The sequence below is a fragment of the Homo sapiens genome, chromosome 22 (genome assembly GCF_000001405.40).
Source record: "Homo sapiens chromosome 22, GRCh38.p14 Primary Assembly".
Lineage (NCBI taxonomy): Eukaryota > Metazoa > Chordata > Mammalia > Primates > Hominidae > Homo > Homo sapiens.
In genome coordinates, this window is record NC_000022.11 from 18,512,715 (window position 1) to 18,649,604 (window position 136,890).

General features: G+C 54.2%; 4 protein-coding genes, 1 long non-coding RNA gene, 2 other non-coding genes and 5 pseudogenes across 15 annotated transcripts, besides 8 other annotated features; 5 read left to right on the forward strand and 7 right to left on the reverse strand.

Annotated features, from left to right (window-relative positions):
- Window positions 1-46: part of an enhancer, noted in NCBI's record as "H3K27ac-H3K4me1 hESC enhancer chr22:20361787-20362627 (GRCh37/hg19 assembly coordinates)", that runs on past the window's edge. NCBI's record gives its function as "activates a minimal SCP1, AML or CMV promoter by ChIP-STARR-seq in naive H9 embryonic stem cells {active_cell/tissue: H9 hESC(naive)}" and the evidence as "EXISTENCE:reporter gene assay evidence [ECO:0000049][PMID:30033119]".
- Window positions 3,624-5,452, reverse strand: GGTLC3 (gamma-glutamyltransferase light chain family member 3). Of its 3 annotated transcripts, none has more exons than XM_047441480.1 (6): window positions 5,349-5,451; window positions 5,008-5,217; window positions 4,648-4,745; window positions 4,433-4,545; window positions 4,238-4,351; window positions 3,624-3,933 (listed from the first exon to the last, which is right to left on the reverse strand). In XM_047441480.1, the coding sequence occupies exons 2-6, from the start codon at window positions 5,181-5,183 to the stop codon at window positions 3,787-3,789; spliced, it is 648 nt and encodes a 215-aa protein (XP_047297436.1). In that variant the 5' UTR covers window positions 5,184-5,217; window positions 5,349-5,451; the 3' UTR covers window positions 3,624-3,786. The 3 variants fall into 3 exon arrangements, with proteins under 3 accessions (XP_047297436.1, XP_024308032.1, NP_001342408.1); NM_001355479.1 differs by having other exon boundaries at window positions 3,630-3,933; window positions 4,648-4,775; window positions 5,349-5,447; XM_024452264.2 differs by having other exon boundaries at window positions 4,238-4,545; window positions 4,648-4,775; window positions 5,349-5,452.
- Window positions 14,828-15,408: an enhancer, noted in NCBI's record as "H3K27ac-H3K4me1 hESC enhancer chr22:20377409-20377989 (GRCh37/hg19 assembly coordinates)". NCBI's record gives its function as "activates a minimal SCP1, AML or CMV promoter by ChIP-STARR-seq in primed H9 embryonic stem cells {active_cell/tissue: H9 hESC(primed)}" and the evidence as "EXISTENCE:reporter gene assay evidence [ECO:0000049][PMID:30033119]".
- Window positions 15,088-17,859, forward strand: TMEM191B (transmembrane protein 191B). 3 transcript variants are annotated; one of them, XM_011546160.4, is made up of 10 exons: window positions 15,088-15,562; window positions 15,845-15,968; window positions 16,103-16,153; window positions 16,305-16,379; window positions 16,727-16,783; window positions 16,892-16,951; window positions 17,078-17,142; window positions 17,222-17,294; window positions 17,442-17,482; window positions 17,541-17,859. In XM_011546160.4, the coding sequence occupies exons 1-10, from the start codon at window positions 15,267-15,269 to the stop codon at window positions 17,743-17,745; spliced, it is 1,047 nt and encodes a 348-aa protein (XP_011544462.1). In that variant the 5' UTR covers window positions 15,088-15,266; the 3' UTR covers window positions 17,746-17,859. The 3 variants fall into 3 exon arrangements, 2 of the variants coding, with proteins under 2 accessions (XP_011544462.1, NP_001229242.1); NM_001242313.1 differs by lacking the exon at window positions 17,078-17,142 and having other exon boundaries at window positions 16,892-17,010; XR_951236.3 differs by lacking the exons at window positions 17,078-17,142; window positions 17,541-17,859 and having other exon boundaries at window positions 17,442-17,468.
- Window positions 15,835-15,884: a silencer, noted in NCBI's record as "silent region_13450". NCBI's record gives its function as "represses an Ori minimal core promoter by ATAC-STARR-seq in GM12878 lymphoblastoid cells {active_cell/tissue: GM12878}" and the evidence as "EXISTENCE:reporter gene assay evidence [ECO:0000049][PMID:35858748]".
- Window positions 17,860-21,149: 3,290 nt separating the features above from the next.
- PI4KAP1 (phosphatidylinositol 4-kinase alpha pseudogene 1) lies at window positions 21,150-36,114 on the reverse strand (annotated as a pseudogene). Its single transcript, NR_003563.1, has 15 exons — window positions 35,956-36,114; window positions 35,604-35,755; window positions 35,297-35,404; window positions 34,532-34,659; window positions 31,938-32,067; window positions 30,953-31,023; window positions 27,859-27,931; window positions 27,688-27,758; window positions 26,514-26,623; window positions 25,926-26,030; window positions 25,719-25,844; window positions 23,936-24,698; window positions 23,145-23,234; window positions 22,531-22,614; window positions 21,150-21,339 (listed from the first exon to the last, which is right to left on the reverse strand). The product of NR_003563.1 is annotated as a phosphatidylinositol 4-kinase alpha pseudogene 1 (transcript).
- A 2,418-nt stretch (window positions 36,115-38,532) lies between these two features.
- LOC124905077 (uncharacterized) lies at window positions 38,533-59,949 on the forward strand. 2 transcript variants are annotated; one of them, XR_007068001.1, is made up of 3 exons: window positions 38,533-38,603; window positions 41,576-41,659; window positions 59,739-59,949. It is a non-coding gene; the product is annotated as an uncharacterized LOC124905077 (long non-coding RNA). The 2 variants fall into 2 exon arrangements; XR_007068000.1 differs by lacking the exon at window positions 59,739-59,949 and adding an exon at window positions 57,851-57,937.
- Window positions 40,866-41,423: an enhancer, noted in NCBI's record as "H3K27ac-H3K4me1 hESC enhancer chr22:20403447-20404004 (GRCh37/hg19 assembly coordinates)". NCBI's record gives its function as "activates a minimal SCP1, AML or CMV promoter by ChIP-STARR-seq in naive H9 embryonic stem cells {active_cell/tissue: H9 hESC(naive)}" and the evidence as "EXISTENCE:reporter gene assay evidence [ECO:0000049][PMID:30033119]".
- Window positions 53,441-54,006: an enhancer, noted in NCBI's record as "H3K4me1 hESC enhancer chr22:20416022-20416587 (GRCh37/hg19 assembly coordinates)". NCBI's record gives its function as "activates a minimal SCP1, AML or CMV promoter by ChIP-STARR-seq in naive H9 embryonic stem cells {active_cell/tissue: H9 hESC(naive)}" and the evidence as "EXISTENCE:reporter gene assay evidence [ECO:0000049][PMID:30033119]".
- Window positions 60,214-61,015: an enhancer, noted in NCBI's record as "H3K4me1 hESC enhancer chr22:20422795-20423596 (GRCh37/hg19 assembly coordinates)". NCBI's record gives its function as "activates a minimal SCP1, AML or CMV promoter by ChIP-STARR-seq in primed H9 embryonic stem cells {active_cell/tissue: H9 hESC(primed)}" and the evidence as "EXISTENCE:reporter gene assay evidence [ECO:0000049][PMID:30033119]".
- Window positions 61,819-62,620: an enhancer, noted in NCBI's record as "H3K4me1 hESC enhancer chr22:20424400-20425201 (GRCh37/hg19 assembly coordinates)". NCBI's record gives its function as "activates a minimal SCP1, AML or CMV promoter by ChIP-STARR-seq in naive H9 embryonic stem cells {active_cell/tissue: H9 hESC(naive)}" and the evidence as "EXISTENCE:reporter gene assay evidence [ECO:0000049][PMID:30033119]".
- On the reverse strand, window positions 71,490-71,572 carry LOC124905163 (uncharacterized; annotated as a pseudogene).
- A 21,068-nt stretch (window positions 71,573-92,640) lies between these two features.
- LOC124905174 (small Cajal body-specific RNA 17) lies at window positions 92,641-92,783 on the forward strand. Its single transcript, XR_007068178.1, has one exon.
- Window positions 92,784-92,868: 85 nt separating this feature from the next.
- Window positions 92,869-92,951, forward strand: LOC124900482 (small Cajal body-specific RNA 18). The gene has a single exon (XR_007068172.1).
- Window positions 93,101-99,205, reverse strand: RIMBP3 (RIMS binding protein 3). The gene has a single exon (NM_015672.2). The coding sequence runs from the start codon at window positions 98,718-98,720 to the stop codon at window positions 93,801-93,803; it is 4,920 nt and encodes a 1,639-aa protein (NP_056487.1). The 5' UTR covers window positions 98,721-99,205; the 3' UTR covers window positions 93,101-93,800.
- On the reverse strand, window positions 93,151-93,388 carry RN7SKP131 (RN7SK pseudogene 131; annotated as a pseudogene).
- Window positions 95,439-95,639: a silencer, noted in NCBI's record as "peak4455 fragment used in MPRA reporter construct". NCBI's record gives its function as "represses an SCP1 promoter by STARR-seq MPRAs in K562 erythroleukemia cells {active_cell/tissue: K562}" and the evidence as "EXISTENCE:reporter gene assay evidence [ECO:0000049][PMID:32103011]".
- On the reverse strand, window positions 110,625-112,513 carry SUSD2P2 (sushi domain containing 2 pseudogene 2; annotated as a pseudogene).
- FAM246B (family with sequence similarity 246 member B) lies at window positions 121,270-122,973 on the forward strand. Of its 3 annotated transcripts, none has more exons than XR_007067956.1 (2): window positions 121,270-122,047; window positions 122,378-122,973. XR_007067956.1 is itself a non-coding variant. In XM_047441115.1 (2 exons), exon 1 carries the CDS (start codon window positions 121,270-121,272, stop codon window positions 121,966-121,968), a length of 699 nt encoding a protein of 232 aa, XP_047297071.1. In that variant the 3' UTR covers window positions 121,969-121,998; window positions 122,378-122,973. The 3 variants fall into 3 exon arrangements, 2 of the variants coding, with proteins under 2 accessions (XP_047297071.1, NP_001382955.1); XM_047441115.1 differs by having other exon boundaries at window positions 121,270-121,998; NM_001396026.1 differs by lacking the exon at window positions 122,378-122,973 and having other exon boundaries at window positions 121,270-121,968.
- Window positions 123,273-126,652, reverse strand: CA15P2 (CA15 pseudogene 2; annotated as a pseudogene).

The following is a 136,890-nucleotide window of genomic DNA, read 5'->3' on the forward strand; positions in this document are numbered from 1 at the left end:
GAGCTGGGGCCGCTTAACTCTGCCCTGGATCCGGCAAGGCTGCCCCCCTCCCAGAGTGGAGCCCTGCTCCCCAGCTCCCATCTCTATCCCCTAACCCTCTCCGCATGGCCCAGCCTAGTCAGCATCAAGGTGGAGCTGAACAGAGGCAGAAGGAGGAGGACCCAAGGTGGTGTCACTCAGGACCCGGGTTCAAGTCCTTATGCTTCTGCAGCCTGGCCTGGGTCCCCCAACTCCCCCAGGGTGACCAAGGGCTTTCCAGTCTGCACAGAGGACAGGGGGTCTTGACAGCATCAAATTCTGGTGACTACGAGACACTTACGTGGGAAATGCAGACAGACCATGCCTCTAGCCCTTGGCACCAGGCACCATCCATCCCTGGGACTTGCTGTCCTGGAAATGCAGCATGGTCCTCCAGGGAGGGGGGCTGTGCCATGTGGGGGCCCCACCCCACCTGCAGCTCTTTCCCACCCTGGCTGCAGGTCTGCTTCCCTGAATCCAAATCCGCTACTACTGTGCTGGCAGCGCAGCCTCTCTGGGGACACTGGCCTGGCTCTGTTCTCCCCAGGCCTCAGGGTGCCTAAATGGGAGGCAACCAGGGGAGTGAGGACCCACTGAGGGGCTCCGTTGACCAGGCTCAGCAGGGGTGCAGGTGATGTGGGGTGGAATCCTTCCCACATGGCCCCCACAGTCCTCCCCGCTTCCTCCCCAACTGAACACTGCCTGCTCCAGATGTGTACACCTGGAGTCTGGGCCCCTCCATCTGGGCAGCAGAGAAACTGAGGCACAGAGACAGACTGTGTCCTTACAGGGCACACAGCCTGCCAGGCCCCTATGTCCGGCCAGAGCCCCTGGTCAGCCTGGGCTGCAGTGATTGTTTAGAGGTAGGCTGTTCCCACGGCTGCCTCTCACGGTAGGGGGGCCTGTGGACGCCTCCTCCCGCCCCCACCCGACTCCCAAGCCTCAGTGACATTGCTCAACCAGGAGCTGAAGTGCATTCCTGGGCTCCGGCCAGCCCACCCACCCACCCGCTGCAGTCCTGGAAGCCCAGAGGCCTGGGCAGCAGGAACAGTGGAGACAGCAGTGTGGGGGACGTCCCCCTCCTCTCCCCACCATCCTCGTCAGGCAGAGGCCAGGGTGCAGGGACCACCGGAGCAAAGGCCCAGGGAAATGAATGGGTGTCATTCTGGTCCTGACCCGAGGCACAGCCAGGAAGGTCCCTGTGGGGAAAAGAAAGAGATATCAGACTGTTACTGTGTCTATGTAGAAAGAAGTAGACGTAAGAGGCTCCATTTTGCTGTGTAGTAAGAAAAATTCTTTTGCCTTGAGATGCCGTTAATCTGTAACCCTAGCCCCAACCCTGTGCTCACAGAAACATGTACTGTGTCGACTCAAGGTTTAATGGATTCAGGGCTGTGCAGGATGTGCTTTGTTAAACAAATGCTTGAAGGCAGCATGCTTGTTAAGAGTCATCACCACTCCCTAATCTCAAGTAAGCAGGGACACAAAACACTGCAGAAGGCCGCAGGGACCTCTGCCTAGGAAAGCCAGGTATTGTCCAAGGTTTCTCCCCAGGTGACAGTCTGAAATATGGCCTCGTGGGAAGGGAAAGACCTGACCGTCCCCCAGCCCGACACCTGTAAAGGGTCTGTGCTGAGGAGGATTAGTAAAAGAGGAAGGCCTCTTTGCAGTTGAGATAAGAGGAAGGCATCTCTCTCCTGATCGTCCCTGGGCAAAGGAATGTCTCAGTGTTGATTGTATATTCCATCTGCTGAGATAGGAGAAAACTGCCTTAGGGCTGGAGGTGGGACATGCTGGTGGCAATACTGCTCTTTAATGCATTGAGATGTTTATGTATATGCACATCAAAGCACAGCACCTTTTTCTTAACCTTGTTTATGACACAGAGACATTTGTTCACGTGTTTTCCTGCTGACCCTCTCCCCACTATTACCCTATTGTCCTGCCACATCCCCCTCTCTGAGATGGTAGAGATAATGATCAATAAATACTAGGGAACTCAGAGACTGGTGCCAGCGTGGGGCCTCCATATGCTGAGTGCAGGTCCCCTGGGCCCACTTTTCTTTCTCTATACTTTGTCTCTGTGTCTCTTTCTTTTCTCAGTCTCTTGTCCCAGCTGATGAGAAACACCCACAGGTGTGGAGGGGCAGGCCACCCCTTCAGGTCCCTGAATGTCCTTCCTCAGGAAATGATGGGGGAAGGGGCGATGAGAATGAAGGAGACGATTTAAGTCCCTCACCCCCCGAGGTAGTCCTGGGCTGAGCCCCATGGGACCTAGAGAACCAGGGTGTACCCCACCAGCATGTCGGGTCCAGGAAGCCTCGTGGCCAGCTCCCACTTCTCTTCCTGCTGTGCAACCCAGAGCAAGGCCTGCCCCTCCAGCTTCAGTCTTCTCCCCTGCAAATGGGGCCACGGCCTTTCCTCTCAGGCCAATATAAGGATTGAGGCCGGGTGCAGTGGCTACCCCTGTAATCCTAGCACTTTGGGAGACTGAGATGGGGGGACTGCTTGAAGTCAGGAGTTAAGACCAGCCTGGTCAACATAGTGAGACCCCATCTCTATTGGTTTAAATTTTTTTTAAAAAAATTAAATAAATAAAATAAGGATTGAAGAGTGACTTGTACACCAGTTGAGCCCACCTCCATCTCACCCTTGCAGAGCCCCAGAGACACAGCCCTCCAGAGCTCAGACCCAGTGGGACTTGACTCCACAGGCATAAAACCCTGTTTGTCTATGGGCCCTTTGGAATCACCAGGTTTTCGGGGCTCCTGAAGGATAGCCCCGACCTGGCCTCACCTGGCCCCTGGCCCCAGTGCCCCTGGTGATATCCAGGTGCTGGGCTGTGATCACCGCCTCCCACCAGCCCACCTCCACCAGCCCTTCCCAGAACCCTGCTCCAGGTGTTGGAACTGTGCACAGAGGAGGGAGCAGGCCCCGAGGGAGGCCTGGAGGGGCTGCCAATGGTGAAGGCTGCTGTGTCGAGCTGTTTCCTTCCGGACCCACTCCCTCTGGGCTGCGTCCCCGGCTGGTCCAAGCCCTGATCCCTGGGATCTGGGGACATCTTCCCGTTTGCTGTTCCCTGAGAACCAGGCCTCCCTGTGGAGAGGATCACAAGCTTGGGTTTCACTCTGGGCTTGCTCTTGGGAACCCCCCAGGGGCATGGCTCTGACCGAGATGTTTTCCTCCAGCCTGTTGCCCAGTCCCCATTCCTCGGACCCTCAGCTTCACCTCCAGTGTCATCGGCAGGGTGAGCTGGACGCCTACGGGTCTGAGAAGGCGCCCGGGTTCCCAGCATCGGCTGGCCACCCTCTGCCTAAGAAAGCGCCAGGGTCGTGACACCCCCTGGTGGCTGATCCTAGGTAGTGTCACTGCCCAGCCCCAGTAAGGGAGGGCCTGGCCCCAAAGTCTGAGGGATCAGGGTGGGAAGGGGCAGGGTTTGGTGTGAACCTTCCCCTGGCCCCCAGCCATGTGCCTTGCTCTCCCCATGCTGAAGATGCTGAGGCTAGTTCCAGTGCCCGCATTGTGAAGATCTCCGAATCCCACCTCTCTGTTCCTCCCCAGCCAGATGGCTCCATTTCACACACAATACACTGAGGCCCAGAGAGTGGGGAGACAGGCCAGGGAGGCCACCTGGAGCCTGGCACAGTGGCCTCATTTATTATGCTGCTCTGCTGCTCACAGGGGAAGCCCGTCCCCCAAAGTCCTCTTCCTCATCCTGGTGAGTATCTTGTCCCTGGATTGCTTGTCAGCCTTGTCTGCCTGGAGCAATCAGTAGCCAGCAGGTTCCCCGCCTTTCCTGGAGTCCGAGGCAGCTGCCCAGCCACCAGCCGTGCGGACGATGGCTTGCACCACAGCGATGAAGGTGGATGCGATCTGGGTGTGATGGTGCCGGGTCTCCAGGGCTGCAGTCACTGCCTGGGGGTGGGAGGAGAGGGGAAGCCTGAGCAGGGCTCCAGATGCCACCTGAACCACACCTGTGTGGTCACAGGCCTCAGCCCAGGTGGTGCCATTTCAGGCCAGGTCATCAGGAAGAGCAGGTTGGGGCCTGCTGGGTCTCACTGGAGCAGGGGGCTTGGCTCTCATGTCACAGGGGCTCCAGATGGCCCAGGCACTAGAGAGAGGACACCAACCATTGTCCACTCTGTGATGATCCAGGCCTCCAGCCCAGGATGCCCTGGGACCCCACACCGTGACTCAGTTTCTCCAACCCCTGGCCCACCTGGTCAATGTTTCTCTCCACTGTCGTGACGTTGGGCAGAAGCTTGTTGTGCAGCCGGGGCTCCTCCACGGCCCTCTTCACGTCATAGCCGAACCAGAGGTTGTAGATGATGGCCTGGGGCATGGGAGTGTGATCAGCGTGGCTTGGGGGCTGTGCAGAGTGGGCAGGGCCAGGGAGAAAAGGGGTGACACATACCAGTGCAGTGTCTGTGGTGATCTGCGTGCCCCCAGCAGCTCCCACCACCATCCGGACCTGGCCGTCCTGGCCCACCATGATCGTCGGGCACATGGACAAGAGCGGCTGCTTCCCTGCGGCCGATGGGAGAAGACAGGGATGCCCGTCAGCTGCCTGCCCAGGACACCCGCCCCTCTCCACCCCAGTCCCCCACCCCCCAGACCTCCACCCCATACCTGGCTGGATGAAATTGGCAGGTGAGGGGGGTGCCCCAAACTCATTGGTGAATGCTGGGAGAGCTGAAGTCGTCCATTCATTATTGAACAGGATCCCACTGACCGGGGAGCAGACCTTGGAGCCAAAGCTACCGCCCAGCCAGGTCAGACAGCACCCGACCTTGCCTGGCCCAGCCTGGTCCCTATCCACCCACTGAGGCTCAAACATACTCACTGAGAGGCCCAGGATAAGCTACCAAGGTTGGGCCTCAGTTTCCCACCAGGAAAAGAGGTGATGGAGCCACCTTACTGGATAAGTGGGCAGTCCCTGGGCCACCCGCCCCTGGCCCTTTCCCACCCAGGCGGCCCAGCAGCCCCTACTAGAGGTTGATGGTGCTGGTGGCGGACACAGCACTGCCGTCCTCTGCGACGACAGACAGGTGAGCAGTGCCCCCGTCATCCGGCGTGTAGAACTCGGGCTTGTAGTAGGAGATCGGGTGAGTGGTGTGGTCAGAGATCTGGGACCGGAGCTGGGCAGCGAAGAACTCAGAGGTCATGTTGCGGACCACCTGCTGAGACCCCAGAGCTGGCCTGAGGAGGTGGGGAGGGAGGGTGGGGAGGGGGCACAGGTCTCAGAAGGCCCTTGACTGTGACTCTGACCGCAACCCTCTGGCACCCACAACCTTCCGTGGCTCCCCAGGACCCAAGGGCAGGCCCAAGACCTTGCATGACCAGTCTGACTCCCTGTCTCTGTCGCGTTCCAGCAACTCTGAATGTCTGTCTGCCTGGTCCTCAGCCTCCAGACCCTTGCCGCATTCAATCACTCATTCTTTCATGCAAAAAATATTTCTACAATTTGCACTGCATGCCTGGCACTGGGGAATCAACAGGGAACAGACACTTAGGTCCTGCCCTCATGCCAAGAAAAACAAACACACACAGGGAAAGTGCTGAAACCACAGGCCAGGTAAGGGGAATCAAGAGGCATGAGGTATGGGCAGAGTGGTCAGGGAGGGCTTCTCAGAGGAGGCAACGTGTGAAAAGAGCCTGGAAAGTGGCCTAAATGGTCAGTGCAAAGGCCCTGAGGCAGGTGGCATAGGCTGGTGAGCGATAGGCAGAGAGTGAATGGAGTAGGGTGGGGAGAAGAGGATGAAGATGCAGGCTGGGGCCCATCCCACAAGACCTCCTAGGTCCCATAACAACTGGCTTTTGCTCTGTGCCATGCAGGCTTAGGACAGAGGAATGAGCAGGCTGGGGAGTGTTTTCACAGGGTCCCTCTGGCAGCTATGACGGGGATAAGGATAAAGCCCAAAGGGGAGGCTGTGGGTATCAACCAGGCAAGAGATGATGGCCTGGGTGGGAGAAAGAGAAGAAGCCTGTGCGTTCTGTCCATGTGATGAGGTGGGCTCCTCTCAATCTTCACACAGCACAGCTGAGCCTCAAACCCAGCACTCACCCTGACCTCTCACCTCCCCACAAGGTAGGAAAACCTGTTGCCCAGGCTGGAGTGCAGTGGCACGATCCCGGCTCACTACAACCTCTGCCTCCTGGGTTCAAGCGATTCTCCTGCCTCGGCCTCCCAAGTAGCTGGGACTATAGGCGCCCACCACCACGCCTGGCTAATTTTTGTATTTTTAATAGAGACAGGGTTTCACTGTGTTGGCCAGGCTGGTCTTGAACTCCTGACCTCGGGATCCACCCACCTCGGCCTCCCAAAGTGCTGGGATTACAGGAGTGAGCCACCGCATCCAGCCCCTATTTCTTTTTAAGACACGGTCATGATTCATTGCCCAGGCTGGAGTGCAGTGGCACGATCACGGCTCACTTCAGCCTCACACTCCTGGGCTCAAGCAATCTTCCTGCCTCAACCTCTTGAGTAGCTGGGACTATAGGAATGCCGCACCACACCTGGCTAATTTAAATTTTTTTTTTTTTTTTTTGTAGAGGTCTCACTATATTGCCTAGGCTGGTCTTGAACTCTTGGGTTCAAGCAGTCCTCCCACCTCAGACTCCCAAAGTGTTGGGATTACAGTTGTGAGCAACCATGCCCAACCAGATTTTATTTTTATTTTTATTTTTGAGACAGGGTCTCACTGTATCACCCAGGCTAGAGTACAGTGGTATGTTCACGGCTCACTGCAGCCTTGGCTTCCTGGGCTAAGTAATCCTCCCACTTTAGCCTCCCTAGTAGCTGGGACCACAGGCACACACCACCATGCCCAGCTTTTTATGTTTTTATTTTTTTATTTTTTGTAGAGATGAAGTTTTGCCATGTTGCTCAGGCTGGTCTGAAACTCCTGGGCTCAAGCGATCTGCCTGCCTCAGCCTCCCAAAATGTGGGGATTTCAGGGGTGAGTCACCACACCTGGCCCAGATTTTATTATTTAAGTTAACATTTTGTTACCATTGCTTAAAGCCACCTGGTCCTTTTCATCAGATAGTTTCTTACAGCCAGGCACAGTGGCTCACACCTGTAATCCCAGCACTCTGGGAGGCTGAGACAGGTGAATTGCTTGAGCCCTGGAGTCTGAGACCAGCCTAGGCAACACAGTGCAACCATGTCTCTACTAAAAGTTTTGGTCTCGATCTACTGACCCCGTGATCCGCCCGCCTTGGCCTTCCAAAGTGCTGGGATTACAGGCGTGAGCCACCGCGCCGGCCTAAATATTTTTTTTTTAATTAGCTGGGTGTGATTGAGGCTGGGCACTGTGGCTCACGCCTGTAATCCTAGCACTCTGGGAGGCAGGTGGATTGCCTGAGCTCAGGAGTTCAAGGCCAGCCTGGGCAACATGGCGAATCCTCGTCTCTACTAAAAATACAAAAAAAAAAAAAAAAAAAAAAAAAAAATTGGCCAGGTGCAGTGGCTCACGCCTGTAATCCCAGCACTTTGGGAGGCCAAGGCGGGTGGATTACCTGAGGTCAAGAGTTCAAGACCAGCCTGGCCAACATGGTGAAACCCTATCTCTACTAAAAAATACAAAAATTAGCTGGGTGGTGGCGGGTGCCTGTAATACTGGGTACTCGGGAGGCTGAGACAGGAGAATTGCTTGAACCCAGGAGGTAGAGGTTGCAGTGAACCGAGATCACGCCATTGCACTCCAGCCTGGGCAACAAGAGCGAAACTCCGTCTCAAAAAAAATTAGCTGGGTATGGTGGCATGTGCCTGTAATCCCAGCTGCTTTGGGGGCTGAGGCATGAGAATTGCTTGAACCGGAAGGCAGAGGTTGCAGTGAGCCAAGATCGTGCCACTGCACTCCAGCCTGGGCAACAGAGTAAGATTATCCAAAAAGAAAAAAAAAAATTAGCGGGTGTGGCTACACCTGTAGTCCCAGCTATGTGGGAGGCTGAAGTAGGAGGATCGCTTGAGTCCAGGTGGTGGAGGCTGCAGTGAGCTATGATTGTGTGACCGCACTCCAGCCTGGGTGACAGAGCCAGACCCTGTCTCAAAAAGAAAAGGGTCATGATGCCTCCCCAACAGGATATGGTGGGGACGCTCCAAGACCATGGGAGAAGAGGATACGAGCCGGAGCTATGGAAGAAGTGAACACGTAAGACTCCAGAGGCAAACTGCCCGTCTAGACAGCTCTGGCCTGCAGAGCCCACCACTCCCAGGCCAGCGCCGTGAGGTCCTGTTGAGCCACCCACCTCACTGTGATCATCCCCAGGTAAACCCTCGGACGTGGGCCCGGTGCCCTCCTTGCTGAGGCTGAAGCCACGTGGCCATGAAAACCTGAGCATCACAAGCCGCTCTCTGCGTTTGTGGTGTGATCAGGGCCTTCTACCACAAGCCATGTGCCCAGGCTGATCCTCTCTAATGTGGAGAGGCGGCTGCGCTGGAAAGGCCTCAGTAAGAGCAGCTGGGCCCTTGCAGACAGACATCACGGTGTGACCCTCGGGACTGGCTCCCTGCGGCCACTGCAGCACAGGTGTTCACATCTCACAGTGGAGGCAGTGGAGACCATGCTCGCCTGCAGGCTCTCGGCGAGGCTCTGAGTCTGGCCCCTTGCGTAGCCCCTGGTGACTCCTTGGCTTCTGGAGCGGAACTCCATCCTTCACATGGCGCTTTCCTCGAGGGCCTGTGTGCGTGTCATCTGTGGCCAAGTTCCCACTTCATAAGGACATCAGTCATATTGGATGGGGTCCCACCCTGCTCCAATGAGACCCCATCTTTTTTTTTTTTTTTTTTTTGAGACAGAGTCTTGCTCTGTGGCCCAGGAGGGAGTGCAGTGGCACGATCTTGGCTCACTGCAAGCTCCGCCTCCTGGGTTCACGCCATTCCCCTGCCTCAACCTCCCAAGGAGCTGGGACTACAGGCGCTCGCCACTGCACCCGGCTAATTTTTTGTATTGTTAGTGGAGACGGGGTTTCACTGTGTTAGCCAGGATGGTCTTGATCTCCTGACCTTGTGATCCACCCTCCTCGGCCTCCCAAAGTGCTGGGATTACAGGCATGAGCCACCGCGCCCGGCTGAGACCCCATCTTAATCACACCTGCAGTGACCCTGTTTTCAAGTTAAGGCCACATTCTGAGGTATTGAAAATTAGGACTCCAATATGAATTCGGGGGGACCCAATTTAACCTGTAATATGTATATCCCAAATGCAATTTTCTCCTTTTTTCTTTTAGACAGTTGCTCTGTCACCCAGGCTGGAGTGTAGCTCTTGGCTCACTGCCTCTGCTTCCCGGGCTCCCGCAATCCTCCACCTCAGCCTCCTGAGTAGCTGGGACCACAGGCGCACACCACCACACCCAGCTAATTTTTGTATTTTTGAGAGAGATGAGGTTATGCCATGTTGCCCAGACTGGTCTTGAACTCCTGAGCTCAAGAGATGCACTCACCTCAACCTCCCAAAGTGCTGGGATTACAGGTATGAGCCAGCATGCCTGGCCTCCAAATGAAATTTTCAGAAAGGCCTTTTCATAATAGTAACGGGAAACAAGTGACATAGGCATAGCCTTGATAAATGTGCCAAAAGCCCATTTGGAAATAGCACATTTGTAGGAGGCCTGAGGCAAGACTTGTGGGATTGGACGGGAATGCTCTGTTCCTGGGACCAATACCTGATGATGGAGAGTGTCCATTCTTCCCTTTAAAATTTTTATTTTAATATTTTATTTTTAAAAAGGGGTCTTGCTATGTTGCCCTGGCTGGTCTGGAAGTCCTAGGATCAAGTGGTCCTCCCACCTTGGCCTCCCAAAGTGCTGGGATTACAGGTGTGAGCCACTGTGCCCAGCCCATTCTTCCCTTTTAATATATACGCTTCACATACAGGCTTTGTTTTTGCAACTCCTATCAAATCCCAACAATGTATTTGGGAGAATTTGACAAGACAGTTCTAAAGTTTATCTGAAAGAGAAGCAGCAGATCCTAAATGGCTTTCCCCAGGCCCAGCACTGGCAGATAGCACCTTTCTAACCTTCGGGTGTGAATCCAAGGGTGGTGGTGGAGCTTCAGGACACATGCACCCTCGTGTCCCTCCTCTATGTAAATGGAAGCCTTCAGTGCCAGCTCCTTTAGGTTGTAAGGACTGAACACGCTCACAGAAGTCGTGTGCACAGTGAGGTGGGGGCTGAAATGCAGCAGCTCCTCTCCCTGTGTTCTGTCCCCGCCCCACCTCTCCCCCACCTCAACTTTGACCACTAGGGGACCAATTATAACATGAGATGGCAAGAATAGCTCATGTAAAGCCACCCCACCCCAGTCACCTGGTTGCTGCATAGTGTCACATTCATAGGAGTACAATTTAGTCACTAGTAATCCTTTGCGAATAATACAAACGTCCAGTAATTCTTTGCTGCATAACAGGCCTTGTGCTCAAAAGGTTCTGCAGACCTTGCCTGGGTGCTCTGGCCAAGCTGCAGTCATCCCAGGGCTGGCTGGGGGCTGGGGGTTTGCCGGCATGCCTGCTGGTTGGTGCTGCTGCCAGTCCCAGCTACTCGGGAGGCGGAGGTACGGGGACGGCTTGGTCTCAGGAGGTTAAGGCCGCAGTGAGCCATGATCGTGCTATTGCACTCTGGCCTGGGCAACCAAGCAAGACTCTGTCTCAGAAAAAAAAAAAAAATAAGGGGGTGAGAGGGGCTATAAAGGCTCTGAGGTCCACGCTCTGGAGGCCCACAAAGTCTTTTCTGCATCATCTTGTTTGTCAGAGCAAGACCCAAGGGTGAGCCTAGATTCCTGAGCTGGGGAAACAGGCTCCACCTACTGGTGGTGAGAACTGTAGACAATCTGTGGTCGTTTTGAGTCCACTATAAGTAACCAAAATACCTTCAGTCTTGCTTGCATTTCTCAACATTAGTGAAAGGGGACCCAGTGCTTGGTTGTAGCAGGCGTCCTAAACTCTCCTTCTGACCTGCAGAGTTTTCATCTGCAGAATGTCCCCTCCTGGTGCACAGCATTCATGTCCCTTGTCCTCATCCCTGGTGGGTGCTCTCGCCGCCTCCTTTCTGATCCCATCCTCCTCCTTGTCCTACCAACCGTCTGTACTCACCCTGTGTATTTAGTTTATATAAATGTTAATGCCTGGCCAGCCGTGGTGGCTCACGCCTGTAATCCCAGCACTCTGGGAGGCTGAGGCGGGCGGATCACCTGAGGTCAGAAGTTCGAGACCAGCCTGGCCAACATGGTGAAACCCCGTTTCTACTAAAAATACAAAAAATTAGCTGGGCATGGTGGCGAGTGCCTGTAATCCCAACTACTCGGGAGACTGAGGCAGGAGAATTGCTTGAACCCTGGAGGCGGAGGTTGCGGTGAGCTGAGATCATACCATTGCACTCCAGCTTGGGCCACAAGAGTGAAACTCTGTCTCAAAAATAAAAAAATTAAAAATAAATGTTAACACCTGTAGTCCCAGTGCTTTGGGAGGTCAAGGCAGGAGGATCACTTTAGCACAGGAGGTCGAGGCTGCAGTGAGCTGGGATGGCGCTACTGCTCCTCAGCCCGGGCAACAGAGTGAGACTCGATCTCAAAAAAAAAAAAAAAAAAAAAGACCAGCGGGGGTGGTTCATGCCTGTAATCCCAGCATTTTGGGAGGCCAAGGTGAGTGGATCACTTGAGCCCAGGAGTTTGAGACCAGCCTGGTCAACATAGTGAGACTTCATTTCTACAAAAAAATAATCAGCCATGCTGTAGTCCCAGCTACTGGGGGTGCTGAGGTGGGAGGATTCCTTGAGCCCAGGATTTCAAGACCGCAGTGAGCTAGGATCAAGCCACTGAAGTTCAGCCTGGGTGACAGAGCAAGATCCTTTCTCTCTAACAAAAAATTAAAATTAAAAAATATTGGCCAGGTGTGGTGGCTCACGCCTGTAATCCCAGTAACTTTGGGAGGCTGAGGCAGGTGGATCATTCGAGGTCAGGAGTTCGAGACCAGCCTGACCAACATAATGAAACCCTATCTCTACTGAAAATACAAGGATTAGCCAGACGTGGTGGTGGGCGTCTGTAGTCCAGCTACTTGAGAGGCTGAGGCAGGAGAATCACTTGAACCACCACGCCCAACCTAATTTTTTTGTTGTTGTTGTTGTTAGTAGAGGCAGGGTTTCACCATGTTGGCCAGGCTCATCTTGAACTCCTGACCTCAAGTGATCCACCTGCCTCAGCCTCCCAAAGTGCTGGGATTACAGGTGTGAGCCACCGCGCCCGATCTGAAGACATTTTTGATTGGTTGATTGAGTTGGGGGTCTCACTGTTGCCCAGGCTGGAGTGTGGTGGCATGATTATAGCTCACTGCAGCCTTAAACTCCCAAGCCCAAGAGATCCTCCCAGCTCAGCCTTCTGAGTAACCGGGACTACAGGTGCACACCAGCACACCCAGCTCATTTTAAATTTTTTCTTTTTTTTTGAGATGGATCTTGCTCTGTCACCCAGGCTGGAGTGCAGTGGCGCAAGCTCCGCTCACTGCAAGCTCCGCCTCCCGGGTTTATGCCATTATCCAGCCTCAGCCTCCCGAGTAGCTGGGACTATAGGCACCCGCCACCACGCCCGGCTAATTTTTTGTATTTTTAGTAGAGACGGGGTTTCACCGTGTTAGCCAGGATGGCCTCGATCAGGAGATCGTCCATCTTGGCCTTCCAAAGTGCCGGGATTGCAGGCGTGAGCCACCGCGCCCGGCCCCGTAGTTTCTTACATGTTCACAAAGAGACAAACTTAAAAGAGCAAAGCATTACGAACTTTAAGAGGCCAGTGCAGGAGGATCACTTGTAGCTAGAATTTTGAGACCATCCAGGGCAACAAAGTGAGACTCTGTCCCTACAAAAAAAATTTTTTTTTTTTTTTTTTTTGAGACAGACTCTCGCTCTGTCGCCCAGGCTAGAGTGCAGTGGCGTGATCTTGGCTCATTGCAACCTCCGCCTCCCGGGTTCACGCCATTCTCCTGCCTCAGCCTCCCGGGTAGCTGGGATTACAGGCACTCGCGACCATGCCCAGCTAATTTTGTATTTTTAGTAGAAATGGGGTTTCACCGTGTTAGCCAGGATGGTCTTGATCTCCTGACCTCGTGATCTGCCCTCCTTTGCCTCCCAAAGTGCTGGGATTACAGGCATGAACCACCGTGGCCAGCCTCTTTTACTATTTTTTTTTTTTTTTTTTTAAGATGGAGGCTCACACTGTTGCCCAGGCTGGAGTGCGGTGGCACGATCTCGGCTCACTGCAACCTCCGCCTCCTGGTTTTATGCGATTCTCCTGCCTCAGCCTCCTGAGTAGCTGGGATTATAGGCCACCATGCCCAGCTAATTTTTTGTATTTTTAGTAGAGGTGGGGTTTTACCATGTTGGCCAGGCTGGTCTCAAACTCCAGACCTCAGGTGATCCACCCACCTTGGCCTCCCAAAGTGCTGGGATTACAGGTGTGAACCACTGTGCTTGGCCTTTACTACTACATTTTTTTTTTTTTTTGAGATGGAGCCTCCCTCTGTCACCAGGCTGGAGTGCAGTGGTGCAATCTCGGCTCACTGTAACCTCTGCCTCTCGGGTTCGATTCCCCTGCCTCGGCCTCCCGAGTAGCTGGGACTACAGGCAAGCACCACCATACCCGGCTAACTTTTTTTTTTGTATTTTTAGTAAAGACAAGATTTCACCATCTTGGCCAAGCTGGTCTTGAACTCCTGATCTCATGATCCACCCGCCTCGGCCTCCCAAAGTGCTGGGATTACAGGCGTGAGCCACCGTGCCCGGCCGTCTACTACTTCTTAAAGGGTGAGAGGCGGAAGGATCACTTGAGCCCTGAAGTGTGCGACTGCAGTTAGCTTTTATCGTACCACTGCACTCCAGCCAGGGTGACAGCAGGACCCTGACTCTAAAAAAAAAAAAAAAAAGCAAAAAAAAGCATATACTATTAATACTTCCTCCTTACTATAATGTTTACTGTGGCCTTTATCAGACTAGAGAGTGCTTTTATCTCTCCCTTTTGTTAGAGCTTTTAGAATTATCAATAGATGGTCAGGTGAGGTGGCTCAGGCCTGTAATCCCAGCACTTTGGGAGGCCGAGGTGGGTGGATCACGAGGTCAGGAGTTGAAGACCAGCTTGGCCAAGATGGTGAAACCCTGTCTCTACTAAAAATACAAAAAAATTAGCTGGGCGTGGTGGCGAGTGCCTGTAATGCCAGCTACTCTGGAGGCTGGGGCAGAGAATTGCTTGAACCCAGTAGGCGGAGGTTGCAGTGAGCCAAGATTGTGCCACTGCACTCCAGCCTGGGCAACAGAATGAGACTCTGTCTCAGAAAAAAAAAAAATTATTAATAGATGGTGACCCTCATCTTCATGTTTTCTGCATCTATTGAAGTGCGCCATTGAGATCGTGGAGTTCTTCCCTGTTTGTCCATATGGTGAACAACACTGATTTTCTGATGTTGAACAATCTCTGGAATAAACTCTGTTTGGTTTCCATGGATTTCTGTTTCCCTTTAGATTTTGTTAGTAATGTATTTTGGATTTTTGCATCCAAGTTCATAATTGTAACTGGACAAATAAAGGCAGATTTTAAAAGGACAAGTTGGGAGGCTAAGGCGGAAGGATCACTTGAGCCTGGGAGATTGAAGCTGCAGCTAGCCTCGATTGCTCCACTGTACTCCAGCCTGGTGACAGCAGGACCTGCCTCTAAAATAATAATACTTAAAAGGACGAGTTTACCTACAGTCTCACCAAGCAATGAAAGAGCTTATCTTCCTCCTGTTTCCTTTACGGATCTTGCTCATGTATTTTATCTTAGTTACTTTAGCATAAATGCTAAATCAAATTCTTTTTCACTAGACATCATCATAGCTCTAGGCATACCACATAATACCCAAGCACATTTTAATCATTAAAATTGTTTCCTTTTTTTGTGGCTACTGTAACCACTTCAGCGAACCATTTAGTGTGTAGTGGGTTTAAATTATTTTTTCTCCTTTCTGGGATAAATTTCCCAGGAGAAGGATAATTGGGTCAAAAGCTACGAACATATTTATGGGTTCTTTTCCACAAGAGATCGATCAGTTTGCAAGTGCCATCTGCAGTGTGGGGGAACCAATCTTCAACTTGCCTGCATTTGGTATTAGTATTTTATTAACCTTTCATTGATCCAATTACGGCTCTTTGACACAATTTTCATCAGTGATGGACTAAGTGTGATCCGGCCTGACCCGCCTCCGGCCGGCGTGAGAAGGGGCATGTGTCGGGCTACGCTCGGGCTTCCCCTGCCGCCCATTGTGATCCAGCCCGCTAGGCGCTCCCTGCCGCCCATTGTGACGCCTGCCAGCCGCAGGCTGGGTCCCCGAGGCGGGCGGCATTTAGGCTCGGTCTCCACAGCCATGGCCGCGACGCAGGAGCTGCTGCTGCAGTTGCAGAAGGATAACCGAGATGGTCGCCAGCGGAAGCAGGAGCTAGAGAAGCTGATGCGCGGGCTCGAGGCCGAGAGCGAGAGCCTCAACCAGCGCCTGCAGGACCTGAGCGAGCGGGAGCGGAGGTGCGCGGGGAACGCCGCTCTTCTACCTGGCGGGCGCGCGAGGGTCGGTCCCGCAGGCAGCGCCGCGAGGTGCTTCGCAGAGTACCAGGCTGATCCGCCCGGGCCCGCATCTCTGCTCTAGGCCCTTGGGAACGGGTGATCCACCCAGCGGACCCAGGTGGGGGACTCGGCCAGGACTTCCCAGTCCTCAATCATGAGCCTGCGGCTGGTCCTTCCTGGCGACTGCGGGATCCTGAGCGACCCAGTCCGCCTTGTAGCGCCAACCTCAGTTTCCCTCTGCAGCCTGCTGCGGAGGCGAAGCCAGGCAGCGCAGCCTCTGCAAGGGGAGGCGCGCGAGGCGGCGCGGGAGCGCGCGGAGCGGGTGCGCAGAAGACTGGAGGAGGCGGAGCGCCACAAGGAGGACTTGGTGAGGAAGAGTCCTAGAATGGGGCTGGACCCAGGGTGGGGTGAGGCAGGGCGGGCGGAAGGGGGCGGGATCCGGGGGTGGGGTGAGGTAGGACCGGCGGAGAGGTCGGCACCGCCCCAGGACCCCGTCCGCAGGAGCAGCACAGCAGGCAGCTGCAGGAGCAGTGGGAGGAGCTGTCGAGTCAGGTACGTGCAGGAGATGGGAGGGCCTGTCTCTTGGTTCCTCTCGGAAGTCCTGCCCTTGTCCTCGCCCTTGTTGTCTCCCCGTCCCTGTCTCCCCTGACACTCGTTCCTCCAGAAGCCCGGTAAACCCCGCCCTTACAAGCCCCGCCCCTAGCTCTTCTACGGAGGGGAACCGCAGAGCCAGAAGAGCACGGAGCAGCAACTCGCAGCCCAATTGGTGACGCTGCAGGTGCTTGAGCGGGACCCTGAGGTCTTTAGTAGGGGCGGAGCAGCAGCGTGAGCGGGGCCGTGACCACCTGGGGGTGTGGCTTAAGGCAGGCCCTGAAGGCGTGGGCGGGGCGGGGGATGTGGGCGGAGCACAATCGCATGGGGGCGGGGCTCTGAGGGCTAGAATAGGGGCGGAGCGCGGAGGGGGCGTGGCCATGACCAGTTGGGGCGTTGCTTACGACTGGTCCTGAGGACGCGGGCGGGGTCATGATCGCCTGGGGGCGGGCACTGAGGGCCGGGGGCGGGGCCCGGAGGCGCAGCGGGTTGCCGGCCTGCGGACCTCCTGACATTCCCTGGGTCCTTCTCAAGAATGAACTGGAGCTGGCGGAGACCAAATGCGCCTTGCAGGAGGAGAAGCTGCAGCAGGTGAGGGCAGAAGCGGGTTCTGTTGGAGGAGGGTAGGCTTTCGAGTGTGGATGGGGAAGGGCCTGTCGCCCCGACGCCGCCGAGTCTAACCCGGGTGTCCACACCCAGGACGCGCTGCAGACAGCGGAGGCCTGGGCCATATTCCAGGAGCAGACCGTAGTCCTGCAGGTGCGGCCCCACTCAGACGCCAAGGTGCCTCCCGCCTCTCCTCCCCCAGACCTGGGGCGGTAAGTCTCCCAACCCACCGCCAGGACGCCTCCCCGAGGCCTCAGTCCGCACTCTCACCCGCTCCAGGAGGTGCAGGTGAAGGTGATGGAGGCTGCGGAGGAGCTGGACGCCTGGCAGAGTGGCCGGGAACTGTAAGGGAGTTGGGCCTGCGGGCGCGGCGGGGCACTGTGGGGCCGGGCTGGGCTCCCACCTGCATGCCTGTCCCCGCAGGTGTGACGGGCAGCTTCGCGGAGTGCAGTACAGCACCGAGTCGCTCATGGAGGAGATGGCCAGGGCGGACCGAGTGAGCGCCTGCGCGGGTCCGGGCGGGGTGGGCTGGAGCGGGACAACCCTCCCCGTCCCCCCCGCGGTACCGCCTCCCCCTCCTCCTGGAAACCGGGCCGGCGCCGCGGGCGCGGAGGTAGCTGGATGCGGCCCTCTCTCCCCGCAGGAGACGCGGCTGTTCGGCGGCCCTCGCGCGCTGGCCATCAGGTGAGCCGGGCGGTGGGCGCGGCCGCGGTCCCCCACCTGCCCGCCTTTCGCCCCGCAGGCGGTGCGTGCTGGGCGCGCTGCAGGTGCTGCTGACGCTGCCGCTCCTCTTCCTGGGGCTGTCGCTGCTCTGGACGGTGCTGTTGGACCCCGGCGCCGTCTCCGCGTGGCTCTGGAGCCTCACCTCGGAGACGACGCTGCGCCGCCTGCGCTACACGCTGTCCCCGCTGCTGGAGCTGCGCGCTAACGGGCTGCTGCCAACCTAAGTGCAGCGCCCCGCGCCTGGCTCCAGGTGGACTCCAGGGCACCTGGCTTTATTTCTGGTGCACTCCTCTCCTGAGAGTGTAGACCAAGGTTGCCTAATAAACTCAAGGGATGAAGCTCGTGGGTTCGTCGTCTGTCTCCCATGTCATGTAGGAGCTTGACTGGCTTTTCAGCCTCCAAAGATTCCTTCCTTCCTTACAGCTCATGGATTTAGAGCCACTCCCCAGTATTGTAAACAGCATTTTTAGTTTTTCAGGATACATAATTTGCCATATTGCCAGAAACTTGTACATAGCATTTGACACTTTGCCAATCTGACAAGCTGCCTTTTCAAGTATTGTGATTTGAAATTATTTCTACTATATTTGAATTTATTTCTACCATTTGTAACATGTTGATCCTGATTTTTCAATGCTCCCCTTTCCTTCTGTTTATTTGGGAAGTCACACTCTGTATTCTGGTATTCTTACTACTTGAGCTCAGCTCATCGCTGTCATCTTCCCCTAAACCGCCTTAAAGCATCTTAGGTCTTTTCCCTCTGATCACATGTGCTACTTTTTTTTTTCTTTTCTTTGGAGACGGAGTCTTGCTCTGCGCCCAGGATGGAGTGCAGTGGCATGATCTCGGCTCACTGCAAGCTCTGCCTCCCGGGTTCCAGCGATTCTCCTGCCTCAGCCTCCCAAGTAGCTGGGACTTCAGACGCCCGCCATCATGCCCGTTTAATTTTTTGTATTTTTTGTAGAGACAGAGTTTCACTGTGTTAGCCAGGATGGTCTCGATCTCCTGACCTCGTGATCCGCCCACCTTGGCCTCCCCAAAGTGCTGGGATTACAGGCATGAGCCACCGTGCCTGGCCAACATTTTCTCCAGATATCTTACTGAGTCCTAATTTCCACTGTGGCCAGAGAATACACTCTGCATGATTTTAATTCTATCTCATTTACTGAGACTTGTTTTGTGGCCCAGCACAAAGCTTGTAATGAACACTGAGAAGAAAGTGTATTGTTGCTGTTGACAGAGTGATTTTTTTTTTTTGAGACGGAGTCTCGCTCTGTCGCCAGGCTGGAGTACAGTGGTGTGCAATCTCGGCTCACTCCAACCTCCACCTACTAGGTTCAAGTGATTGTCCTGCCTCAGCCTCCTGAGTAGCTGGGACTACAGATGCATTCCACCATGCCCAGCTAATTTTTGTATTTTTAGCAGAGACAGGGTTTCACCGTGTTGGCCAGGATGGTCTTGATCTCTTGACATTGTGATCCGCCTGGCTTGGCCTCCCGAAGTGCTGGGATTACAGGCATGAGCCACCGTGCCAGGCCGACAGAGTGTGTTCTAAATACCCAGCAGGTCCAGGTGAGTGACAGGCTTGTTCAGGGCTCCTGTGTTTACTTTCTTGTTGGTAGCGCCGTCAATTGCTTATTGTGAAATGCCCCTTCATAAACACCCATACACATTTTGATTATGGATGGCCAGTCTTTTTTCTATCTGTTATTTTCATCTTACATCTGTCTTCATATGTAAAGTGCTTTGGTTATAATCAGCACATAACTGGGTCTCACTTCTTCAATTCATGTTTGTAATCCCTGACTTTTAAATTGGGCTGGTAAGTCTATTATGTTTCTCCTTTTCTGCCTTCTTTTGGATTAGTATCTTTTAAAACTCCTTTTAACTTATACGCTGACTCATATTTTTTATTAAGACAGTCTCACTCTGTCATCCAGTGTGGAGTGCAATGGTGTGATCTTGGCTCACTGCAACCTCCACCTCCCGGGCTCAAGCGATCCACCTCAGCTTCCTGAGTAGCTGGGACTACGGGCTTGTGCCACCATGCCCGGATAATTGTTGTATTTTTTGTAGAGATGGGGTCTTGCCATGTTGCTCAGGCTGTTTTCAAACTGCTGGACTCCAGCAATCCACCCACCTCAGCCTCCGAAAGTGCTGGGATTACACATGTGAGCCACTGTGCCCAGCCTATATTTTTATTTGTACTGCTCAGGACTCAACTGTGCTTCCTAAAGCTGAATATTTGTGTTTTTCAACTCTGGAAATCCCATTAGAAGTTGATTGGGGCCGGGCACGGTGGCTCCAATCTCAGCACTTTGGGAGGCCGAGGCGAGCAGATCACCTGAAGCCAGGAGTTCAAGATCAGCCTGGCCAACATGACGAAACCCCTTCTCTTCTAAAAGTACAAAAATTAATTAGCTGGGTGTGGTGGCGTGCAGCTGAAATCCCAGCTACTTAGGAGGCTGAGGTAGGAGAATTGCTTGAACCTGGGAGACAGGTTGCAGTGAGCAGAGATCACGCCACTGCACTCCAGCCTGGGCGACAGAGTGAGACTCCGACTAAAAAAAAAAGAAAAAGTTGACTGGAGCTTTTCATTCAACTCTTCTTTTTTTTTTTTTTTTTGACCGTTACCCAGGCTGGACTGCAGTGGTACCATCATAGCTCACTGGAGTCTTGCTCTTCGGCTCCAGTGATCCTATCTTTCTTACCCTCCTGAGTAGCTGGGACTACAGGCATGCACCACCATGTGGCTAATTTTAAATTTTTTTGTAGAGACAGGGTCTTCCCGTGTTGCTTATGCTGGTGTTGAACTCCTGGACTCAAGCAATCCTCCTGCTTTGGCCTGCTGAAGTGCTGGGATTAGGAGCCACCCCGCTTGGCTTTCCTTTCCTTCACACTGCATGTTTGGTCATTTCACTATTCTGATCACTGATTTTCTCTTCTTACCTGCTGCTGTTTAGCTGATCTTTTGGAGTTTCTCTTTTGTTTCAGGTCTTTATTCCTATCTGCTTCAGATGCAGGGCCTCGGTGGGTGGGAGTAGATGCTTGCTGGGTCTAGTCACACAAAGATTTTGGAGTTCCAGAGCACAGCACTTGAAAACAAGCAAGAGGGAAAGACTAGAGCAGTGGGAAGATGCTGCGGAGAGCCACAGACAGGCCCCCACGGCAGCCCTGAGGGAGACAGTTTTGGAGCGGGCAGACAGCAGTCAGGACAAACACAATGTGTGTTTTGGTGCACCTATGCCGTGGTGAGATTATGGGAATCTCATGTTTGTTAAGCCACAACCCGTGCTCCTGGGCCCCAGCCTATGAGTGCAGCCAACACTGGGCCCCCCTCTCTAGGGGCAAATCCAGGAACTGCCCTTTGGCTGAAGGTGGACTTAGGACTTGACACAAAACCTCACAGATTCCAACACAGCACTATTTTGGGTTTTTATTTTGTTGATGTTGGTTAAATCTTATCTCTTTTTTTATACACAATACTTCATGTACCTATGAAATAAAACAGGTAGGGAATATGTCCAGTGCAAACAGAGGACTCACACCTGTGCATAGACAGCACCATCCACTGATTGTCGCTGCAGTCCACGGCGTTACTAAGCCTGCGCCACCCACGTGCTGCCCCAGGAGGCGCTACCAGGCTCTTCGGGCCACAGGCCTCTCCTCCACTGCATGTGGCGGCAGGGCGGGTAGGTCGCAGGGCTCCATGATTGTGGGGCAGCTTCAAGGGCACATGGGGCAGAGGCCCTCGAAGGTCCCCTCCTCAGTAGGGGATGTCATTCTGATAGTACTGGATCATGTTGTAGGTCCGGCTCCTGAAAGGCCAAGAAGAGTGAAGGGAGATTCGAGGAGCCAGCAGGGTCTGGGGTCCCTCCCTGCAGGGAGCCCTACCTGTCCAATCAGCCCCTTATGGCTGCCCAGCACCTGAAGGTACAAATGTCCCAGGCGTGCCCTCCCCCACCCAGTGACCACATCTGCTCCAACCCGGGGGACTCTGAGGCCACCTCATGCTCCTCAGCCAAACCGCTTCCATCCGTGGGAGCCACTGCTCTGCCCCATGGGCCTCGGGCCCCTTGGCTCGTCCTGGCCAGATGCCTCCAAGGGGTCTGTACGCTCTCCTCGCACCTCTGGAGAGCCCCTTCTCGCCCTGCCCCAGCCCCTCTTGAGGTCCTGGCCGCCTGGCTTCTCTGCTTCCTATCAGCAAGAGCTCCTTCCGTGCCCAGCCTCCACAGTGCCCTTGTTAGGGTGACGGACCTGGGCGCCACCTGGGGGCAGGTCTCAGCTTCCTCTCACGCTCCTCCGGCAGTTCCCCATGCAGATGGCCACACCTGGGCCCCTCCTCCTAGTCTGGATGTGGTCTGTCCCATGGCACAGCCTTGGGCTCCCACATGCCCCTCAGGGCCTTACCAACCCCACATGTTTAAGTGCTGCCCCCTTCGGGGATGGCTCACTTGCTGGGATCGCCATCCTCCCTTTGTTCAGGCCGGACCCCTCAAAGCCACCTCTGACTCCCACAGCAGGGAGCCTGTCAGCCCGGTGCTCTGCCTTCAGACCCTGAGCCAGCCCTCCCCAGGGCCCCCTGCACCCATCTCCTCCCACCACAGTAGTGACCAGCAGCCCGGCCTGCACCTCCAGTCACTGCCCACGAAGCAGCCCGAGGCAGGCGCAGGGAAGGAGTGGGCTCTGACTCCTCAGCCCTCCTGGGAGGAGGGAGGCCTGACACCACACTCAGTTCTAATACTCCTGGCCTTGTGTCCCTATTGCTCCTTCGGCCTCACGAGCCCTGCCCAGGTGGGCCCGGCCTCTGCCAAGTGTTCCCCTCGGCACACCACAGCCCCCTAAACCAGCACCCCACTGCTCCTCAAGAGTTCCTGTCAAGACTTGGGTCTTCATGAGAGGGGCGGCTTGGGGACAGCAGAATCCTCATCGCCTGGTGCAGGCAAGGCCCTGCAGGTGCCCAGTGGCCACCGAGGCAGTGGGAGAAGGCAGGGGGGCGGGGCACTCACCTGTTGCTGAGGAAGCAGCTCTGGATGACCTTCATGATGAAATTTGCAGCCTCGCGCTCAGTCATGTTGGGGCTAAACCTGTGCCTGGAGAAGAGGCTGTGTCAGGGCTGCCATGGGCAGGGCCGTGCTGGCTCCCTGGCCCAGTGGGAGGAGGGTCTTCCATGGGGACGGACTTCAGCTGAGAGCCATGCCCTGGAAATGTACCTTTGGGGTCCACATGTTGGAAGATGGGGTGCTGTGAAGGCCACACCTGGCCTATCATGGGCCCTGTCCCCTTCCCAGCATCACCTGAGTGGCCCCATGGCATTAGGGGACTAAGCATTGGGGAGCTAAGCTACTGCAGCCCCAGACCTTAGGGTGGAGGTGGGGTGGGCGTAGCATCCTTGACATAAATAGAGGCCCCTGGGTGGGTCTCTGGTGTGGCCGGCACAAGCAGGGGCCCCTCACAGTTGTGGTCTAGGGGTAGAGCCTCACCTAGGAACCCTGTCTGCTCTGAGGTTCCAAGGAGATGACAACCACAGTGACAATTACATGAAAGGTACCTATCTTGGATGGAGCCTCAGCTAATGGACAACTGTCCCCCAGATGGCCTGCGTGTCCACCAAGGAACCTACTTCAAGAACTTGATTGTCTGGCCGCGAAAACAGGGCAGGCCCGTGTCCAACATGATAGTGACCAGGGAGACGACCACATCCATGTAGGGCCTGGGGAGAGACAGGAGGGAGCGGTGGGCAGAGGCCAGCCTAGGTGGTGGCCCTGCCTGTAGTCCTGTGGACTGGCTGATGCCAACAGCCTCAGGTGTGGGCTCCTGCCACCCACCTCGCCTGCCACATCTTGCACATCCCCGAGGCAACTTTCGATCTGCTGCACTCGGTCACCCGTACTGCCCAGGCAAGGGCTGCCCATACGCACTCTGGACAGGCTGAGTGTCCTGCCCTGTCCCCCACATAAGGCTGCCGGCCATGGCTTCTGCACCTGGGTGGGATGCAGACACGCTGACCTGCCTTTCTCTGCGGGGCAGTGGGGATGAACCCAGGTTGGACTGTGGCCTTGGCCAAGTGACCTGTATATGAAACTGGGACAAAGCCCATCTTTGGCACGTAGCCTGTGGGGTGGCAGGTGCTCAGGCTTTGGTGACAGGGTGGATGGGATGCCCAGAAAGGGAGAGCCCATGGCTGAAGGCGTGGGCAGGATTGTGGGGAAGGTGGTTGGAATTAGATGCCCAGAGCAAGAATTTACTGGCACAGGTGGGCAGACAGAGGTGACCAAAGGACAGGTGTAGGTCAGCAGGTGGCTGCTAGCACCTACCTCACTCTCTGGAACCGGATTCCCTTCATCCTAAAGGGGATCTCAGAACGTTCCACACACCCCCTCCGCCTCCACCCTGGTCCTCACCCAGGCTCACCGCACAGCCAGGTAGCCTGGACACACATCTCCATGAACCACTTGAAGGGTGTGGCCTCCATCTTGCCCCCCATGATCATCACCATCTCATCCGTCAGCTTGATGTCGGGTTCCCAGCCGAGATTGCCGCCCGGCGAGCTTTCAAACATGAAGCCAAAGTCTGCAAAACCCCAAAGAGCTGCCTGTGACTGGGTAGGAGCCAGGGCGGGCAAGGACGAGTGGTCTGTTTTGAGGAGTGGAAAAGGACTCTGCAACAGGAGCACCCCCTCCACCCCCAAAAGGCAGGTTGTGTTTTCTTGGAGACAGTGATGGGGTGGGTGGTGGGGCAGCAGGCAGAGAAAGAGAAGGGAGGAAGTGGAGGAAGGAGCCAAGCTGGGGCACTGAACCTGGACGAGCCCCACTCCGCCCAGCTCCAGCTTCTGACTCAGAGCAATGGCGGCTCTCGCCCCAGCTCCCTGGGGCCGGGGCCAGGCACCCTCTACAGCAGAACAGCTTGGTGGCCGACAGTTCGGACCTCAGAGCTGGACCCTGACACTCCTGGCAGGGTGGTCCTGGGCATTCTCCTCTCTGTGGGGTGGGGATCCCTATCCACCCCTGGGTGCCGGGGTGAAGGGAGAGGAGGGTGGCGCTGTGGCTGGCTGACCGATGTGGATGATATGGCCCTTCTTGTCCAGCATAATGTTGCCGTTGTGTCTGTCCTTGATCTGCAGCAGGAACAGCAGGAGGCTGTAGGCGGCCATGCTTCGGATGAAGTTGTAGCAGGCCTGTGCAGAGAGCGCCCTGGGCTCAAAAAGGCCCTGGGGCCTGTGGGCATTCTCCCTGGTCCCACACCCAGGATCCCTGGGCCTGTGGGCACTCTCCCTGGCTCTGTGCCCCCACTATGGAGGCAGAGCCCGAATCAGCAAGTCAGTCTTCGGCAGCAGGAGTGACGGGCTGTCTGGATGTGGGGGTGCAGGCACTTCCTCCCACACTCAGAACTTAACTTTCTTCTAAGGAGTCCAGCCCAGCTCTACATTCTTTTGACTCCCAAAGTGGCTTACAGATGCCCTGGTGTTTTTTTTTTTAAATGGAGTCTCGCTCTGTCGCCAGGCTGGAGTGCAGTGGCATGATCTTGGCTCACTGCAACCTCTGCCTCCTGGGTTCAAGAGATTCTCCTGCCTCAGCCTCCCGAGTAGCTGGGACTACAGGTGCCCACCACCATGCCCAGTTAATTTTTTTACTTTTAGTAGAGATGGGGTTTCACCATGTTGGTCGGGATGGTCTCGATCTCTTGACCTCATGATCTGCCCGCCTTGGCCTCCCAAAGTGCTGGCATTACAGGCGTGAGCACTGCGCCCGGCCAGGTGCCCTGGTTTTTTTTTTTTTTTTTTTTTTCAGATGGAGTCTCACTCTGTTGCCCAGGCTGGAGTGCAGTGGTGCAATCTCGGCTCACAGCAACCTCTGCCTCCTGGGTTCAAGCGATTCTCCTGCCTCAGCTTCCTGAGTAGCTGGGACTGCAGGCGCGTGCCACTATGCCCAGCTAATTTTTGTATTTTTAGTAGAGACAGCGTTCACCATTTTGGCCAGGATGGTTTTGATCTCTTGACCTCGTGATCTGCCCGCCTCGGCCTCCCAAAGTGCTAGGATTACAGGCGTGAGCCACCGTGCCCAGCCCAGGTGCCCTGGTTTTAACCCTTAACAAAGGATGACTGAGGAGAGCAGGGTGTGGGTAGAGGCTGGGTATGGGTGGCTGGGGTAGGGTGGAGCGCACACGACTTTCCCCGGCCTGTGGCCACCCTGGCTACCTGCTGGAAGGCCAGAGTGGACTCATCCCCGTACTGGCGTGTGAAGTAGTCGTACATGCCAAAGTCTGTCTGGCGGCCCAGCTGGTCCCGGGAGGTGCAGTCGGGGATGCACTCGATCACCCCGCACTAGGAGGAAAGGCCAGTTCTGAGGCCCGCCGGGTGCGAGGTGCCCAGGGCTGCCCTACTGGCTCCACTCAGGGAACTTACCCCAGGGGCAGTGGCCACCACGCGGTAGGGAAAAACAAAGAGGTCCAGGCCGACCAGCTGGAAGATGTTCTTGAAGAGGTCGATGATCTGCAGGGCCAGCATGTCCTGGGAAGCCGGGAGGCGCAGGATGCGGTCAGTTGGCGTCCTTGCACCCCAGTAGCTCTTCTGGCTCATGCAGGGCAAAAGCCGAGAACCCAGAGATGGAGTGAGGTGGGGAGACCACAGCCGAGCAAGAGTCTGGAAGGCCTTCCTTTCTGACCACCGGGGGCTGGACTCAGGCTGCTGGGACCACCAGGCCCTGGGCTGAGCATGAGGCTGAGCTGTCTGGTGGGGTGTGTGAGATAAGGCACCCAACCCCTGGACAGTTCCCTCAGGTGGGCACTGGCATGGCAGGGACAGTGGGAAAGGGGCTGGAAGGAGAGGCCTCTGGGTTTTGCAGAAGCCCTAATTTACCCCGTGGCACCTGAACCATGTAAGAGAAGGAAAAGATTCACATTTCTGCATATGAGATTGGACTCTGGTGGGCCTGGAGCCTTGGGGAGCAGCAAGCCCAGTCCCCAAGCCTACTTGAGGCCTGACCCTGCTTACCTGCCGGCAGTCGTCTCCCAGTTTGAAGATGGCTGCCTGCCAGGAGATCTTCTGGCCGTCGGCCTCCTGCGTGCTGCACTCATCCTCAGAGTCTGAGCGGCACCGCAGACCTGCCCGCAGGGAGAGAGGCCACTGTTAGCCTGTAGGCAGTGAGAAGCCCTCTGAGGGGGCCAGGGATGAGTCCTCTCACATGCCTGAAAGGAACCCCAGCAATCTTGGGGATCACTTCTTCAAAACCCCAAGGAGGCCAAGGAGGAGCCCAGCAGGGCCCAAGGAAAGCCTTGGAACAGCAGGTGGAATCCAGGGTTGGAGTCTAAGAACATTTAGGCTTAAATGGAACTAAAAACAGAGCCCCATTTCATCTGCAGTGAAGACCCAGGTGTGCCTGAGTCAGTGTTGGGTGCTGTGAGCTGGGGGGCAGGAGGAATGTGTCTGTACACTGGGGTCCTGGGAGGGCTCGGGGCCAGTGTGCAGACATGGCCATGGGAGGCAGGTCCCTGCAAGGGGTGGCAGCCCCCTCTCCACAGCTGGCCACACCGTCTGTACTGGGTTGAAGAGTGTCTCCCTAAAATTCATGTTCACCCCAAACCTTAGAATGTGTCCTTATTTGGAAACAGGGTCTTTGCAGATGTAATTAGGTTAAGACAAGGTCACAGTGGATTAGGACAGTCCCTAATCCAATGACTGATGTCCTTCAAGGGAGATCATCATGTGAAGAGGGAGGCGGAGATGGGAGTGGAGCATCTGCAGGCCAAGGTGAGCCCAGGACTGCTGGCAACACCACCAGAAGCTGAGGAGGCAAGGTGTGACCTGCCCAGAGCCTTCAGAGGGGGCACGACCCTGATGATGGACTCCAGCCTCCAGAACTGAGATCGTCCGTACAGTAGCCCCAGGAAACTAACACCCCCCAACGGCCCCGGGCCCCTCAGCCTCAGGAAGGAGCCTGCTGGAGCATGCCAGCTGACTCATGGCAGACAGACCTCTGGGGTGGCACATCTGTCAGTGCATTTGAGCTCCCTGCCATCCCCTAGCGAGGGGTCTGACTGAGGGCAGACAGATGGACAGACATCATCTTTTATGGAGAGCTGTACTAAATTTAACACATGCCAGAAGAAACTGGCATTAGCAAGGAAAAGCACTGAGCTCCCAAACAAAATCAGGGTTCTTTACTGACCTTCTTTTTCAAGTTCACTAACTCCACATCGCTTCACCTTGAACTTGGCCAGATATGGGGCTTTTGCAGCACTGAAAACAACAAAAAGAATGTGGCACCCATGATGCAGCCGAGAAAAACTTCACACGCGGACGCTGTGGAAGCGGGGGATGGGTAGGGTGAGGCGCTCACCTCTACATCGGGGTCCCAGACTTGTAGTCGACGTCCAGCACAATGGCTTCAGGGTTGCTGGGCAGGGAGCAGCCTGTGCAGGGACAGAGGCAGTCACAGGGAGTGCATGTGTCACCACAGGTGAGCCAGAGTCAGTTTCCAACACGGATGTTACGTGCGTGTCCACCCTGCAGGCACACCCCACCCCTGTGGAGGGGCCTCTGGTCCTTGTCCAGGGCACCACTAACTTATTATTCTGTGGCCGCTAAGGGTCCGTCCTCCTTGACTCTTCGACTCTTCCAACCATCGACCAAATGAGTCTGCACCTTCTGGGAAATGCTCTTCCTAGAGGAGCACTGAGCCCCATCCTCACGGATACAGCCCTACTGCTTCTGGGGGTGTGTGTGAGGCCTGTCCTGCCTCCACCTGCCTGAGCAACAGCCTCTGAACAGCCCTCCATTCTTGGAGTCCCTGTTTTTTTTTTTTTTTTTTTTTTTTTGGATAGAGTCTCACTCTATCACCCAGGCTGGAGTGCAGTGGTGCGATCTTGGCTCACTGCAACCTCCGCCTCCCAGGTTCAAGCAATTCTTCTGCCTCAGCCTCCTGAGTAGCTGGGATTATAGGTGCCTGCCACCATGCCTGGCTAATTTTTATATTTTTAGTAGAGATGGAGTTTCGCCATGTTGGCCAGGCTGGTCTCAAACTCCTGACCTCAAGTGATCCACCCGTCTTGGTCTCCCAAGTGCTGGGATTACAGGTGTGAGCCACCACGCCCGGCCTTCCTTACCCATTTGAACACTACTCTCTCAAAAGCCTTACTTAAATGTCACTATGTCCATGAACTGTCCTTGGTTCTCCCAGCCTTTAGGACTTTTGTCTAACACGTTTCTTTTTTTCTTTTTCTTTTTGAGACGGAGTCCTACTCTGTCGCCCAGGCTGGAGTGCAGTGGCTCGGTCTCGGCTCACTGCAACCTACGCCTCCCAGGTTCAAGCGATTCTCCTGCCTCAGCCTCCCGAGTAGCTGGAATTACAGGCGCCCGCCACCGCGCCTGGCTAATTTGTGTACTTTTAGTTGAGATGGGGTTTCACCAAGTTGGCCAGGCTGGTCTGGAACTCCTTACCTCAGGTGATCCACCCGCCTTGGCCTCCCAAAGTGCTGGGATTAAGGCATGAGCCACCGTGCCAGGCCAACATTGTTTCTTTATGCTTATTTTATATCTCTGTGAGTTCAAGCTTCTTCAGCTCAGGGACCATGTCTTACTCATCTTTTTAACAGCCACAATACCCAATGTCATGCCTTTTCTTTTCTTGTTTTTGCTTTTTTGAGACAGAGTCTCACTCTGTCACCCAGGCTGGAGTTCAGTGGTGCGATCTCGGCTCACTGCAACCTCCACCTCCTGGGTTCAAGTGATTCTTGTTCTCAGCCTCCCAAGTAGCTGGGATTACAGGCACGCGTCACCATGCCTGGTTAATTTTTTTTTTTTGAGACCGAGTGTCGCACTGTCATCCAGGCTGGAGTGCAGTGGCGCAATCTTGGCTCACTGCAAGCTCTGCCTCCCGGGTTCACGCCATTCTCCTGCCTCAGCCTCTCGAGTAGCTGGGACTACAGGCGCCCGCCACCACACCCGGCTGATTTTTTGTATTTTTGGTAGAGACGGGGTTTCACCGTGTTAGCCAGGATGGTCTTGATCTCCTGACCTCAGGTGATCCACCTGCCTTGACCTCCCAAAGTGCTGGGATTACAGGCATGAGCCACCGCGCCCGGCCCAGGCTCCCCTTTCTCAGTGAGTGCTCAGTAAATGTGTGAAATAAGAGGACAAGGGAAAGCCTGTTTCTGGCCAAGGAACTGCCAGTCCCCAAGGGGGATGTGTGCTCCTTGAGCCCTGAGAGGTGGGCTTTGAGGGGAGCCAAGCTTGGCCTTGCTGTGGGGTACAGGGAGAGGGGGGCATGCCATCTCCTCCTCTTCCTCACCTGCCCTTCTGCCTGCTCCAGGCTGTGGCTCACACTCAGGCCCCTCTGTGCTCTCCTGCTAGAGCCCTGCTGGCTTCCCTGACCTCTGGGGCAAGACTCAGCCAACACAATCTAGAGCCAGGGGCTGGGGACTTCTGTGCATGCCCCCTGCAGTACAATGCTTCCAGCTCTTTTTGCCCCTCCCCAGCAGTTGTGGCCTTCCCAATGCGGGAACAGAGGCCCTGCATACATGTCCTGCCCTCTCTGGGAAGCCGTGCTGTTGTGTGAGCTCAATACAATGTGTTGGGAAGAAATGGTTAAACCGGGGTCCTGCAGGGCACTCAAGGACCAGCCGCTGTGAACATCTGCACGGGACAGACAGAGTTTGGAAGACAAGTTTGTGCCAATAGTTAGAAATGCAGAGAGAGGCCGGGCACAGTGGCTCATGCCTGTAATCCTAGCACTTTGGGAGGCCGAGGCGAGAGGATCACAAGGTCAGGAGATTGAGGCCATCCTGGCTAACACGGTGAAACCCTGACTCTACTAAAAATACAAAAAAATTAGCCGGGTGTGGTGGCGGGCGCCTGTAGTCCCAGCTACTCGGGAGGCTGAGGCGACAGAGCAAGACTCCATCGCAAAAAAAAAAAAAAAGAAATGGAGAGAGAGCTGCCCAGTGAAGTCTGGATTTCCATCTTCTCTTGAAAAGCTCGGCTTGAATTCCCATGTGGCCACAGCCACAGGCACCCAGGAGCGACTTCCCATGGAGGCGGTGAGGGGGTGGTGCTGATGGGTCCCAGCACACCTGAGCCCTCCCACACTGGGCCCGCCATCCCCTTGTCTGTGTGACCTGCTCCTGTAATGCTGGAGCCTAGGAACCCTCTTCTAGAGTAACAGCTACTGAGGTCAGTGTGAGCCTCCAGAAAAACAGCAGGCAGCAAGGAAGATGAAGGGCACCCACTGACGAGCAGCTCCCGCTCACTAGCGGCAGATTTTGGGGAGGGGCTGGGGTCCTGGGGCACCAGGCACCGTGGGCCCAAGCAGGTGTGGGGCTGGCCAAGCCACTGTGTCCACATCCTGCAGTGCCTGGAGAGGGCAGCAGCCTTCACGCCCCGCCGCCCGCCTGCAGGAAGAGGTTGGTCTGAGCCTCCAGAAGCCACCTGCTCACCTGGCTGCACCGTCACTTCAGACAGGGCCGACAGACAAGCCTTCTTTCTCTGGTCGCCTTTAGGGTAGGGCCTGAGAAACAGGAAAGAAATTCTTGCTTTGTCTCCTGGAGGAACTGGCTACTGGGGGACAGCCCAGGGCCCCTCCTGCCTGGATTGCCCTCTCTGTCCCTCTCTTCCCGGCTCTAGCTGCTCCTAGCGCAGCCAGGCACCACTGGCAGCGATTCTTGCCCTGCATTCCTCATGGAGAATCCCCGACAGCCCCGGAAGGGCTGTTTTCTGGCAGGCTCTGCCCCTGCTGTGTGCGGGGGTGTGTGGCTGGGGGTGGTGGGGGTAATAATGCCTGCCACCTGCTGCCACCCAGGAAACGCTAGCTCCCGTCCTTCATCTCTTGGGTTAGAAGCTGCCAGCACTGCTATTCTCAGCACCCAGCCCAGAAAAGGGCCTCAAAGTGACCAAGGTCAGAGCAGTGTACGCAATGGAGACAGCCCAGCCGGCGTGCCCAGCATTGATGACTCCAGGGTTTCATCCCTTATGAATGCACAAAGCCACCAACATCCAAGGATGGTGTCAGGTCCACATGAATGGAAGGTCTAGGAAAACGATGACAGGAGCTGCAAAGGCAGTCTGGTTTTCCTGACACCAAGAGGATCGATCCTTCAGAGTGTGGAGAGGGCAGGGTGACCTCAAATTGTGGAGCCATGTGCTAAATTCCACAAATCTCAGGAATGAAACTAAGCTGTGTTTCCTGAAACTGGCGTGGCCGTGCATTCTGCCATACCTTCAAGAGCCCTGACTCACCCCAAGCAGTGCTTCCCCACCCACCCTGGCTGTCCATCAGAACCACCAGCAGCCCCGCTGCTAGAGACTCTCATTCATCTGGTTGGGGCCACGCACGGGTATTTTTAAAGCTTCCCAGGCAATTCTGTTAAGCTGCAGGGACTGGAACAAGATTCCAGAAGGTGGTTTCCGAAGCACTGCACTTACTTGATGACAGCCGACACGTTGGTGATCTTGTTAAAGAAATCAAACTCCCGCTGGTAAAAGTCCTTCGCTGGGCCCGACAAGGAGCCTGTGTTCTCCTCTACTAACTGCTCCCGGAGGTCGCCGATGTCAGCTGCCAAGGAAACAAAGAGGCTGAGTCTCTGTGGCTGTGGCAGAGGCCCCTCAGGAATACCAGCCCTGTTTCCCAGGCCCCAGACTGGCGGTGCCCAGAGTATGCTCTGCAGGCTTGGTGAGACCATAACAGCTGCTGTGTGCCCCTTTTGCTGTGTTGACACAGCCGACACTGCTGGGAAGCTAAGCTGGTGCCTAAGCGGAGCTCAAGGTAGGGGCCAAGCGCACAAGTGGACGTGGAATCCTCACTGCTGCACACGCTACACACGCAGGAAGAAAAAAGCCCGTGTCATTTATGAATGTCACAGGGCATAGAATCCTCACTGCTGCACACGCAGGGAGAAAAAAGCCCGTGTCATTTATGAATGTCACAGGTGAAGCAATGAAAACTAATTCTTATTAAACTCTACCCTGAATACATGTCTTTTTTTTTTTTTTTAATAGAGGCACACAGTGGGCGGGGCTCTATATTAAATAGTGTCTCTCACTATTCAAATCCCAGGCTGAATTTAAATTCCTGGGCTCAAGAGATCCTCCTGTCTCAGTCACCTGAGTTGCTGGGACTACAGCTAGTAGGTGGGACTACAGGTGCGCATCACCACATCTGGCTTTTAAAGTATCCTTTGTGATGAAACGGGATGTGCACGAAGCACTCTTGCCGCATCTAAGGCAGGCGCTGTCCTGAGAAGCACCTGGAGCTTGTCTGATTTTGGAGCCTGGACTAACCTTTTTCACAGACCTTTGTTTTTACTTGAAGAAATGACTGACAGACAACATATAGCTATTCAGACTTAGGGATGTGGCAGATGTTTTCCTGAAAATGAACAAAAAATAAATCTTCCACTCAAAGGAACTGAAACATTTTTTTGGAAAACTTGGATCTGCTGCTGTGAGCTCAATAGCTTCCCTTAAAAACTCTTTCTGGGCCGGGCGCGGTGGCTCATGCCTGTAATCTCAGCACTTCAGGAGGCTGAGGCGGGCGGATCAGAAGGTCTCAGCCAGGCAATGTGGCCCACACCTGTAATCCCAGCACTTTAGGAGGCCGAGGTGGGCGGATCAGAAGGTCTCAGCCAGGCAATGTGGCCCACACCTGTAATCCCAGCACTTTAGGAGGCTGAGGCGGGCGGATCAGAAGGTCAGGAGTTTGAGACCAGCCTGGCCAACATGGTGAAGCCCCGTCTCTACTAAAAAATAAAAAAATTGGCCGGGCACGGTGGCTCATGCCTGTAATCCTGGCAATTTGGGAGGCTGAGGTGGGCGGATCACGAGGTCAGGAGATTGAGACCATCCTGGCTAACACAGTGAAACCCCATCTCTACTAAAAATACAAAAAATTAGCCGGGTGTGGTAGCGAGCGCCTGTAGTCTCAGCTACTCGGGAGGCTGAAGCAGGAGAATGGTGTGAACCCGGGAGGCGGAGCTTGCAGTGAGCGGAGACTGCGCCACTGCATTCCAGCCTGGGCGACAGAGCGAGACTCCGTCTCAAAAAAAAAAAATTTAAAAAAAAGTCCGGGTGCGGTGGCTCACGCCTGTAATACCAGCACTTTGGGAGGCCAAGGCGGGCGGATCACGAGGTCAGGAGGTCGAGACCATCCTGGCTAACACGGTGAAACCCCGTCTCTACTAAAAAAATACAAAAAATTAGGCGGGCGTGGTGGCGGGCGCCTGTAGTCCCAGCTACTTGGGAGGCTGAGGCAGGAGAATGGCATGTACCCGGGAGGCAGAGGTTGCAGTGAGCCGAGATTGTGCCACTGCACTCCAGCCTGGGCGACAGAGTGAGACTGTCTCTCAAAAAAAAAAGAAAGCCCTCTCTCGTCTCTCAGTCTGTGCTTAGTAATCAGCTAGGCGCTGAGAGAACAGGGCATGGCCTCCTTACAGAGGTTTGCTGCTTCTTTGCGTGGCATGTTTTCATTTGGCATTCCCTTCCCTGGAATGCTCTGCCCTGTCCACCCTGCATGCCGGTGCAGCCTTTCAGACTCAGCTCAACTGTCTCTTTTCCAGAAAACCATCTCTGATTCCCCAACTCTGGATGGGCCAAGTGTCTGTACCGGAGGACTGCTCCCACAGTTCCCTCAAATTGAAATCACCTGTCCATTTGACTGCCTCCTACAAGACAACAACAGACCATACCCCAGTCATGTAGGTGTGCACCAGCCTCAGCCCAATCCTGGGCCGTCAGCTGCTCAGAGGGGTGTGTGAACGCAGCTGGTGCCAGTGCAGGGAAAGTGCGGTGAGTGGAGTCTGCTCAGCTGCCTCGGGTGCGTGTTTATGCTTCTCAGCTCAGGCCAGAGGAGAAGCAGAGCCAGGCATGCACCGGCCTCCAATGACCGTGCAACACAGTCAAGGCCAGGGCTCAGGGGGGTCTAACTGCTTTTCCGTCCCTACCTCTGGCACCCTCAGGGCTGCCCACGTTGCACCCCTGTCCTGCCTGCCTCCACCATGAGCAGCTGCACTGTTGAGGGTTACCTGGGGGAACAAGCTGGCTGGCGGTCAGGTACTTCTTATCTGAGAACATGGCGGTCCAAAATTTAATCATGATGCTTATGTCTTCACGCAGCCGCTTCTCTCCTTGAGTAGGAAACTTTGGGGGACAGCTTCAAACAACCATAAGAGGACAACGGCTGAGTGTCTGGAGTCAGGGACTAGAGGCCAGTCACACAAAGCAGTGAGAAGGTGATGCAGACAATTTCTTAATGACAAAAGGTCAGCCCAAAGCCAGTCATTAGCAAGGATGATCTGGCCCATTCCCATGGGAAGGTGTGGTGGCTCGGGAGCCCTCTTATGCCCTCCTCCCTCACTGCCCACAGCAGCCCCTACAGCTTTCCACTGAAGCTGCACTTGTGGCAGATCAGGGCAAGGAAGCTGCACTCACACAACAGCACAGCCTATGGGTGCAGAGCCCCAGGCAGTGGGTGTTTGCAATTCTTCGTGCAATAAGCCTTCACATTAACAGGGAAATTAAATGGACGCACTTAATCTCCTAAATCAGTTGAACTGAGGGAAAATTTGCCTACATCTCGCTGGGAGGCTAGCTCTAAGTACACGGGACACATGCACAGGGCTGAAGGGTATTTAAATCCACAGGGCCAGGGATACTGAAGGAGGAGGTTGGTGAGCACAACTGGGCAACTGTGTATTCCTGTGAGTGACTTCCTGGGGGTCTGGGGCGATGGAGCACTTGGAGGGGCTGGGCCGTCCCTGGATGCCGCACAGCACATCTTGGGGGAGTACCTGAAGTAGTCAAAGGCAGTGGAGTAGATCTTCTCGCGAAGCACATTGCGGATGGTTGCATTTGGAACCACATCGGCATGCAGGAGGGACAGCCCCAGGGTCAGCAGCCTGTGAGGGAGCCCCGGACCCGGTCAGAGCAGGAGCCTGGCCTGGGGCCAAGTTCACCTTATGGACTCTCTTCCCTGCCCTTCCAGGAGCAGCTCACTGAAATGTGTTCCCCGTCTACAGAAGTACCGTGATACACAGACGCCCCATGACACACTGTACACACCAGGGGCCCTGTGCTCCCCAGGAAGAGGGCCCTCACTTGAAGCGGGGCCCGATGGCCGCCACATGCCGGTTCATGCTCCCCTTGGCCCCACCGATGTTCAGGGACATGGAGCGCTGCAGCAGGCTGGAGAAGATCTCCACTTGGTCAGAGCTGCAGTACTTGGCGATCTCAAACCGCTGCACCAGGAACTGAGCGAAAAGAGGAAGACGCTGTGGTGGTGGGGCTGAGCCGGGCTAACCCTGGGGCCGGCAGAGACAGCTGAGGAGGGGTTCTGGGCTGACTGGCCGAGCTTGCCGAAGGCCTTGGGCTCGGCTACCCCCACCCCAGGAACAGTCCTGGCCCCCCAGGTGGAGCACCCCACAGCCTTGGTCGGGGAACAGGCACGTACGTCGATCCAGATGTAGTGGGGGGTCACTTCGGGGGGACAGGGTTTGGGTTGACTTGCTTCCGAGGCAGCCAGGGGGTCTGCTTCCTTTATCTCAGCAGAAAACAGGCCAAATTTCTGCTCCACTGTCATGTGCCAGCCCCTGCCATCTCCCGCATGAACTACAGGTACAGAAGGAATGTTAGCTCCTCTGTGAAACACAAAAAGGGGCTACTGTCAAGTTTTCTCTAATTAAAAAAAGGAACACGTGCTCACTGAATAAGATTTAGAAACCAAGAAAAGTATGAAGAAAAAAATGAAGATCGCCTATAGTCCCACATCCCAGGGTCATCTGTGTCAGTGCTTGGTGTATTTTCTCCAGCCTCTCGAGGCTGCATTCTGTTCAACCCGGTTCACCGTGTGGACATTGCAGGTGTGAGGTGGCAGCACCCGGGATGTACCTGATGCCCTGACAGGCACTGGGTAGGTGACTCTTCTCTATAACCCTGATAACCCTCTGTGGCTGTGAGCGGGAAGACCCCTCTGTGGGCTGCTGAGCTGGCAAGGGCAGAAGAGGGTTCTGGATCCAGGGCCTGGCTCCTCCTCTCCACCCCACACAGACCCTACCCGATACCTTCATCCCGCTAACCAGATTAGGAAGGCCCATGGAGCCGAGGCGAGCCTGCAGCCACCATGGCCAGGCCTGGGAGCCCAGGGTCAGGCTGCTCCCATGGCCCAGTCATGCTCAGCCAGGTCCCCATTCCGTGGGGGGGCATGAGGGGTGCCCAGAGGGAGCAGCATGGTGCCCGGGAGACACCTGGGTGCTGCAGAGAGTAAGAGGTGCAGCTCACACATGGAAAGCCCCCATGATTTCTGGGTGTTTTTACAAGGAGACCAACAAACAGCATTTGGCATCTGGCCAAAGAGGATTCTATCCCTCTGTTGTCCCAGCAGCACCAGCTTCTACAAGGGCTCCAAGCGCCTGTGCAGAGGTGGCAACGAGGCCTAGTGAGTAGAACACACACCGCGGCTCCCTCCCCAGTACCCATCCCCTCCCTTCTTCCTCATGAGGTGGATCAGGGTGGCCACGTGGCCAGTCACAGGGCTCTCAGCCAGGGTCCCTGCTGGCTGAGGCGGCCACTGTTCTCCCCGGCCACTCTAATGAGCCAGGGAGAGTGAACTGGGCAAGGCCCTGGGAACACATGCCAGGGTGAGCTTCATAAGGTCAAGGCAGCTGGCCTCTGCCCTTTGCACTCTGTCCTTGTCTTCCTTCCTGCTGGGAGGCACAGAAGCCATCTGGAGGCTGTGAGGGTGGAGACAAAGGCCACATAAGCCCAGGATGGCCAGGAGCCGACAGGAGCCTGGGGCGGGGCTCTGTCTGCTGCTTCCCTCTAAGCTGCCCATGGGGTGAGGACTCCTGGGGGACGAGGCACTACAGCCTGCTTTGTGTTTCCTGCAGACCGATTAGTCTTATGGAAGCAGACAAGGGAGCAAAAAAATGGCGGTGGGGGGGACCCCAGAACTGCCACGGACAAGAAGCCATCGAAGAGACACACTCCCATCTATTTGTTAAACAACCACATCCTGGTGGCTGCCTCTGTGCCAGGGCCTCGTGGACTCTGGGCATGGTGCTCTGAATGAAGACAAACATGACCACACAGTCTATGGTGGGGACCACAGACAACAAGAAATAAGCTACACACACTGAGAAACACTAAGAAACAGCAGTGCGAGTGAGCGTGTGGCCAGGTGGCCAGGGAGAGCCCTGGCAAGGAGGGGACATCTGAGATGAGCCCTGGAGGAGACGCAGGAGTGAGGCGCAAGGCACGGCCATCTGAGAAGAGGGAATGCATGACGCGGCCTATGGTGGGAGCAGCCCAGGAGGGCAGCTTCAAAAGTGAAACTGATGGGATGTGCTGAGAATCATCCGTGGGAAGTGCAAGCAGGACCCCAGCATGGCCACAGCACAGCAAGCGAGGGGAAGAGAGAGGATGGAAGTCAGGTGGGAAGGGGGCTTGCAGGTCACAGAAACAAGCCCACCTTCGAGTCTGTAGGGGGGCTCTGATTCCCCCCTGGCTTGCGCCAACCGCATGTGGAGAAGGGGAAGATGCCTGGGGTTGGGGAGCAGGAGGCCAGGCCAGGGGGCAGCAGCTGGGATGCTGGGACTTGTCAGATCCTGGATAAACCTCAAAGGTGAAGGTGATGGGATGTGCTGAGAGTCATCAGTGGGATGTGCATAAGAGGGAGTCAAAGATGTCTGAGCAGAGAGAAGGACCTCGCTGGCATCTACAGTGAAGGGAGGGACCTCGCTGGCATCTACAGTGAATGGAGGGACCTCGCTGGCATCTATAGTGAAGGGAAGGGTCACGCTGGCATCTACAGTAAAGGGAGGGACCTAGCTGGCATCTACAGTGACGGGAGGGACCTCGCTCACATCTACAGTAAAGGGAGGGGCCACACTGGCATCTACAGTAAAGGGAGGGGCCCCACTGGCATCAACAGTGAAGGGAAGAACCACCCTGGCATCAACAGTGATGGCGGATGGGCGACCAGTGCAGCGGTGTCTGGAGCTGAGGTCGGACCCATTAGTTGGGGCTGCTAATCAGTTCACCATGCAGGCCGTGGGCCAAGCCACTGAAGGGATCCACCTGGACTAGGAGTGACTGGGCTGGGTAAGCAGTGGAGCTGGCCAGAGTAGCCAGGCAGGGAGGAGGAGCCCTGGGGCATGCCAGTACTGAGAAGGCCCTGAGCTCAAGAAGGTCCCTTTATTCTGGAGGATGAAAGGGCTACAAAAATTACAAAGGCCTTAAGTCCCTGGGAAAAGCAGTTAGGCTCCCAAAACAGCTGCTTTCAAGACCCAGAACTCTGAAGGAGGCTGTGAGCAGCTTTCCCTGAGCTGATCTGTCCTCCTACCATCTGGGACCTGCTAGTGATATCTGTACTCCAACTGCCCTGCCCCCAGGGGTCAACCAACCCACTCCTATCTGAGGACCCACTCCTATCTGAGGACCAGACAGAGAGGCCAGAGGTTCAAGGGCACCTGGACTAAGGAAGTGGAGAGGAGAGAGACAGATCTGGGCTCCAGAGCCCCAGGTACAATGTGAGGGCTGACACGTGGTCAGGAGCACCCCCAGTGCCCTGTGAAATGGGAACGGCTACAGCCCCTACTCTTTTTCTTTTTTTTTTGAGACGGAGTTTCGCTCTTGCTGCCCAGGCTGGAGTGCAATGGTGCGATCTTGGCTCACCGCAACCTCCGCCTCCTGGGTTCAAGCGATTCTCCTGCCTCAGCCTCCTAAGTAGCTGGGATTACAGGCACATGCCACCACACCCGGCTAATTTTGTATATTTAGTAGAGACAGGGTTTCTCCATATTGGTCAGGCTGGTCTCGATCTCCCGACCTCAGGTGACCCACCCGCCTCTGCCTCCCAAAGTGCTGGGATTACAGGCGTGAGCCACTGCGCCTGGCTGAGCAGCCCCTACTCTTAAGGCCCACCGAGGTCTGAGGCTGAAGCAGCATATGGAAAGGAATCCTGACCATAGCAGCACTGTGTCCTGACAGTCACAATTTGTGGTGAAACCAGGGCTTTCTGGTGACCCCAGAAAACATCAGTGCCGGCTCTGCCAGCACCCAGACACCTGGTACCCCGAGACTGGCAAGGGGACTGGAAGAGGGCAGTGGCCTCCAGGCTCCCTCCACACTGCCCAGTGCTGTGTGCACACAAAGGACCACGGGTCAGACAGATAGAGGCCGAGCTGTGGGGCTGTGTGCCACCCAGAAACTCCGGGGAAAGGGGCCAGTGGCGGTCCCCCCTCCCCTGCGCCTCACCAGAGTGCCAAGGGCCCAGACACCATGTGAGCAGCAGCCAGCGGGGCGGGGGGGCCTCCTGAGCCCGTGGCCTTCCTGGGGGTGCATCAATGCCTGGTCACCTGGGGAAGAGAAGACGAACACAGTCACCCAGACAGCCATCAGCGAAGAAGGGAGGGAAGGGCGATGAAGGGACGCACCTGGGGGTCTCTGGCTGGGGCACCAGGGGCAGCCCAGCAGGAGACTGTGACCACAGAGCCTGGTAGTTGGATCTGACAGCCAGGAAGAGTAAGGACCAGCGAACAGGTCTAGGGAGTTCGGTGGGTGCAATACCTGCCCCTCTAACACAGGACATTAAGGACACCCAGGGGCCACCTAGGCCAGGGGGCGCTGGTGGCAGACACACAATTCTTGGCCTGCGGGTGTGGTAGCAGGAGGCCTGGGCAGGGCCCTTCCCAAGCTGGCCACATTTACATAACAAAAGGTCAAAATTGGAGCCACTTGTGCAAGGGCTATTTATAAGAACCAGTCTCAACCGCTTTTGGCTCCCCCGTTCCTTCCCTTCCTGATCTGCTCTCACCGCCTCCCTGCCCAGAGGGCCCAGCCCCCTAGCCCGCCTGGCCTGACCACATGGCCTTCCCTCTCCAGAGGTTTCACTGCCTAAGGGCTCACCCAAGCTGCAGGCCTGGGCTTTCAATACCGGCCCACCAAAGCCTTGGGCAGCTGCCGCCAGGAAACGAGGGGTTCCCTCCCACCCCCAGAGCTCTGGGTCCTGCAGGAGGGGGGATCCTGAGGTGGTGGGTCCTTGCACCCCACACCTGCCAGCCTGGGCCCCCACGGAATAGAGCCGGGGTCGGGGAAGGGGCGTGCAGCGGCCCGTCCCCGTTTCCCCTTCCCCCACTCCACCCCCAGGGCCAGGGAGGCTCAGCAGGTCCCTCAGGAATGTGACCAGACCCGGGGTGCCGGCCCAGAGCTGGGAGGCCTAGGCTGCAGCTGGCCAGCTGTCTCTCCAGCCCCTAGTGCAGCTCCCCTCTGGGTGGGGGGTGTGAGGGGAGGGGGTGCATGGCTGGTCCAGGACCCCACCAAAGGCCCAGAGGGCAGCAGAACCAGCTCTGTTGGTAGGAAGCCCAAGGGCGTCCACAGTTAGCAAGGGTTGGGCCCAGTGGGCTAATGCTGGGATGAGGCCAGTAGGGCAGGGGCCACTGAAACACTGGCGGGAGCAGTCGAAAAACTGGGTAGAGGGTCTCGGTGGCACACTGGAGGCAATCAGATACCACCATCCAGCCCTGTGCCACTTCATCTGCTCCCCAACCACTGCCCCTCAGGACCCAGTCAACCATGGGTAGAGCGCATGCCAAACTCTGCAGCCAGGGGTCACCTGACCTTGCCAGAGGCCAGGCCAGCTACTGGATGCCGCGCAGGGAGTGGGTGGCAGAATAGGACTGGGGGGCACCTGAGTGCCATGGGGGTGGGAACACCCTCCGTCAGTGCCCACTGCCTGGCCCTGTCGGGCACTTTACAAGCCCAAGGCTAGCACTAGGTCTCCCCACCAAGGAAGGATGGCCCCAGGCTGGGTCAGCTGTGATGTAGAACAGGGCAGGGCTCCTCCCTGAACCCTCCACTTGAGTTAGGGGGTGTCAGAGCCACCTGCAGAAAGTTCACAGCAAGCACAATGCCACCATGCGTGCCATCCACACCAGCTGGGCCAAGTCTGGGCCACATCTAGGCCGCCACTGTGTCTGCGAGCAGCAATGCAGCCTCACCCCATGGCGGGGCAGGGGGTGGCACACGCCATCCTGCTGCGAAACGCCTACTAAGCACTGCTCCTTCCTTCTCAGCCACAGAGCTCTGCCCTACCCGCTCACCGCTGGACATGAAACAGCAAGTGCCTATCCTGGAGGGCTCCGCCTGGGGAGTGCCAGGTAACTAGAAACACGGCTCTGGGTGCTGGCCCGGATGCTGGTGCTCAGCCCTGGAAGCAGCTGACTGCAGGCTGCGATGAGAATGCCACCTAGCACCCAGCAGCCCCTGGCAGCAGGCCCGGGCAGCACGCCTATCAGCCCCCAGGCTAGCACGCCCAGCCCTGGCCTACTGCCCATCCAGAAACGCTGGCTCCCAGGACGCCCAGGATCTGAGGCAGTAGGGCAGCAGGCCTGGGCTATCGGGGCCAGCTGGGCATTCGCCTAAGGCTGTGACCCATCCCCTCCCTAGGACAGAGCCTTCAGGGGTCCAGGGGAGAGGCAAGAAGGGTAGCACAGAAACTATCTCCCAAGTTAGGATCCCTCAGCTCCAGGATTCCCCCTGTAGGTGGACTGGCCCCAGCTGGGAAGGACAAGAGCCCCAGCAGCTGGAGGGAGGGCCAGCTCTCTCTGCGGAATCCTGAAGGTCTGCAGGAAGGAACACAAAGCCTCGGGGTTACCTTCCCAGGCCATCTGTTAGAGCAGACACACGGCCCTGTTTACGGAACAGCCAACATGCCAACTGCTCTCCTTTCCTTCCCCTCCCAGTCCCCGCCACAAAAAAGCCAGAAAGCCATGTCCCCAGACACTGAGGGCAGGCCCAGGGCCCAGGCAGGTGCTAGCGGGCTGGAACAGCACTCAGATACTCCAGCCTCTCAAGCCACTGGTGGCACATGCCCAAGCTCTGTAGAACTGGGCCAGCCACAGCAGCCCCACCCCCGCTCTGTTCGCCCTCAAAGAACTTACAGTAAGGCAGCTGCTCTGCAAGGCCCAGTCAGAGCCTACCCGGCCCAGCAAGTCCATTCTGTGGCAAGAAAAACCTTGGGGACACACATACCCAACTGCTAAGTAAGATTATCTCTGGGGAGCGGGATTACAGAAAAACCATAGTATCTGTATATTATGTTCATTTCTGTAATACTCAACATTTTAAAAAGTATTACCTTTTTTTTTTTTTTTGATGGAATCTCATTCTGTCCCCCAGGCTGGAGTGCCATGGCGATCTGGGCTCACTGCAAACTCTGCCTCCCAGGTTCATGCCATTCTCCTGCCTCAGTCTCCCGAGTAGCTGGGACTACAGCCGCCTGCCACCACGCCCGGCTAATTTTTTGTATTTTTAGTAGAGACGGGGTTTCACCGTGTTAGCCAGGATGGTCTCGACCTCCTGACCTTGTGATCCGCCTGCCTCAGCCTCCCAAAGTGCTGGGATTACAGGTGTGAGCCACCGTGCCCAGCCAAAAGTATTACTTTTAAAACCCTAAAAATACAAAGGGCAGAAATGATGCAGAGACATGGATGAACCTCACAGTCGTGGCACTGAGTGGAAGAAGACTTTTGCGAGAGTACAGACTGCATGACTCCATTTACATCAAGTTCTAGAATAGGCAAAACGGACTGAGGGTAAAAACCAGAGCAGAACAGGCTGTGAGCGACAGGTGAGGACTGTCCAGGATGGGGCGAGGGACAAGCGCCCACTGCCTGGCCCTGACAGGCCTATCCAGGACGGGGCATGAGGAACTCTTTGGGGTGAGGGCAGCTCTCTAGCTTGCTGGGAATCTGGGTTAAGGTAAATGAAAATACAATTTTAGGCCCTTAATTGTATGTAAACTTTACTTCCAATGAAACCTCCAGACAGAGGCTTTCACAGGACATTCTCATCTCAGAAGCTCAGCACGATACCCTGGAAACACCACCAGCTAACCTTTCCTGGGCACTGTTGTATGCCCGACCATGTGCTATGTCACTGGAGCCGCAGGGCCACCCAGGAGCCTGTGCGTTCTGTCCATGTGATCAGGTGGGCTCCTCTCAATCTTCACACAGCACAGCTGAGCCTCAAACCCAGCACTCACCCTGACCTCTCACCTCCCCACAAGGTAGGAAAACCTGGGGCTGAAAGTGTGCAGGGACATGTCATCTTTAGCCTTGGGCAAAGGCAACCTTTCCCACTGATGATTTCCAGATCACCCAGGGGTATTGGTTCTGCCTCAATTTTCCAACTGGCACAGAGATCAAGGGCGACGGTGAAGCAGATTGGAAGGGCAAAGACGCCACGGTGGGAACAGGTTCCTATCCCTCCCGGCTGCTCTCCAGCTGGGTGGCCCTCAGTGCATCTCCAGAGGGCAGTCAAAAGCCCCAGGCCAAGACCACCCTGCACTCTGGATCCCTCTACTCGCTCACCAAACACAGACCAGCCAAATAACCAACGGGGATGGCAGAGGCCAGGGCACTGTGCACCCCTCGCTGCCTCCTGACACTCGAAGCAGCCCCCCATTGGGGGACCCACTAGCCCATGATCCTACGCGAGCGAGGTCAGGCCACACCTGCCCGTGTGTGGAGCCTCTGGTCAGTCCACATGGCTGCAGGGGCCTGTGGGGAGGCTGGAACAGGGTTACCTCAAGGCCTTTCTTCTAAGCACCCAGCAAAGGGCAGGAGAGTGTGCTCTAGTCAGCATCTTTCAAAGGCCAGGAGAGAGGAGGTTTTCAGATCAAAGTGATCCCTGCTGAGGCAGAAAGCAGAAAACTCCAGCCCCAATTCTGAGAGGCACTGCCCCAACCCAGCCTGGATACCCACCTTGCCTAGAACCTTGGCCTCCAAGAAGCCAGGCATTCAGAACTGCTCCAGGTGCTGGGCCTCCACATGGCTCCTTCTGGAGGCCATGACTCTGGGAGACAGGAACACATCTCACGCCCATATCCAGGCCCACAGGCGGGGGTCAAACTCAGGGTCAAACTCATCTCAGCCACATGATAACCCTGCCTTCAGACTGAAACTTCTGGCTCACGCCCAGCCAGGAGGGAGGCCTGGGGAGAAGGGTGAAGACCAGGAAAGGGCGCCACCCCAAGCAGGCCATCCCGCCTAGCCCTCCTAGGATCCTTCTCATCCACCTTCCTCCCTGGAAGCTATCCTTTACTACCAAGAAAGGGGCTTCCTGCAGGAGGCCTGGAGCTATGCTGGAGGACTGAGGAGAAGCTCCCCCCAGCCCACTCCCAAGGAGCAGCACCTTAACCACCTCCCAGCCTAAACAAAAGTAACAGTGAAATGAGAACCCTCCAGCTAACGCCAAGACAGCTGAGAGTGAGCAGGGCCGCCCACGGCCCGCCCGAGCTCCACTGTCAGGTGGGAGGGACAAGCATGCCAGGCTGAGAAGCCATGCTAGGCAGGGCAGGGCCACCAGGCAACTTCCACAACCCAGAGGTCTAAGTACATCTGACCAGGGTCAGAGAGAGCCCCAGACTTGCTGCCACTGCTCCCAAACTTCAGTCTAAGGTCAGCATCGGCCCTGGTTCCAGACCAACCCCCAACTATAGTCACCTCATACTTCAGGTGTGGCCGGGACAGATGCAGCTGCAACGGGTGGCCCTGTGTGAGCTCAGCCTCTTCCCAGGAGCCCCTAAGCCATGGGAGAGACTGCCTGGAAGGCACAAGGCAGCCAGGCAGGAGGCAGCCAGTATCCAGAAGTGCCCCAAGGCCCAGCCCCTGGACACACCAACCAGCCCTGCACAGTCACAAGCCCAGGACTTTGTTCATCCTATCCCCATGGCCTGGAGTCCTCCCTGAGGAAGCCTTGGTAGACAAGAGATAGCTCCAAGGGGCGAAGGCTGCACCTCGCCCACCGCCACAGCCCTGTATGAGATGGCAGCCTACATGTGGGCAGGTCTGATCTCCTCAATCTTCCCACAGGCCCAGTGAGCGGGGCGTTATCTCTGCAGTTTCAGATAAGAAATTAAAGGTTCTTGGGGGTTAAGCAACTTGCCCAGGGTCACAAGAGCATGTAGGTAGCAGAGTGAGGACCTAAAGCCTGACTCCAGTGTTGTAGTCTGATGACCCCCCCGCCCAACGCAGGCAGGGCCAGGGATGCCACTCACACATGGCTTCCAACTGCCAAGCTGCTTGGGGGAGCTAGAGGAGGCACCGCCCTCCATGCACTGGTGTGCCAGGAGCAGGGACTCCAGTCTGCACCTCCACCCTCACTCCCCCACCCCCCAGCACCACCTGCCTATCCACAGCAGGGCCCCACCTGGGTGTATTCTCCCAAACTCACTGTGAGGGCATGGGGTCTGCCCAGCTCCTCCACCAGAAGTGACAAGGTGGAGCCCCCATGCAGCCTGCTTTGGAGGCCCAGGTTGTGCTTGCTGCTCCTCTGGGAACACCCCCACCCTCCATGACCTCCTTCCCTGTCCCTTCAGGAATGGGCTGGTGGTGGGTGGGGCTCACTGCTCTGGGCAAGCCCAGCCATGTAATCCAGCCCAGACCTGGATGCCGGCCAGCAGCTCCTGGCTCTCCTCCCAGACCATCCTCCTGGAAAGCAACAGGCTCCACAAATGCCAGGAGCCCAGCTCTCTCCAACGCAGCTTCTACAAAATAAACACTCGGGTTCCACTCAACACATTGGTGATGCAGCGATTGGGACCTGAGGCTGGCCTCCTCCTCCTCTGCTCCTCAGGCCAGCCCTGTGGCCTAAAGTGAGGGAGGTAGCATCCACCCCAGCCCAGTGACTTTCCCAAGCCCATCCTGAAATGCCCATGGGACCTACTGATGACCTCGTACTGCCCACAGCAGGGCCAAGCCCTGCATGGTCCGAGCCACCCGCCCATGGGTACTGTCCCTTCTGAGGTGAGGAAGCCCGGGCTAACACCCCAGCACAAGGAAAAGGCTGGAATGGGCTGCTGAGAGGAGAGCTGGACCGAAAGTGCCTCCAAACTGTGCTTCCCCCAGAAGGTACAGCCTCAGTCCCCTCCCTCTCCTCATCACTTCCGGGTTTGGAGCCAGCAAGGAATGAGGCCAGGAAGACCTTGGAGACCTGCAGCTGATTTCCCCTGCTAGTGCTGGCACCAAGGAGGGCCCCAGGCCTGGCACAGTCTGGCTGACAGTTCTGAGACAGGATATTGGAGACAGGCAGGGGAACATTGCTTTAACAAGCAGAATAACGGCCAGGTGCGGTCTGTAATCCCAGCACTCCGGGAGGCTGACATGGGTGGATCATGAGGTCAGGAGATCAAGACCATCCTGGCTAACACTGTGAAACCCCATCTCTACTAAAAATACAAAAAATTAGCTGGGTGTGGTGGCACGCGCCTGTAGTTCCGCTACTCCGGAGGCTGAGGCAGAATTGCTTGACCCTGGGAGGCGGAGCTTGCAGTGAGCCGAGATCGCGCCACTGCACTCCAGCCTGGGTGACAGAGTGAGACTCTGTCTCAAAAAAAAGAAGCAGAATAACAATTTAAGGTTGTGATAGTGACTACGAATGCTGTGCTCACCTCCAAACTCCATCCCAACACTACCCTGCCCCCTAAGAGGGGCCTGAGCATGGGGTAAAAGGCTCGCTGACAGCCACAGAGCAGGAGCCCACGCAAGACCACCAGAGGATGTGCAGCTGCTGTTCCTAGTAGGTGAGGAAAAAGCAGGAATCTGGCATCCACACATGTCAGGAGGCAAAACAGGCCCTGTGCTGGTTTCTGCAGTCCTCTCCAGCCCACTTCCCTGCTCTTCTTGCTCACTGGCCATGACCCAAGAAACAGCAGCAGCACCACCAGGGATCTTGTTAGACACGCAGAGGCTCAGACTCCATCCAGCCCTAACCACCAGAACCCTGGGGGCTCAAACACACAGTCAAGTCTGAGAAGGGCTAGGTTAGAAGCTTTTTTTCCTTCTTTTGTTTTTACCTGGACACCACTGATTGGAAAGCTCTCTACGGCCTGAAAGCCAAGCGCTCCACAAGTAGTAAACGCTCAAGGGATGGGCATCAAGTGGAAGGAGAAAGCCCCCAAAACGAAGATACATGTCCCATGTACACAAGCTCACAGGCTGGTGAATACAAACGGTAGACCTAGAATGTGCCACACCAAGGCTGAGCGTGTTACCACAGGTACCAGAATGGTGACCACGCTGGAGGGTTCCACAAACCCTGATCAGAGAAGTAGGCGTGAGTGGCAGGCAGAGAACACAGCTCTGTGTGGCAGGGAGGGAGGACAAGCAGTGGCAGCACAGCAGACAACAGGTGGAAATTCTACATGAAAGGCACTAAATGGGCGAGGAAAGCCTGGGCCGCCCAGGTGGAAGGGACTATCGTGATCATCTCTCTCACCCTAGGGACACCTTAAAAGGAGGTAACTGAGCCCCAAAGGGAGGCACCCAGCACAGCTGAGTCACAGAGCTGCAGCCATCCAACCCACAGCTCCAGGAGGGACTCTCCAACTTCACAATTTCAAAATCAACCCTAGCAGCTAACAATTTCTTAATGCCAAGTAAAGACTAGAATTAGAAACAAACAGAAACCCTATCATCTTCTACCATCATTACTTCACAAAAGAAAACATTTCAATGATCAAAGAGCAGGAAGAACTACTGGCAGTCCTGCACCTATGCAGTTCTCCAGGCCTGGCAAAGGCTCTGAGGCAACCAGCATGAAGGAGCCACTGCACCGTCTGTACGCAACACCGCCTGACCCCCGGGCTGGGACAAGACTGAGATGACATGCTGAAAGGGAATCAGAAAAAACAAAAACACAAAAATTCAACAACAGATACTAAAGACGGGATTTTGACTAGCCAAACAAAGACTAAAAGAGTATCTCCCAGGGATGAAAGGAAAATGGGGATGTTTTTAAACAAGACCAGGACTGTTCCAGAAACAATAAGAACGTCAAAGCCCATCAGGAAAAAGGTAACACCAAATGTTGGCCAGGCAGTAAGGCAACCAGAAGTCTCACATACTTTATAATTTTTTATTTTTTTGAGAGAGAGTCTTGCTCTGTCACCCAAGCTGGAGTGCAGTGGCGAGATGGCTCACTGCAACCTTCGCCTCCCAGGTTCAAGCAATTCTCCTGCCTCAGCCTCCCGAGTAGCTGGGATTACAGAAGTGCAGTGCGCCACCACCCGCAGATAATTTTTGTATTTTTCGTAGAGATGGGGTTTCACCATGTTGGCCAGGCTGGTCTCCAACTCCTGGCCTCAAGTGATCTGCCCATCTCAGCCTCCCAAAGTACTGAGATTACAGGCATAAGCCACCGCACCTGGCCAGAAAACTCACATGGTTTAGAAAACCCTTGGATGGCACAATCTAAAACTGTGGGCCCAAGGCCGTGGGTGGTGGCTCACGCCTGTGATCTCAGCACTTTGTGAGGCCAAGGTGGGTGGATCGCCTGAGGTCAGGAGTTTGAGACCAGCCTGGCAAACATGGTGAAACCCCGTCTCTACTAAAAATACAAAAATTAGTTGGGCGTGGTGGCAGGCTCCTGTAATCCCAGCTATTTGGGAGGCTGACGCAGGAGAATCACTTGAACCCAGGAGGCAGAGCTTGCAGTGAGCTGAGACTGCGCCACTGCACTCCAGCCTGGGCGACAAGAGCCAACTTCGTCTCTAAATAAATAAAGCAAACAAGCTAGCTAGCTAGCTAGCTGTGGGCCCAAAAACTCACCCAAGGTATACGCCAACAAGAATGCACACGTATGCACACCAAACAGGCAGGCACACTCATGAAGGCCCAACAATGGAAAACAACTATGCCCACCCTGAGAAGGGACAGCTGCAGGTATAAAAGACTATGAGCCAGCAGTGAACAGGACAGAACGTTTAGGTTGAACTGTATGAATTTACCTTTTAGGGGTAAAAAAACAGCTGGCTGCTGATAATTTCACATGGTTTGACTTACAAACAACGCAGATGAATCTCTCAAATATACTTTTGAGCAAAGATGCCAGAGCCAAAAAGACTATTACAGTTCCATTTGCATACATTCAAAAGCAGGCAGCACTAATCTTATGGGTGGGGGTTGAGAGTGACTACAAGCTTCAGGATACGTGAGGGGCTTCCAGGGTTGTGTTTCGCACTCTGGATGCTAGTTACAAGGGCATAATCATTTGTGAAGAACTCTTGGAGCTGTGCACACTTCTTACGTAGGCTGTCCTTGAATTCAATACGTGCACAGAAACCTTCAGAAGGGAAGCAGAGATCAACTTCATCCTGATCAGCAAGTAGACTCAGTCCAGGCAGCAACCTCTCCTGGACCCCCAACCAATAACAACAACACAGGAAGCAAAATATTGGCAGGACAGCTGGCAACGCGGCAATGTCCAGGATGGAGTGCCCATCCTAGAGGAGGGAGCTCACACAAGCCAGCCAGGAGCCCACAGGAAACAGAGAGACTACTGTAAATCCTTATTAAGAGCAGACTCATGTCTGCTATCTAAAAGATAAAAACCTGATAATGTTTTTAAGTTGTCCTAAGGTCCAATTGACTTTTTTTTTTTTTTTTTTTGAGACAGAGTTTTCCTCTTGTTGCCCAGGCTAGAGTGCCATGGTGCAATCTCGGCTCACCGCAACCTCCGCCTCCCGGGTTCAAGCGACTGTCCTGCCTCAGCCTCCCGAGTAGCTGGGATTCCAAGTGTGCACCACCATACCTGGCTAATTTTGTATTTTTAGTAGAGACGGGGTTTCTCCATGTTGGTCAGGCTGGCCTGGAACTCCCGACCTCAGGTGATCCGCCCGCCTCGGCCTCCCAAAAGTGCTGGGATTATAGGCGTGAGCCACCACACCCAGCCCCAGTTGACACTTCTAAAGGAGAAGGGGTTCTGCAAATCCTGAAAGGCAAGCCCAGGAGAAACAGGAAATCTGGGAGCACGGCAAGCAAGGTTCAAACAGGACACCAAATAATTCCCAGCAACCGCCTCCAGCAGGTCCTGGTGGCAGCCAGGTAGGGCAGGAGCCAGCTGGGCATATCAAAGGGAGGAAGCCAAGAAGAAAATGGGCGAGACTCTCAGGGATTTGGGGTCAAAGGAAGCCGCTGGGAGAAGGAAACAGCCCACTTGCTCCTTCATAGGTAATCAACACACAAACCCCCCAGTGCCTCAAATGGCTCAGGAGCTACAGCCAAAGATCAAGGATCAAGTTATTTTACTCCAAGAAAGAAAAAAAAAAGAAAAAGTTATACATTCGGCATCCATTGGAAGTTTTGTGATTGTTTGGAGACAGGGTCTTGCTCTGTGGCCCAGGCTGGAGTGCAGTGGCGCGATCATAGCTCTAATTTATGGGCTCAAGGGATCCTCCCGTCTCAGCCTTTTGAGTAGCTGGAACTAAAGGTGCATGCCACGATGCCCAACCAATTTTTAAAATTTTTTGTAGAGATGAGGTCTCACTATGTTTTCCAGACTGGCCTCAAACTCCTGGGCTCAAGTGATCCTCCTGCCTCAGCCTTCCAAAATGTTGGGATTACAGGTGTGAGCCACTGTGCCAGGCCTTAAAAAGCAATTTTTACAGATAAAATTGGGCAACTGCTATGGAAAATATTACAATCTATGGTCCTGTGCCTGAAAAGCCTCCAAGTGTGATACTTTATAGAGAAGAGGTCTCTCCTGTCCAGTAGGTAACTTGAAAGTGTCTAAGAGACAAGTGCCCAAGAACTCAAAGAATGAGAGAGGGATCCATTCAAACTCAGGGAGAAAAATGCTCACAAAGTTTCACTGTACTTCTAAACTGAGTCTCAGTGGTGCATTAAGGAACTGGATTTAGAGACAGAAAACAAAATAAACTGGCACTTCTCTGCCTCAAGAAGCATAGCTTGGGGGTGAAAAGTCAGCTACTTAGAAAGCAGCAAAAACAAAACCCAGAAACCCACCCAAATGCTCACTGCCAGCAGGACAGGTGATTATGTGTGGATGGCGCCACCTTGGACACTGAAATGGAGAATGGGAACGCAGGAACTGCTGCTCCTGGTGTCCCAAGAGTGCAGGACACCCGGCTCCCAGCGAACTGAGCCAAAATCATTCGCAGTTTCAGGATCCAGACAAAGGTGGGAAACCGACAAAAGCCAGCGAATGGCTGACCCGCAATTCAGAAGACTGTTGGCTTCTAGAGGGAAGTGGGAATAAGCCAGGGAGAAGTGCATGGGGTGTCCCAGGAACTTGGGAGGCTATTTCTTATGTGGCCATGAGGGAACAACGGTGTCACGCTTAGTGGGACACCCACGATTCAACCAATAGTGGGTTTACCACTACTTATCTATTCTTTAAGATTTGTGCACACACATATATACGTGTAATTTACCTTTGTTTTTTTTTTTTTTTGAGTATTCCTCTGTCGCCCAGGCTGGAGTGCAGTGGCACAATCTCGGCTCACTGCGACCTCTGCTGCCCGGGTTCAAGCGATTGTCCTGCCTCAGCCTCCCGAGTAGCTGGGGATTACAGGCACCCATCACCACACCCAGCTGATTTTTGTGGTAGAGACAGGGTTTCACCATCTTGGCCAGGCTGGTCTCAAACTCCTGACCTCAAGTGATCCGCCTGCCTCGGCCTCCCAAAGTGCTGGGATTACAGGGGTGAGCCACCACGCCCGGCCTATTTACACCTTTGTAAATAACTTCTTAGAGTTCAATGGCTAAGTATACTAAGGAAGCTGAGCCTGCTCTGTGCAGAAGTCTCAAAAGAAAGGAAAGTCGGGTGTGGTGGTTCATGCCTTTAATCTGAGCACTTTGGGAGATTGAGGCAGGAGGATCGCTTGAGCCCAGGAGTTCAAGACCAGCCTGGGCAACAAGGCAAGACCCTGTCTCATTTATAAAACAAACAAACAAACAAACAAACAAAAAACAGAGAGAGAGAGAGAAAAGAAAGAGAAAAAAGAAAGAGGAAAGAGACCTCCCTGGAAATCCCAATCCAGGGAGAAGCCAAGAGGCTAAAGCTGAGGTGCACTCACAGAGCACCTCCCTTTCACCACCCGAGAGATCACCTGGTCCACAGCCGTCAAACTCAGCAAGGCCACACACTTGGGCAGCTATGACAACAATGCACAAATGAGGGCTTTGGAGGGCTCAGTTCCCACAAGAGATAACCCAGAAAATATCACCCTGTCCTAATCATACAAAGCAAAAGAACCTGGGGCCTCCACACCTGGGGTAGCAGGTATGCTTCACTCAACAGAAGTTGTCCAGGAGGGAGAAATCCCAGGCAACCTCCCAAGGTCTACAGGAGAAAGAAGGGCAGAATCAGAGCCACTCTAAGTGAAAATATCAGCGTTTAGAACACAATCACCCCCCTGCAACCCCTCCAGCCAACCCTCGCCTAGTCCCTGTACCCTCCAATTCAGAGTCCAATAACCCTGAGTTATCTTTCTCAACACCCATCTCATCAAGCCACTCCCCTGCTTAAAGCTTTCAATGGGCCGGGCATGGTGGCTCACACCTTTAATCCCAGCACTTTGGGAGGCCCAGGCGGGCAGATCATCTGATGTCTGGAGTTTGAGACCAGCCTGACCAACATGGAGAAACCCCATCTCTATTAAAAATACAAAATTAGCTGGGCATGGTGGCGCATGCCTGTAATCCCAGCTACTCAGGAGGCTGAGGCAGGAGAATCACTTGAACCCGGGAGGAGGAAGTTGCAGTGAGCCAAGATCGCGCCATTGCACTCCAGCCTGGGCAACAAGAGTGAAACTCTATCTCAAAATACAAAAAAAAAAAATTAAAAAAATAAATAAAGCTTTCAATAAATTCCTGATGCCTAGCATAAAGTCCATGCTCAGGCCTGGCATGCAAAGCACTTCCCACAGGGGCATCAAGCCCACCTCATCCCTTCCACAGACACACCTGAGAGCTCCTGCAGGCCGTGCCCTACTCTGGGAGGAGCCTGCCCCCTCACGACTCCCTCCTCTGTGAAGCCAGAACTGCCTCTGTTGTCCCCCCGCTTCCAACGTCAGCACCAGCTGCCAAGCTGCTTCCCTCCTGCCTACCCCCACCACCCCATAGACCAGTACCCAAAGTTAGACCCTGTGTCCCAAGCAGCCACAGCAGCAGGCATGCAGCAGGCACTCATAAACATTCATTAGGTGAGCAAATGCTGGTCAGACCCAATGCTGAGAAGAGACAGAGTGAAACAACATGTGAAAGATAAGGAGGCACGTGGGGAAGATGGAAATGTCCAGTACCCTCCTTGCCACTGGTTCTAAAATTGTGTTGTTTACATTCTGAAATAGTCAGGGCTCCTAACGAGCATCTGCTTATGTGGCTTCTCTATTACTGTTTTGTGGGGTTTTTTCTGAGACAGGGTCCTGCTCTGTCACCCAAGCTGAAGTGCGGTGGTACAATCATAGCTCACTGCAACCTCGAACTCCTGGCTTCAAGCCATCCTGCAGCCTCAGCCTCCCAAAGTGCTGGGATTACAGGTGTGAGCCACTGCATCTGGGCTGTTGCTGTATTTGATGTTACCATGTACTACAACAGTGCCCTCTTATTCAGTTTTTTTTTTTTTTTTTCCTGAGACGGAGTCTCGCTCTGTGGCCCAGGCTGGAGTGCAGTGGCGTGATCTCGGCTCACTGCAAGCTCCGCCTCCCGGGTTCACGCCATTCTCCTGCCTCGGCCTCCCGAGTATCTGGGACTACAAGCGCCCGCCACCGCGCCTGGCTAATTTCTTTTTGTATTTTTAGTAGAGACGGGGTTTCACCGTGTTAGCCAGGATGGTCTCGATCTCCTGACCTCGTGATCTGCCGCCTCAGCCTCCCAAAGTGCTGAGATTACAGGCGTGAGCCACCGTGCCCGGCCAAAAAAATTTTTTTTAAAGGCTGAGCACAGTGGCTCACGCCTGTAGTCCCAGCACTTTGGGAGGCTGAGGTAGGTGGATCACTTGAGGTCTGGAGTTCGAGACCAGCCTGGCCAACATGGTGAAACCCCATCTCTACTAAAAATACAAAAAATTAGCCAAGCGTGGTGGCAGGTGCCTGTAATCCCAACTACTTGGGAGGCTGAAGCAGGAGAATGGCTTTACCCCAGGGGAGGGTGTGGGGTGGAGGTTGCAGTGAGCCAAGATTGTGCCATTGCATTCCAGCCTGGGCAACAAGAGCGAAACTCTGTCTTAAAAAAAAAAATAGGCTGGACGCAGTGGCTCATGCCTGTAATCCTAGCACTTTGGGAGGCCGACGCGGGTGGATCACCTGAGGTCAGGAGTTTGAGACCAGCCTGCCCAACAGGGTGAAATACAAAAATTAGCCAAATGTGTTGGTGCATGCCTGTAATCCCAGCTACTGGGGAGGCTGAGGCAGGAGAATCACTTGAACCTGGGGGAAGCAGAGGTTGCAGTGAGCCAAGATCACGCCATTGCACTCCAGCCTGGACAAGAGCAAAACTCCCTCTCAAAAAAAAAAAACAACAACATTTAAAAAAATACAAAAATTAGCTGGGCGTGGTGACAGGTGCCTGTAATCCCAGCTACTCAGGAGGCTGAGGCAGCAGAATCCCTTGAACCCAGGAGACGGAGGTTGCAGTAAGGAGAGATTGTGCCACTGCACTCCAGCCTGGGTGATAAGAGTGAGACTCTATCCGAAAAACAAAACAAAAAAAGGGCTGGGCACGGTAGTTCACACTTGCAATCCCAGCACTCTGGGAGGCCGAGGCGGGCGGATCACGAGGTCAAGAGATCCACACCATCCTGGCCAACAGGTGAAACCCCATCTCTACTAAAAAATATATATATACATACAAAAATTAGCTAGGTGTGGTGGCGCGCACCTGTAGTCCCAGCTAGCTAGAAGGCCGAGGCAGGCAAATCACTTGAACCCGGGAGGTGGGGGTTGCAGTGAGCAGAGATCGCGCCACTGCACTCTAGCCTGGCGACAGAGCGAGACTGTCTCAAAAAAAAAAAAAAGAAAAGAAAAGAAAAAAAGAAGGATAGCATTGCTTTACACTTTTATAAATCTCTTTAATGTCTAGCCTAATAGAAGAAGCTGGATTCTCATATCTCCTGCATTCAGTCTGTTAGGATATGCGGTTTTGATTAAAGTCTTTAAAGAAATTTGGCCTTACACAGAAAGAAGGAAGGAGTATTTTAATAACTTTTTCAGAAAACTGTCTATTCTTCATTGATATTACACTAAAGCTCGACAAATGAGTTTCTTAAAAGTTGCTATGGGCCAGGCGCGGTGGCTCACGCCTGCAATCCCAGCACTTCGGGAGGCTGAGGCAGGTGGATCACTTGAGGTCAGGAGTTCAAGACCAGTCTCGCTAACGTGGTGAAATCCCGTCTCTACTAAAAATACAAAAATTAGCCAGGTGTGGTGGCAAGCGCCTGTAATCCCAGCTACTCAGGAGGCTGAAGCAGGAGAATTGCGCAACTGCACTCCAGACTAGCAACAGAGCAAGACTCCGCTTCAAGGAAAAACATAAATAAAAGTTGCTATGTAGGCCAGGTACGGTGGCTCACATCTGTAATCCCAGCACTTTGGGAGGCTGAGGTGGGCGATCACAAGGTCAGGAGTTTGAGACCAGCCTGACCAACATGGAGATACCCAGTCTCTACTAAAAATACAAAAATTAGCCGGGTGTGGTGGCACGTGCCTATAATCTCAGCTACTTGGGAGGCTGAGGCAATAGAATTGCTTGAACCCGGGAAGCAGAGGTTGCAGTGACCCAAGATCGTGCCACTGTACTCCAGCCTGGGCAACAGAGACTCCATCTCAAAAAAAAAAAAAAAGTTGCTATGTAGGCTGGGCACAGTGGCTCAACACCTGTAATCCCAACACTTTAGGAGGTCGTGGTAGGAGGACTGCCTGAGCCTAGGAGTTCAAGACCAGGAAGATCCCATCTCTGGAAAAAAAAAAAAAAAACAGCTGGGTGTGGTGGCACATGACTGTGGTCCTAACTACTCGGGAGGCTTATGAAGGAGGATCATTTGAGCCCAGAAGGTGAGGCTGCACTGAGCCGTGATTACATCATCACTGCACTCCAGCCTAGGCAACTGAGGGAGACCACATCGTCAAAAAAAATTAAAAATAAAAAAAAAATTGTAAAGCCTCATGCCGGGCATGGTGGCTAATACCTGTAATCCCAGCACTTCGGGAGGCCAGGGCGGGTGGATCACCTGAGGTCAGGAGTTCAAGACCAGCCTGGCCAACATGGCGAAACCCAGACTTTATTAAAACTAGAAAAAATTACACCAGGCGCAGTGGCTAATGCCTGTAATCCCAGCACTTCGGGAGGCTGAGGCGGGCGGATCACGAGGTCAGAAGTTCGAGACCAGCCTGACCAACATGGTGAAACCCCATCTCTACTAAAAATGCAAAAATTAGCTGGGCATGGAGGCGCATGCCTGTAATCCCAGCTACTCGGGAGGCTGAGGCAGGAGAATCGCTTGAACCCAGGAGGCGGAGGTTGCAGTGAGCGAGATCGCACCACTGCACTCCAGCCTGGGCGACAGGGAAAGACTCCGTCTCAAAAAAAAAAAAAAAGAAAAAATTAACCAGGCGTGGTGGCAGGCGCCTGTAATCCCAGCTACTCGGGAGGCTGGGGTAGGAGAATCGCTTGAACCCAGGAGGCGGAGGTTGCAGTCAGCGAGATCGCACCACTGCACTCCAGCCTGGGCGACAGGGCAAGACTCCGTCTCAAAAAAAAAAAAAAAAAAGAAAAAAATTAACCAGGCGTGGTGGCGGGTGCCTGTAATCCCAGCTACTCGGGAGGCTGAGGCACGAGAATGACTTGAACCCAGGAGGTGGAGGTTGCAGTGAACTGAGATTGCGCCACTGCACTCCAGCCTAGGCAACAGCGAGACTCCATCTCAAAAAAAAAAGCCTCATGCATCCTTCCTATTTCATCACACAGAAAAGTAAAAATATGTGTAATTAAAGGTCTAGATTTAATACTCAGTCATCTGTACTGCCTCCCCTGGACATGTGTAGAACTGGTGGGTCTCAGCCCCCAGTGCTGGCTAACAGTGGGGAACACAACTCTGGCAGTGCAAGTGTCCACCCAGGGCAGAGGCCAGTGATTTTTTTTTTTTTTTTTTTTTTTAGATGGAGTCTCGCTCTGTCACCCAGGCTGGAGTGCAGTGGCAAAATCTTGGCTCACTGCAACCTCCGCCTCCCAGGTTCAAGCCATTCTCCTGCCTCAGCCTCCTGAGTAGCTGGGACTACAGGCGTGCGCCACCACACCCAGCTAATTTTTGTATTTTTAGGAGAGGCGGGGTTTCACCATGTTGGCCAGGCTGATCTGGAACTCCCAACCTCAGGTGATCCACCCGCCTTGGCCTCCTAAAGTGCTGGGATTACAGGCGTGGGCCACCGCATCTGACCTTGTAACTTCTAAATATACTGAAAAAGGTATCGGGGACCCTCAGGGTCTGCAAACAACTTTGAGAATAGCTGACAAGCACTGCCTCAAATATTTCTAACAACTCGTTTACAGGCAAGGAGAATGAGGCCTGGAGAGCTTAAGAGACTGGCCCACGGAGGAAGCAGGAGTCATCTTTCCACAAAACTACACTTCCCCAAAAGCTGAACTCTTGGACAAGGAGCCCACTGCCAAACCTAAGAGTAACAAATTTCAGCAAATAAAAGGAAGTGCCATTTCCAATGGCATCCTCGAATACTCTAAGAGGCGGGGCTGGCAGAATCCATCAACAGGCCTCCAGAGGCCTGCTACTAAGAGCCAGCAACGCTGCTGAAAGCGGCACTGCCTCTGCAGGCTGTGTGACCAGGACCCGGCGGGGGCCCTGCACCTGGAAGCAGAGGGGGTCGGTGGGGGAGGGGTGCTACCAGGAAGCAAGATGTGCATGCTGCCTGCTGGGGGCATGAAGTCAAAGTCCCCTCCTGCCCAAAGTGGCTAGGCCAGCCCTAGGCTGCCTTATCAGCATCAACACATGCCTGGAATGTGGGACTTTGGCAACAACCCTCTCCCTTCGGCCAGCACGGGGCTGACGCCTGGTCCCTGGGCTCTGGTTCACAGTCAGAGGACAACCACCTTGAAGCACCAGAACCCGCACCCCCAGCCCATCTACCAGAAGACAATCTACCAAGAGTCACCGAGAGGAGCTATCCTGCCTGTGTCCCCACACCACCAAGGGCCGTGTCTGAGCACCTCGTTTGTCCACACTCAGAGAATCTCAAGAGCTCAGCTCTGGTCCCTGCAATGTCCAGACCATCCCCCACATGGCTCTCCTGGAGGTGTTCGGCAAAGGCACAGGCTGCCGTGGGGCAGAAGATTCCCACATACCAGACAGTAAGGAGCTGCGTGTGACTGGAAGGATGAGGACGACCCAGAGAATGCTCTCTGGCCCCTGGTCCTTGGGGAGGAATGGGGGACCTGCAGGGGACCACCTTCCCACTCTGGGAGCCAGATTCCCTGGCTTTGTCCAGAGCAGCCAACCCACTACCCCACTCAAAATGAACACCTCAGCTGCCCTCCAGCCCAAGCACTGCGCAGAGTAAGGAGTCCTCACTCACAAATGTGTCCGAGGCTTTCACACACTTCACCTGGAGCTTCGCCACTCACTTCTTAGATGTACGACTCTGACTTCTCTGAGCCACTTGTACAACGAGGACTGACAAGATGATGAGGACCACACCGGTGTGTTCTGACAACTGAACCGGGCATAGAATGCCCACTGCCAGGCTGAGCCCAGGAACGAGCCCAGGATGAGTGCTTACCCTCTTCACCACTACCTTCCTAGCCTTCTGTCAGAACTCCGTGGGGACCATCCTCTTCCCATCTTCTAAGCCAAGTACCCTGGTACAAGCCAGACAGAAACTATAATAGCAGCTGCTTCCATAAAGGGGAAGGGCCATGGGGTCCCGGACAGGGCTGGGGTGAAGGGGCACAAGACCTAGGGCAGGAATCCACCCCCAGATCACTCACTCAGGACAGGACCACCTGGACCCAGCTACCAAGATGTGCACCACCCCCTTCCTTCTGAGCCCCTTTTCCCATCTCCTCTACTGCCCCTGGCCAGGTTGCTGTCCCACCTCTAAGAGGCAAGATTTCCTACCCAGGATGCTGACCAAAACCACACCCAGGGGCCTACCCGTCCCCTCACATGATAGGCTGCTCCTAGCTGGCAGGAGCCGTCTTATAGCCTCTCTCCCTCAAATACAAACAAAACCCCAGAACAACCTATTGTTCTGTTCCAGCAAAGGGGGCCAGGCCCAGCCAGGCCCTACCTGAAGCTCTCTGTCTCCCGTCCCCCTTCAGTCCCCTCCCACTCGTCCTTCTCTGCCCCTATTAGTGGCCTCATATACCTTGTCCAGATAACACAGCCCAAGAAACCAACCTCAGGGACAAATCTCTTCTCTTCCAGGGAGAAGAAGACAGAGGTCCCAGGAGTCCCAGGGGCCCCCATTACTGGCCACCTCCGCTCAACCCAAACTGCACTATGTGAGGTCCCGCCAGACTACATACAGGCCAACGAGAGCCCAAGAATGCAGCCAGGAAACCAGGCCAGGCAGACTCCAAAAGCCCGTGCTACGGGGTCAGTAGGACCCGCCTACAGCTGAGGGCTATAGGCAGCTCTCCAGAGGACCTCCCAGGAGAAGCCAACAGTGCACATGGGCTAGGTTCCTCCTGCTGTTCACCCTCTGTGCCCAGTAACTACCCAGGAACAGGCATGACTGACTCTGCCAACTCATTCACTGGGTAACCGCTGACCCCACCAGGCCCTCGGAGTAAAGCAGTTAGTGAGAACCGCAGGTAAAAGCGCGGGCTACTCATCCCTCCGCCTGTGGATTCTATTATCAACAAAGATGCATCACCTGCTAGAAGAGCGGTTCTCAAACTTGGCTGCACATCAGGTTCACTTCAAAAGCTTCAGGAAAAGCTAGTGCCTTGGGCCCACCCCAGAGACAGGTATAGCTCAAGGTGAGAACCAGAGCACCAGCAGGCAGGCCTCTGCCAGGCAGCATGGGCAACGTGTGCTGGGTGAATGTGCGGCCTGCACTCATCACCCAGAAGAGCCCCACTGTGTCCACACAAGGACAGGCCACCGAAGTCCCAGTCCCCACTCTCCCTTCTCACTTACTTTGTGAATGAGAGCTCACCAACAGTTTACCGTCTTCCGAGTGCTGCGGCCTCACCGCCCGACCCGCAGCAGGGGTGAGGGCTTGCAAAGGCCATGCAACAGATCCTCCCCCTCAAAGGGGCTCAGGCCTCAGTGTGGTAATGGGAGCGGCCCCTTCCCACACTTGTCAGAGAACCCACCCACCCGGTGGAATGAAGCCGAAGCCCAAGCCGCAGGGCAACAGCCCGGGACGGCAGGGGACAAGTCTGTACAGCAGCCACACCCCTGCCAGAGCCAGGAGCTCTTCCATTTCCACAGCAGGCCAACTCTCACCTGGAAGCACCCACCTAACCAAACCCAATCCCTGCCTTCTTTTAGTCACACTGGGAACTGCCACAGGAAGGCTGGGGACTCCACATACTCCCTCCTCACCACACCCCATGTGTGATCACCCTTAAACAGAAAACATGCACCTAAGATCCTACGATGCGCTGCCCACCTCACAAAAAACCGGTGCCTCTAGGTAAGAGCACCTAGCTGACCCATCCCTGTTCCCTCTCACCATTAGAAGGACCCCCAAGTCCCCCTGTTCTAACACCGAGGCTGCACTCCCACTCTCCACCCACTAACATTACCATAAAAAATAAATTGAATAGTTAGAAGGAGGGGCTCCCCAAAGCCTGGCCACCTTCCCGAGGGTCCCAAGCAGTTTCTTGGAGTCCCTCTCCCCACTCAGTCCCGCCACACCCCTCTCAGGCAGTCTGGCCCTTCCCTCCTGAACTTTGGCGGGCTGGAACCAGCTCCCAGCCTCTCCTCCCTTATCAAGCTCACTGGGGGCCCACACAGAGCTCCCATCCCCACCAGCTTTTCTCGCTTTGCCACTCCCAGCTAAAACTGGGCTCAAGGCAAGCAAGCCTGCAGTCCCTCAGTCCCTCGGGGCCCAGCCCCTCCTCAGAGCCCTCCCCCAGCCCAGGTCCCTAACCCTTAGGGCAAGGCCCCTCCCAGCAGGAAGCGAACCCTGGCGGTGCCAGGCAGAGTCAAACTGGAAGGGCTGGTTCAGAAGCCCCTAAATGGGAGCCAGGACCTCTCTTAGGGAGGGGGCTTTCAGCCCCATCCTCCCTAGTGCGATCTCAGATCTCTCCAGACACCACACTATATGGGCCTCCACAGGCGGTGGAGTCAAAGGCATTTACCCTCCAGCCCCCAGCAAGCTACTTAACTTCCAAAAGCAGCTCCTTCCCTCCTCCAGAGGAGAACGGGCCGCGTGCTGAACTGCAAGCGCCTCTATCACCCCGCCCAGGCAAGTCTGTGAGCACCAGAAAGCAGGGGCCAACATGACTTGGTCTAAACCAAGGGGGCCAGGCACTGACTTTGCGCTCAGAAAATGTGGCGGAATGAATAAAAAGCTTGAAAAAGAGCCGCATACATGCCTGGCTGGCAGTGGGGTCTCCCAAGCGGGCTTCACAGCTCACACAGTACCCGTGGGTCCGCGTCCTCAGTGCTCTCCAGCTGTCTCCACTGCCACCCTCTACCCTACCACTGCCTTTTAAAACCCAGTAGCAGTCACTTCCTGGTTAAAACCCCTCCCCTCCAGGCCAACCCCAACCCACATGGCATCCAGGGTTCTCAGCCAGCCCACGGCCGGCTCCTCCCACGCCACCGCTATGCCCTCTGCGCTCCGCTAGATGCCAGCCCTTATCACCCCATCTTATAATCATTTGTTGAGTGTCTGCCTTCCCTAGGCTGAGCTCCAGAAAACAGCGATACATGAATGTAAACTCCAGTTCTGTTCCCATTGTAGAAACGAGGCAGGAGAGTCAATCACTGCTCAAGGTCATGACGGGAGTAAATGGCAGAGCCAGCAATGCACTACAGACTTTGCGACCGACCAAGTCCAGTTCCCCTCTCACTGCCCCACAGGGGTCCGTCCTAGGCCAGGCTCGGAGGAGACAAGAAGGGAGGAACCCAATGTGTTCTTTCTTCCCGCGGTGAAAGCTGCCTCCCAGGCCAGCAAGAGCAGCCCAGAAGAAGTGCCCCACTCTCCCAGGGATCAGGTACTGGGGGCAGCGGGCAGGACAAGGTATGGGGTGGGGCTGACTGCTCCAGGCCAACAGACCAAGCAATAAGGTTGGAACCACAAGTCCCCTGGGTAAACTGAACTTTATTCCTTCCTCACGGCTCTCACTCTCCAGAACTGCCCCGCCAGCTCTTCTCCAGGGGCTGGCTGCTGATTAAATGGCACTTCCCCACCCCTCAGATCTGACCCCGCAAACAATAAGGACTTGAGGGGAGGCGGCAGGCTATCAGCTCAATAATGCAAAACCCTGTTGCTCCTCGTCCACAACAGCTGACTTCAAGTGGATGGGAGGCTGCGCTTATTAACAAAATGAGAAATCTGATCTACGGAAAGAAAACACTACGTGAGGATTAATCCGCGACTGCAGCTTGTGGAGAAGGCTGGGCTGCTGGCCAAGACCAAGGATCGAGGATGGGATCGTGCCTACCTGTCCCCAGAGCAGGTATCATGCAGCACAACAGGACTCATCACCCCTGCCCCACCTGCGCCTTCTCTTCTCCTTCCAGCAACTTCGACAATCATTTCGGTTTTGCTTTAATTAAAGGCCTGACTCCCTCGGGCTGCTTCTTCCTCTACACAGAGGCAGCAACCAGAGGGAGATTTTTCTTTTCAGGAATCGGTCGTAAAAACTCAGTGACTAATCTACAAGTTCCAACAACTGGCAGAAAAACACCGCAGGGAGAGGTTGCTGGGCACACAGCAGCACTCAGAGCCAACTGACCAGAGAAGCTGGGCCACAGGCACTCTACTACAACCTCCCTCCCCCAGCCCGACACTGGCCTGCCGACCCACCTGAGAGCTCTGACCTCCCAAGGCAGGCAGCTGGGGAGCCTCTTCCCAGCCTTCCAAGTCTACTGCTCGTCCTGTGGGACCCAGAGATCTTCACAGTCTCAATGGCACAAGACGGAACGTTCACTTCCAGGCAACAATCCTGGGCCACAGGACTCAGTTCAGCCCCCAAGTATCAGACTCCCGGCCCTGTTCTTGGTGTTCAGAGCCCACTAAACCAGCAGTCTTGCCACACAGCTTTGTCTCCAGAGGCCAGCTCATCTGCTTTTTTTCACACTACTCCAGCAACCCTGCTCCACCAAGCACGCACACTCTCCTTGACACAGGGCTCCAGACCAACCACATGGCCTGTGCTCCTGAAAATGCCTGCCTGAAGGCCCAGGGAGTCCAGACACTGGCAGATGAGAATGGACGAAAAGAAGCCAAGCCAGAAGCCAGGAAGCAATAAATGCTAGACCCAGAAAGGCCTTAGGTTTGAGTGACCCAGCTCCATCCCTCCATCCTGGATCCTTGGAGGACAGCCCCAAGTTCAGCCTAGGAGCTCCCAAGGCCCCTCCACTACCTGCCAGCTCTCCGACAGCACAAGAGACACAGCAATCCCACATCAGTCAACAACCCACCGCCACAGGATTCCTAGGGGCAAGGCTCTGCCCCTCCCCCCAGCACATATGTCAGAGGGGTGGCTTCCCTGGGTTACACCCCTCCTGCTGTTGGGGGAGTGGGGGGTCGGGGAACACAGCTTTCCAGATGTGCTTGGCAACTCCTACTAGAAAAGACTAGGGGTGCGGGGGACAGGAGAAGACATGGATAAATAACTTTAACACCGCTCCAACCCATCCGGCTCAGCACTGGGCTCCCTTACACAGGCAGTCCCAGGCAGTTCTGGGTGGGGCCGTTGGGAGCATTATCTGGCCTCATTCCCTCCTCTCAGCAAGTCACTGCCCCCCAGGGAGAGGCATTCCCCCCCCCCCCCAACCACGCACACACCCAGGCCTGTGTGAATATGAACCATCTTGGAAGATAAACAGAGAGTGACAAGCTGGGGCCCCTCAGCCCCCTCCCTCAGCCAGCCGGTCCCTTCCCCCTGAAAGCCGACCCCCTCCCCCAAGCCCATCTCTCTTCCTGCCAAGCGGCTGCCTACAGGAGAGGTCTGGGGGCAGGGCAGCGAGCCCACCAGCCGCAGAGCCCGGCCCTCTGGGAGCGGCCCCTCCAGGCCCGCCCCTGCCCCTGCCGTGGCCAGTCTTCCCGCGGGGAGGAGGCAAGAGGAGAGGAGACCGCAGACGGTGCAGGACCGCAGTCCTGGAAATCGCAAAATCCTCTAGCGAGGGGGCGGCCGCGGGCGCAGGGCCGTTTGCATAATGGGAGCCCTCCCGCCTGTCAGGCAGCGCAGCTCGCCCGACGCTGTTCGGATTAGATTGCTAATGAAAAGGCACAAAGAGCCGGCGCCCGCTCGCCCGCCGACCCCCGCTCCGCAGACCCGCGCCGCCTGGGCCTGGCGCGGCCCGGTGGGCTTTGTGCCCCGGGTGCCCCACCGCCCGCGCCCCTCCGGGCATCTGGCCCACAAAGCCCGGGCCTGCCAGGGGTCCCGCGTGCGCCCCAGCCCAGGCCCGCCAGACGCTAGCGCGTCCCCCACGCGCGCAGTCCCACGTCGCCCGGGCGCGCGCGCGTCCACGCCCCTCTCCCCGGGGACGCGCCCAGCCCGCGGCCCCGGCCCCCGCCCGCTCCCCGCGACCCCCGCCCCCCAAGGCCGCCCCTCACCTCGTGTGCGTCGGCGGCGGCGCTCCGCCCGCCGGCCGGCCGGCCCTACCAGCGGCCCTTGTCCTCAGCGCCCGGCTCGCGCCGCACGCGCCCGCCCCGTCCGCCTGCCGCCAGCCCGGCTCGGCTCCCCGCCTAGCGCGCCCCGAGCGCCGCTCACAGCCGCCCGCCCAGCGCCATCTTGGAAGCTTGTGACGTCGGCGCCGCCCGCTCACCCCTGACCCACATCTGAATGGGCGAGCGGCGGGGCGGGGACAGGGGGCAGCTGGGGGCGTGGCCTGTGAACAGGGGCGGGGCCTCGGGGGCGGGGCCGGGCCGGACAGCGGTCCCAGCACTAGGCGGGCGGGCTGCCGGGGTCCGGCGCCGTGGGGAAGGGGTGCGCGGGAGGAGACGGGGACCCAGACCCCGGACATCTAACCGGACTCCGACCTCAAGCGCCAGGGCAGGACCGCGACCTCGCCCCTGAAATACCCGAACCGCATACCGGCCCCCGGGACAGGGACCCTGGCCCCCCCCGACAGGCTGACGCCCACCCCCTCAAACTCTGGTGGACTTACCCCCTTTTAGCCCTACCCTGACCCCTAGGAGCCCCGAATTAGGGACCTCTATCGGCCTACGCGCCCCCTCCCCGACCCCTTTGCGACCCCTGCTCGACGCTCCCTGCGGTTGCCCGAGGCTCAAAGGCGCAGCCAGCAGTGACTGCAAGCTCGGGGGTCTGGGCTCCTGGGGAAGCCCGGGCTGGTTGGGTGCAAAAGAGAAGGGGCGCCCCTCCCGTGACCCCAGCGCCCCTCGGGCCCCCGCGGGCGCACCCCCGCGAACCCTACCTGCTCCGAGGGCGCGGAGGACCCAGCACGCTGCGCTCAGCCAGCCCCTTCCGGTGGCCGCAGCCCCTCGCAGGCCCCAGGGGTCAAGCGCCTGCCCGAGCCGGCCCACCAGGACCCGGGCTCCCGGCCGCCATGCAGATAGCCTTCCCAGGGGCTGGGCTGGCCTGAGCCGCCACTGCTTCTCTAGGGAGCTAGTTAATGGACCTCTCTCTACTTTGAACACCAAACAAAGGAACACACCGCTATCGAGGTCGCCCAAGTCCAAGAGGAGCCCAGGTCTGCCTTACAGGGAAGTTGTGCCCCAGCTCCAGTCAAGATCAAAAACCAGTTTCAATAACCCTTCGCCAAGCTGATGATGCAACCTTTCTTTCCTAATGGATGTATAGGTTTAATGTCATCCTAACAACATTTCTTAGACTTCACAAAATTCTAAGTTCACCTGGAAAAATAAATAGCCGAAAACAGCTATGGTTTTCCCCCCTTGGGAACAAAAGCAGGCATGAGGGTAGACTTGCCCTAACAGATATCAAAACAAATTGTAAAGCTACCGCAGGCATTTCAGTGTGGTACAGAACAGGAAATAGAATAGAAAGCCTAGAAACATCCTAGAAATGGTAAGAACACAATAGATGAAAAAGGAAATATCAAACATCTGTGGAAAAAAAAGAGCTATCAAACATCCCTGAAGAAGAACAAGAATATTCCACAAATAGAGCCTAGCAGAGGACTCACTATTTGAAGGAACGACTGAAAAAAAAAGTCAACCATTCTACTAACCCAAGACATATAAATTAAAACTATAGGCCGGGCGCGGTGGCTCACGCCTGTAATCCCAGCACTTTGGGAGGCCAAGGCGGGCGGATCACGAGGTCAGGAGATCGAGACCATCCTGGCTAACACGGTGACACCCCGTCTGTACTAAAAATACAAAAAATTAGCCAGGCGAGGTGGCGGGCGCTTGTAGTCCCAGCTACTCGGGAGGCTGAGGCAGGAGAATGGCGTGAACCCCGGGGGGCGGAGCCTGCAGTGAGCCGAGATCGTGCCACTGCACTCCAACCTGCGCGACAGCGAGACTCCGTCTCAAAAAAATAAATAAATAAATAAAATAAAACTATAAGAAGCTGGGTTTTCTCCTAAACAAATTAAAAATCAGTTTCAAGTGATAACCTTCAAACACAAGGTCTGATAGGTAATCACTCTCATATACTTTTGGAAGCACATAAATCACCTCAAAATTCCTGGACATGAGTTTGGCGGTATGAGCCAAAAGTTGTTTTTTTGGGGTTCTTTTGTCTTTTTTTGTTTTTTGGAGACTCGGAGTCTCACTCTGTTGCCCAGGCTGGAGTGTAGCCTCAAACTCCTGGGATCAAGTGATCCTCCTGCCTTCCAAAGTGCTGGGATTACAGGCATAAGCCAACGCACCTGGCCCCAAAAATATTTTAAAATAATTATACCCTCTCAGACCAGTATTCCAGGATTCTGTTCTGGGGAAATTAGCCACGTTTGCAGACCACGTACTTATTATCTGTCTCTCTACCCATAAGTAAGTTTGTACCTGTAAGTTTGGAACCCATGCCTAGGAGCACACCTGAGACAACAGGCATTCCACGGTCCCTTGTTTCATCTGCATTTGAAAACTAATGTGGCTGGCTCATGCCTGTAATCCCAACACTTTGGGAGGCCAAGGCCGGCAGATCGCCTGAGGTCAGGACTTTGAGACCACCCTGGCCAACATGGTGAAACCCCGTCTCTACTAAAAATACAAAAATTAGCCGGATATCGCGGTGCATGCCTGTAGTCCCAATTACTCGGGAGGCTGAGACAGGAGAATTGCTTGAATCTGGGAGGCTGAGGTTGCAGTGAGCTGAGATCATGCCATGACACTCCAGCCTGGGCAACAGAGGGAGACTCGGTCTCAAAAAACAACAAAAAAGATAACTAATATATGATAATATTTTTTAAGTGTCATGTATAATAGTGAAAGAAAGCATATACAGGCGGTGGCTCACGCCTGTAATCCCAGCACTTTGGGAGGCTGAGGCGGGAGGATCACCTGAGGTCAGGAGTTTGAGACCAGCCTGGCCAACATGGTAAAACCCCGTTTCTACTGAAAATACAAAATTAGCTGGGCATGGTGGCGTATGCCTGTAATCCCAGCTACTTGGGAGGCTGAGGCAGGAGAATTGCTTGAACTCCAGAGGCGGAGGTTGCAGTGAGCTGAGATCCTGCCATTGCACTCCAGCCTGGGCAACAGAGCAAGACTCCGTATCAAAAAAAAAAAAGAAAAAAGCATATACAAATTTCTCACAATGGGGTTAAATAGTCCACATAATGGAATGTAGATTAGGCCAGGAGTAGTGGCTCATGCCTGTAATCCCAACACTTTGGGAGGCCGAGGCGGGCAGATCACCTGAGGTCGGGAGTTCGAGACCAGCCTGACCATTATGGTGAAACCCCGTCCCTACTAAAAATACGAAAAGTTAGCTGGGCGTGATTGCGCATGCCTGTAATCCCAGCTACTCGGGAGGCTGAGGTAGGAGACTTGCTTGAACCCGGGAGGCGGAGATTGCGGTGAGCTGAGATCGCACCATTGCACTCCAGCCTGGGCAACAAAAGTGAAACTCCGTCTCAAAAAAAAAATTAGCCAAGCATGGTGTCACATGCCTGTAGTCCCAGCCACTCAGCAGGCTGAGGCGCAGCACGAGAGTTGCTTGAACCTGGGAGGCAGAGGTTGCAGTGAGCCGAGGTGGTGCCACTGCACTCCAGCCTGGGCGACAGAGTGGGACTCCATTTTAAAAAAATAAATAGGCCAGGCGCGGTGGCTCACGCCTGTAATCCCAGCACTTTGGGAGGCCCAGGCAGGTGGATCACGAGGTGAGGAGTTCAACACCAGCCTGGCCAAGATGGTGAAACCCCGTCTCTACTAAAAATACAAAAATTAGCCAGGCATGGTGACGGGCACCTGTAATCCCAGCTATTCGGGAGGCTGAGGCAGAGAATCGCTTGAACTCAGGAGGCGGAGGTTGCAGTGAGCCCAGATCACACCACTGCACTCCAGTCTGGGCGACAGAGTGAGACTCGGTCTCAGAAAATAAATAAATTAATAAATAAATAAATTAAATTAGTAGGATGGGCACGGTGGCTCACTCCTGTAATCCCAGCACTTTGGGAGGCCGAGGCGGGTAGATCACCCAAGGTCAGAAGTTTGAGACCAGCCTGGCCAACATGGTAAAAGCCCGTCTCTACTAAAAATACAAGATTAGCCAGGCATGGTGACGTATGCCTGTAATCCCAGCTACTTGGGAGGCTGAGGCAGGAGAATTGCTTGAGCTCCAGAGGCGGAGGTTGCAGTGAGCTGAGATCCTGCCATTGCACTCCAGCCTGGGTGACAAGAGTGAAACTCCGTCTCCAATAATAATAATAATAATAATAATAAAGTAAATTTTTAATTAAAAAATAAAATTTTTATTTATTTATTTATTGAGACAGAGTCTCACTCTGTCATCCAGGCTGGAGTGCAGTGGCATCATCTCAGCTTGCTGCAACCTCTGCCTCCCAGGTTCAAGCAATTCTCTGCCTCAGCCTCCTGAGTAGCTGGGATTACAGGCGCCCACCACCACACCCAGCTAATTTTTGTATTTCTAGTACAGACGGGGTTTCACCATCTTGGCAAGGCTGGTCTGGACCTCTTGACCTCATGATCTACCCGCGTTGGCCTCCCAAAGTGCTGGGATTACAGGCGTGAGCCACTGCGCCCAGCCAAAAATAATTTAAAAAAAAAAAAAAAAGAAGAGGCCAGGTGCAGTGGCTCACGCCTGTAATCCCAGCACTTTGGAAGACTGAGGCAGGAGGATCACTTGAGGTCAGGAGTTCGATACCAGCCTGGCCAACATGGTGAAACCCCATCTCTACTAAAAATACACACAAAAATATTAGCCAGGCATGGTGGCACACCCCTGTAGTCCCAGCTACTCGGGGGACTGAGGCAGGAGGATCACTTGAACCCAGGAGGTGGACGTTTCAGTGAACCAAAATCACACCACTGCACACTCCAGCCTGGTCAACAGAGCTAGACCCTGTCTTAAAAAAAATTGTATTTTTTGTACAAAAAAATTAGCCGGGCCTGGTGGCAGATGCCTGTAGTCCCAGCTACTCAGGAGGCTGAGGCAGGAGAATGGCGTGAAAACCTGGGAGGCGGAGCTTGCAGTGAGCCAAGATTACGCCACTGCACTCCAGCCTGGGCGACAGAGCGAGATTCCGCCTCAAAAAAAAATTTTTTTTTAATTGCATTTTTTAAATGCATGCAAAAATATTGATATATGGAAAAGCAACTGAAGAAAATAAATCAAAAATATTTACGGAGGTTCTCTCTGGAAGTTGGGAATTTTTTTTCTACACATGTATACTTTAGCGTGTGTGTTATTTTTATTTTATGAAAGTAACATTTCTAATCGGAACAATTCTAGAGATGCTGAAGCACATTTTATTTTTATTTTATTATTTATTTTTGAGACAGAGTCTAGCTCTGTTGCCCAGGCTGGAGCACAGTGGCGTGATTATGGCCCACTGCAGCCTCCACTTCCTAGGCTCAAGTGATTCTCCCAGCTGGGACTACAGGCATGCACCACCACACCCGGCTAATTTTTTATTTTCTGTAGAGACAGGGTCTCACTATGCTTCCCAGGCTGAACTCAAACTCCCAGACTCAAGCAATTCTCCCACCTCAGCCTCCCAAAGTGCTGGGATTACAAGCATGAGACACCATGCCCGGTAATTTTTTTTTTTTTTTTGTGCAGATGGAGTCTCGCGCTGTCACCCAGGCTGGAGTGCAGAGGCGCGATCTCCGTTCATTGCAACCTCCGACTCCCGGGTTCAAGCGATTCTCCTGCCTCGGCCTCCCAAGTAGCTGGGATTACAAGTGAGCACCGCCACACCAAGCTAATTTTTGTAGTTTTAGTAGAGATGGGGTTTCACCATGTTGCCAGGGTTGTCTCGATCTATTGACCTCGTGATCTGCCCACCTCGGCCTCCCAAAGTGCTGGGATTACCGGCGTGGGCCACCGTGCCCAGCCCATGCCCAGCAATTTTTTAAAGTTAAATTCTCCCTCCTCCTCCACCCTAATCAGTCCTTTCTGAAGTAACATTAACAGTTTAACTCTCTTCTCTGACATCAATATGTATCTACTCACCTTACAAAAAAGATCCTACTATTTTGAAATCATAGACATTTTTCTAGTTCATTTCCATAATTCATTCTTTTTTTTTTTTTTCATGTCAGACGGGTAATGTGCCTATGTCGTAACAAGATTTGAAGGTGGCGGCCGGGCGCGGTGGCTCACGCCTGTAATCGCAGCACTTTGGGAGGCCAAGGCGGGCGGATCACGAGTTCAGGAGATTGAGACCATCCTGGCTAACACAGCGAAACCCCATCTCTACTGAAAATACAAAAAAATTAGCCGGGCGTGGTGGCGGGTGCCTGTAGTCCCAGCTACTCAGGAGGCTGAGGCAGGAGAATGGCATGAACCCGGGAGGCGGAGCTTGCAGTGAGCCAAGATCGCGCCACTGCACTCCAGCCTGGGTGACGGAGCAAGACTCCCTCTTAAAAAAAAAAAAAAAAATATTTGAAGGTGGCACATCTTACATGGGAACGTGTGTGAACACATAATCATCATGCTTATGAACTACAAAAGGATCATAATTCATTCTTTAAGAGCTGACAAATGTTCCAGAGTATGGAGCTTCTGTAATTTATTCACACTTCGTTAACCATGGTTGTTCAGTTTATTTACAGTGTGGTGCTTTTTGTTTTCTTTTTTCTTTGTTCTTTTTTTTTTTTTTTTTTTTTGAGATGGAGTCTTGCTCCTGTCACCCAGGCTAGAGCGCAATGGCACAATCTTTGCTCACTGCAACCTCCACCTCCCGGGTTCAAGCAATTCTCCTGCCTCGGCCTCCTAAGTAGCTGGGATTACAGGTATCTGCCACCATGCCTGGCTAATTTTTGTATTTTTCGTAGAGACGGGGTTTCACCATGTTGGCCAGGCTGGTCTTGAACTCCTGACCTCAAGTGATCCACCCGCCTCAGCCTCCCTAAATGCTGGGATTACAGGTGTGAGCCACCGCACCCAGCCTACACTGTGGTGCTATTAAAAAATATTTTTAGGCTGGGCACAGTGGCTCACACCTCTAATCCCAGCACTTTGGGAGGCCGAGGCAGGTGGATCACTTGAGGCCAGGAGTTTGAGACCAGCCTGGTGATCATGAAGAAACCCTGTCTCTACTAAAATATTAGCCAGGCATGGTGTCACATACGGATAATCCCAGCTACTCGGGAGTCTGAGGTGGGAGAATCACTTGAACTAGGGAGGCAGACGTTGCAGTGAGTTGAGATCATGCCACTGCACCCCAGGCTGGACAACAGAGCGAGACCTCGTCTTAAAGTAATTAATTAATTAATTAATTAATTAATTAATATAAATAAAATAGCAGATTTCAAAAATTTGTTCTCCCTGGCAGCAACCCAGTAAAGCTAGATCTGGGCGGAAGGTAATATGGAAATATAAAAACTACAGATTAGCAGGGATGGGAAGACCCGCCAGAAATGGGTTCATTTTGTGTCCTCACTCCCTCCGGATTCTCTGTGTGTCTAGTCCAAGATCTAACCACTATGATCTGCTTTCCTCATCCATTTGGGAATCAGGGCACCACCCCCTTGGGAGGCTTGAATGACATGAGGTTGAGCAGGCAGAGCACGGAACTCAGGCTCTGGTGAGCCCTGGTACAGTGACTATGATTGTTGTGTCATGTAGGAAGGGTCTGTTATTTTACCATTATCTGTTTTCAATAAAAAACAGAAAGAAAACAAATATACAAAATACCCCCAAACAGTAAATTTCAGCTTCTTACTATGACAGCTAGATTTAGCATTTAACAGTATGCCCAAATTTGAATTTCGGATAAACAACCAATAATGCTTAATATAAGTATGTCCCGGCCGGGCGCGGTGGCTCACGCCTGTAATCCCAGCCCTTTGGGAGGCCGAGGCGGGCGGATCACGAGGTCAGGAGATCAAGACCATCCTGGCTAACACGGTGAAACCCCGTCTCTACTAAAAATACAAAAAATTAGCCGGGCGCGGTGGCGGGCGCCTGTAGTCCCAGCTACTCGGGAGGCTGAGGCAGGAGAATGGCGTGAACCCCAGGAGGCGGAGCCTGCAGTGAGCTGAGATCGTGCCACTGCACTCCAGCCTGGGTGACAGCGAGACTCCGTCTCAAAAAAAAAAAAAAAAGTATGTCCCATACAATATCACTTCTCACCTTCCCATATCCCAAGCTCAAGACACCTTATATACGCCATGATTTCTCCTGCCATCTCTGGGCATTCACACCAGGGCTCCTCCTGTCCAGGCCAGCCTTCTCCCTTCTCCCACCTGTGCCTGGTGAACAACTCAGTTCAGACATCATCTCTTGTAGGAAGTCTCCTGTGATCCCAGGCTAATCACCCTGATACAGTCCTGAAATACTGCTGAGCAGTTGGCATGAGGGCAGGAAGGCTTGGTCTTGTTCACTCTTGTATCCAGCTTATACATGGCACAAAGTAGGTTCTCAATTAAAAGTCAAATGAGGGGCCAGGTGCAGTGGCTCACGCCTGTAATCCCAGCACTTTAGGAGGCCAAGGCGGGTAGATCACCTGAGGTTGGGAGTTCGAGACCAGCCTGGCCAGCATGGTGAAACCCCATCTCTACTAAAAGTACAAAAATTAGCCAGACGTGGTGGCAGGCACCTGTAATTCCAGCTACTCGGGAAGCTGAGGCAGGAGAATCACTTGAACCCGGGAGGGAGAGGTTGCAGTGAGCCAAGATTGCGCCATTGCACTCCAGCCTGGGCAACAGAGCAAGACTCCATCTCAAAAAAAAAAAAAAAGTCAAATGAAGTCGGGCACAGTGGTTCGCGCCTGTAATCCCAGCACTTTGGGAGACTGAGGCAGGAGGATCACCTGAGGTCAGGAGTTCGAGACCAGCCTGGCCAGCATATGAAATCCTGTCTCCACTAAAAATACAAAAAAAAAAAAAAAAAAAATAGCTGGGTGTGGTAATGCACGCCTGTAATCCCAGCTATTTGGGAAGCCGAGGCAGGAGAATTGCTTGAACCCGGGACACAGAGGTAACAGTGAGGTGAGATCATGCAACTGCACTCCAGCCTGGGCTACAGAGCAAGACTCTGTCTCAAAAAAAAAAAAAAAAAGTCAAATGAGACCACTCATGGTAGCTGGCGCCTATAATCCCAGCACTCTGGGAAGCCAAGGCGGGAGGATTGCTTGAGTCCAGGAGTTTGATACCAGCCTGGGCAAAACAGTGACATCTCATCTCTACAAAAAATTTTTAAAATTAGCCGGGCATGGTGGCACTCGTCTATAGTACTAGCTACTTGGGAGGCTGAGGTGGGAGGATTGCTTGAGCCCAAGAATTCGAGGTTGCAGTGAGCTATACTTGCGCCATTGTACTATAGCTGGGCAACAGCCAGACGCGGCCTCAAAAAAAAAAAAATTTTAGCCGGGCTTGGTGGCATGTACCTATAGTCCCAGCTACTCAGAAGCTAAGACAGGAGGATCATTTGAGCCCAGGAATTTGACGCTGCAGTAAGCCAAGGTCACACCACTGCACTCCCGCCTGGGAGACTGAGTGAGACCCTGAGTCTAAAACAAATAATAATAAAAACGAAAATGAAAGTCAAATGAATGAGGCCAGGGGTGGTGGCTCATGCCTGTAATCCTAGCACTTTGGAAGGCTGAGGTGGGTGGGTCAGCTGAGCCCTGGAGTTACAGACCAGCCTGGGCAACATGGCGAAACCCTGTCTCTACAAATACAAAAAAGAAAAAAGCCAGGCCCATGGTGGTGAGTGCTTGAAGTCCCAGCTACTCAGGAGGGTGAGGTGGGAGAATAGCTTGAGCTCAGGAGGTCAAGGCTGCAGTGAGCTGAGATTGCATCACTGCAGCCTAGCCATGATGACAGGGCAAGACCCAGTAGAAAACCAAGGTTAGAGAGGTTAAGTCACCTGCCCAAGGTCCGTAGCTAACCTCAGACTCCAGCCCCTCAGACTGACATGAGCTCAGTTCACCCTCTTAGGAACACCATCTGAAGAATGCATCCCCAGCAAGCCTATTCCCTATAGCAAAGGCCAGGCCTGTGATGGGTGCCCCGCTCCTCACCACACACCTCCCTGTCAAGTCACCACTCCTTCACCCCTAGCAGAGCCAGGCACCTTGAGCCCAAGGGAGGCCACTCATGGAACTGTCATTCAACCAACAGATGCTGACAGCAATGATGAGGTGGGCACTGGGCTAGTGAACAGCACAGATGTGTTCCCTGGCCTCAGAAGCCCACAGACTAAGGAGAAGACGACAGAATACTCACAAGGGTGCTGGGGCTGGGCAAAAAGGTGCAGGCTGCTTTGTCTGGTCATAAGAGGGGAACTGACTTCCCTGGTCTGAGGAGCCAAGGAAGGGGCCGTGCCCTTGCCATGCCCTCTGCCTGCCATGCCTTGCTGTTCTTCAGTGCCTGCTCTAAGGTCACTCCTAGTGTGGTTTTCTCTGGCTGCTCTTTTTTTTTTTTTTTTTTTTTGAGACAGAGTCTCGCTTTGTCACCCAGGCTGGAGTGCAGTGGCACCATCTTGGCTCACAGCAACCTCCGCCTCCTGAGTTCAAGTAATTCTCCTGTCTCAGCCTCCTGAGTAGCTGGGACTACAGGTGTGCACCACTACGCCCAGCTAATTTGTGTATTTTTAGTAGAGACGGGGTTTCACCATATTGGTTGGCCAGGATGGTCTCAATCTCTTGACCTCCAGATCAACTCCCCTTGGCCTCCCAAAGTGCTGGGATTACAGGCGTGAGCCACCGCGCCCGGCCACTTTTTTTTTGGAGTCTCGCTCTGTCCCCCAGGCTGGAGTGCAGTGGCGCGATTTCGGCTGACTGCCAGCTCCGCCTCCCGGGTTCACGCCATTCTCCCACCTCAGCCTCCCGAGTAGCTGGGACTACAGGCGCCCGCCACCACGCCTGGCTAATTTTTTGTATTTTTAGTAGAGACGGGGTTTCACCCTGTTAGCCAGGATGGTCTTGATCTCCTGACCTTGTGATCCGCCCGCCTCGGCCTTCCAAAGTGCTGGGATTACAGGCTTGAGCCACCACGCCTGGCCTCTTTTTCTTTTTTGTTGAGACAGATTCTCACTCTGTCGCCCCCAGGCTGGAGTGCAATGGCGCAATCTTGGCTCATTGCAACCTTGGCCTCCTGGGTTCAAGCAATTCTCTGCCTCAAGCCTCCCGAGTAGCTGAGATTACAGGCGCCCACCACCACACCCGGCTCATTTTTGTGTTTTTAGTAGAGACAGGGTTTCACCATCTTGGCCAGACTGGTCTTAAACTCCTGACTTCGTGATCTACCAGCCTCGGCCTCCCAAAGCGCTGGGATTACAGGCTTGAGCCACCGCACCTGGCCATGCTCTTTCTTTTTTATTTGTATTTTTATCTGTTTCTTAGAGACAGGGTCTCACTCTGTCATCCAGGCTGGAGTGCAGTAGTGTAATCATAACCCACTGCAGCCTCAAACTCATGGGCTCAAGGGATCCTCCTGCCTCAGTCTCCCAAGCAGCTGGGACTACAGGTGTGCACCACTATGCCCAGCTATTTTTTTTTTTTTTGAGACAGAGTCTCGCTCTGTCGCCCAGGCTGGAGTGCAGTGGTGCCATCTCGGCTCACTGCAACCTCTGCCTCCTGGGTTCAAGTGATTCTCTGCCTCAACCTCCTCAGTAGCTGGATTACAGGTACCTACCACCATGCCAAGCTAATTTTTGTATTTTTTTTTTTTTTTGAGATGGAGTCTTGCTCTGTCACCCAGGCTGGAGTGCAGTGGCGCAATCTCGGCTCACTGCAAGCTCCACCTCTCAGGTTCACGCCATTCTCCTGCCTCAGCCTCCCGAGTAGCTGGGACTACAGGTGTCCGCCACCATGCCCGGCTAATATTTTGTATTTTTAGTAGAGACGGGGTTTCACCGTGTTAGCCAGGATGGTCTCAATCTCCTGACCTCGTGATCCGCTGGCCTCGGCCTCCCAAAGTGCTGAGATTACAGGCGTGAGCCACCGTGCTCGGCCTAATTTTTGTATTTTCAGTAGAGACACGGTTTCACCATCTTGGCCAGGCCGGTCCTGAACTCTTGACCTCATGATCCACCGGCCTCGGCCTCCCAAAGTGTTGGGGTTATAGACGTGAGCCACCGTGTCTGGCCTGGCTCCACTTTCTTAGGGAGCTTTGCTTGCCCTCTGCTTGGGGTAGTTTGTGAATTCAGTGCTCTCTCTCTCCCAGGTCCTGGGTCTCCTGCTCCTGATCAATCTGCCACGTGCCATTTGATCTCAGAGTTGTCTCCACCATTAGACTGGCAGGGTCTGTCTTCTGGGGTCTGTGTGTAGGATACAGTGGCCCCAGGATGGGTAAAGGAGGGGACCCAGTTGTTCTTCTGTGATAGGTGGAGACAAGGGCCAGCAGGGCTGTTTCTCGGTGAAACCCATGGGGAGATAGTCGAACCAGGAACCAAATCCGGCCGGGCGCGGTGGCTCACGCCTGTAATCCCAGCACTTTAGGAGGCCGAGGTGGGCGGATCACCTGAGTTCGGGAGTTGGAGACCAGCCTGACCAATATGGTGAAACCCCATCTCTACTAAAAAAAAATATATACATATATATACAAAATTAGCCTGGCGTGGTGGCACATGCCTGTAATCCCAGCTACTCGGGAGGCTGAGGCAAGAGAATCACTTGAAACTGGGAGGCAGAGGTTGCGGTGAGCCAAGATCGCACCATTACACTCCAGCCTGGGTGACAGAGACTCAGTCTCCAAAAAAAAAAGTCCAAAAATTAAAAAAAAAAAAAATGCCGAACTCAGTGGCTCACGCCTATGATCCTACCACTTTCAGAGGCCGAGGCGGGCACGGTGGCGCGTACCTGTAATCCCAGCTACTCCGGAGGCTGAGGCAGAAGAATCACTTGAACCCGGGAGGCAGAGGTTGCAGTGCGCTGAGATCGTGCCACTACACTCCAGTGTGGTGACAGAGCGAGACTTGGTCTCAAAAAAAAAAAAAAGTCCTGGCTGTGCCACTAGGCCAGACGCCCTAGAACTGACTTCTATGGACCTCAGTTTTCATACCTGTGAAATGGAACTCAGAGCCATATCTACTTCATTGGGTTGTGTGAATGTGAGGTAGTTACAGGATGGAGCAGGCAGAAGGTCAGCACAGCCTCAGTGGTTGGAGGAGTGGGGGTCAAGTGGACAGAGAGGGTACCCCAGGGCCAGAGGTAGAGGCAAGGTGAAGCAATGCTTCATTTCCCTGCTGAGGTTCCTCTCTAGCAGTTTGGAGGTGGGGCAGGAGTGGAGAAAACACATCCCCTCCTCAATATGGGCTGAGGAACAGGGTTCTTGAGGCACCAAGAACCTCTTTGGGGCTCTGGCTTGCCTCCTGTAGTGAAAGGGATGGGCTGTGTGCAATGAACTCACACCTGTAATCCCAACACTTTGGGAGACAGAGTCAGGAGGTCCAGAACAGCCTAGGCAACATAGCAAGACCTTGTTTCTACAAAAAACTTTTTAAAAAATTAGCCAGGCGTGGTGGTGGCACCTGTAGTCCCAGCTACTTGGGAGGCTGAGGTGGGAGGATTGCTTGAGCCTGGAGAGGTTGAGGCTGAAGTGAGCTATGATAGCACCACTGTACTCCAACCTGGGCAACAGAGTGAAACCCTGTGTCTAAAATAAAAAGAGGGCCTGGCGTGGTGGCTCACGCCTGTAATCCCAGCACTTTAGGAGGCCGAGGCAGGCAGATCACTCGAGGTCAGGAGTTCGAGACCAGCCTGGCCAACATGGTGAAACTCTGTCTCTACAGAAGTACAAAAATTAGTCGGGCGTGGTGGCAGGCGCCTGTAATCCCAGCTGCTTGGGAGGCTGACCTGGGAGAATCTCTCGAACCTGGGAGGCAGAGGTTGCAGTGAGCTGAGATCACACCATTGCACTGCAGCCTGGGCAACAAGAGCGAAACTCCGTCTCAAAAAAAAAAACAAACAAATAATAAAATAATAATAATAATAATAATAATAATAATAATAATAATAAAGAGGGTGGGAGTGGACCAAGGCCTAATGGCATGGAATTTGCAAACTTTATCTTCCTAGTTTTCTCTGGGGAGCCTTCCTCCATCACCAGGGCCCAGCAGGGCCTCAGATGGCGGGGGGTGGGGCGGGGGCTACACATATCCCTCATGGCCAAGATGCTAGGAAGCCCCTGAGCTGGGGCAACAGCCTCTGGTCACAGTCATGAGGGAGGCTGGGTGCAGTAGCGCTTATCTTGCCTGACCTTGTGGAGACTGACCACTCCCTCCTTCTGGAAAACGTTGCCCCCTGCCCTCTCCAAGGCCTCCTCCTTCTTACATCCCCTGGTCCTGGCTAGGGCCTCAGCACCCAATTCTACTCCTTGACCCACCACCCTGTGGTGCTTTTGCCGGGCCCCAGCCCACAGCCATCTGCCAAACACCTCCCCCTGGAGTCCCTGCGGCGTCTCTGACTCAGCAGGTCTGTGCCTGCCCCTGCTGTTCCCCCCACCCAGTGGCTCTGCAGAGCACCCTGTTGCCCAAGCCCTGAGTACTGGCCACTCCCAGGGCCTCGCCTTCCCCCACCACCAGCACCACCAATTTGAATTCCTATCTCTCCCTCTGGCCTCCTCCCTAGACCCAGGCCCTGCCCCAGGGTGGGGGAAGGAATCCTACAGATAAGGGCATTGGTCAAAGGGACACACCTGGGTTCGGGCCCCCAGCTCTGCCCCCAACCTGCTAAATGACCACACCCCTCTCCAAATCTGAGTTATTCCCTATGTAAAAGGGGGAAATAATTAAACTAGCTGGGTATGCTGTGCTGAGCAATATGTGAGCTCAGGAAAGGTCAGTTTTCCAGGGGAAGTATGGCCGCTGAGAGCCTCAGTCTAGTGCTTCTCATTCACGAGCTGGTTGGTGCCTTTCCTAAGTTGGAAATGGGTTAGTCCACAAATCCCGTTGCCTGGTCCATGCCAGGTCCAGGTACCTGCATTCAGGGTGCAGGGTGGAGTAAGACAGTCTGAAGGGTGAGGTAGCAGGATGAATGAGTAATTCCTGGGTGCGTTTTGGGATTATGCCTAAGGGCTGTCCGAGCACGTGGGAGGGGTAGCTAAATCCTGTAAGGGAGGGGAGAATGGGGAAGGCTGCCTGCAAGAGGTGGTGGAGGGTGCTTTCAAAGGATACCTGGGAGTGAGCTGGCTGTAGGCACAGGGCAGCTGGAAGGCCAATTTTAGGGAAGAGGAAATTGAGGCTGAAAGTCAAAAAACAAAGGAACTGCCTGAGGTCTCTCAACTGAGAAGTGAGTGGGCCAGGGTTCACATTCAGCCCCCACTCCATTCTCAGGCTGGGCAGGAAGGTACTTTGCCCTCAGGAGGGCACCTTCGACCCAAAGCACCCTGACCAAGAGGCTGTGCACCGTGGCAACCCTAAGACTGAGGCCCAGGTCCTGGAGTTCCACCAAGGTAGGTACAACCAGCCAGGCCGTCAGTGACAGGAGGATTTACTGGGGCTTCTAGGGACCCCGTGAAAGGGCAAAAAGACGGCACAGAAGCCTGTGGATATCAGATATAGATAGTGAGGGCTAGGGCTTTATGGGGAGGGTGGATGGGCCCTGTGGGCGGGGGATGTTTAGGAGATCTTCCAAACAGAGCATTCCAGCCTGGGGGAACAACCCATTATAGACCCCACCCAGCACCGAAGACAGGGACAGGTGGGGCTGAGCCTGGAGGCTGGCAGGACCTGTGCGGCCGGCTGCGGTGTCAGCAATGCCACCGTGTGTGGAACCCTCTGTGCCTAGGTTCCTGGAGCCAGCTCCACCTGGCAATGTGCTTTGTTTCACAAGACTAGAGTTGGCCCATCTTGTTCCGCCTCAGATGGAACACCTGACCTCCTGCACACCCCACCCAGCCTCCAAATTCAACCACCCCAGTAGTGAGACAGGGAGAGTAGGGTGTGACCAGAAGGTGGAATGAGCTTAAAATAGGCTGCAGAGATATCTCTGAGCTTTTAAAAAGTCGTATCTTTCATATCGTGTTCTTGTGAAATCTTCTCCAGATTTTTTACAATGACTCTGAAATTGATCAGTTAGCCTCATGCTTTCAAAATCCATAGCCGCAGTGAGCGAGAGGGGGCAGGTCAGCTAGAGGTGGAGGGGGCAGATGGGCCAGAGGCGCCTGGGCAGGGGTGGATGGGGCCTGGACAGGCTTAGTGACCCTTGCACCAGAACTCTCCGGACACCGCCCCTTCGCCCACTCGTTAGGCTCCTCTGCCTTCGGGCCGGCTGGGCTGCCCATCCCCCCTCGTTCCCCTCCTGGGCAGGTCTGGACTGGACAGGTTTTGGGCCTCCAGGTCGTGCAGTCAGTCAGGGAAGGGGCCTGGTGCAGGCCACAGCCAGGCATCCACCTCCTTCCCAGCCCACCCCTACCCCCCAGCAGCCTGCCAACTTGCTAGACCTGTGCGGCCTTCCCTTCTGCTGAAAGTCTCCAGATTCTCAGGGCTCTGCACGGGGAGCCAAGCTGGGGCTTAGAACTGTGCTCCCTTGCCCCCACCCCCGACCTGTGCCCTCATCAGCTTTCTTTTTTTTTCTTTTTTCTTTTTTTTTTTGAGACACAGTCTCGCTCTGTCGCCCAGGCTGGAGTGCAGTGGTGCGATCTCAGCTCACTGCAACCTCTGCTTCCCGGGTTCAAGCAATTCTCCTGCCTCAGCCTCCTGAGTAGCTGGGAGTATAGGTGCGTGCCACCACACCCCGCTAATTTTTTGTATTTTTAGTAGAGACGGGGTTTCACCGTGTTGGCCAGGATGGTCTCCATCTCCTGACTTGGTGATCCACCCGCCTCGGCCTCCCAAAGTGCCGGGATTACAGGCGTGAGCCACCGCGCCCGGCCTATTTTAAATTTTTTTTGTAGAGACAGAGTCTCACCATGTTGCCTAGGCTTGTCTCGAACTCCTGGTCGCAAGTGATCCTCCCCTCTCTGCCTCCGCCGTAGCTGGGATTGCAGGCACAAGCCATGACGCCCCCCTTCTCATCAGCTGTCTGGGTCTTTCTCGGGGTCCTGACACCAGGCCAAGTGTTCTGCACACCTGACCTGCTCAAAACAAAACCAGTTCTGCCACAGTCTGGGAAAATGAGGCTCAGAGAGGCCTTGCAGCTGTCTGTGAGCAGGCTGGCATTTGGATCCAGTGACTGGGTTCTGGAGCCCAGTGGCTCTGTGGCCCTGCCTCTCCAGCCTTATGCTTCTTTAAAACTGCCCATGGCCTCTGAAGTTGAGGATTTAGGGGAGCAGGGCTGCCAGAGGGGTGAAGAAGGAGATCTTTCTGTGGGTGGGTGTCAGAATGACCAGGCCTGACACTGGTCCCTGCTCCCCTGGAAGGACAGCCCCTCTCGGTTATGTGGGGGGTGGGCTGCCTAGGGTGCTCTGGGGAGAAGGGAGGGAGAGAATGGGGCTGGTCGGGTGGGGTGTGGATTCCAGGCCTGCTTGGTCAAAAAGATACAGTATTTCCTATTCCCCCTTACACTGGGCAGGCAGGTGTGGCCCAGGCAGCTCTGCCAGGTGTGCAGCCCCTGGAGAATGACCCTAAAGTGCACCTAGGCTGCCCCCTGGCGGCAGCATGAGGTCCTCCTCCCTGGACTTGTAACCCTCCCAGGGGGAGGAGGTCCACACCAGCTGATGGGTTGGCACCTGTCCCCAGTCCCTTTCTTCTTTCCTGTGCCACTGCTCCCAGAGTTGCCCAAAACACACGATCAGGTGCAGTGGCTTGAACGAAACCCTGTCTCTACGGAAAATACAAAAATTAGCCAGGCATGTTGGCTCATGCCTACAGTCCCAGCTACTTGGGAGGTTTAGGTGGGAGGATCGACAGCCCAGGAAGTCAAGGCCGCAGTGAGCAGTGAGCTGTGGTTGCGCCACTGTACTCCATACTGTAGCCTGGGTGACAGAGTGAGACCTTGTCTTTTTTTTTTTTTTTTTTTTGAGACGGAGTCTCACTGTGTCATCCAGGCTGGAGTGCAGTGGCGCGATCGGCTCACTGCAAGCTCCGCCTCCCGGATTCATGCTATTCTCCTGCCTCAGCCTCCCGAGTAGCTGGGACTATAGGCGCCCCTCAGCCTCCTGAGTAGCTGGGACTACAGGCGCCCGCTACCACGCCTGGCTAATTTTTTTGTATTTTTAGTAGAGACGGGGTTTCACTGTGTTAGCCAGGATGGTCTCGATCTGCTGACCTCGTGATCCACCCGCCTCGGCTTCCCAAAGTGCTAGGATTACAGGCGTGAGCCACTGAGCCTGGCCGAGACCTTGTCTTAATTAAAAAAAAAAAAAAAAAGATAAAAACCTAGGTAACATGCTGGGGGGTGATGAGGGTTATGGAGGAAAATAAAACAGGTGGGGGCTGGAGTGAAGAGTGGGGGTGCCCCTCATAACTCTGACAAAGACTACAACGCAGCTGTCAGAAAAAAAGCTGATTTGAGGCAATGGTCAGGGAAAGTTGTGAAATTAAGTAAAAAGTGATGGAACAGGCTAGGTGGGAAGTGGTGGCTCACACCAATAATCCAAGTGCTTTGAAAGGCCAAGCAGGAGGATCTCTTGAGGCCAGGTGTTTGAGATCAGCCTGGGCAACATAGCAAGACCCTGTCTTTACAAAAAATGTAAAAATTAGCTGGAGGCTAGGCTCAGTGGCTCATGCCTGTAGGGAGGCCAAGGTAGGTGAATTGCTTGAGCCCAGGAATTTGAGACCAGCTTGGGCAACATGGCAAAATTCCATCTGTACAAAAAAATTGCCAGGCATGGTGGCTCATGCCTGTAATCCTAACACTTAGGGAGGCCAAAGTGGGCAGATTACCCGAGGTCAGGAGTTTGAGACCACCCTGGCCAACATGGTGAAACCTCGTCTCTACTAAAAATACAAAAATTAGCTGGGCGTGGTGGCGCATGCCTGTAATCCCAGCTACTCGGGAGGCTGAAGCAAGAGAATTGCTTGAGCCTGGGAGACAGAGGTTGCAGTGAGCCTAGATCGTGCTACTGCACTCCAGCCTGTGTGACAGAGCAAGACTATGTTTCAAAAAAAAAAGAAAAATTAGCTAGGTGTGGTGACATGCACCTGTAGTCCCAGTTACTCAGGAGGCTGAGGTGAGAGGATCACTTGAGCCCAGGAAGTTGAGGCTATGATCGTGCTACTGCATTCCAGCCTGGGTGACAGCCAGATTCTGTCTCAAAAATCAAAACACAACAGGGCACAGTGGCTCACTTTGGCCTTCCAAAGTGCTGGGATTACAGGTCTGCACCACCATGCCTGGCCTGAGAGTGCATGAATTAAAGTTTCTATTCTCTTGCTAGTCTGTCATTGCTTCCCTAGTGTGTGGGAACCATACTTGTCCCCACTTCTCAGTCAGAGAGCAGCCTGCCAACCTCCAAGTCTCTTGCCCCTGACCCAAAAGGTCCCAGGCTGTCCTCTCGGCAGAAGCAGCTGTCTTGTGGCTTACTGTGCTCAGACTCCATTTCTAGGCTGTGGGCTCATCAGGGATCTAGTGCTTTGAAAAAGTGTAAAGGAGAGCAGCAGTATTATTCACAATAGCTAAAAGGTAGAAACGACCAAAGTATCCATTGACAGATGAATGGATAAACAAAATGCATTACATACACACAATGGACTATTATTCAGCCTTAAAAAGGAAGGAGGCCAGGTGTGGTGGCTCACACCTATAATCCCAGCGCTTTGGGAGACTGAGGCAGGCGAATCACTTGAAGCCAGGAGTTGGAAACCAGCACAGACAGCATGGGGAAACCCCCTCTCTACTGAAAATACAAAAGTTAGCCAGGTGTGGTGGCACATGCCTATAATCCCAGCTACTCTGGAGGCCAAGGCATGAGAATCGCTTGAACCTAGGAGGTGGAGGTTGCAGTGAGCCAAGATCATGCCACTGCACTCCAGCCCGGGTGACAGAGTGAGACACTGTCTCAAACAAACAAACAAAAAAAAAGAAACGTGTGGTGGAAGAAGGGAAGAAAATTGGCCAGGCACACTCTGGTAGGGGATGGTTGGATGATGAAATACAGACAATAGAAAAACCTAGATAAAGACCTGGCGTAATGGCTCATGCTTGTAATCCCAGCACTTTGGGAGGCTGAGGCGGAAGGATCTCTTGAGGCCAGGAGTTTGAGACCATCCTGGTAAATATAGTGAGACCCCAGTCTCTTAAAAAATAATAATTGGCTAGGCGCGATGGCTCACGCCTATAATCCCAGCACTTTGGGAGGCCAAGGCGGGCGGATCACCTGAGGTCGGGAGTTCGATACCAGTCTGGCCAACATGGAGAAACCCCATCTCTGCTAAAAATACAAAATTAGCTGGGCGCGGTGGTGTGTGCCTGTAATCCCAGCTACTCGGGAGGCTAAGGCAGGAGAATCGCTTGAACCTGCAAGGTGAGGTTGCAGTAAGCTGAGATTGTGCCGTTGCACTCCAGCCCAGGCAACAAGAGTGAAACTCCATCTCCAAAAAATAAAAATAAAAATAAAAATAAAAAAGAAATAGGCCGGGTGCAGTGGCTCACGCCTATAATCCTAGCACTTTGGGAGGCCAAGGTGGGGGCGGGGTGGATCACTTGAGGTCAGAAGTTCGAGACCAGCCTGGCCAACATGGTGAAACCCAATCTCCACTAAAAACACAAAAAATTAGCCGAGCATGGTGGTGGGCACCTGTAATCCCAGCTACTCGAGAGGCTGAGGCAGGAGAATGGCTTGAACCTGGGAGGCGGAGGTTGCAGTGAGCCAAGATCACCCCACTGTACTCCAGCCTGGGTGACAGAGTGAAACTGTCTCAAAAAATAAATAAATAAATAAATAAAACTTTTAAAAAGTAAGAAGAAGAAGAAAAAAAATATATGGAAATTAAAAAACAAGAAAAAAATAATAGGCCAGGTGCAGTGGCTCATGCCTGTAATCCCAGCACTTTGAGAGGCCGAGGTGGGCGGATCATGATGTCAGGAGTTCAAGACCAGCCTGGCCAACATAGTGAGACCTCGTCGCTACTAAAAATAGAAAAAAATTAGCCAGGCGTGGTGGCGGGCACCTGTAATCCCAGCTACTTGGGAGGCTGAGGCAGGAGAATCACTTGAACCCATGAGGCGGAGGTTGCAGTGAGCCGAGATTACGCCATTGCACTCCAGCCCGGGTGACAGTGCGAGACTCCATCAAAAAAAAAAATAAATAAAATAAATAAATATTAATAATAATTTTAAACAATTAAAAAATATGGGATTTTTTTGAGACAGAGTCTCACTCTGTCGCCCAGGCTGGAGTGCAGTGGCATGATGTCAGCTCACTGCAACCTCCGCCTCCTGGGTTCAAGTGATTCTTCTGCCTCAGCCTCCCAAGTAGCTGGGACTACAGGCACGCGCCACCACGCCCAGCTAATTTTTGTATTTTTAGTAGAGACAGGGTTTCACCATATTGGCCAAGCTGGTCTGGAACTCCTAACCTTGTGATCCACCCGCCTCGGCCTCCCAAAGTGCTGGAACTATAGGTGTGAGCCACTGCACCCGGCCAAAAAATATGTTTTTTAAAATAATAGAGATGAGGCCGGGTGTGGTGGCTCACACCTGTAATCTCAGCACTTTGGGAGGCCAAGGTGGGTGGATCACTTGAGGTCAGGAGTTCGAGACCAGTCTGGGCAACATGGTGAAACCCTGCCTCTACTAAAAATACAAACCTGAGCTGGGCATGGTGACGCATGCCTCTAGTTCCAGCTACTCGAGAGGCTGAAGCAAGAGAATCGCTTGAACCCGGGAGGCGGAGACTGCAGTGAGCCAAGATAGCACCACTGCACTCCAGCCTGGGAGACAGAGCAAGACCCTGTCTCAAAAAATAAAATAAATAAAATAAAATAAAATAAAATAAAATAAAATAAAATAAAATAAAATAAAATAAAAAATAAAATAAAATAAAATAAAATAAAATAAATAAAATAGATGAAGGCCAGGTGCAGTGGCTCACGCCTGTAATCCCAACACTTTGGGAGGCCAAGGCAGGCAGATCACCTGAGTTCAGGAGTTAGAGAGCATCCTGGCCAACATGGTGAAACCCTGTCTGTACTAAAAATACAAAAAAATTAGCCAGGCATTGTGGCGGGCGGCCAATAATCCTGGCTACTTGGGAGGCTGAGGCAGGAGAATCACTTGAACCTGGGAGGCGGAGGTTGCAGTGAGCCAAGATGGTACTACTGCACTCCAGCCTGGGTGACAGAGCAAGACTCTGTCTCAAAATAATAATAATAGGCCGGGCACGGTGGCTCACACCTGTAATCCCAGCACTTTGGGAGGCCGAGGCGGGCAGATCACAAGGTCAGGAGATCGAGACCATACTGGCTAACATGGTGAAACCCTGTCTCTACTAAAAATACAAAAAATTAGCCGGGTGTGCTGGTGGGCGCCTGTAGTCCCAGCTACTTGGGAGGCTGAGGCAGGACAATGGCGTGAACCCGGTAGGCGGAGCTTGCAGTGAGCCAAGATCGTGCCATTGCACTCCAGCCTGGGCGACAGAGCGAAACTCCACCTCAAAAAATAATAATAAAATAAAATAAAAATAAAAATAATAATAATAGAGATGAGGTTTTGCCATGTTACCCATGCTGGTCTCCAACTCCTTGGCTCAAGTGATCCATCCACCTTGGCCTTCCAAAGTGCTGGAACTACAGGCTTGTGCCACCACCCTGGCCTTAAACAATTATTCATGAAAGGAAGGAAATTCTGACACATGCTGCAACATGGATGAAGCTCAAGGACATTATGCTAAGGGAAGGAAGCCAAAGACCTGCCAGCCGAGGTCCCAGTCCGTCAAGGGCTCCAGTGAGCGAGCAGGATTGAGCAGGTCCCTGGGCTGAGCAGTGGGAACTCTGCTTTGCTGTGAGTGTGGCACGGGTGGCGGCAGACTGTGGAGTGCAGGCTCTGTGGAGCAACTGGACACTCTGTTGAACGAAGTGCAAGGTGGTAGGTTTTTGCTTTTTTTTTTTTTTCTGAGACAGAGTCTCACTCTGTCTCCTAGGCTGGAGTGCAGTGGCATGATCTCGACTCATTGCAACCTCTGCCTCCCGGGTTCAAGCAATTCTCTGCCTCAGCCTCCTGAGTAGCTGGGATTACAGGCGCGAGCCACCACACCCAGATAATTTTTAAAATATTTTTGGAAGAGACGGGGTTTTACCATCTTGGCCAGGCTGGTCTCGAACTCCTGACCTCGTGATCCACCTGCTTCAGCCTCCCAAAGTGCTGGGATTACAGGCATGAGCCACCGCGCCCGGCCACAAGGTGGTAGTCTTTCTCAAGGACGCTGGGGCAACCCCATTGCGTCTTCACCAACACCCTGGTACAGATCCTGCAGCTGCAGTCTACCCCGCATACAACATGTTCAATGATCCCTAGCTAGACAAGGCATTGAAAACTATTCCATAGGCCGGGTGCAGTGGCTCCTACCTGAAATCCCAGCAGTTTTGGAGCAAGGCGGGTAGATCATCTGAGGTCAGGAGTTCGAGACCAGTCTGGCCAACATAGCGAAACACCGTCTCTTCTAAAATACAAAAAATTAGCTGGGTATGGTGGTGCATGCCTGTAATCCCAGCTACTTGGGAGGCTGAGACATGAGAATCACTTGCACCAGGAGGCGGAGGTTGCAATGAGCCGAGATCACACTACTGTACTCCAGCTTGGGTGACAGAGTGAGACTCTGTCTCAAAAAAAAAGAAAAAAAAAATTAGCTGGGCATGGTGGCATGCACCTGCAGGCCCAGCTACTCAGGAGGCTGAGGCAGGAGAATCGCTTGAACCCAGGAGGCTGCAGTGAGCCAAGATCGAACCACTGCACCACAGCCTGAGTGACAGAGTGAGACTCCATCTCAAAACAACAACAACAACAAAAATCAACTATTCCTTGGGAGGCAGAGGCAGGAGGATGGCTTCAGGCCAGGAGTTGGAGCCAAGCTAGGCAACATAGCGAGAATTCCTCATCTCTACACACACACACACACACACACACACACACACACACACATTAATTAGCTGGGTGTGGTGGCACATGCCTCCAGATACTCAGGAGGCTGAGCGGGAAGGATGGTTTGAGCCCTGGAGGTTGAGGCTGCAGTGAGCCATGATCACGCCATGACAGAATGAGGACCAGGTGGAAGAACTGAAAACGCTGGGGATCCACACATCCGCTCCATCCTTTCAGATGGAAAGAAATACCAAGACTCAAAAAAATGAGGGTGCCCAGGTCCTCACTGAGCAGAGACTCACTGCTAAAAAAAAGCCTTACCTATTTGGGTTTTCACTAGTAAGCAGTTGGTTTGTAAGCAGTTGGTGATTTTAGTTTGTCTGGGTTTCAGCCATGAATATTCTATTGTAAACTTAATTATAACAACTGCACTGTAATAATTCAATGTCCTATTATGATGTTGTTATAGACAAAATTTGCCTTTACATTGTCATTTATTTTATTTTATTTTTCTTTTGAGACAGGGTCTCACTCTGTCACCCAGGCTGGAGTGCAGTAGCTCAATCTTGGCTCACTGAAACCACTGCTTCCCAGGCTCAAGCGATTCTCCCACCTCACCTTCTCGAGTAGTTGGGACCATAGGTGTGAACCACCATATCAGGCCAATTTTTGTATTTTTAGTAGATACGGGGTTTCAACATGTTGCCCAGGCTGGTCTTGAATTCCTGTGCTCAAGCGATCCACTTGCCTCGCCTCCCAAAGTGCTGAGATTACAAGTATGAGCCATTGACATTTAATCTTCCTTCCTTCCTTCTTTCCTTCCTTCCTTCCTTCCTTCCTTTTCTTTTTTTGAGATGGAGTCTCGCTCTGTCGCCCAGGCTGGAGTGCAGTGGCACGATCTCGGCTCACTGCAAGCTCCACCTCCTGGGTTCAAGCATTTCTCCTGCCTCAGCCTCCGGAGTAGCTGGGACTATAGGCGCAGGCCACCATGCCCAGTGATTTTTTATTTTTATTTTTTTTGAGACGGAGTCTCACTCTGTCACCAGCCTGGAGTGCAGTGGCGCATTCTTGGCTCACTGCAACCTCCACCTCCAGGGTTCAAGCAATTCTCTGTTTCAGCCTCCCGAGTAGCTGGGATTACAGGCACCCACCACCACACCCAGCTAATTTTTGTATTTTTAGTAGGGATGGGGTTTCACCATGTTGGTCAGGCTGGTCTTGAACTCCTGACCTCGTGATCCACCAACCTCGGCCTCCCAAAGTTCTGGGATTACAGGCGTGAGCCACCGCACCTGGCCTACTTTTTTAAACTTAAATTTTAAAAAAAATTAAGTTTATTTTTAATGTGATTTATTTATTTATTTATTTTTTAGATGGAGTCTTTCTCTGTCGCCCAGGCTGGGGTGCAGTGGCACTATCTTGGCTCACTGCAACCTCTGCCTCCCGGGTTCAAGTGATTCTTCTGCTTAGCCTCCCAAGTAGCTGGGGCTACAGGTGCATGTCACCACGTCCAGCTAATTTTTTTGTATTTTTAGTAGAGACAGTGTTTCACTGTATTGGTCAGGCTGGTCTTGAACTCCTGACCTTGTGATCCGCCTGCCTCAGCCTCCCAAAGTGCTGGGATTACAGGTGTGAGCCATGGCACCCGGCCTATTTATTTATTTATTTTTTAATTTTTTTTGAGACGGAGTCTCGCTCTGTCACCCAGGCTGGAGTGCAGTGGTGCAGTCTCGGCTCACTGCAAGCTCCACCTCCCGGGTTCATGCCATTCTCCTGCCTCAGCCTCCCGAGTAGCTGGGACTACAGGCGCCCGCCACCACGCCCAGCTAATTTTTTTGTATTTTTAGTAGAGATGGGGTTTCACCGTGTTAGCCAGGATGGTCTCGATCTCCTGACCTCGTGATCTGCCCACCTTGGCCTCCCAAAGTGCTGGGATTACAGGCGTGAGCCACCGCGCCCGGCCTCTTTCAATCATTTCTGATGACACCGGAGAAGGCAGTGTCCTTTCCTTATTGTCTCTTTTTTTTTTTTTACCTGGGTATTCTGGAAGTGTCTTTCCTCTGACAGTGTTGTTGGACGTGGGGAAACAAAAGGGTATCAAAGAGAGGGAGAGAAGGATAAAGACCACCCCTCATTCCCGCCCTCCCAGAGGGGCAGCCTGGGGAGTCTATGGAGGAGGTGACTTTGAGCCATGATGTGACCTTAGATGAGGGGCCTCTCTGAGCCTCAGGAAGCTCTTCTGCAAAATGGGGCAAATAAAGAAATGCCCTCTGTGTGCAGTGGCTCAGGCCTGTAATCCCAGCACTTCGGGAGGCCAAGGCAGGAGAATCACTTGAGCGCAGGAGTTCCAGACCAGCCTGGGCAACATAGTGGGACCCCATCTCTACCAAAAAATTTAAAAATTAGCCAGGCATCAGGTGTGGTGGCTCAGGCCTGTAATCCCAGCACTTTGGGAGGTTGAGGCAGGCAGATTGCTTGAGCCCAGGAGTTTGAGACCAGCCTGGGCAACACAGTGAGACCCCTGCTTCTACACACACACCAAATTAGCCAGGTGTGGTGGTGCACATCTGTAGTCCCAGCTACTTGGGAGGCTGAGGTGAGAGAATCATTTGAGCCCTGAAGCTCAAGACTACAGTGAGCTGTGATTGTGCCACTGCCCTCCAGCCTGGGCAACAGACCAAGACTCTGTCTCAAAAAAAGGAAAGGTCCAGGCGCGGTGGCTCATGCTTGTAATCCCAGCACTTTGGGAGGCTGAGGTGGGCGGATCATGAGGTCAGGAGATTGAGACCATCCTAGCTAACACAGTGAAACCCCGTCTCTAGTAAAAATACAAAAAATTAGCCAGGCGTGGTGGCGGGCGCCTGTAGTCCCAGCTACTCAGGAGGCTGAGGCAGGAGAATGGCGTGAACCCGGGAGGCAGAGCTTGCAGTGAACTGAGATTGCACCACTGCACTCCAGCCTGGGCAACAGAGCAAGACTCCATCTCAAAAAAAAAAAAAAAAAAAAGTGGAAAAGAAGGCCGGACGCAGTGGCTCACGCCTGTAATCCCAGCACTTTGGGAGGCTGAGGCGGGCAGATCACGAGGTCAGGAGTTTGAGACTAGTCTGGCCAACATAGTGAAACACTGTCTCTACTAAAAATACAAAAAATTAGCCAGGTGTAGTGGTGTGCACCTGTAATCCCAGCTACTCGGGAGGCTAAGGCAGGATAATTGTGTGAACCCGGGAGACAGAGGTTGTGGTGAGCCGAGATTGTGCCATTGCACTCCAGCCTGGGTGACAGTGCGAGACTCTGTCTCCAAATAAAAAAAAAAAAGGAAAAGAAATTCCATCCCAAGGTGATCCCTCACAGGAAGTGACTCAGAAAAGCAGTGAGCTACGAAAGCTATCTGAATGAAGCAAGATCGTCATGTGGGAGACACTGACTACCCACTCCTAGCAAAGGGCTCAGCAGCACACGGCCTCCCTGCGGGGATGCCCTCGGGGAAGATGTGGCCCAGAGGAGTTTTTTGGGCCTTGCTCCTCAGTCCTGGCTCTTAGTAGGACCCTCTGCAGCCAAACTAGCATATCCTGAGCCAGGCTGACCTTAAAAAGTAAGCATTCAGGGCCTAGGGACCTTGGGCAAAGCAGAGAAGCTGGTGTCAGATGAGGTGCAGCAGGTACAGTAGGATAAGGTGTTCTCAGGTCGCCAGTGCAGCCCCAAGATGAGCCTGCAGTATTTTCCTTACATGATCTGGTCCTACTGTGGGCAGCGCTGCTGCCCAGAGCCTGAGAGGATTATGAAAACATGGCAACGGAAGTGAGGCCAGGGGACACAGCATGGGGGCATGAGGAGCAGGGGACAGCGGGTGGGGCTAGAGGAGAGGGAGGTTTAGGGAGGCCTCTGCTGCTGTGACTGTGAGCCCCAGCCAATGATGACGTGGCCACCGCACAATCTGAGTTCTGGGAACCATGTGATGGAATGTGTTCTGGGAATAGACTGCAGCCAGGAAAAAAAAAGCAGAAGGGTGCACCCTCCCTTCCTCAGCCAGGAAAACATTTCTGTAGCCCTTGCGGACCCAATGCGCAGAAGTGAGAGGGAGGAAAGCCAGGCTCATGTTTCCTTGGTTGTGCTTCAACTTCTAAAATATGTTTTTTCTATGAACATTTTAATGAGGGGTTGGACATAAGACAGAAAAATAACATTCTGAGAGCTCGTTTGGAGGTTCTAGCAGGGGAGCGCAGCTACTCTTATACTCTTGACTGAAGACCGATCGTCCTCTATCGGGGATGGTCATCCTCTTCCATTGAGCACACAGCTTCTGGAGGGACGCACATGGAGTGGTGAGGGAGGAAGGGGATACCCGCCTAGTCAGCCAGATCAGCCGAATCAACCCTGATGATCAATGGGGTGACACATGTCGCAGCCAGATCACCCTCACATCCCAAAAATAACACTCAGATTGCTTTTTCTTTTTTAAGATGTAGACTTTTCTTGAGACTTTCGTACAAGGCAATGGACAGATAACCTTAACCTCCCAGAGAAAACACACATTGGCCACAGAAAAAGGCGCTTCTCCGTATACCTGCCATAGTTATCAGCAACTTTGAAATGGCTTCTCAGACTCTCAGGGGTTGGCTTGTTGTGTTTGCTTTTGCAAATAACTCAGGCTTAAGTCCTGCTACTTTCAGAGCCTAGGGGACGCTTAAGGACTACCATCAGTTTAACACAGTGGCACTTGGAGCACATGCTACTTATGGTGGTGAGGAGGGGTGCTGGTGTGAGGGTCTGAACGCTTGCTTCTCCTCTGGCAGGGTGTGAGCAGCCAGAGGCCACTACCTGGGCAAGGATGCTTGCTCAGTGTCCATGGAGGGACATGTGATCCAGCAGGTGGGCAGGAACCAGGCCCCTGTGGCCGCCCAACTCTCCATAATAGAATCCTTGGTCATCCATGGGCCCGTAAACCATGACCACGTCTCCTGCCCTCAGCGCCAGCCTGCCCTTCCCCTGGCCCCCCATTTGCCCATCCCCAGGATCATAGTCCAGAGCTGCTATCATGATCTTTGGAGTCCACAGTGGGAGTCTCTTGGAGTTCCCCTGGAGCACCAGGGAGGAACCCTGGGGGATGGTGAGCCCCTGAAAGTCCTCGAGGTGGGCCACAGAAGGCAGGTTCCCTTGGGCCGGAGAACGCCACCTCCTATCAGTCTGCTCTGTCCCCACCTCCATCTCAGCCACTAGGCGCCCGGGGATATTGCCCACTTGCCTGTTGCACTCGCTGAGGTAGAAATCATGGGTGTCCTGAGAGCCCCACACTCTTAGCAACTGCCTTTTCTGGAAGACCAGCTCCTCCTCTGCAGCCTTGAGGTTGGCAGACATCACCAGGGGGTTGTAATCAGAGAGGGCCACAAAGACCCTGGCTGGAGTGTTGGCCCCCGTCCCCAGCTGTTGGGGGCCACCCCTGGGCATCTTGATGACTTTGGCGGATGGAGCTGGACACAGTGCCGAGCTGGGCTCATGGAGCTGGCACCCTCTCTTCACCCCCAGAGCTTGTCCTTGCCTGCTGTGGGGCTCAGGCTCCCTCCTCTCCTCTCGCCTCTCTGTGCCCCACAGATCCAAGCACAGTGCCTCCTGCTCCTCCTTCAAAACGTTATGGAAGTCAGATGCATACTGTTGGCTGGCGCCCAGCTGGGGAGGTGTGAACCCTTGGGCATCTTGCTTTTGCCGAAGTACCCTCTCAAGGGCAGCCTTTTCCTGACACGGTTCTTTCCTGGGCCCACACTCGGTGCGTAGATGGATGAATCCTGGAGCAGGGCTTTTGCTGGTGCCCATGTGCTGGGAGCAATTTTCCTTCTCCCCAGGCTGGTCACTGACTGAAGGTGGCCTGTGGTTCTGGGGACTCTTCTGAAAGAGCAGGTCCTTTCTACAGCCCTCCCAGGCCTCTGCAAGCTCCTGGGCTTGGCTGCCAGCCCCTGAACTCGGACATTCTCCTTCTGAGCCCAGGTTGGACACTGGGGATTGCCTCCTTGGGGGTTCTTCAAAGAATGCTTCTAGGAACTTGGCCTGGGGCTCCCCGCAGCTTCCAGGGTTGTGGGGGCTGGCCTTGGCACTCGGAGGAGCCAGTGACAGCTTCTGGGGGCAGACGGGGAAGGTGACTCTGTAGGTGGATGGGTCGCCACAAGTGTAGCTAAAGGGTGGAGTCTCTGGCCATCGGTGACACATGAAGAAGTCCTCGGGGATCTGAGCAGGCACTGAATCCAGGGACTCACCACAGAGTGACATGGTTCTCACTGAGACCTTCTGCCACGTGAGGGGCACCTGTAGCTGGGAGAATTCCAATAGGGTGCTCCCAGCAGTGGCATCGGCGACCTCACAAACCTTAAGCCCATCTGCATACACAGCATAACCGGTGACCTGGACTCCATTGGAGGACCCAGCTGAGTCAATGGTCACAGGGAGCCAGCTGACCACCAGGACACCTGGCGAGGCATGGCGCTCCACCAGCACATCCAGCGGTGGGTAGGGAGGTCCTGCCAAGAGTGTGTCGAAGGTGACGGTGGAGGACATAGTTCCCCAATACACCTGCAGCAAGTCCCGTGGCAGCCGCACCTCCACCCGCGCCCGGTAGTGCGTGCCGGGGCACAGGCCCTGGAAGGTGTAGCAGCTCACGCCCGCTGGGGTCAGGGCATGCTCTCGGTCATCAAGATATACCACATGGGGGTGGCGGTGGCTGCTGTAGACCCAGGTGATGTTGGCTGATGTGGCTGTGACATTCTGCAGGTGTAGCTGCATGGGAGCCATACGGAGCACCCCTTTGGTCCCCAGAAGGGGTCTGGAGAGGCCCTGCTTCCCCATGCTCTGCAGCAAGCCCAGCTGGCAGGCTTCCGTCTTGGTATCCAGGATCTCTGTTGCTACTTCTGTCTTGGAGCCCACCCTGACCATCTGGCACAGCCCTCTGTCCACCACTCCCTGGGCTTTCCCAGATAATAAGCTGTCTTCCTCCAGAGCTTCATCCTGCCCCGCTGGGAGTTGACTGGGGCCAAGATCAGGGGATTTGGCAGGCAGGCAGCCTGGGATGTAGCTGTCCGGAATCTGCTCCACGAAGTTGGAGGGCACCAGCCCCCGCCGGCCATCCTCAAGCTCCCCCTCATAGAAGCCATCCTCATCCATGTCCCCGAAGATATATATGTAGTCCCCAGCTGTGAGGGGCAGCTCACCCTCAGGGTGATCATTGGGCCCCTCAAATGGGTTGTAGTTATACTGAGCCATGAAGATCTTGAGCTTGGGGGCAGCAGGAGCCGCCGAGCCCCCCATTTCCAGGGCCAGGGACACGCTGTCAGGCTCCAGGTCATCCACCTCACTGGCTGTGTCCCTGTCCAGAGTAGGGGAGGACGGCACGGTGGCCCACATCGACCCCTCAGAGGAGGAGTTTGACTGGGAGCTGGTTTTCTTGGACAGAGGTTGGCTGGCAGGGACTGTCTCTGAAACTTGGGGGACACTGGCTGACTCCCCAAGGGCAACTGGGCTCTCCTCGAGGGAGGCTTCCCTTTTCTCCTGTATGTCTCTGTTGGGCTGTGACACTGCGTAGTCTTCAGGCCGTGCGTGGAACTTGGGCCTTCTGCTACCTTTAACTTGGGACTCCGGCATTTGACTGGTCTCCCAGGGCTGTTCAGGAGGGTGACCAGGCCGACACTGGAGCGCCTGTATCTCCTTCCAGGAAGGATGGAGGTCACACAGGGCCTTCTGCGGGTCGCGTTGCAGCTGCTGCTGCCTGTCCTGCCCGCGCGCCGCCTGCTGCAGCAGCTGTTCGGCGATCAAGCCGGAGGCATCGCGCTCTTGACACGCGCGGCCCAGGTGGCCGCGCACTTCGCTATTCTCAGCCTCCACCTTCCGCACCCAGTCGGTCTTGGCCTGCAGCCGCCCATTCTCCTCCGCCAGCCAGGCGTTTTTGAGCAGCGCCGCCTGCAGCTGTGTCTCGGCCTCCTCGCCACGTCGCCGCGCCGGGGCCGCCTGCGCGCCCAGCTCCTGGCACTCGCGCCGCCGCTGGTCCAGCTCGCGCTCCAGCGCCAGCATCTGCCGTCGCACCTCCTCGCAGGTTGCGCTCTGGCCGCCCGCCTCGGGCCAAGCGCCACCGTTGCCCTGCTGAAGCATCAACTGCCTCTGCAGGCGCAGCACTTCCCGCTGGGACTCGCGCTGCAGGCGGTCTAAGTCTCTGACGTTGAGCCACTGGGTGCAGGGGCCGCCCCTTCCAGTATGCAGGTCGCTGCAGGGACCCGAGGCGACACGCGCCTGCAGGAGGTGGCACTCCTGCCGCAGCTCTTCGATCTGCTTGTCCTTGGCCAGCGGCGCGCTCGCCTGCTCCGACAGGTCCCGAGCGCGCTGGCGGGCAAAGACTTGGCACAGCTCCAGGCCGGCGCAACTCTCGCCGGGTATAGGCGCGCTCACGGCCCGGAGGTTGGTCTCCTGCAGCTTGCGGGCGCGGTCAGCTAGGCGCCGCGCGAGCCCGGTCAGCTCCGCGCGCTTTACCTTGAGCCGCTTCACCTTCTCGTCTGCCTGGTAGGGGCAGCCTGCACGCCGCAGCTGCTTGTTCTCCGCTTGCAGGGTATAACAGCGGCGCGCCAGCACCCACAACGCCTTGGCCAGCAGCCAGTTCAGCTTTATCAGCTCGTGGTGGCCCAGGCCCGGGGGTGAGGGAGTCAGGACTTCGCAGGGCTGGCTCTCAGAGCCTTCTCCTCCCCGCGGGTTGCTGAGTTTCCTGTGGGCTGACGGTGGTGGTGGCGGCGGGAGTGGCGATGGTGGCGGCGAGAGCCTCCGGGAGCCAGGGGTGGAGGTGTCTGGTGAGGAGGGCCGCTCCTCGGATTTGGAGGCCTTGGGGAGGCTCCGGGTGCTGTCAAGCGAGCGGGAACACGCAGGTGCGAAGCAATCAAGGGAGCTGGCGTGCGTGGAGAGCAGGCCGTCTGGGGAGCTGGAGCACGCAGAGGACACCAGGCCTAGCGAGCGGGAGCGCACACCGACTTCAGCACTCAGGCTGTCTAGAGATCCGAGTTGGCAGGCGGGTTTGGGGGCGTGGCAAGAGCCGCTGGAGGTCTGGGGCAGCGGTTCTTCCAAGGAATGCACAGCTTGGGGGTCCGGTGATCCCGACAAAGCCGGGTGCCCGCGGAAGTGCGCCAGGATGTACTTGAGGAAGAGCTGGCGCTCCACCTCCAGCGCCGCCTGCAGATAGCGGATGCGCGCCGCCTGCTCGCCGTCAGTCTGCCAGCGAAGCTGCGCCAACACTTCCTGCAGGCGACAGCGGCACTGCGCCGCGGAAACCTCGGACGCCCCCGGGCGGCTACAGTGGCCGCGGTTCACCAGCTCCTCGGCCAGCTGGCGCTGCAGCTCCCGGGCTTGGCGCACCACGCCATCGCGCTCCCGGTGCAGCAGCTGCTGCAGCTGCCGCTGCTCGGCCTCCTTCCAGCGCAGCAGCTGCCGGATCTCGGCCTCGCGTTCCCGCTGCATCTCCTCTTGCAGCTGCCGCAACTCCCGGCTGCGCTGTGCCTCCCACTTGGAGCGCAGACGGTCAGCCAGCTGTCGCCGCTCCCGCTCGGCCTCCTCACGCAGCTGGCGCTCCCGGGCAGCGAAGCGCCGCCGTTCCGCCCGCCAGCCTGCCCGCTCCGCCTCCAGCTCCGCCCGTAGCTTCTCCAGCTCCCGCCTCTGGTTCTCCAGCACTGCCGCCGCCGGGCTGGAGCAGCCCGGCTTCTTGGGCGACGCGCCCAAGGGGCTGGGCGAGTCCTTGGCCATTGCGGCCGCGGCCCGGCTGGTCTCCAGACTTCGCCTGGCAGGCCTCAGCTCGCCAACGGCCGCCGCCGACCGCCCGGCGCGCCCCTTCCGGCGCCCCCTGGGGGTCTCCGCGTGCCCCTTCCGCCTCTTGGCATGTTCCCCCGCCTCCTGCCGCGGATGTCTGGCCCAGGCGCCTCTCCACCTGGCAAGGCCAGGGCTGGACTCCCACACCCCTGCTCAAACTGGCCCATGTCCCTTCCAGGATGCACGGGGGCTTTTCCGGTCCCTACACTTTTCCTGCTTCTAGCACCAAGTCCCTTGTGACCCTCCCCAGGCACCCTCCCAGGCACTGTGCAGTCCCAAGCAGGCCGCGGTGCCCCGAGGGAAGTCTGGGCTGCTGCTCCTGTACTTGGAGAAAGGGGCAGGGTGTGTGTGTTAAGGCCACCCATGGGGTGTGGGCATACCTGGTCGTGGGTTCAGGTGGTGTATTTGGGTCAGGTGGCTGGAAAATGCAGCAGGATAGGCCTCAACTTGGCTAGACCTGGACTCCCCAGGACCCTTCAGCCCCCTAACAGCCCTGATCACCCAACTGGTCATCCACCTTTTGAGGAAAGGATGTGCCTGATACACATTTGTGTTACTGCGCAGAGTCGGCTCAGAGGAGGTGTAAGCGAAAAGACCCTCCCCAGCAAGGTGGCATAGGGACCCAGGGCCAGATAGGCATGAGGGGCACTGCCCAAACTGGCCATCTGGCCTGTCTACCTCCCACATCCAGGTACCACCTGGTGACAAACACTGGAGCCCCAGTGTCTGGGCTACTCATTGGCATCTTAGGTAGAGGCCTCAGGATGGGCCAGGAGTGAGGGTGAGGCTTCAGCAGAAATGTTGGAGGCATCCTGAGCTGCAGAAGAAACACACACACACACACACACACACACACACACACACACACAGCTGCAGAAGAAACATACACACACACACATACTGAGCTGAAGGAATACACACATACACTGAGCTGCAGAAGAAACATACATACACACACTGAACTGAAGAAATACACACACACACACACACACACACACACACTGCCTCTCTGACTGGTGGCCACCTGTGTGGCTTGGGAGCTAAGAAGCCCTGCTTCAGTCTGGCTCCTCTTTGCCCTTCCTGTCTGCTCCTGGTGCCAAGTGGCTTTTGGGAGACATGGATGGACACCTGATACCTGGCAGTCTGCATCGAGACATTGATTTTTTTTTTTTTGAGATGGGGCCCCACTCTGTCGCCAGGCTGGAGTGCAGTGGCGCAATCTTGGCTCATTGCAACCTCTACCTTCCACGTTCAAGAGATTCTCCTGCCTCAGCCTCCCAAGTAGCTGGGATTACAGGCTTGAGCCACCATGCCCAGCTAATTTTTTGTACTTTTTAGTAGAGACAGGGTTTCAGTATGTTGGCCAGGATGGTCTTGAACTTCTGACCTCAAGTGATCCACCCGCCTCGGCCTCTTAAAGTGCTGCGATTACAGGCATGAGCCACTGTGCCCGACAAGACCTTGATATTGAAGTCACATCAGAGGCCCCTTTGCTTCTTGGTCTGTCGTGTCTCCCTGTCCCCAGGAAGCACCTGGGACCTCTCACAACTGCTGTGTTCACTCAGCTTATGGCCCTCCTTTACAACACTCAAGTTTTTCAAATCAGTTTCCCCGGAACCCACAGAACATGCCTTTAGGCAGTGTCAAGTAACAAGAACATCGGGAATTATGGCTCCAGATGTTCTTTTTTTTTTTTTTTTTTTTGAGATGGAGTCTCGCTCTGTCGCCCAGGCTGGAATGCAGTGGCGCAATCTCTGCTCACTGCAAGCTCCGCCTCCTGAGTTCACGCCATTCTCCTGCCTCAGCCTCTCAAGTAGCTGGGACTACAGGTGCCCGCCACCATGCCTGGCTAATTTTTTTTGTATTTTCAGTAGAGATGGTCTCGATCTCCTGACCTTGTGATCTGCCCGCCTCAGCCTCACAAAGTGCTGGGATTACAGGCGTGAGTCACGGCGCATGGCCCTTTATTTTATTTTATTTTATTTTATTTTATTTTATTTTATTTTATTTGTGAGACAGAGTTTTGCTCTGTCACCAGGCTGGCATGCAGTGGCACGATTTCGGCTCACTGCAACCTCCAACTCCCTCGTTCAAGTGATTCTCCTGCCTCAGCCTCCTGAGTAGCTGGGATTACAGGCATGCGCCACCACGCCCAGCTAATTTTTGTATTTTTAATAGAGACAGGGTTTCATCATGTTGGCCAGGATGATTTCGATCTCCTGACCTTGTGATCCGCCCACTTTGGCCTCCCAAAATGGTGGGATTACAGGCGTGAGCCACCGTGCCCAGCCCAGATGTTCTTTATGAGAGGTGAGGCAGATGTAGTGTGTATGTGAGAGGAAGGGGAGGTGAGATGCAGGGATGGCCTTAGCCTTGAACTGGTGCTGGGCTCCTGGGCATGGTAGCCACAGGGAGGACTATCTTGAGAGAATCTTCATCACAGCCCTGTTTTACGGAAGAGAACCTGAGGCTCAGTGAGAGCCACTGGCTTGCCAGGGCACATGGGCAACTGAGGCAGAGCTGGTGGGTGGGGTTTCACAGCCTGGATGCCCTGCTGCAGTCTCCAGTAGGGCCTCAACTGTCAGGTCAGGAGGGCAGGCTGGGCCGGGCATGGTGGCACAGACCTGTAATCCCAGCCCTTTGGGTGACCAGGGTGGGAGGATCACTTGAGCCCAGGAACTCAAGACCTGCCTGAGCATCATAGAGAGACCCTGTCTCTACAAAAAAAATTTTAGCTGGGCGTGCTGGTGCATGCCTGTAGTGCCAGCTACCCAGGAGGCTGAGATGGGAGGGTCACTTAAGCCCGGGAGTTTGAGACTAGCCTGGGCAACAGAGTGAGCGAGACCCAGTCTGCATTTCCAGCTGAGATGAAATGATTGCTTGAGCCTGCAAGGTGAGGTCAAAGTCGCAGTGAGCTGTGATGGCACCACTGCACTCCAGCCTGGGCAACAGAGCAAGACTGTCTCAAAAAAAAAAAAAAAAAAAAAAAGCCTGGTGCGGTGGCTCACTCCTGTAATCCCAGCACTTTGGGAGGCCAAGGCAGGCGTATCACGAGGTCAGGAGATAGAGTCCATCCTGGCTAACATGGTGAAACCCCGTCTCTACTAAAAATACAAAAAATTAGCCATTAGCCAGGCGTGGTGGCGGGCACCTGTAGTCTCACTTATTTGGGAGGCCGAGGCAGGAGAATGACATGAACTCAGGAGGTGGAGCTTGCAGTGGGCCGAGATCCCGCCACTGCACTCCAGCCTGGGCGACAGAGCGAGACTCCATCTCAAAAATAAAAATTAAAATTAAAATTAAAAAAAGAGAGTAGGCTGTCACCAAGAAAAAGGACACTGGGGTGGATGGGTCTCTGGGAACCCCACAGTTACCATCCAGCAGCTGCCCCAAAGTATGTCAAAAGCATTCGGGAATGTTGGTTGAGTGGATGAGCAAAGCCAGGCTTCCCCAGGGCTGGGTTTCTGCCATCCCTGTTCTCATCATGTTGTGCAGTGATTGTCCAGTGACCTGCCTGTCACCCCCATCAACTCTGATCTTGGGGAGAGCAGAAGCCATGTTTTCCCTTGTCCCTATTGCATCCGTGCATGTGACTTAGCACATCACTGGTGCCCAAGACATATGAGAATGAGTTGCAGGGAGGCAGGAGTCCCTGCATGAGCTCACCATGCTGCTGCCTTCTCCAGGTTCAACTTTCTCACCTATTAAATGAAAGAGATGGTTTCTTTTTTTTTTCTTTGAGATGGAGTCTCACTCTGTCACCCAGGCTGGAGTGCAGTGGCATGATCTCGGCTCACTGCAATCTTCACCTCCTGGGTTCACGTGATTCTCCTGCCTCAGCCTCTCAAATAGCTGGGATTACAAACACCTGCCACCATGCCTAGCTGATTTTCATAGTTTTAGTAGAGACAAGGTTTCGCCATGTTGGCCAGGCTGGTCTTGAACTCCTGACCTCAAGTGATCCACAGGCCTCAGCCTCCCAAAGTGCTGGGATTACAGGCATGAGCCACCATGCCCAGCCTGAAAGTGGTGGTTTCAAACTGGGTTCTTTAGGGCTCCAGGGTTCCTTGGAAATATAGAACTGCTGGGCACACACCTATACTCCCAGCTACTTGGGAGGCTGAGGCAGGAGGCTTGCTTGGATCCAGGACTTCTGGATTGTAATGTACTATACTGATGGGGTGTCTGCACTAAACTTGGCATAAATTGGTGACTTCCTGGGAGCAGGAAACCACCAGCTTGTCTAAGGAGAGGTGAACTGGCCCAGGTTAGAAAAGGAGCAGGTTGGCCGGGCTCGGTGGCTCATGCCTGTAATCCCAGCACTTTGGGAGGCCAAGGTGGGCAGGTCACCTGAGGTCAGGAGTTCGGGACCCGCCTGGCTAACATGGTGAAAACCCGTCTCTACTAAAAATGCAAAAATTAGCTAGGCATTGTGGCGCATGCATGCCTAATCCCAGCTACGCGGCAGGCTGAGGCAGGAGAATTGCTTGAATCTGGGAGGTGGAGGTTGCAGCAAGCTGAGATTGCACCACTGCACTCCAGCCTGGGCGATAGAGTGAGATTCCATCTCAAAAAAAAAAAAAAAAAAAAAAGAAAGAAAGAAAAAGGAAAACGAAAAGGAGCAGGTCAAAACTCCTGTGCTGGCTGGGCGCAGTGGCTCACGCCTGTAATCCCAGCACTTTGGGCAGTTCAAGACCAGCCTGACCAATATAGTGAAACCCCATCTCTACTAAAAATACAAAAAATTAGCTGGGTGTGGTGGCAGGCGCCTGTAGACTCAGCTTCTCGGGAGGCTGAGGCAGGAGAATCGCTTGAACCCGCGAGGCAGAGGTTGCAGTGAGCCAAGATCATGCCATTGCACTCTAGCCTGGGTGACAGTGCAAGACTCCATCTCAAAAAAAAAAAAAATTTTTTTTTTTGTAGGCTGGGCGCCGTGACTCATGCCTGTAATCCCAGCACTTTAGGAGGCCAAGGTGGGTGGATCACTTGAGATCAGGAGTTCAAGACCAGCCTGGCCAACATGGTGAAACCCTGTCTCTACTAAAAATACAAAAATTAGCTGGGCATGGTGGCAGGTGCCTGTAATCCCAGCTACTCGGGAGGCCGAGGCAGGAGAATTGCTTGAACCCAGGAGGTGGAGGTTGCAGTGAGCTGAGATCACGCCATTGTACTCCAGCCTGGGCAACAGAGTGAGAGTCTGAGTCAAAAAAAAAAGAAAAAAAATTAACAACAGGCCAGATGTGACGGCTCATGCCTGTAATCCCACCACTATGGGAGGCTGAGACGGGCAGATCACTTGAGCTCAGGAGTTCAAGACCAGCCTAGACAACACGGCAAGGCTGCATCTCTATAAAAAAATTACAAAATTTAGCCTGGCATGGTGGTGCACGCCTGTAGTCCCAGCTATTTGGGAGGCTGAGATGGAAGGATACCTTGAGCCTGGGAGGCAGAGGTTACAGTGGACTGAGATTGTGCCACTCCACTTCCACCTGGACGAGAGAGCCAGTCCCTGTTTCAAACAACCAAAAAAACAAAAAACCCACCCCCCCAAAATAAAAACAATAATAATAATAAAAATAAATAAAACAGAAATACCATAGGCCTTTTGGGAGGAGGTATGCAGGAAGCGGATGGGGAGAGACAGTGCCCCTACTTGCTTCAATGGGCAGATCTACTCTTTTTTTTTGAGACGGAGTCTCGCTCTGTCACCCAGGCTGGAGTGCAGTGGTGCAATCTTGGCTCACTGCAACCTCCGCCTCACGGGTTTATGCCATTCTCCTGCCTCAGCCTCCCGAGTAGCTGGGACTACAGGCGCCCGCCACCGAGCCCGGCTAATTTTTGTATTTTTTAGTAGAGATGGGGTTTCACCATGCCAGCCAAGATGGTCTCGATCTCCTGACCTCGTGATCCACCCTCTTCGGCCTTCCAAAGTGCTGGGATTACAGGTGTGAGCCACAGCACCCGGCCGGCAGATCTACTCTTAAGTGTCACTTATCAGATTCGAAGAAGGGTTTTGGTTTAATAAAGCGTTATGCTCCTTGAAACAAGTTTCAGAACCCCTGGGTTAGAGGACCTCTTGCCCATTGTGTGCTCACACACACACGACACACACATACCCCATCCCAGTACGTAATGACTTCCCTGACCCGGAGAGAAGGCGATATGTCCCCCTTACATCTCAGTTGGCTCCACATCGCCAGCTCTGTATTCCACTTTCCCTCTCTCTACAACCCCAGTCTATGACTTTTGGGCCATGGAGTCTGGGTTCCTGGGCAACCTGGTTCACATCCTTCTCCTGCCGGCATGGCCTGGCTCCATTTCTGTTCGGCTACCAAAGCCCCAAGCTTTGTGGAGCCTGCCTGGCCTTGAGGAGGGGAATGGGCTCCATCCTGAGAGCCTGCAGGAGGGTTTAAGCTTCCCATCCCCCATTGCTACAGTAGCTCCCCCAGCTTTTCATTCCATATCCTTTATTTTTATTTATTAAAAACTTAATTTTTGGCCGGGCGCGGTGGCTCACGCCTGTAATCCCAGCACTTTGGGAGGCCGAGGCAGGCGGATCACGAGGTCAGGAGATCGAGACCATCCTGGCTAACACGGTGAAACCCCGTCTCTACTAAAAATACAAAAAATAGCCAGGCGTGGTGGCGGGCGCCTGTAGTCCCAGCTACTTGGGAGGCTGAGGGAGGAGAATGGCGTGAACCCGGGAGGCAGAGCTTGCAGTGAGCCAAGATAGCACCACTGCACTCCAGCCTGGCGACAAAGTGAGACTCCGTCTCAAAAAAAAAAAAAAACAAAAAACACTTAATTTTTTTTTTTGTAGAGACAGGGTCTCCCTATGTTGCCTGGGCTGGTCTCAAACTCTTAATCTCGAGTGATCCTCCCACCTCAGCCTCCCAGAGGGATGGGATTACAGGCATGAGCCACCATACCCAGCCACATATTTTTTATTTTTGTTTCTATGTGTTTTCTGTCTGTTCTTTGCTGTCTCCTCCATGTCTAGAACAGTGCCTGGCACATGATAGGTGCTCAGTAAATACAGGACTGAAGAAGACAGAGGCAGACAGGCCAGATGTGGCTGCTGTCCTTAGGGAATTGACAGTCCATGATCTATGAGAATGAGCTGCAGACTGGGAGGCAGGTGTCCCAGCATGGGCTCACCAAGCTCCTACCCTCTCCCGGTCCAGCTTTCTCACCTATGAAATAAAAGTGAAGCTGGACATGGTGGCCCACGCCTCTAATCTCAGCAGTTTGGGAGGCCAAGGTGGGTGGATCACTTGAGATCAGGAGATTGAGACCAGCCTGGCTAACATGGTGAAACCCCATCTCTACTAAAAAACACAAAAATTAGCCGGGCGTGGTGGCAGTTGCCTGTAATCCCAGCTACTCGGGAGGCTGAGGCAGGAGAATTGCTTTAACCTAGGAAGTGGAGGTTACAGTGAGCTGAGGTTGTGCCACTGCACTCCAGCCTGGGTGACAGAGCAAGACTCTGTCTCAAAATAAATAAATAAATAAACAAACAAACAATAAATGAAAGTGATGGATTACATGAATGGTTTTCAAACTGGGTTCCTCAGGGCTCAGTTTGGGGGAGAATGCAAAGGTTAAATACAAACAACAATGGAATGTAGTAACATTGGCGCTTGGGCGAGTGCTCTGGGTGAGGAATGTGGTGCTCATGGGGAGAAGAGCCGCATCAGAGCAGGCTTCCTGCATGAGGCAAGGAGGAAACACAAGAGCTGAGAGCTGAAGGAGAGGGAGTGAGGGCTGCCAGAGGAGCTGGGAGGCGATTTCAGGCAGTGGGAACTGGAGCTGCAAACCCCCAGCCTCCTGCAGTCTGGCTATCTGTACCAGCCCTCACCCATGCCCACCACCCTCAGGGCACTCACATCCCTTCTTGCACTGATATTTTCCCGTCCTATCATGACCCTCGTTTGAGGGTGCAGGGAGGACTGGAGCTCAGAGAGGGAGGGTCACCTGGCCAGACCCTAACCCGCTGAGTTCCAGTGGAGTTCCTTCCATCCCCCAGCACTGGATGGGGCTGGATACCTGGAGAGGGACCGTGCTGCTCTTCCTGGGCCCTGCAGCCTGCCTGGCTGGTCCACATCTTCCTGGGCCAGGAGGGCAGTATGGTGCGAGCTTCTAGCTCTCTGGCTGGGGCCCCCTGGCCTACTGGGCTGGCTTCCTGCCCTGGTGGCCCTGGCCCAGCTCCCCAGCTCATGTGCCTCTGCAGCGAGTGGTCAGCCCCTTCCCATCTGCACTTTACAAGCCTCATCGCTGAATCCTCCCCATAGCCAGAGAGCCTGGCACTCTCCTCTCCAGAGAAGGAAACTGTCCAGGGTCACACAGGGACTTATGGGCAGGTCTGTGTGACCTGAGTCTGGGCTCTGAACTGGTGCTTGCAGGGTCTTGCCCTCTGGCTCTGGCAGCCTGAGTGTTACTGTAATCCCTGAGCCTTTGAACAAGCAGGCACTGCTTCCTGAGATCCCCATTGCTGCTGTCAGCGTCTCTGTTTCCCAGCTCCACACTGCTGCCAGGACAGACGTATCTTCTGTCTTGTAGCATCTCCATTTCTCTTCCCTTTAGATCTATTTTTTTTTTTTTGAGATGGAGTCTCGTTCTATCATCCAGGCTGGAGTGCAGTGGCACAATCTTGGCTCACTGTAACTTCTGTCTCCTGGATTCAAGCGATTCTTCTGCCTCAGCCTTCCAAGTAGCTGGGATTACAGGTGCATGCCACCACGCCTGGCTAATTTTTGTATTTTTAGCAGAGACGAGGTTTCACCACGTTGGCCAGGCTGGTCTCAAACTCCTGACCTCAGGTGATCTGCCCACCTCAGCCTCCCAAAGTGCTGAGATTACAGGCATGAGCCACCGCTCCCGGGCTGGATCTATTTCAATCACCCTCCTTCCTCTGCAGCCTGAAACTTGAGGCTTTGCCCACTTCCCAAAGGCACGAGTAGCAATGACCATTTGTTCTGTCATTTGGCCATAGCTCTAGGTCAGAGGACAGTCCTTCATCAAATGTTTGTTAAGCATGCAATCTAGACAGGGGAGGACAAGGGCCAAGTAATGTGTTAATTTCTTCATTCACTAAGCACAGAGAATGGAGTAGAAGGAAGGTGGAAAGGAGAAGGAAGGAAAAGAGAGAAGAAGGAGGATAGAAAGGAAGGAAGGTGGGAGGGAGAAAGGAAAGAAAGAGGGAGTCCTTTAGGTTATCTAAGTCCCCTCAGGACTTGGTCTGGCCCTCACAGTTCAAGAACAGACTTGGGCTTGAGCCTCTGACCAGCCAGATGACTGAGAAGCTGAGGAACAGCTTGAGCCTCAGTTTTTTCCTCTGTAAATGGGGTTGATAGCAGTTCTGACCCAGCGGGCTGTTGGGGGAGTCACAGAGATGCTGGGTGCTGCCTTTGCACTCAGAAGGGTCCAGGCTAGGTGTGGTGGCTAACACCTGTAATCCCAGTACTTTGGGAGGCTGAGGTGGGAGAATTTCTTGAGTCCATGAGTTACAGACCAGCCTGGGTAATATAGAGACAAACTGTCTCTATAAATTTTTTTCCCAAAAATTAGCCAGGCATGGAGGTGTGCACCTGTAGTTCTAGCTGCTTGAGAGTCTGAAGTGGGAGGATAACTTGAGTACAGGAGGTTGAGGCTGCACTGAGCCATGATCACACCACTATACTCCAGCCTGGGTGACAGAGCCAGACCCTATCTCAAAAAAAAAAAAAAAAAAAAAATCAAAGGGGTCCAGCAGCATCTTCCTGTCAGCTTACCTAAGGGAGCATGATAAATTGAGTCCCTGCCACGATGGACATGGGGAGTGTAGTGGGAGGGAATGGCAAAGGCACCACAGGCAGAGGGAACAGCCTGGGCATAGTGGGGGGTGTGATGTGGCACAGCACTGATTGTGGGAAGCGAGGGATGTGGGAGATGAGGCTTCAGGTAGTCAGAGGGAGGTTGAGGCAAAGCCTCACCTGCATGCTCTAGATGAGGTCCAATTCCTGGTACCCAGCTCCTAGCCTAGTAATGGGCCACTTCTCCCAGGGCCACAGTTTTCTCTCCTATCAAATGGAACATGTTAGCACTGCTCTATGGTGCCAATGAAGGGTATAAGTGTCCAGTGCCCATTTCCTGCCCCAGCAAAGGCACTTTCTTTTCCTTGTCCTCTTGCCTACTGGGGAACTCCTTCCATCCCTGGTTCCTCCCCCAGCTTCTGCGAGGCCCCTCCTCTGAGCCCCCACACCTCATCAAACCCTCAACACCGTCTGGTGTTTTCCTTGGTGCCTCTTCAAGATGCTGTGAGCTCCTTGGGGGCAGGTGGTGCCTGTGTACCTCTTTTTTTTTTCTTTTTTTTTTTTTTTTGAGACGGAGTCTCGCTCTGTCACCCAGGCTGGAATGCAGTGGCGCGATCTCGGCTCACTGAAAGCTCCACCTCCCGGGTTCACGCCATTCTCCTGCCTCAGTCTCCTGAGTAGCTGGTACTACAGGGGCCCGCCACTGCGCCCGGCTAATTTTTTCTTTTTTTCTTTTTTTTTTTTTTTGAGACGGAGTCTCGCTCTGTCTCCCAGGCTGGAGTGCAGTGGCACAATCTCCGCTCACTGCAAACTCCGCCTCCCGGGTTCACGCCATTCTCCTGCCTCAGCCTCCCGAGTAGCTGGGACCACAAGCACCCGCCACCACGCCCAGCTAATTTTTTGTGTTTTTAGTAGAGACGGGGTTTCACCGTGTTAGCCAGGATGGTCTCGATCTCCTGACCTCATGATCTGCCTGCCTCGGCCTCCCAAAGTGCTAGGATTACAGGCGTGAGCCACCACGCCTGGCCTTTTTTTTTTTTTTGTATTTTTAGTAGAGATGGGCTTTCCCTGTGGTCTTGATCTCCTGACCTCGTGATCCACCTGCCTCGGCCTCCCAAGGTGCTGGGATTACAGGCGTGAGCCACTGCGCCTGGCCCTGTGTATCTGTTTTTCTGGACCGCCATCATGTTCAGGAAGGCATCGAATATTTTGTCCGCGACTGCAATCACACACTGCATCATCCCTGAAACGAGGTTTCCACGGATAAGGTGCAGCAACAGAGAGAGAATCCTAGCAACTTTCAATCATTTTCTTTTGAAATGGTTTTAGACTTACAGAGAGTGGCAAAGACAGCACAGAGCTCCCATATACCCTTCACCTAGCTTCCCTGGATTTTAACATCTGCAGTAACCAGGCTGATGTGTCAAAACTGAGTCAGATATTGATATAATCCTATTACCTAAACTTCAGACTTCGTCTGGATTTCCCAGGTCTCCCACACATGCCCCGCTTCTGTTCCAGCATCCAACCCAGGACACCAGGTGGCATTTAATCTCTGTGTCTCCTACTCCCTTCCAATATGTGGTGACTCCCCAGTCTGTCAATGTCTTTTGTGACTTTGACACTTTTGAAGAACAGTTATTTTGTTGAATGTCCCCTAATTTAGGTTTGTCTGATGCTTGCCCATGATAAGACTAGGGTTACAGGATTTGAGGGAGAACTCCATAGAGTGGATGTGCCCTTTCTTTTTTTCTTTATCATTTTTTTGAGATTGAAACTCGCTCTGTCGCCCAGGCTGGAGTGCGGTGGCACGATCTTGGCTCACTGCAACCTCTGCCTCCTGGGTTCACGCCATTCTCCTGCCTCAGCCTCCTGAGCAGCTGAGACTACAGGCGCCCGCCACCACGCCCGGCTAATTTTTTGTATTTTTAGTAGAGACTGGGTTTCACCACATTGGCCAGGATGGTCTTGATCTCCTGACATCATCGTGATCCGCCCGCCTTGGCCTCCCAAAGTGCTGGGATTACAGGCGTGAGCCACCGTAACCAGCCTGCCCTGCGTAATTTTTGTTGTCGATGATCCAAAGTGCACCCACTCGCCATCTCTGGTAGCTGGGAGGAGCAGGTTTTTGGGTGAAGGTGAAAGAGCCGGAGTTGGGGATGTGTGTGGCTGGGGGGTACAGGTGCGACCACTTTGCAGTCCACTCCTGTGAGTAGGGCATTCCTGAGGGAGAGAAGGCCTGGTTAGCCCTGGGGCTCCTTCAAGGCCTGGCCCCAGGCCTTGATACCTAGAGCAGCCTGACACATGTGTGGATGGACTGCCAGGCGGTCCCCTTAGGAGGGGCTGTTCTAGCAGGGACCCTGGCTTGGGTGACCACCACCTCCTGCCACACTCCAGGATCCCTGTCCCTGCTGGAAGCCGGGCCCAGGGCCATGCCAGCCGTGAGGGGTTCCTCATGAGCCTCCTCCCCGGGACCCAGGCCCCATGCAGCTGCCCCCTCCCACCTGCCTGACCCCCCTGGCCTGCACTTCCCTCCATCCGAATCCTCAATCTCCGCCTGGAATTCCCTTCCCTCCTCAACCCCACCTGGAAACTCTCCTCCTCCTCCCACACAGCTGGGACTCCCTTTCTCCCACCTCTGGGGGCCCAAAGCTCTGGATGCCACCCTAGCCCTCAGCTGGCCTCACCTGTCTCCTCATAGCCCCACAGCTTGATGGTGTCTGTGTGGGCAGCGCCTCAACGTGCCAGGTCAGGCTGAGGTTGCCTGAGGTGTTGGCGGTGCCGTAGTATTGCCAATGCATCTCGTTCATCAACTCACTCTTCTCCTTCATCAACACTTTGTTGGGGTGCACTGGGCAGGGGAGGTGAGGGGTGAGTGAGGGCTGGGCCCAGGGAAGCAGGGAGGAGGCCCTGAGGCTTCAAGGGCTGTGGGAGCCTCCAGGGCCAATGCATGGCAGCAGCTGGGTGATGGTCTCTCCGGCCCTCATGGCAGAAAAGGACGCTGAGGCCGGAGAGGCAGGGGCCTGCCCTCCCTCCACTGCCCACGCCTCTAGCCTCCACCTGGCTTCTCCCCTGCCCTGGTGTGGCGGAGCTCAGTGGATAGGCACTGGCCCACCTCTCTAGGGACCCCTGCAGCTCCCACTCACTCTGGGCTGGGACCGTGGTCTGGATGCCAGGGAGTGGAAAGGAGCTGAAGGAACTCTCGCAGGCGGGCAGGCCTCCCAAGGGATTGGTTCAGCCAGAGAGGCAGGACACGGACGGGCCAAGTCTCGGTGTGCATAGATTAGCGCTGGGGAAAGTCCCCGTGGGGGCAGGCTGTGGGCAGGGAGGAGGGCTCACCAGCCAGCCAAGTGCCCGCACGAGGGAAGGAGTGGCCATCGTCCAGTGAGATGGTGAAGGGGACGTGGCCGCTCTCATAGAGCAGGGGCGACACGAAGTGCACTTGCCCGGAGGAGTCCACATGGCCGAGGGTCTGGATGCTCTCCTGTGGCATGCAAACCTGTGGGCCTGGTGGTGGTAGGAGGTGCTGGGCCACTGCAGGCTGAGCATCTCGACAGTCTGGGCCCCCAACCTCCCTGGGGAACCCATCCAACCAGCTGTCCTGTGCCCTCCTGCCTGTCCTGGGTCTGAGGGGCTCCATTCAGCCTGCCAGTGGGTCTGAGCCCTCAGCATGCACAGGGATGGGGGCGTGGGGCCCCAGTGCCCGGCCTCCTGGGCCTCCCAACCTGCAGATCACACTGGTGTCTGTGGGGCTGGACATCTTGAAGTGCCGCACCACAAAGTCCTTGCCGCCCATCATGGAGACTGAGTAGGGCAATATCTCCAGGCAGAAGTCCTGGAAATCCAAGCAGCAGGTACCAAGGCCGGAGCACGTCGGGTGGCAGGAACATGGCCTGTCCAGGGCGCCACAGCGCATGGAGCAGCTCTCTTGGGCATCTGGAGGAGAGGATGCTGAGGGCCTGGCCTGGCGGGTGCTGGACTGGCTGCCCCATGTGCAGGGCCTGTCTCTGTTTCTCCCACAGCCCATTAGACAGCAGCATCCCCAGGAAAATGCTGGCCGGGAACTGCACAGGCCACCACGTTGATATGGTAGAAAGTCACAGGGCCCGTGGGGATGGGATGAATCTTAGCATAGACCATCTGGCTGTTGCCCTGACTGATGGGCTAGAATGCAGCGAGAAGAGGCAAAAGGCTGCACCCGCTCAGCCCTGCAGGGTCAGGAGAAGCCCCCTGGGCATGACTGCCCTTCAGCCACCAAGTCCTCTATCCCACAGGCGGGGGTCCTCAGAGGGCCACGGTAGCTGGAGCCCTCGACCTCTCTTGGCTCCCCAGGGTGTCTGTGAACAGTGCGCCTTCTGGGGGCCCTGAAGACTGCAGAAGAACCCCTTTTGCTTGCCTGGACTGGGGTGGGGGATACAGCTGCCAAGAGTCCCATTCGAGGCCTGGTAGGGAATGGTGCAGGGTCTGAACTTGACCCTTCTCACTCTCCCAGGGGCTGCAATTGAGACCCCAAAGAGAGCTCCGCCCTCAGGGCAGAAGGCCAGGGCTGCTCCCCTCCTTTCTGGGGGGAGGAGGGACATTTCAAGCAGGTGTCCCAGCAGTGGGGAAAGGGAAGTGGGGGTGCACACTGCGAGGGGCTGTGGGTGCTGGGCCCAAAGCATCTCCTATGGGCCATGACACCCACGGCAGGGCCACATTTCCAGGGACTGGCATGGAGGAAGAGTTGCAGGGAGGGACTGGGGCAGGTGCGTGCCCAGCTGGGGGCCCTGAAGGGAGACAGGTCCCATCCCCGGGCTCCAGAGATGCCACCACCCAGGGAAGCCTTGGCTGTCCCAGCCACACCTAATCCTGCCGCTCAGAGTTTGCATAATTTAATCAGTGTTCACCTCCCTTCTTGAGCAGATGAGGAAACTGAAGCTCAGATGCGGACAGGCAAGGCCGAGCCAGGCCCTTGGTGGCTTCTGGGAGCCCCTGCAGCCAGGGCGGGTGGTAAGGGCTGTGGCCTGGGACTGGTCACTTGGGCCCTGCCACCTGGGCTGGACGTCCAGACAGGCGGGTGGTCCTCTCCCAGCTGCAGCTTCTCAAGGTGTCCAAAAGGGACCCTTGCCACACTTGCAGGGAGTCAGAGCTGGCCCCAGGGCATGAGCTTAGGCCATCTGGTCTGTGATCTGCCCCAGCGCTTGCGGCCAGGCCAGCCCATTGTTCCCCAGCCTGTTCTCTCTCTTGCCTGGGTGGTGCCTGCTGGGAACCACAGGGTGTTGGCAGCCACCCATGGCTCCAGAGAGGTGGGCCCCTACTGAAAGTGTTAGAGGCATGTGCTGGGGGACTTGGCTCCTGAGTCCCCACACAGAGCTGTTCCAGGGAAGCCACACCCGCATTTGATGTCTTCCCACCTCCCAAAGACATTTGGTGAGAGGCCCCCAAGACCTTCAGCTTCTCAGGACTGTTTCCAGAGGGGAGAAAGTCCCTTAACCCACAACGGTGCTCAGGGTACCTCTGCAGGTGAGTGTCCTGTAAGTGGATGCTCAGGCGCTGAGCCACGGAGAGCCTGTCTCCTGGCCCCAGGCTGGCGAGGGCATTCATCCCAGGCCCAGGGCTGAGGTTGCTCCCTACAGCACTGGGTGCAGGTGTCCATCCTCCTGTAGGTGAGGCTCCGGGTGGTTCGTCTGAGACAGTTCCCAGGAACTGGAGGAGGGAGAGCTGCTGCTTCCTGTTTCTGGCCTGGGAACCCTTGCTGTGCGTGTCTGGAGACGATGGAAGTCCGGTAGGGGCTAGGTGTGCAGTCTGGGAAGCTCCATACCACAGGCCCTGCCGTCAGCTGAGTAACTGAGGCTGGCTCATCTCAGCCCCCCAAAGGTGGGTTCAGCCAGACCCATATGGGGCCGCCAAGCCTCTGGTTCCAAAAGGGCAGTGCCCAGCCCTTTAGGCCTTTCTTCTTGGGTGGTGGGTGTGTCCAGCCCATGAGGGGCACAGGGCAGTGAGGAGGGTCCCCATCTCCATCCTGGACAGAGAGCCTGCTCCATGGGAGGTCCCAGGGGCCAGGAGGGCCCCTGTGGTGCTGGGAGGGGAAGAGAGTTGTGAAGGGTGGGTTTGGGTCCCTGGAACCTGTGCATCCCCAAGACAGATGGGCCTGGAGCCTTCGGGGGCGGGGCCAGCTCTAGGGGCTTGTTTAATGCTCTGTGGTGGCTGCCTTAAAATACTTAATCATTTTTGGTCAGGCACGGTGGCTCAGGCCTGTAATCCCAGCACTTCGGGAGGCCTAGGTGGGCGGATCACTTGAGGTCAGGAGTTCAAGACCAGCCTGGCTAACATGGTGAAACTCCGTCTCTACTAAAAATACAAAAATTAGCTGGGCGTGGGGACATGTCCCTGCCCCCTGCCCCTTGTGCCCGCCCTCTCCCTCCCCCTGCCCCTTGTGCACACCCTCTGTACCCCCCTTCCCGCCCCAGCCTGTGTTTGCAGTGCTACAGGGTGGCTGCAGCCTTCGCCTCCCACAGCTCCTCAAGGTCAGAGGGCTGGGAACCCCTGGGATGTGGCTGGGATGAGGACCCTGCCCCTCGTCAGGCATTTCCAGGCAAGGGGCACAGAGACACAGCCAGCCCAGCAGCTGAGCCCCTCCTATCAGGCCAGGTGGGAAACTGAGGCATGAACACAACCCCAGACTGGAAATAACAAAGCCATCATGTACTGTGTGCCTACTGAATGCCAAGCCCTATGCCCTATTCTTTAATGTCATCTTTAATGAGATGTCTTCACTCAGTTCACCACATGATAGTAGACAGGTATTTATGATGCGCCTACTGCATGCTGGGCACTTTTCTGGGCCATGAGGACTCAGGGAGGTCCCTGCTCTGGTAGAAGTCAAACCCGACAGGAGACAGAGACTAGGGCCCCACACACCAGGAGGAAGAACCCAGTGCAGAGAGTGCCAGCAGGAAGCCACAGGGGCAGGGAAGGCGCTCCTGGGAGGGTGGGTGGCTGCGTCCTGAGGCTGAGCAGGGGGAGCCGGCCTAGGGACAGGATGTGCGCAGGCGTGGAGCAGGAAGTTCCTGGAATGATGGGCAAGAGGGAGCAGGTCACTGGGGGCAGGTCTAAATACTGGGGGCTGCATTGGGATAGCAGAGGCCTCGGACAGGCCCGCTCAGCATGTAGACTCCCCTCCCTGGCCCCTTCCCTAGGATGACAGTGGAGGTCCATCCCCAGGTGGTGGTGAGGACACTCCTGACACAGAGACCCCAGCCCAGCTGGCAGGGGAAGGGGAGCCCTCAAGGACCCCTGTAGGTTGGGGCATGTCCCGCCAGGCGGCCCTCCATGGTGCCCAGCAGCAGCCCTGCTTGCGGACCCTCTTTAGTCCCCACTGTTAAAAAAATAATTCAGTGAAAATTGACACTAGCTGGGCATGGTGGTAGGTGCCTATAATCCCAGCTACTCGGGAGGCTGAGACGGGAGAATCGCTTGAACCAGGGAGTCGGAGGTTGCAGTGAGCCGAGATGGCACCACTGCATTCCAGCCTGGTGACAGAGTGAGACTCCGTCTCAAAAAAAAAAAAAAAAAAAGAAAAGAAAAAAAGAAAAATGACACTTGCCAAAGCGCCGTAGGGAAGACTGTCCAGGACCGTGTCACTAGGCATAAGGGACCACGGCGATGAGATTCTGCAGTGGGTAAGAGACTGGGCTCAGCCTCGAAGACAGCATGGGCAAGTGGGATCGGACCGTCAAGGAGCAGGGGGAAGACTATCCAGGACCGTGTCACTAGGCATAAGGGACCATGGCGATGAGATTCTGCAGTGGGTAAGAGACTGGGCTCAGCCTCGAAGACAGCATGGGCAAGTGGGATCGGACAGTCAAGGAGCAGGGTGGGGGGCAGTGCATGGAAAGTGACTAAGAGGAAGCATCAGCAGCCAGGGATTCTGGCTTAACTCCCCTAACAGAATTCTTGCTGAAGGCCGGCCAGGATGGCCAGACCGCACCTGGGGGACAGAGGGGGAACCCGATCAGATGTCAAGGACGGGGGGCTTCTCGCTAAACTGACTTTGCAGAATTCTTGCTAAAACTAGAGTTTATAAGGAAGTGCTCAGATGTGCCTAGGAGAAGGCTCAGGAGCCTAAATAAAGCTTGACCAAGCAGAGAATCTTTGTCACCAGCTTGGTGAGAGTGAGGCCCAGAGTGGGTCAGGGCTTACCTGCTCAGGTTGTACAACTGGGAGGGGTCCGTCAGGAGCCTGGAGTCTTCCCACTGGGGGCTGAGTCTGGGCCCTCAGGGCACATATAGGTAGATGCTGTCAGGCCCGACACCCCATGCAGTGCAGACTGGGATGCTGGTGCCTGTGGCACAGACTGGTCAGACCCACCCCAGGCTAGACATTCCTTGCAGGGAGAGCTGAGGCTGTTGATGCCAGGAACAGACAAACAAGGTCATCACCAGGTAATGAGCTCGTTACCCACATCAGGCAAGGCCATTGCTGGGTAATCATTTGGCCTCCTGCAGAGCCACCTGCCCTGGGACGGTTCCCAGAGATCTGGCTAGCCAGTGCCACAGGAGGCCGGGGCACAGTTCCAGGGCCTAGTGGGCAAGGCAGGGGTATTCAGGGACAAGGTGCACCTGAGTCCCCACAGGAAGCCCCAGACCCTGCAGTAAGACCTGGAACAAGTCATTCTCCTCTCTAAGCTCTCAAAGAAGAGGTCAGCTCAGGGGTCGGGGAGGCAAGGTCTCCTAGAGTAGACTAAGCTGGCCGCTGCCATGCTAACACACACCCTCCCAGCCAGCCGCTGGTCCTGACAGATGAGGAAACTGAGGCTAGGTGTTTTCATGAGGCCTCTGAACCCAGAACCCAGTACCCAGTGTCCTGAGCAAAGCCCAAGCCAGACCTGCCAGCTTATGTGTACAGAGGCCCCACTATGCAGCCTGCACTCCTGGGGCCTAAAAGGACCATCACCTCCCCTTCTAAGAGGCTGGGCACAGGGGCTGGGTCCCAGCCAGGCCACCCTTCCTCCTCCTCCAAAGGCCCAGCAGCAGCTGCTCCCAGAGCAAGCAGCACAGTCGCAGCAAAGGCTGGACAAGTGTCCTGTGCTCTGTGGTCTGAGCAGAGGGCCAGGGGCCGTGACCCACATGGCCCCTCCAGGAGCAGCTCCAAGATGAGCCTTCCTGTCCCCACCAGTGTGTCCGGGACCTCAGGGTGGATCAGCCGCACCTGCCGGCTGCTCCTGTTCCTTGCTCTTCCTGGGGCTCCCCACCACCTTTGGGAGGCAGCTCCAAGACCCTGCTGCCTCCCTTGCTTACCCTCAGGCCCCTGCTGGGTGTGCCCCCTCCCCACACAGACCCCTGAGCCAGCTTCGAGGACTCTGCCTGCATCTCCACGTCCACTCTGATGACTGTGAAGCTACAGTCACACTCTCTGCCTCCACCCCCGCCCTGCCGGGTCCCTGCAGCAGCTCTCAGAGGCCCCCACAGCCCCTCCCACACACAGAGCTCGCCTGGCCCTGCCGTCTGAGCGCTCCCCTGGCTCCCAACCGCCCTTGGGCTCTGGGACATAAAACCTCCAGCCAAGGTGGCTGCCAAGTTTTATTTAATAGCCATAGAGCACAAAAGGGATGACAATTAAGTCACACGGAGAGACTGCCCCATCGGGACCCCTGGCCAAGCTAAGCAGAGGAGCCCTGGGGTTTCCTCTGACCCCCCACTGTGAATGCATTACTGACGGGCAAGGTGGCCAGTTGCCCACCCAGCCTGCACGTCTGCATGCACAGAGCTACAGCCTGGGCCCAGGGACAGCCCCGGGAGCCGGTGGCTTCCCACAGGCACAGCCAGCCTCCCCACCCCCACCATGCCTGGCCCCCGGCCCAGGGCACACTGAGGGGAACAGGAGGGGAAGGAGCAGGCCCTGCACTGGAGCCTCAGTCAGCTCCTCTGTGCCAGGGGCAGCTGGAGCTGGCTGAATTTGAGGAACTTCCCGGAGGAACTGGAGAGCAGACCTGTGTGCGCGCCCCGCTCTGCCACGTTCCCTGAGGGACACACTGCTTTGACCAGCCCCCACCCCATCTCCTCTCCGCCAGTCCCCGGTGTCCACCCCAGCCCCGCTACCGATGAAGCTCAAGCCAGGGTCCCCATCACCTGCTTCACGGCCATCCCTGCACTTGAGCTCAGGGGCTCAGGGTTGTGCTGACACGCCTGCCTGTCCACCCCTCACCGACACCTCTGCAGTCCTCCTCAGGGCCCAACAGGGTCCCCAGGACCCCGCTCCCATTCTGCCCTTGCTCCTGCCAACCTGTCTTCTCTATGCCCATGACTTTGGGACCCTCTGCCATAAGTACCAGCCCCCACATCTGTAGCCTCTGCAGGAACAAGCCCTAATCTGGACTCATTGCAATGGCTCAGGTTCTCTTCCAGCCTGTCCATAGACCTCCAGGCAGAGATCACAAAACTAACAGCTCTTTCTGCAAATCTGGACTCTCTCCTGCACCTTCGCCACCATCCAGGCCTCCCTGTCACTCCTCCTGGGGACCTCAGAGATCTCTTCATTTCACAGGTGAAGACTTGGCTCAGAGAGGGCAGAGCCCCTGGGTCACACAGCCCGTCTCCAGTAGGGCTGGGGAAAAGAACCCAGGGCGCTCTTGTTGGCAGTGTTTTAATGACTGGGGGGAGGGAGAGAATGGCTAATGAGGCTCTAGGGATCAGCAGAGCCAGCTGCTGGAGGTCCCAGAGGACGGGTGACTCAGCAGGAATGGGGGAGTCTGAGGGGTTGACAGAGTGCCCAATTCTCACCTCCTCCTGCACCTTCCAGGGAGACGAGCTGCAGGGAGTGATTGAGTGGATGAACATGACTAGAGGGACCCAGTCTTCTCCTCAGCAGCTGCTTGAGGACAGTATTAGCGGTCCCCTCAATCCCCCCCCCAACACATGCACACATGCACTGATCTGCAGGGGCCAGACCCCAGTGGACCCGGGGACACAGCTTCCAGGGGCTGTCTTGCCATGTCCCTTCCCAGACCTGCCTGGATTCATGCCAGGCCACCCTCCACAATTTGCTGAGGGAGGCCCCAGGGTCCAGGGCACCCAGAGTGCTAACTAGCCCCTGGGGGTACAGGGAGAACAGCATGCTGTGTGGGGGATACTACTCTGCCCATACCTAGGGCCCTGTGGCGGCCACAGGCAGCACTGCTTATGCAGAGGCACTGGGGTGAGAAGGAGTAGGGTGCAGTAGTGAGGGCTCCACAGAGGGTGGAAGGGCTGCAGGGGAAGGCAGACCAGCAGGGATGCCATGAGGGCCTCAGATGCCAGGCTGCAGAGGTGGAGGGGCTGGCCAGCTCCTCTCCCCAGCCTCCTACTGTAAAATGGGAGAGGATCCCAGCCCTGCTGATTCATCCACTCACTCCATGGCAAGACAGCCACTGACAGCTGTGTCCTGGGGCCCACCCGGGCCTGGCCTCTGTGCAGGCTAGCACTCAGCATGCTTAGTGCCACACTCGGCCCAGGAGAAATGACCCAGCCCTGGGCTCAGAGACCCCACAGTGGGTGGATGGAAAACAGAGTCATTTAAATACAACTGTGAAGGGTGCTGTGGAGGAGGGGCTCGAGGTCCCCAGTGTGGGATGGGGTGGTCATGGAACATTTCCCTATCTAAGTGGGAAAAGTGAGAGCCACCAGGAAAATGGCAGGGGTTGGGGGGAGAGGAACTGTGCAAAGACCCAGAAGGATGAAGAAGACTGTTGGATTAGAGGAGGTTAAAGACACAGACAGGCTTGGACATGGTGGCTCATGCCTGTAATCCCAGCACTTTGGGAGGCCAAGACAGGAGGATCACTTGAGGCCAGGAGTTCAAGACCAACCTGGGAAACACAGTGAGACCCTATCACTACAAAATAAATAAATAAATAAAATAAAATAAATAAAAATAAAAATAAAAAAAGCCGGGCATGGTGGTGCACGCTTGTAGTCCCATCTACTCAGCAGACTGAGGTGGGAGGATCGCTTGAGCCCAGGAGATGGAGGCTGCAGTGAGCTATGATTGCACCACTGCACTCCAGCCTGGGCAACACAGCAAGATCCTGTTTATAAAAACAAAACAAAACAAAAAACCCAGCTTGAGATGGCCAGGGATTTCCAGAGGCCCTAGGCGGGCCACCTTGGAGAGTAAGGGAGACCCTGAAGAGCTCGCATGGAAGGACCAGCAGCTTGGGGCTGGAGATGCCACCTGGATGGATTCCTCCAGCTGTGTGGACTAGGGGACAGGGTGAGGAGATAATGGCCTGGACTACATGGAAGGACGTCGCCCTGAGCCATTGAAAAGGGCTGTGGGGTCCATGACCACTCCTGGCCTTCCCTTGACTATGATGGAGACAGTAGCTTCTAGTGTAAAATGTGAGCTCAGTTCCTGACTCGTGTCTAGCGGGTGGTGCCTGGTCTTTGGCTGGCGATGCTCCATGTCACCTATGCCCAGAAACTGGGCCATGCCCTTTGTGAGGACCTGCCCACAACGTCGTTGTTCCCGCAGGGTCCCCGGGGAACCGGGCTGCCCGGGACCCAGCCCTGCCAGGGTTCCCTGCGGCCCAGGCCGGAACCCCCAGGGCTTTGGTCGTTCCCAAAGCCGTCCCGCGGGCCCCCTCCACGGTGCGTCGCCTGGGCCCCAGCGATGGCTAGGCTGCAGCCTGGGGCTCCCGGCCATCCCGGGCGCTGGCGGCGGTGGAGGCAGCAGGGCGGATGGCGACGCCCGGCCGCCCGTGGGCCCAGGCGCGTAGTGCGTACAGAGCCAGCGAGGTGCTGCGGCGCGTCACGGGCCGCCGGCGGGACCCGGGGCCGCAATCCAATGGGCCGGGCCGGGAAGACGCCCGAGCCCCGGGCCGGCTGGCTCGCCTGCTCCGCCAGCTCCGGGCCGAAGCGGCTTCGCGGTCCGAGGTGCCGCGGCTGCTGAAGCTGGTGGAGCGTGCGGGGGCCGGGGCGGCGGGCGCGGGCGAGAGGACCGGCGCGCACAGCCGCGGCTCCGTGTGCTCAGTATGCGGGGAGCCCCGCGGCAGGGCCACCTACCCGGCGGGGGTCCTGGAGGTCAGCGAGCGGCGGCTGCAGGAGGGACTCGCGGCAGTGCGCGAGGAGCTGGGCGCCGAGATTGAGGCGCTGCGCGCGGAGCTTCGAGCGGAGCTGGACGCTCTGCGCGCGCTGCTGCCGCCGCCGCCGCCGTCCCCGCCTGCCCGCCGCGAGCCCCGCGCCGTCCCCCGCGCCGCGCCCCGCGGCCCGACCCTGCTGCGGACGCTCGGCACCGTGAGCGCCCTGGTCGCCGCCTCCAGGCCCGCAGACGACGCCCCGGACGGCCCAGCAGAATGCGGAGCGCACCGAGCCCCGGCCAGGAAGAACCACAAGAAGATGCCAGTGCCGCCTGGGGCCCCGCAAGGTGGCGGGGACTGAGGGCGGCCGCACAAGGGCAGCCTAGGCGAGGTGCGGAAGGCGTCGCGCTGGCTACTCTGGTACCCCCAGGACGGGGCAAGTGAGCAGATCGGTCCCCCTCGTGTAGCGTGGCTCTGAGTCAGAAGGGTGCCCGGGTGCCGCCAGTTAGGGCTCCGGTACTGGAGGGAGGGGGTGGGCGCGGGACGGGCGGAGGGTGGGCCACGTGCGTCTGGGGAGTGCGGATGGGAGCCGGGGTCCTTGCGAGAGACTGAGTCCGGCTAGAGAACAGGGTGGAGCCCCTTTGGACCTTAGAGCTGGGCCTTTGGGCCTTGGGTCTGGGTCAGCCTTTGGGCCAGGGCTGGGTCAGCCTCCAGGGGAACAGCCGAGACTCCTCTTCCTTGGGGTGACTGCACGTTCTTTTTCTTTCAAGGTCTCAGTGACGAGGCAGGGTCTCCACGCACTGGAATAGTGTCAAACCACACACAAGGGCACAGAACCCAGGGACACAGGGCGGCTGAGACACGCAGCTGGTGATGGCCCTCAGGACGGTGTCAACCAGTATGTAATCACATTCCACACGGCACCAATTGGACAGCGGCCTCCGGTCAGCCTCACTCTGACTGCAACCCCCTCTCACTGGACAGCATCACCTGGACACAGAGCCTCACCTAGTCTGTGTCCCGTGGACACAACTTTGCTTTGGACAGTGACACCAAGAATACTCACCCCTTTACTTAGCCAGACCACAGGCAGCCACCGGGACACAAACATCTCTCCAGAGTCACCCTCCACACAGACTCCACAGCAGAACTCCCAGGGAGGCACTGGGGCATGGCTTCAGAGCACCAGGCAGCGCTCCGCGGTGCCCAGCACCCGCTCAGCCAGGGCAGCCTGCAGCGGAGCCTGGAGCCAGCAGCTTCTCATCTCTTGGCCTCGGGAAATGTAGCTGGAGTCATCATTTAGCAGAGCACGGTGTCCCTGGGTTGGCCACCCAGCTTAGTTTTAAAATAAAATAATGTAATCTTGGCCTAATGGTGGAATTTCTGACTGCTAGATGTTCTCCTTCCATCTGACCAGGGGATTCAGACACAATGTATAGGATGAGGGTGGGGGCCCTTCTCCCTCTGAGAGGAACCTGGAGAGGCCCGGGTTCTGCTGAGGTAGGAGAGGGTCACTCAGAGGGCTCCCACGGAACAGACAGGCACACTGAGGCCTCAGTGGGATTAGGGCAGGAAATGCCCCTCTTGCAGTGGGGGACCGCGCCGGGTCACGCACCCACCCCCTCCAGGCCACATTAGGCTAAGGTCACTCTGTGCATTATTTCATTATTTCACACGGAGGGTCGCCCACGGTTGACAGAACCACAAGCTGAGCCCCAGGCGCATCAGAGCGCAGTGCACACCTGCTAGGGTGGGGGAAGAGCGGGGGGCTGCTGCGGGGACCGAGGCTCTGGGGGAGGCCAAGACTGTGTGCCCCTTAAGAGGCTGCTGTGGGCCAGGCGCGGTGGCTCACGCCTGTAATCCCAGCACTTTGGGAGGCCGAGGCGGGCGGATCACGAGGTCAGGAGATCGAGACCATCCTGGCTAACACGGTGAAACCCCGTTTCTACTAAAAATACAAAAAATTAGCCGGGCGTGATGGCGGGCACCTGTAGTCCCAGCTACTCAGGAGGCTGAGGCAGGAGAATGGCATGAACCCGGGAGGCGGAGCTTGCAGTGAGCTGATTCCACCACTGCACTCCAGCCTGGGCGACACAGCAAGACCCCGTCTCAAAAAAAAAAAGAGGCTGCTGTGGGCGGAAGTTACCCGTGAGCGGTATGGGGTGAAAGTGGGAGGGTCCAGCCTGGGGCACGGTGTGGAACAGGGTCATCTGAGGGTGCAGGGCAAAGAGATCAAAACGGGGTGGGAGAGGGGCAGCGCCTGCGGGAGGAGCCAGGCAAGGCCCGGGGAGGGGTGTGGGGGGCGAGGGGGGACGGTGGCTCCACCTGCACCCACCGGATGGGTATGGGGTCCTCGAAGACGGTCCAGAGCACCGTGGGCTCGCAGTCAGGCGGGGTCAGTGACCCAGCGAAGCGACAGTAGCTCGAGGTGTTGGGCCGCATCGACGCCAGCAGGAAGGTGGACATCAGATTCACTGAGAGCCCCAGGCGGCAGAGGGAGGGGGATTGGAACCAGCCTCCCCGTGCCCTGCTGGTGCCATCCCCAGCAAACCCCCCGCCCCTGAGCCGGAAAACGACCCGGTGGCTCCTCACCTGGCTCAGGCACCTTCCTCAAGCCCGACACTATGGCGCAGAAGTTGGTGTTGCTACAGTCCTGCTCCTGGGAGGGGCTCCAAGTGCAAGGGGTTCTGAGTGGGGGAGTCTCTGAAGAGGGAACTCAGCTGGGATACTCTAAGCAGGAGGCTCCCAGTGGCAGGAGGCATCTGGCATCTGGGAAATGGGGTGGAGGGTTCTCGCCGCCACTGGCCCTGCCGATTCAGGCATTCCCACCGCCCTATCCTCCCACAGATCCTATAGACCCTAGAGATCCCCCCATGGACTCCACAGGCCTAGCCTGTCCACTTCCAGGATCCCCATGGACCCCTTTTTTGGAAACATACATAGAATCACAGCCCTGCCTTCACCGCCAGCAGCACCTCCAGCAGCAGGGCCTGCACTCGAGCCCATCACCGTGGCGTGGTGCCTCCTCCATGCTCTGGTACTTTGTGTTACTGTGGACCACATGCATCTGGGGGTAGGCACAGATGTGGGAGATACCCAGCTGCCCCCACCTTGCTCTCTCTCATCTCCGTGGGAGCACTCCGGCCACCCCACCTTGTGCCCAAGTCTACCTCCATAGCCTGGCGCTGCCTGTCCAGGCTGTGCTCTGAGTCTGCTCGCCTCGGGCCCCCCCCCCGCCCCCAGCTGATGTGCAGCCGCAGTGCGCGGTAGACAGGCAACAGCAGCCCAGCCTCCCAAATCTCCAGGTGGTTCTGAGGATCAGTGTCCATTCAGAGTAGCAATGAAGGGGAGGAGGCACACGACACCCTCTCTACCTCACCACCTGCCCACCTTGTGCCATTAGAGCACAGGGTACGAGCAGAGGCCCTTCCTCAGGCCAGGCTGCTCCCCAGTGGGGCCCCATTGCCTCCATGGAATGGAACCCATGGTGTCCATGGCTCCTGCTGGTCAGCAGAGCAGAGTTCCACAGACTGCAGGGGAAACCCTCCCCCACACACCCAGCATGGCATGGAAGAAGGCAGAGGGCAGCCCTCCTGGGGTGGGGCTCTGAGCCCAGCTGTGTGTGGTCAGGGATCCTGGCCCTGCCAGAGACCCTGACTCCTGGTCCTCAGGGGCCATGGCTGGTTGTGATTTGTAGGGTGGGACCTGGCACCTACACAGAGGGCGCATCTGGACTGCTGTGTGAGGATGCTCCTTTCCTGTGAAGCTAGCCCCTGTGGAGGGTTTTTGGCCCTGTAGGATGTCTCAGCTCCCGTGTGTAGGGGGTCCTGGTCCCTGTGTACACTCAGGAGCTCTCATGCCCTGTGTGGGGCTCCTGCTCCTGCCTAGGAGGGGTCCTGACCACAGGGTGCTGACCTGTGTGGCTGTCATTCTCCAGGGTCCAAGGGCCTGGAGGTGCTGAGTCATAGCCTCGGAAGATGAAGGGCCCTAGGGTAGAGTTCCGCCGGACCCTGTGAAAGTCAATGTCGATGAGGGACTGGCCTGGGCCCCCACAGGCAGGGGCCAGCTTCTTCCAGTGGGTGGGGACTGCTGGAACAAGGACTGGGGCCTTTGGGGTGGGGGTGGGGTCAGGGAGGCAGCCTGGGGGTGCAGCAGAGAGTGGCCCCCATACACCCAGAGGATAGCCCAGCCTCAGGAAACCCAGCTCCCTGCTTCCCCCACACCTGAACAGGTCACAGCATCCCCCTTCTCTTGTACCCTGCATCTGGCCTATCCATCTAGTCTCCCGGTTGGCTGCCCCATGGTGAGATGAAGGCAAAAGAGTCTCTGGCACACAGTTGCACACCCACACTGGGACCTCTATCACCTGCACACACTTGGGCTGGCCACAGTAACAGGCACACCAGCCTTGACTGACTCGGGACCGGCGATCACAGCAGGCCCAGACTCACACACAGGGGGACAGTCACGCACTTGCACCTGATGCCCAGTCAGTCTACTGGGGCAGACGACTACAGACAGAAACCTGCAAAGGCCACAGAGTGCAGGGTGCAGACTGTCTCTTGGCCACTCTTGCACCACTGGCACATGCTCTGGTGGTCCCAGGACACAGACTGATCTCACTCAGCCTCACATGACACTCTGTCCTCACCACACTTGGGGTCCTGGGAGTCGTAGCACCAGGCACCTATAGAGACAGTGGGCAGGAGGCTGAGCTGAGAGACCAGTCATCTGGGTCCTCTCCAAGCCCCATCCCATCAGCTGGGGTCCAAGAATGAAGTAGGCCAGGGGCTTAGGCCAGGGGAGGCCAGTGAAGAACCTTCTCTCCTGTCACCCCTACCCCAGTATTTTCTCTCCCCAGTCCCTCCCCACTCCCAGTGGCAAGACCTAAGGGGTGGTGGAGCATGGCAAGAGGGTAGATTGGAGACCAGACGGGAAGAGTCCTGGTGCTCACTCTCAGAGTCTGCGCCACACCAGCTGCACTGCAAGGCGAGCATGATGCCAGGGGCGTGCGTGGCTCAGTGGCAGCCGCAGCTAGGAAGGACTAGAAAGTGGCTAGACCTCGGAGCCAAGATGCTGGCCTGGCTACTACATATTTATTCATTAGCTAGCTGGGCTAGGGGCGTGGCTATTGAGGAGAGGATGGGAGGGGTCGGTGCCCAGGCAGGGCCACCAGGAAGAGCGCGAGCGCTCCAAACTCACCCAGGTGTGCTGTGGTCCCAGGGCTGCACTGATGCCAGCAACAATCGCTGAGGTTAATCCTGCAGGGGAGGGGTGACCTATTATTATCCCCACTTACAGTCCAGGAAACAGAGGCTGGGGACCAGAATGACACACCAAAGCCACCAGCAAGAAAGGTCAAATAGTGAGGGCACCTTGAACCCCAGCGCTCATGACTTTCGGGGCAAGGATGGGAGGAAGGTGTAGGATGTCTCTTGCCCCACTGTGGGCCTGGAACTGCCACCCCATCCCAAGACCACAGCCTCCCTCCTGCCCAGGCCCCCCTGCGGATCCAGGCCAAGACGGAGCCCTGCAGGAGGTCAGAGGAGGGGACTTCTTTGCACCCTGCGCCTCTTTCCAATCGCCAGAGGGCAGGGCCCTACCCACATTGGGGATGGGAAGTCAAATGCAGAAGTTAGGTGAAGTCAGTTCTTGGATACTCCTGTACTGTCACCCTGGTCTTATCTCATGCCTTAGCCCAAGCTGTGCACACAATGGGGTCCTAGGTCCCCCTCACCTCCCAGATTCCACCTTCCCAGGGATGGGACCCCCTAGAACCCTCGGGGGCCTGGGCAGTGGCCTTGCTGGCTCTTGCCTTCCTAGGAGCTGAGCAGGAGCTCCACTCTCAGCAGGGCAGTTCACTGCAGCCTCTGCTTCCTCAGCTCAAGCCATCCTCCCACCTCAGCCTCCTGAGTAGCTGGGAATGCAGACACACACCACCACGCCTGGCAAATTTTTGTATTTTTAGTAGAAACAGGGTTTCACCATGTTGCCCAGGCTGGTCTTGAATGCTTGAGCTCAAGCGATCTACCCACCTCGGGCTCCCAAAGTGTGGGAGCCAAGATGGGAACCCAAGCATACGGCCCCAATGCTGAGGCTCTGAACTACTGACCTGCCCTCAGCACTCAGCCTTGGGATCATGAGTCACTGTGCAAGGGAGTTCCAACATCTGCATGTATGTCTGGAATGATCTGAGCCTGCAGAGTTCCTACACACTGGCCACATTATAGGGTGGTGTCTGTGGTCACACAGCTCAGGTCAGGTATTTATTAGTACATGAATAGCTTAGCTGTGTCATAGTCTTTATGTGAAAGGCACATAAAAGGCACTTTGGCAGGCTCAAAGTGTGGGGATTATAGGTGTCAGCCACCGTGCCTAGCCCACTGGATGACTTATGATATCATATGTGACATTGTGACATCATGTGAGTCAGGGATGTACCCCGTTCTCAGCTGCTATATGCTATGTTACAGTGACAGAATGGGAATGAAGAATGTGTCCCACTCTCTCAGCTGTTGTATTATATCATACAAGGTGCAGTGACTAAGTGTGTCAGCTGTGTCCTCATCCTACATAGCATATGAGAGTGTGTGACGGGAGATAGGATGCAGACCTGAGAAGCATTAAACACCTAGGCAATAAAGGTGCCAGCATCAGCTGAGAGCGCAGGTAGACCTCAGTCACATTTGTTACTGTGTAACTAAAAATACAAAATTAGCTGGGTGAGGTGGTGCACGCCTGTGGTCCCCACTGCTCAGGCGCCTGAGGCAGGAGAATTGCTTGAACCCAGGAGGCAGAGGTTGCAGTGAGCTGAGATTACACCACTGCACTCCAGCCTTGGGGACAGAGTGAGACTGTATCTCAAAAAAATAAAATAAAATAATCTAGGACAACCAAGAGAAGGACTCAGGCTCACCTTACTCTATGTCACATGTGATATATAACACTTGAGGGGGACACACACTTGTCACTTTGTATCACTATGTCCTATATGATAGCCAATGATAACCCAAGAGGGGGAGGCAGCCTTGTTCACACCATGTCACTTATGATATTATATGACATCAAGGAGCCCAGACCTCAGTTGCATTATGTCACTATGGCACATACAGTATCATGCAACAACTGACAGAAGGGTTGTGGGCCTGATTCACAGTGTATGTGAGTCACAAATGTCACTTATGACACCATACAGCAGGTGAGAGGGGATAGTCATTATTCACCTCGGGTCACATTGTCACACATGATACCATATGATAGCAGAGGGGGATGCAGAACTGAGTTGTATTATGTCGCTATGTAACCTGTGATAGATGATAGCTGATGCGGGTGAAGACCAAAGTTACATTTTGTACCTACATTATATGAAATATACAACATGCACGAGGGAGGTGCAGACACAAATCACACTGTGTGCTGTATCCCATATATGTGTTTAATTTCTGTGTTTAAGAGAGCTGGGTTCATGAATGAACGTAGTCACTGCACCTTGTATGATATAATACAACAGCTGAGAGAGTGGGACACATTCCTCATTCCCATTCTGTCAGTGATTGACCACACCTTGTGTTAACTGTATGAGCCACTGTGTTTGGCCGTGTATAGCGCACGTGGCACATTGTTCACTGATACATATTTGCTCCGTACTGAAGTGAGGCAGATGCATGAGTGATTGAGAATAATGCTACCTTGGTGAAGCATTCCATTTAGAAGCATGAGGTTCAGGTACTACCATCTTCTGTGATACATATTTAAATGTTAAGTTTAACAGTTAGGTCTACCATGAGTGAATGAGCCTTGCATTATCTTTGAGAATCGATGTGTTTAGCAGGGTGTGGCTCATCTAAGATAGCCTTCTTTAATGCATGTTCACTATCTGTGTTTATTAGAAATAGGTTTGTGAATGACTTAGCATAGTGTTTTCCCTATGAAACCCTGTTTATTTATTTATTTATTTATTTTGAGATGGAGTTTTGCTCTTGCAACCCAGGCTGGAGTGCAATGGTGTGGTCTCGGATCACTGCAACCTCTGCCTCCCAGGTTCAAGCGATTCTCCTGCCTCAGCCTCCTGAGTAGCTGGGATTACGGGCGTCTGCCACCACACCCAGCTAATTTTTGTATTTTTAGTAGAGACGGGGTTTCACCATGTTGGCCAGGCTGGTCTCGAGCTCCTGACCTCAGGTGATCCTCCTGCCTCAGCCTCCCAAAGTGCTGGAATTACAGGCGTGAGCCACCACACCCGGCCAAAACCCTGTTTTAAGAAGTGTGTGGTGCAGGTACTACATTCTTTGTTGTTCCAAGTTCAAACCCTGTGTTTAACAGAGATAGGTGCAAGATTGCCTAGGTGTAGCGTAGACTCTTGGAAATACTGTGGTTAGCATTCTGTGTTTTCTGTAGCATAGTTTCAGTGATGCCTGTTTAGATAGTTTATCAGATCTAGGTACTAGTGTTATGTCAGCGAAACACTGTTTAGCTGCACGCGGTGCATGTAATACTTTGTTCATTGATATTTGTTTAAATCAATCAGTGTTTACCAGAACTAGATATGTGAGTTACTGAGAATAGCCTAATCTCTGAAAATGTTTTCCAGCCTATGGTGCATGTAATATACTCTTCTATGGTACCTCTTTCCAATGTTTTTATTGTGGCAAAATATACATAACAGATTATACCATTTTTAAGTGTAGAATTTAGTGGTAGTAAGTATAGAGAGAACCTTAAAAGCAGCAAGAGAAAAGTGACTTCTCATGTGCAAGGGAGCCTCTAGAAGATTATCAGTGGATATTTCAGCAGAAACCCTGCAGGCCAGAAGGTGGTGGGATGATACATTGAAAGTACTGAAAGAGTAAAGCCTGCCAACTGAGAATACTATATTTGACAAAACTGTCCTTCAAAAGTGAAGGAGAAATTAAGACATTCCCAGATAAATAAAAGCTGAAGGAGTTTATTACCACTAGACCTGACCAATAAGAAATAATAAAGGGGCCAGGCACAGTGGCTCATGTCTGTAATCCCAGCACTTTCGGGGGCCGAGGCAGGTGGATCACCTGAGGTCAGGTGTTCAAGACCAGCTTGACCAACATGGCGAAACCCCATCTCTAATAAAAATACAAAAATTAGCTGGGTGTGGTGGCACGCACCTGTAATCCTAGCTACTCAGGAGGCTGAGGCAGGAGAATCACTTGTACCCGGGAGGTAGAGGTTGCAGTGAGCTGAGATCACACCACTGCACTCCAGTCTGGGCAACGGAGCGAGACTTCATCTCAAAAAAAAAAAAAGAAACAATAAAGGGAGTCCTTCAAGTTGATATGAAGGGATACTAGACAGTTGCTCAGCCTGATGAAAATATAAAGGTAAATACATAAAGATTAAAACCTGTATTATTGTAATTTTTGCTAATAACTCAATTTTTAATACTTTAATGGAATTTAAAGGACAAAAGCATAATAATTATAAATCTATGTTAATGGATACAAAGTATATAAAGTTTAATTTGTGACATCAGTAACTTAATAGTGGGGCAAAGATGTAAAGAGTAGAGGTTTTGTATGTGATTGAAGTTATCTGTTTAAAATAATAAGATAACTTTAAGATGTTCCATGTAATTCCCATAGTAACCACAAAGAAAATACCTACAGAATATATGCAAAAGGAAATGAGAAGGAAATCAGAGCATAGCACTACAAAAAATCAACTATAACACAAAGGAAGACAATAAGGGAGGAAAGAAGGACAAAAAGGCTCTAAACATACAGAAAACAATGACCAAAATGGTGGTAGTAAGTCCTTCCTAATCAATAATTTCATTAAATGTGCATAGGTTAAACTCCCAATAAAAAGACATAAATCGGCTGATTGGATTTAAAAAAACGGGATTCAACTATATATGCTGTCTACAAGAGACTCATTTGAAATCCAATACAAATGGGTTGAAAAATGAGAGAATGGAGAATATTCCGTGCAAAAAGTAACCAAAACAGATCAGGAATGGCTGTACAAGTTATGGCTGTACAAGTTGTTGGGTTTTATGTTACTGAAGAATGAACAGAGATGAGTAAGTGGAGGTGTTATGTAAAGGCATACTGTACTCAAAATCTGAAGACCTGCAGCAGATTTAAATTCCAGCTCTTATTATAACTTTTTAAAAGATTGTGAAAATATCAAAATATAGATGAATCAAGTTTTAATATACTGTATGATGGGTGGATGAGGCTGTCCATTGTACCATTTGTTTGAATTCTCAGGCATGGTTTGGCAGTGCAAGAACTCTGTAACGTTAACAAATTCAATAAAAAGTAAATATATGGAAAAAAAAGTATAGACAAAATAGATTTTAAGTAAAAAACTATTACAAGAGAGGGTTCTGGGAAGAAAGTGGAGTAGGAAGCACTGGGAATTCATCTCCCCACCTAGAAAATAATCACACTGGCAGAATCTGCCTGATATAACTATTTTGGAACTCTAGACTCTATCAAAGGAGGCTTGTAACCTCCAAATGAAGGCTTAAACTATAATTTTTACTTAATTTTGGTCAATTTCAGCTCTTAGCTCAGCAGTGGCTACCCAATCCCCATGCCCCAGCTTCACGGCAAGAAGCTTTGCATGTGTTCCTGAAGCAGCTTGTACCAAGCTTGTGGGAACAATCATGGGCAATAAGCACTCTGTCCTCCAAGTGTTAGCATCTGCGTTCTGGTTGTTGATTGCTACTTTTGATTATGGAAGGGCAAACACAGAGGCTGGCAGCCATTATTGCTCACAACTCCCCACTCCACTGCTGCAAGCCCTTACCAGACTGAAGCAACTTCTAGGAGATAGAAAAGGCCAGAACCCCATTTCCCTTCCCCTTCATTGTTCTCTTTTCCTTTTTTGGGAGCCAAACATTAAAGACTAGGACACTCAAAAGCAATGGCATACCCAGAGGAAATTAAAGTTACCACACATCCTTGGAGAGAGGAGTGTGTGCCCAGGGAAAGGAGCAGCTTCAGACCTGAGAAGACCTCAAGCTTACAACTCAGGTTGATCCTCAGCATGGAGACAACCTACAACAATGTAAAACATAACAAAACCCCAAAACAGCAAACCCTGAGGAAGAGGAGAGTCTCATCTCCAGAGTTACTGCATTATTATATTCAAGTGTCCAGTTTTCAATACAAAACACAAGGCATACAAAAAACAAGAAAATATGGTATTTCAAAGGAAAAACAACAACAGAAACTGTTCCAGAGAAAGACCAGATGGTAACCTACTACACAAATACTTTAAAACAACTTTCTTAAAGATGGTCAAAGAACTGAAGGAAGATGTGGAGAAAGTCAGTAAAATTATGTGTAAACAAAATGGGAATATCAATAAAGAGATAGAAAACCTAAAAAGAAAAAAAATAAATAAATTCTGGAACTAAAAGTGTAGTGATTGAAATAAAAGTTCACCAGAGGGATTCAAAAGCAGATTTGAGCAACAGAAGAAAGATTCAGTGAATTTGAAGATGGGACACTTGAAATGATCAAGTCAGAGGAACAGAAATAAAGATGATTGTTGAATAGCAAGCAGACATTGTGGAAGTCCCAAAAGAAGAGAGGGAAAGGGGCAGAGAGATCATTTGAAGAAATAATGGCTGAGGCTGAACACGGTGACTCACACCTGTAATCCCAGCACTTTGGGAGGCCAAGGTGGGTGGATCACAAGGTTAGGAGTTCGAGACCAGCCTGGCCAATATGGTGAAACCCCGTCTCTACTAAAAACACAAAATTAGCCAGGTGTGGTGGTGCATGCCTGTAATCCCAGCTACTTGGGAGGATGAGGCAAGAGAATCGCTTGAACCCAGGAGGCAGATGTTGCAGTGAGCCGAGATTGTGCCATTGCCCTCCAGCCTGGGCAACAAGAGTGAAACTCCGTTTAAAAAAAAAAAAATTAGCTGGGCGTGGTGGCACGTACCTGTAGTCCCAGCTACTCAGGAGGCTGAGGCAGAAGAATCGCTTGAATCCAGGAGGCAGAGGTTGCAGTGAGCCAAGATCACACCACTGTACTCTAGCCTGGGCAACAGAGCGAGACTCTGTCTCAAAAAAGAAAAAAAAAAAGCTGAACACTTCCCAAATTTGATGAAAGACATGAAAATAAATATCCAGAAAACTCAATGGACTCCAAGTAGGATGAAAAAAAAAAAAAAGACTCATACTGAGACATTATAATTAGCCAGTAGGGCCTCTTGAAAGCACCAAGAGAGAAGCAACTAGTCACATGCTAGGAATATATAATAGGATTATAAGTAGATTTCTCATCAGACACTTTGGAGAACAGAAGACAATGGGATGACATATGTAAAGGGCTAAAAGAAAAACAACCACTACCTCTCAACCAAGAATCCTATATCCAGCAAAACTGTCCTTCAAAAGTGAGGAAGAAATTGGGAAATCCCCAAATAAACCAAAGTTGAGAAGTTTGCTACCATTAGACCTGCCCTGCAAGAAATCTTAAAGAGAATCATGCAGGTTGAAAAGAAAGAACACTAGATAGTAACTCAAAGCCATATGAAGAAATAAAGATGCCAGTAAAAGTAAATATATGGGAAAATATTAAATCTAGTATTATCGTAACTTTGGTTTAAAACTCCATGTTTTGCTTTCTACATAATTTAATAGACAAATGCATTAAAAACAATTATTAGTTTATGTTTATGGACACACAATGTACAAAAATGTAATTTTGTGACATTGATAACTGAAAGAGGAGTGGCAAAACTGTGAGGAGAGTTTTTGCATATTATTGAAATATAGCTGGTATGAATTCAAGTTAGAGTGCTATAACTTTAGAATGTTAAGTGTAATCCCTATGGTAACCACAAATAAAACATTATATAACATAAAAAAGTAAATGAGAAGGGAATTAAAACACTTCGCTACAAAAAATCAACTAAATACAAATGAGATCATGCAGGAAATGGACAAAAATGCTGTAAGGCATATAGAAAATGTATAGCAAAATGCCAGAAGTAAGTCCCCCCTTATCAGTAATTACTTTATTACTTTTTAAACCATTTTGTTGAGGAATGATTTACATAAAAACTGTACATATTTAACGTACACATCTTGATAAATTTACACCATAAAACCATTATCATCAAGCCTATAAACATATCCATCACCTTTTAAAATTTCCTTCTGCCTCTTTATTATTATTATTGTATAAAAAAAAGTTTTTAATGGCCAGGTGCGGTGGCTCACGCCTGTAATCCCAGCACTTTGGGAGGCTGAGGCAGGCGGATCACCTGAGATCAGGAGTTGGAGAGCAGCCTGGCTAAGATGGCAAAACCCCATCTCTACTATAAATACAAAAATTAGCTGGGCGTGGTGGCGGGTACCTATAATCTGAGCAAAGTACTGGGAGGCTGAGGTGGGAGAATCTCTTGAACCTGGGAGGCGGAGGTTGCAGTGAGCCGAGACAGCACCATTGCACTCCAGCCTGAGCAACAAGAGTGAAAATCTGTCTAAAAAAAAATAATAATAATAAAAGTTTTTAATTAAACAATTTAAGAATATAGTAACATTTTCTGTGGGTACTATGCTGTATAGCTCTCCAGAACTTACTTATCTTGCATAACTGAAATTTGTACACTTTAACCATCAACTTCCCATTTCCTTCTCTTCCCCAGCTCCCAGCAACCACCATTCTGTTCTCTTCTTCTGAGTTTGACGTCTTTAGGTTCCACACATAAGTGAGATTGTACAATATTTCACTTTCTGTGTCTGGCTTATTTTACTTAACATAATGCCCTCCAGTCCATCTATGCATAGAAATGCAACTGATTTTTGGATGTTGACTCTGTATCTTGCTACTTTATTGAATTTATTACTTCTAACAGTCTTTTAGTGAAGTCTTTACAGTTTTCTATACATAAAAATATGTCATCTATGGAGACCATTTTACTTCCATTCTTATTTCTTTACTTGCTTAATTGTTCTGGCTAGGACTTCCAGTCCTATTTTGAGGAGAAATGGTGAGAGTAGGAATTCTTGTCTTGTTCTTCATCTTCGAGGAAAAACGTTCAGTCTTTCACTGTTGAGTATGTTACATGTGGTCTTCATTATGTTGAGGTACATTCCTTCTGCACCTAATTTGCTCAGTTTGTTGTTTTTTTTAATCATGAAAGGATGTTGAATTTTATCAAGTGCTTTTTAATAATAAAAATAAAGGATTTTTATCGTTTATTGTGTTGATGTGGTGTATCACATTTAGTGACTCTTGTATGTTAAAGCATCCTTGCATGCCAGAGATAAATCCCACTTGATCCTGGTGAATAATTCTTTTTTTGTTTTTTATTTATTTATTATGTATTTATTTTTTTGAGATGGAGTCTCGCTCTGTCATCCAGGCCTGAGTGCAGTGGCGCGATCTCGGCTCACTACAAGCTCCGCCTCCCAAGTTCACGCCATTCTCCTGCCTCAGCCTCCCTAGTAGCTGGGACCACAGGCACCCGCCAGCATGCTCAGCTAATTTTTTTTTTTTTTGGATTTTTGGTAGAGACTGGATTCATGGTGAATAATTCTTTTAATGCACTGTTGAATTTGGTTTACTAGTATTTCATTGAGGATTTTTGCATCTATGTTAACCAGGGATATTGACCTATAGTTTTCTTATTTTGTAGTGTTCTTATCTGGCATTGATATCAGGATAATGCTGGCCTCTTAGAATGAGTTTCAATGTGTTCCCTTTTCTTCAATTTTTTTGGAAGAGTTTGAGAAGGATTGTTATTAATTCTTTAAATGTTTGTTGAAATTGACCAGTAAAACCATTTGGTCCTGGGATTTTCTTTGTTGGGAGATTTTTCATTACTGGTTTAATCTCTACTTATTTTTTCTGTTTTTTTTTTTTTTTTTAATTATACTTTAAGTTCTGGGGTAGCCGTGCAGAAAGTGCAGGTTTATCACTTAGGTATACATGTGCCATGGTGGTTTGCTGCACCCATCAACCCATCATTTACATTAGGTACTTCTCCTAATACTATCTCTCCCCTTGCCCCCATCCCCCAACAGGCCTCAGTGTGTGATATTCCCTGCCCTGTGTCCAAGTGTTCTGATTGTTCAACTCCCACTTATGAGTGAGAACATGCGGAGTTTGGTTTTCCGTTCCTGTAGTTTTCAGATGTGCTCTGGCCTCCAAGGACCATGAAGCCAGGCGGTGGTGGGGGGGTGTCCTCTGTATAAAAAGTGCTGTCCCAGGAACTTCCTGACGGACACTTTGGGGCATGTGAGCGATTCCTGGGGAGGGCACCTCGGCCTTCCTAAGG

What these genes read in the sequence shown, in the direction of transcription:
- GGTLC3 (XM_024452264.2), bottom strand. Translation starts at nt 5,183, where the DNA reads ATGACCTCTGAGTTCTTCGCTGCCCAGCTCCGGTCCCAGATCTCTGAC. An exon ending in ACCAGCACCATCAACCTCTA is followed by an intron (nt 4,776 to 5,007) that starts GTAGGGGCTGCT and finishes GCTGGGCGGTAG; the next exon opens with CTTTGGCTCCAAGGTCTGCT. An exon ending in TGGAGAGAAACATTGACCAG is followed by an intron (nt 3,934 to 4,237) that starts GTGGGCCAGGGG and finishes TCCCACCCCCAG; the next exon opens with GCAGTGACTGCAGCCCTGGA.
- TMEM191B (XM_011546160.4), top strand. Translation starts at nt 15,267, where the DNA reads ATGTGTCGGGCTACGCTCGGGCTTCCCCTGCCGCCCATTGTGATCCAG. An exon ending in GGGAGGAGCTGTCGAGTCAG is followed by an intron (nt 16,154 to 16,304) that starts GTACGTGCAGGA and finishes CCCCGCCCCTAG; the next exon opens with CTCTTCTACGGAGGGGAACC. An exon ending in AGCAGACCGTAGTCCTGCAG is followed by an intron (nt 16,952 to 17,077) that starts GTGCGGCCCCAC and finishes CACCCGCTCCAG; the next exon opens with GAGGTGCAGGTGAAGGTGAT.
- RIMBP3 (NM_015672.2), bottom strand. Translation starts at nt 98,720, where the DNA reads ATGGCCAAGGACTCGCCCAGCCCCTTGGGCGCGTCGCCCAAGAAGCCG.
- FAM246B (XM_047441115.1), top strand. Translation starts at nt 121,270, where the DNA reads ATGGCGACGCCCGGCCGCCCGTGGGCCCAGGCGCGTAGTGCGTACAGA.